Below are 144,179 nucleotides of genomic sequence, written 5' to 3' on the forward strand. Positions count from 1 at the left end.
AATTTGTCACATTTAAATATAAACTCAGAAAACATTTACTTTCTATTTATAATCTTAGATAATTTAAATTGTTATAATTTATGCTTGAGCTTTCACCTGTCCTGATGTCGCAGCACTTGGCGTGTTCTGTGTGCAGACCTCTCTTCTTTCTTCTCTCCTTTTCCTTTCCTGTCTATTGTTCTTCGTAGACTTGTATTGTTACCGTCTTCTCTCCTCTCGGTACTGTCTCGCGTCCAACAGTGTATATGCGTGTGGGTAATTGAATGTGTGTACGAATGTATTGTCCTTGTCTTATTTTCCCGGTACATGTGGTTCAATGAACAGTGTCCGGGCACTATAGCATTGGTATTCTATATTTTTTTCCCGACCTGTGTATCTCAAAATAACTACATGTATATTGTTATAGAATAGTATATCATTCACTCATTATTTATCTAGCGATCCACGTCCGACAAGCTTTGCTTTTTAGTGGATCACTATTTTCCATGATTGAATTTATTTTCCGCTCGCCCACGTAGTATTTGTACAGTGTTCCTCTTTATTATTGTACATATATGTTGTTCTATAATTTGTCTCGTATATTACATGAATCTTTTGCAAGCGTTTGAACAATATCAGTTAATGACATGTATACATTGTACTATGTTTTTTGATTTCCGTCGATTGGAAATAAACTATGATTGAATTGAATTGATTGATGATTCATTAGCTCATAACATTGCGTTACAGAATATGGTAAATGTCCCTTGTGTAGATCATATACAAAGGTTGACACTGCAAGCTTATGCAGGTCAAAAACATCTAACACTCTAATATAGACTGGTGAATAATGGCCCAGAACTTGTTCTCAAGGAGGAAAATGTAATTGCTCTCATGGCCATTTTCTGTGCTAAAAATATACAATTAAATGGCTTCTGTAGCAACTTCCCCAGACTTCAATTCCATGTGATTGTATAAAGAATTTGTATAAAAGCATGAGAACATGCCTTGGAACAAAATGTCTTAACTTAAAAAGCAAGCCAATTTTGTGCCTAATGCATTTATTGATACATTGAATCTGATCCATCCACATCAAGGTCTCATCAACTTTAATTCCTGCAAAAGATGTTACATGTACTCTTTCTACAATCGTTTCAGAAACTGTAAACACACCTTTAATTGCAATGGGTCGTTTTGGTCCTTTTATAATCATATAATTTGTTTTCTTCAAATTAGTAGTTGATCTACTCACAATACACCATTTTTGTACCTCACTCAATTTTCCACTTACCTCACTCATGTCGTACCTTTGGGAAACGTATGAAAAATGTTTGAATCGTCAGCGAACTGTCTAAACTGAAAATACTTAGATGAGCTAGGTAAATCATTAACGTATAATAGAAACAGTGTGGGTCCCAGCACTGATCCTTGTGGTACGCTACATGTAATCGTTCTAATACTGGGTATTTCATCCTTGTAGCACAATACCTGTGATCGGTTTGAGAGGTAATTTTGGAAACACTGCAACACGATGCCTCTAATGCCATAATATTCTAATTTTGCTGACAGGATGCGACGACTGATTGTGTCAAACGCCTTTTTGAAATCTATAAATATACCAAGGGTTATTTCACCTTTGAATGTAATAATGTATTAACCAAATTGATTCATGATAACTTTGTACTGTATGTCTTACGAAACCATACTTGTGTCCTTACAAAATTTTAGTTGACTCCAAAAAGTCCATCAACTAATTTTTCAAAAACTTTTGCAATTACTGGCAGAACTGAAATAGGTCTGTAATTACCTGGGTCATCTTTCGACCCTTTCTTAAACAAAGGCGTCACTTTTGCTATCTTAATTGCATCTGTTAATTGGCCCGTTTCTAGTGACAAATTAAAAATATAAGTCAATGGGGAAAAATATATATGGTGCGGCATCCTTGATCAATCTTATTGACAAATTATCATAACCATGAGACTTTGTAGCATCAAGAACATATACAATATCCATAATTTCTTCATCTGCTATGGGTTTCCAAGCCAAAGATATTGTATTTCTGGCACCCAAATAATCTTGAAAACAACTATTAGGAGGCCCATTTGGTATTTGTTCTGCCAAATTTGACCCAACAGTACAGTGACAAAGTAGGTATTGAGTTCTTTGGCTATTTCTTTTTCAGAAGATACAACTTTATCAATTCCACCTGGATTGATGGCTAACTCTTCTATATCCAAATTTTTATTCTCACCCTTTTTACCAATTAGCTCATAAATGGTTTCCCAAGTCTTTGTCATATCACTTTTGTTACGATGAAAAGAATTGTAATAATACAATCTCTTTGCATTTTTATAACTGTTACCAAAGTGTTTCGATACCTTTTATACTTGTTTCCATATTCGTTACTAAAATTTGATGACCTGTAGTTTTTGTATGAAGTGTGCTTCTTCTTGATGGATTTAAGAATCGCCGATGACACCCAAGCCTTTCAAGGACCGTTCTTTTTCCGGGATACATTATATTATATTGTAGGTGCATGCTAATCACATATTTTCTCAAACATATCCTAAAAAACTTTATAAGCTGTGTTTACATCTTTGTGTCTATACATGTGCCCACTCAATTTTCCCTAGATCCTCATGAAATGACTGGGTATTAAAGGACTTGTAGGATCGGGCAATTTTCCGCACAAAAGCATTCATATTTTCATTCATTTCTCCCAGTTCTTTTCGAGAATTTTTTGAATTGTGAATTTTAACACACGTCTCTATGGGGAATTATTCACCCGTGTGAGCCCTATAGAGTATGCATGTAATACACACAGGTCAATGAGAAGTATCCATCCCATACAAGGTCTGCTGGTTTATGTTGATCTATTCTGTCAAATCTCTCCCTCCCTCCCCCTTCCCCCTCTCCTTCCCCCTACCCCCCCCCCCCCCACACACACACACACTCCCCAACTCTGCTTAACTACAATTTGCTTTCTTATTATGTTCTTGTGGTATTAGATCTTAGTACATAGGATAGTCATCAGTGTCACACAACTTTTAATGATTGTTGTATTTTAATGTATTTCTTTGTTTTGGCTACCACTGAAACAGCTCAAAATACACACATACACACACACACACACACACACACACAACATTATTATGAGGAAACCTCTCGCATTCTATTGGTCTGATATTGCCAAACAAATCTCTTAAAACCAACCAGAAAATGATAAGGAAATGAATCTAAATGATCAAGTGCTTAAATACCGCATGACCCCTAGCTCTATCATCCACTGTCTTGTTTGATGTCATTAGAACTCACAACTCACAACTCACTCGTATGAAATATGCTGTTCTCACAGATTACCCATGGGAAAATAATATCATTAATGATGTTCAACAGACCGCACGTACTATAGATGTTTGCACTCCCGGCCAAAATTCGAAGTGAAATATATAATTCAAGGATCCATGCTGTTACGTATAAAGTCAAACGTAATTTGTTTTTGTTTGGTAGATAGTTTATTTTCTGCAAAACAATATATACATAGATTGAATAATCGTGAATAGATTGAATAATCGTGAACATGGGAAATATACAAAGTATATTTGAAACAGAGTCGTTTGACTTGCATAAACAACGATATAAAAGGAAATTAATGATATTACAGTATGCATGTCCATGCAGCTGGGATTACAATAACAATATTATATTTAAGAAGTGATAATGCAGAGGGCCGCCATTGTAAGCATTGCTTGAAAAGATGGCCGGCCCGAGGAAAAGGATAGGTGAATTGGTAACAATACAAATTCTGCTGCGAAGAAAGCAGGGGAAAATAAACTCTGATGTGTCATGGTGGTGAATGTGCGTGCGAGTGCACAGGGGCAGATAGGCTGGGATTTAGAATAATAAAATTAGTTTGCTGGAAGAGGGAATGACTTACGATGTTGCTGCTATCGGGAGACCAACATGAGTCATATAAATTATTCGAAGTATACAGTGATAAAATATGCTTCTTTAAGTTTGCTTTGAATGAAAACAAGGAGGCACACTGTTTCAACTCCTCAGGAAGAGTGTTCCATATATCCGGACCGTGATGTCTAATCGACTTTTGAGCAAGTAAAAGCTTTGGATTACTTAAATGAAAATCATGGGAACGAAATTTCAAAATGATAACCTAATAATTATTTCAGCACGGCACATGATTCAGCCAGATAAAAGTGACATACTTATTTCAAAACATATACATATGTACATGAAATATATATACAACATACAATTAGATATGGAAACAAATCAGAGCAAAAGTGAATAAAAAAAAGGAAAAAATATATTCACAGAAAAAAAAAATGAACACATGCTCGGTTTACTTGAAAAAAAAAATGAGGGACGGGTACGATATCATTGTGGTGTCAGATACAAATTTAAACTCCGTCTATAACCGCTAAAAATGTTTGCTGTTTTACGCATGTTGGCAATGTATTCCATAATTTTGGGCACTTGATAACAAAAACTCCTCTGCCTAAAGCAGGCTTTGATAATCGTATGGTAACTTCAATATCAGCGTTGTATTCCTTAAATCATGATAAAAATTGTCAACTCAAACATTTCACTTATACATTTAGGGGTTAGATTACAAGCGACTTTATACATTGTGCACAATATATGTTTGTTTCTTCTCATCTCAAGTGTGTCAACATTAATTTTCATACTCATGAGTATAACAAGTTAGTTGGATATCTCGAATTTACCTGCAACACTGCTCTTAGAGAACGATTCTGGAGAATTTGAAGACGATGAATATATCTTTGTTTAATATTTGACCATATAACATCACAATAATCAAAATTACTTTGAATGGCGGATAATGTAATAGCCGTTTTAACTGAAATAAAAAATGTCTTAACCTCTTTAACAAATACAAATTTCTGACCCTGCGTTTACACAAAATAATGTTCAATATGATGGCTCCAGTCTAGGGACTGCTCAATATACTAAAAAGTACACATCAAGATATTTACAATGAGGAACTTGAGTTATTTTGACATCGTTTACACTCACATTCAAATTCACAAGTTTAACCTATTCCTTAGACCCTATTAGCATAGTTTAACATTTTTTCCAAATAAGGGCTAATCAATTACCTGATAGCCAATCTGCAATACGGACCGTATCACGGTATACATTTTTTCAATCTATTTCACATTTTTACCAGACACATGAATACACGTGTCGTCAGCATAAAATGCAACCGATGAACGTTGTAAGCAGTTAGGCAAATCATTTATATAGATTGTTAACAAGAGTGGTCATACGAACGTGAACGTAATTAGTGATAAGAGTTGAAACTGTTGGTCTGCACATAGATCCAAAGTAGGGATTCAATTAGGACCTACAATGTATTACCAAGAATGTCTCCCTTGAACTACGCCACCAATATAAAAACACATATATTTTTTCTTAAAACTTTAATACGTGGCATTTCAATACTTCCGAACTTGAGTTCTTCTCAATGCAGAAATCATCAGAAAAGAAAATCATTTATTCATATAAAGATTTTACACAACAGAGTTTCACTGATATGCATTATACTGTCGAAAATGCGTCATTTAAATCAACGACTTTCAAGTTTGCTGAAGCATGTTAAGATTGCGTTTAACAATCAAAATAGCCCCATTTGAGCTTTTGTGATATACGAATACATTTAAAAATGAAAAGCAACAATAAAAAGCAGCAGCTTACGCGGTAATGTTACAGCCAACCTTGCTGGAAAGAACACAGTGTCCCACCATGTGAAACACAGTTTGAACACATTGTGGATTATTTTGCAGTGTTAAATTCGAACGTTTTAACAGTGTGAACGCAAAGTAAATAATTAATTCACGATGTGAGGCAGAACATTACTATGTGAATACCCTGTTAAAAACCACACCACAGTGGGAAATAATCTTCACACTGTTATATTCGAGCGTTGTTTTGTTTTTTTCAAATAGTCGACTGTGTGAATACAGTGCGAATACAATGTGGGATACTGCGTTCTTTTCAGCAGAGGAGGATATGTAAATTCATGATATAACATACTTGAACATTTCAGGCACAAGAAAAAAAATAATTCGACTGTCAATATATATTCTATATTTATGTCAATAAAGTAATGTGGTCTATAGTCTCCGCATTTTCAAAATGTTATTTACATTATATATATTATATATATATATATATATATATATATCTGTCAAATGTGTCATGTATATCAACGATTTTCAAGTTTGCTGAAGCATGTTAAGACTGTGTTTAACAATCGAAATAGCCCCATACGAGCTTTTGTGATATACAAATACATTTCAAATGAAAAGCAACAATAAAAGCAGCAGCTTATGCGGTAACGTTACAGCCAACCTTGCTGAAAAGAACGCAATGTCCCACCATGTGAAACACAATGTGAAACACAGTTTGAACACACTGTGAATTATTTTGCAGTGTTAAATTCGAACGTTTTAACCGTGTGAACACAATGTGAATAATTAATTCACGATGTGAAACAGAACATTACTATGTGAATAGCCTGTTAAAAACCACACCACAGTGGGAAATAATCTTCACACTGTTATATTCGAGCGTTTTTTCCACATAGTCGACTGTGTGACTACAGTGTGAACACACTCTGAGATTCTGTCTTCTTTCCAGCAGGGGAGGATATGTAAATTCATGATATAACATACCTGAACATTTCAGGCACAAGAAAAAAAAATAATTCGACTGTCAATACAAATTCTATATTTATGTCAATAAAAATTCTATATTTATGTCAATAAAGTGATGTGGTCTAGGGCCTATAGTGTCTCGCATTTTTCAAAATGTCATTTACATTAAGTATATATATTTGAGTTCACAGCACCCTGAACATTTCAGACACAAGAAAAAAAAATCTACTGTCAATACAAATTCTGCATTTATGTCAATAAAGTAATGTGGTCTATCGTGTCTAGCATTTTTCAAAATGTTATTTACATTATATATGTATGTATATATTTGAGTTCACAGCATCCTGCATTAATTCTCTGTCAAAAAGCCTTTGGAATTTATGACTTAATTGCGGTAACTACTTCAACGAAAATGATCCACATATCCTTGTTGTTCTGTACTTAGATGCCAATAAATCAAACATGATAATGTGTCATCATCATTCAACGCTTTCTAGAATACATGGCATGCATGGGGAGGAGAAGAAAAGAAGAAGAAAGACGACTCCATATTCTTATATTCACATGTATATACCCTGAGGTGGCGGTATCCCGTATTTTCCTTTTAATGCTACACTGTTAGAACGCTGTGTAAAATTTCGTTGTTTAAAATATTGTTGTTTAAAATTCTAAACAATGTTGTTTAAATATAGAAAATTGGAGCTTGATTGCCTTAAACAGCGGTTGTTTAAAAACAATTCGGAATGATTGTCCAAACGATTAAACAACGTTGTTTAGAAATTGATGGGCAAAAGTCATGTGATAGTCATGAACCAATCAGCGGGCCTGCATGTATATCCTTCGTCGAATCACCGCGTCGCAATCGATCGCCGCCGGGGTGGCGGCCACCGCGCCTCACACACACACGTACAGCTAGTTCTCACACGTTTATATGTACGTATGTACAGTCCAGTAGCGCGACTATTCATCATGATGGACGGCGGTGACGATGACTGCGATGCAACTATATGGAGTCACGAACATTCTCAGCAAATGGGGTCTAGCTATAGAAGAACTTTGCCAGTCATTCCAAGGTATTTATTTATTTAACTGATAGTTACATCGCTTCATGCCCATCTGTAATTTGCATGATGTATGAAGCTAGTCACGGCTCACGCTTTGGGTTCTTGGCCGGGCTGCGCTACGCCTCGCCTTCATGCATGTAACGTTAGATCTAACAAACGTTAAGACTAGGTCGTCTGTACCGGTACGTAGACCACTACATTACTTGTATGTTTTTCAACCAACTCGTGCTTGTATAAACACTTGCATAATTCAATCCTGGCCCTCAATCCTTACATACATTTTCAAAACTTCACATAAAATACGAATTTCCTTTACAAAAACTAATCATCTAAATCAGCGTACGGAATATTCCCATTGTTGACACAGTACAGTGGCCTATTCGTTGTACAGACAATACTAGTAACCACCTTACAGTACCGTATTCTAAGTTGTAACAGGCACCGTATCACATCATGCACAATTATAGTAATAGTTTCTATAGGCGCAGTGTCCGAGTTCGATGATGTAGAAATCTAACAAGTTAGTTAGGCATAGGGTCTAACGTAACGGTTAGGGCCTAGCTAGGCAATGCTATAGGGCCTAGTCAAGGGCTAGGGCCTAGAAATTCTAGAATAGGCTATGTTTTAGACTGCTAGTGCTAACTAAGTTCAATTACATGATGACCTGTCTCGATCATTTCCTACCTCATAATTTAGAACTTATAATGGTCGGCTGTATGATAGCCCTACTACATCGACCACCCTCTTGTAATAAACCGACCGTGTATTAATTGGCGCACTGAACGCTTAGTACGCACTTCACTGCATCACGCAAAACACATACAAATGGATTGGCTTTGACTGTTGATGAGGATGGTGTGGGAAGACGCGAAAATTCACCGTTCATTAACAAAGTTAATGGTTTTAATCAAGGACAAAATTTCGAATGAATATTTTCACCGAATCGTAATGTAATGTCTATGGAAGTTTCTAAAAAGCTTCGTACAACACGGTTTTCAATACAACTCGGCTTGCGTGCATTGTCAATGCAAAAACAGCGGTCGATCTCAATAAGGAGCGTTACCGCGGGGAGCTGAAACGAGTCCACGCAAGTTCGACGGCGATATTTTTGCACTGAAACTTCGAATCGAAAAGGGAACATAGGCATTTGATAGCCTAGCTCTGGATTTTCTCAATCACGTAGGTTTTTTGCATGAATTTCAGTGTTAAAGTGTTCAGTGTTAAATATTCTTATCAAGCAAATAAACATTAGGCAGTCGATGAGTAGTACGTCCACCCGTACAACCAAAATCTACTGTAAACATAACGAACCCCCTAAAATCCAATACTAAAGTGCAAGTTCAGTTCTGCTACTTTTGCTGGAGCAATTCATTCTTTACTGAGCATCATTGCCATCAATGATGCTCGATGAATTAAGGTTTACGTAAGCTTCCAGTAGAAAAAAAGGCCTAGAACCCCTATAGAAAATGAAGATCTGTGGTGTTTTTAACGCACAATATAATCTATGCACAACACGTAAACTTAATGCCTGTAGTAATAATATACCACCTTAGTAGAGTTCTATTTGTTTCGTGTAGGTAGGTGGTTTGGAACCAATTTTTGGCACTTTTGTCACTTTCAAATAAGTTTCTATGCAAAGATTAGGAGCTTTCTTCTCAGTCTGTCAAGATTTCCATACCAAACGAAGCACATTGTGCAAATTCACACAAACTGAATTGTGAGAAAAATGTTTATAGATTGAACATTTTTGCAGAAGCTAATGATCATGCATAATTCACTCCATCATTTATGTTTTTGTTATCAACTTGAGTATTATATTTTTTTCCATTTGGTTTATAGCATTCTTTCTGGGCCACCCTTAATATGATTACAAATGCAATCTTGTTCCCTAATTTGTACAGATCAAGCAAGACTTCAGCCAGGAGATCATGGCTGAAGACAGGATGTTTGCAGCATGGCCATGTATGCTGACAAAGTACTCTAGTATGGGGAATCAAGATGTCCATCGTAGCAAACGCTGCTTATTCATCACACGGGTGACACCGATGGCCTTTCCCAAGGTACATTTTAAAAAGTATTGCTCTGTGTAGAGATTCTAATCTACAGCCCCAGTACCACCCTCTCCTTTTTTGCATTTGAGTTGAGGTGAATTTATTAACAACATTAACAAAATACTTACAGTATGTACATGACTATAAAAAAAAATTGTTAGACCGAGAAATTCATTCAATGCTTGTTAATTAATTTCTAAGACTTTCGCAAAAACCTGCAAAAACTGAAGTGGATCTGTAATTTCAAAGCCAATATCAAAGAGATCATCCGGGCTTATGCATGCCGACTCTTGATGACTCTGCTTTGTCCATCATTCAACTTGCATGTCATGTTCCCGTATTTGGTTTTGTTGCCGATTCGACATCATGAGCTTCCTTGGCATTTATCATGCACTGATCGAGTGACACATTGCATGCCTTTAGATCTTCATTGATGTACACACTTTTCATGTTCTCTTTTCCTTTCAGACTAGAATGCCCAGAATACAGTTTGTTCCTTTTGTTTGCAATAAAGTGGACTTTGATCTGCCTGCTCTTTCCTTCTTGCCTTTTCCCCAAGATGATGACAAGATCATGAAGATGAGATGTCCTCTTTCCAAATGTCTAAGCCACCTTCCTTGGCAACATTTGACTCGCCCTCAGTAAGCTCTTTCTCTGTCTCCTCAGCCCCCTCTGGCAGGCCAGTCAGGCAGAGATTGTCCCTCCTTAGCTCATGTTGGACCTCCTGCTGGAACTGAATCCTCAAGAGATGACATGTGGATTCAGAACATCTTTAATTGTGCTCATACAAGCTTCTTTCGCTCCTTGTATCACATGCGGTAGTGCAGCTTTAATGACTGTAACTACAGCTTGGACAATTATTTGGGAGAGGCTGTCTCCTGCCCCTCTCTCACATTATAGCACCCCACGGCCACACAGTTCATGTACACTGAAACTTCTGGATGGTTTGTCCTTGCCTCCTTCATCTACCATTCCCCTTTTCTTCTCCACTGCCTGATCAACTCACATGATAATCAAGCTTTTGTCATTATTGGATAACATTAACAGAGAAGTCTTTTATGAACTATTAAAGTTTTTGCATTCTTTTTCCTACTACTTGGAATAAAAATCACTGGATCTTGAACATCCCTTGCTCTTGCTAGTCTAATTAAGATATATGCATATTAACTGATCTTGCTTTATGCAATGCCAGAATATGACATGAACCTCCTGCAAAAACCCAAATGTCATTCATATTGCAATAGTCTTTGTTAAGCACTTAAAATTAGTGCAAGATTATTCTTATTAAGGCACTGGCTGTCAACACCATTCAACTTTCTTTCATCCAAGTTCATGGTAACTCTGATTGCTGCTTTGTAGAATAGCATGATGATTATTACAGCATTATAATTCTAATGCTTGGCCTTACAAGTTTGGCTCTACTCATCCACAATTACTTGCCCGTCTTGGTAGTAAATGCCGTTGCCAGAATCAGTCCCTCATTCAAAATGTGTAGTATTTTCTACAATACCCTCCAAACAACTTGAAAACAGCCCCCCCCCCCCACACAGTTAGTAATCCTGGTTGCAATCAAGTACAATATAAGTACATAAGCTAGCATCTGAATATGAGCTAATACTAGTCAGCATTTCTCTTTATCAGCCTTGATTGTGTTAATATTTTTAAAGGGTATATTTGTACTTATCATTCACAATACTCCCCCTGTGTCATACATTTTGCTCCACAGAGGAAAAAGAGACGCTTGCATTCAGCATGCTGCCGCTAGTTTGCCGAGGCTGGACTGCGAGGGTGTGGGGCAAGTGCTCCTTTCAGGAGTCGGAGTTATTCTACGACTTTCAACCTGTAAGTACCTAACTGTTCGGAGGCTAATCTTCTAAAACAAGTGATGTGTTGCCCTCTTATTAAAATGATGAGATGGACTTTGACATTGCAATACAAAATATAAAAATCATCAAGCTGTGGTCCATAGTTACACAAATTCCCAGTTTATGCTTTTTCATTTGTTAGTTTAGTCCATGGATTCTACATATTTATGCAAATTTACTATGTTGCTAATGTGTGCTGTGAATCACAATAATTTTTTTTAATGAAAAAAAAAATCTTATATTACATAGTCAACATACATATTTACTTTATTTTGTGCCTGACTGCTCAATCACACACTTGTCCATTTATGTCCTTTTCATTTTGATAAAAAGGGGAAAAAATTTGCATGAAATACAAAATTGGTCCCAAATGTCGCCAACAAGGAATATTCCATTCATCAATAAATATTGCACTTGACCTATGGTATCATTATATTCAGCAAGATGCTGGAAATATATCACATACCACTCATATACATCCAATGTGATACAGGGTGTCCCCCCCCCCCCCCATACCAAAAAGAAAAAAGACCTCGCATACTCCTTAATGTTCCTACAATGTAAGTGGACAAAATTGTTATACTACTAGCATTGGAAAGAGTAACTTACCCAAAATAATGAAATGCAATTCAGAAGTAGTTTTTGTTTGATAATACTTTTTGCCTGGGCTTGCCAGCAATAAAACTAATTGCCTTTCAGAAGTTCCCATAGGCCACACAGTTGAAAATTCATTCAGCCAGGTCATGGTTAGCCCTTGCAAGAATAGAAAATGTAATACTGTACATGGATGTTATATACTACATAATATACCCAATTTAGGGTATATGTTTGCAAATGAAATGTTGCAGAATTTGGCCAGGCACTTTATTATGAACTCTACCTTGAACATTGGAGAGGTGTGGGAAATATATCTGTTCTGATGGACTTCATTGTACCAATGCCTCAACCCAACACTTCTGCGTAGATTATTTCAAGATTTTATCGAGATGTATATGCATGTTTCTTTTCCACTTCCATTTCATTTTACAGGAGGGCACAGACCTGGCTTTCTACATTGGACAAATCGACAGGAAGCAGAGACCACAGCCCTTCATCTTGCTGATGGGAGGATCCTGGAAGAAGCCACTGCAAACCTTTGTCATTAGGAAGTTTTCGCTACACACACGACGCGAAGACCGAGAATACGAGGAAGCGATCACTTGTGACAGTCCCCGTACTCTGACTCCCGTCCCCATATGTATGCAGTTTCGCTTTCCTGTACAGGACGGAGGCGTGGGGACAAGATCGCTGATTGGTTGGCTGACTGGCTGGCTCACTCCTGCCCAGCATCGGGACCGAACGCTATTTTGGGCAAGTACCGTACTCGTTTTCCCCCGGACGGGACGTTCCTCGGATTTGATCATGTGCAGAAGCAAATTTCGCATACGACACGCTTAACTCCCGGCTGCGTTGTGCTTGCAAAAACTCCCTATTGTAGAGAGACAGGGATTCTTGTTTCCAACTTTGACAACGGCTGTGGACTGTGCATTCAAAGTGCATTATGTCCTAGATGTAGAGTACCAGGCTCAATGTTTTGCTGCCTGGCAGTTTTTGGAGACAGTTGTGTATAAAATGCCTGGTAAAGTGACGTCCAATTCTGTGAGAGAGATCAGGACATACCTGAACTATTCAAATCAGGAAGATTAGATGCGTAGAATGAGATTTTCATGGTCATCAGAAGTTTAATTGACAAAGTTGACTTTTAGGTCATTCGTCAAAGCAAAGGTTTGGTATCTATGTTTTATTTGTTTATAACTCAATAAGTAATGGATACATGTCACATGGAAAGATCAAAGGTCATGAGAAGATTGTTCTATTAGTGGGTAATGTTGGCCCTTGAAAACTTGTGATAAAGATGGGCTAGAAATGAATTAAAAAGGGTATTTTGCATAGTAGTGACTTAATGAAATATTGGGCAAGATCTTCACAGGTTTATACTGAAGCATGACAGTCAATTTTCAGAACTATAGCAATTGTGAAATTAAAACCTCATATCTGTTGAGCATAATGGAGGTGACACTCTGTACTGAATGTGGCCTTCATGAAATTCAAGATGAACTGTTTCGTAGAATGTATACACCTGTATTTCCATTATAAATTTAGTTCATTGTATATAGAGTAATCTTCATTACTGCCATCTCTATCACAGGAGTGACTGAGATGATCTTTGCTGGACAGATGTGCTGTACTTGGCACATCCCAGTTATGAAAAAAAAAAACTGTATGTGTTGGTAGCAGGTATGACTTCTCAAATTACACCAGTAAACAGGAGTAAGTTTCATTATAATTACAATGTACTGTATATGTTATTTGGTCTGTTCAGATATGCTGAATATAGGTATGGAGTAGAATTTTCACAAGAGATAAAACTTATTTCTTAATGTGAATGGTTTCTCCATCTGCAGTATATTTACAGTCATCATTGTACTGTCAAGGAAATATAATCTAATAACCCCTGACTTACTATTGCAGATGTTCCCCAAAAGCATTGCAACTGAAATGATTCAAATGCTGTTACATCAAATTGAACATTGTTAAAAATGATCTAGTTAATAGAGAAGCTGTGTAGTGCAATACCTTCAGTAATATTTTCTTAGTGGGGCAACAAAGTACAGTATTGGGACAGAAAAGCAAATCCTTAGAGGGCCATTCCCTTATGCTTCGCTTATGAAGTTCCAAGCGCATGTAATAGTGACAAACACTTCAAGAACAAAGTCAGTGGTTCTAAGAAAATCAGATAATTATTCCAGGAAATAAGACTCATTCAAGATTTATCTTGTCTTGTCAGGGTATGATCACTATAAAACTGGATAATGTGTTTGTGAGGTGTGCATTGGACTGTAAAAGCATTCTGAAAAATTACATTCTCTGTGTACTGTTCATTCAGTTAGCCCTTTTGGACCCATCTGAGGGCAACTGATGGTCCCCATGCACCCACACAATATGAGAAATGAAGCAACAAAATATTCAATGTGGCACAGGTATAGATAATCTCAAGCTGAACACATCCATGTTATGCGTAATAATTAATTCTTTAATTATGCATGTATCAAATTCAATTTGTCATTGCAGTTTAGTTGAAATATTGTGAAATGTGATTTTTACGGCGTTAAGCGCCCCATTTGTATGTAAGTGGAATCAAAATGTACATTTGACAATACACTAAGCTTTAGATGAGTCGAGGTCAATTCAGCTGGGAAATCACTTAACTCAAGCATAACAAAAGCTCGTGATTTTTACTCTGCAGTCAAACTGCATATTTTTACTAAATCCGCGCAAGTCGACACTTTTTTCTCGGTTCTCGAGAACTTCGACTTATCAAAGGTTAACTGTATAAGAAGAATTGTTACTCTGTATATATTTTGAAAATGGATGAGACAATTCTTGATTGGCTCAATTTGTTATTTGTAATAAGTTTGCACATCGATGGACAGATTGACCGATTGAAGGTTTTCTAATGATACGCTGTCAGTGATATAGACAGTGAAAATGTGCTGAAATATATAATTGGCCAAAAAATAAACATTTGTGTTATTGTGCTTATATACAAGTGAGTTGTACAGTAATATGGGATTAAGAACTGTTTAAATTCTAAACATGAATATTTAATATTTGCTTTAAACAACCCAGTTGTATAAAATTACTTTTAAACAACCCGGTTGTATAAAATGACTTTTAAACAACAGTTGTTTAGAGTTTTAAACAACTTTTTTTAAACAACTCAGTTGTGTAAAATTACATTTAAACAACAGTTGTTTAGACTTTTAAACAACTTTTTTTAAACAACCCAGTTGTATAAAATGACTTTTAAACAACAGTTGTTTAAATTTTTAAACAACTTTTTTAAACAACCCAGTTGTTTAAATTTCTTTTAAACAACAGTTGTTTAGAATTTTTAAACAACAAAGGGTTAAAAGTTTAAACAACTACGTGTTGTTTAATTTTTAAACAACAGTTGAGCGATTCACCGGTTAACTTGTGGTTGTTTAAAATTTTAAACAACCTTGTTGATTTTTTTCTAACAGTGTATAATATCAATTAAGTGTGGCAGTTATAATTTATTATAGAGTAATACATGTGCGTCACTCTATGCAATTTTTATGTGTAAGAAGGTATGACAAATCATTTTATTAAAACTATTCTTGCCTTATTCCATGATATGTATTTTCCTTGTGTCATGATATACCTATGGTAACGTAACTATAACTTCAAGCAAATACTATGTTTCATACATGTTCTTGCTGTACACGATCTCAAAGTAGTTAAATCAAACTTACGCGTCTTTACTTTTTAATACTTTCTACGATACACGGAAAGGAAAAATGAAAGAAGAAGAAAGAAGAAGAGACAAAAGTGACGGAGAACAAGGAAATGAAGTAAATCTGTGTCTTGCGATATAAATTAAGTTCATTTATTCATTTTATTTCAGTACGGTACAGGTTCCAGCCAGGGCTGTTCTTCATAAGTTAGGGGATGAATAAAATCTAGATGCAATGATAGAATTTTATAAAGTGATATTATACAATGAACTTCTATACAGCATATAGATTTTAACACGAAAAGAGGAACTAGGTAGAACAAATCTTAAATTTAATCAGTATAATATGAATATCTCTCCGATTAGTGGTCATAATAATTGATGTTCACCATGTTCTACGACGTGATTCTGCAATAAACGTTTTCAAAATATTGATCTAGTCTCTCTTAAGCATCAAAAGTGCGTTATGACGTAAGGTCTGAAGACAAATTATTCCGCTATATAGCCCCATGAAAACTGAAACTTAATGTGTGTTTATCTCGGGCAACGAGAATCCTAACATACTTTTTAAATCATAAGAAGCGTATCTATAAGATCAAATTTCAAAAACTTGAAACGCTGTTTTATTCTATCTACATGTAAATAACTTAGATACATTAAGGCGGTGATATCCCGTATTTCCATTTTTAAAGGGATGGTATAGTATTGGTGGCGATGAGGATTGGGTTTTTTTATTTTTTGCAAGGTACCAATTAAGAAAACACTTATAAAATAGTACAGAGCATACAATTCTAAGAGGAATTCAAAGTTTATTTGATCAAATTCGGTTTTGGAATGGCTGAGACATCCAAAAACAAAGTAAATCAAGGCATTCATAATGAAAGGTGCGGGTCCCACCTTTTATTAGGATCCCTCTGTTTCGGTTATCTCAGCCATTTCAAAACCAATTTTCATCTAAATAATAAGCATTGAATTCCTCTTAGAATGACATGCTCTTTCACATTTCATGAGATGTTTCTTCTCATCCCACCAACCCCCTCCCCCCCCCCCCTCCCAAAAAAAAAAAAAAAAATGTTACAAACCCGAATAGGTCTCAACCAAAACTATACGATCCCTTTAAAGGGGATGGCTAGTAACCGATCAGTGGGAATCAGTGGGTATGCTGAGGGATGATTGTTCCAATCCTTGTGGGATTCATTTAAGAGTACATTATATATCTACTGTTGTGTGAAAATTTTTTGCTTCAGAACGGTCTCATATTCAAGTAATGTGCAGATTAATGCCCCGTCACTGACCAGGAACGCTTACCTGGAAACATTAAACTGCACATTACTTGAATATGAGACCATTCTGAAGCAAATTATTTTCACACAAGAATAGATATATAATGTGCTCTTAAATGAATCTCACAAGGATTGGAACAATCATCCCTCAGCATTCCCACTGATCAGTTACTAGCCATCCCCTTTAAAGGGGAAGGCTAGTAACTGATCAGTGGGAATCAGTGGAAATGCTGGGAGATGATTGTTCCAATCCTTATGGGTTCATTTAAGAGTACATTATATATCTACTGTTGTGTGAAAATTATTTGCTTCAGAACGGTCTCATATAAGTAATGTGCAAATTAATGCCCCGTCACTGACCAAGCACGCTAACCAGGAAACATTAAACTGCACATTACGTGAATATGAGACCATTCTGAAGCAAATAATTTTCACACAATAATAGATATATAATGTACTCTTAAATGAATCCCACAAGGATTGGAACAAACATCCCCCAGCATTCGCACTGATTCCCACTGATCAGTCACTAGCCTCCCCCTTTAATGTTACAGAGGTGTATTGACATACATTATACGTACATCTAAATATCAATAATGCACCTAAGTTTGTAGCATCATCCGTTTATGCAGTTTTTAAATTGTAAGAACGCATGACATTATAGATTTATTGACTTTGTTCGTACACTATATAATCAACGGTATTTCCCTCATAATTTCCATTGTCAACTATAAACGGCAACGTAACTTCTTCAAACAAAAATGTCACTTACATGTTCTTGCTGATCACCATGCATCTAATATCAATGTTATTACAGCCCATGAGTCAAACAGCCCACGAGTCATACTAATAGCCTATGTCGGTTCGACACTATATAAAACAAACAAGGCCAACAAGACCGATGTCACGTCGAACTCGTGGACTGTTTTAGTGTCGAAATCATGGGCCTTGTTTGCCTCGGGTCGAACGCATGGGCTGTGCGACTCGCGGCTGTATGACTCATGCGATATGTCAAACAGCCCATGAGTTCGACACTGAAAAATAATGGACCTTTTTCCAATGTCGAACTTGTGGGCTGCATGACTCGTGGGTGTCGGTCTCGTGTGATATGATCCCGAGTTTGTACCCTCTGTGGTATCATGGTATGGCGGAGTATCACGGGGGTTGCAAACCTGGTAAGCTGACATCAAAATGTAAATAATATTCAGTTAATGAAGATCACTTATATATAGTTCCATGCGTAAACCGCACCAAGAGTGGTACTCTGTCGGCATGACTCGGACGTACCGGCAGACCACTGGCTCGGGAAAGCTGTTGAACACCGCTGTGTTACGATCACAGTTGGCTCGAAAGATCTGCGATAAAGAGAGTGAGTAACGGAGCTTGTTGAAAGACAAACAATGACCAGAAACGAAGAAAATAAAGCACGAGGAATGTTTCTACAATTAATTCTTTAAGAGAGATGTGAGAAGTTGGCATAATCGCCTCTTTTGTCCGTGTGGCCATGGAAATTGTGACATCAAAATCACACAGGAACAATGTGAAGGAAATAGAATGCCGACCTATGTAATGTTGTACACTTACGAACATTGTATAATATTATAATTATATCTTGGCAGCAGAACTTGCACAGTGTATATATACATATATATATATATATATATATATATATATATGTGTGTGTGTGTGTGTGTGTGTTATAACGTACCGTAAGGAGGGGCGGCGCAGCCGTGAAAGCCGTGGGGGCTCGGGCCCCCACACTTTTTGTGCACCATACAAAGGAACATAAGGTGTCATCACTTTGGGCCCCTACACTTTTTTCAACCCGGAAGTAAGTCAGAGGCACTACAATGGGAGGGGAGAGAATGAGGTGAGGACCTTTTTTTTTTTTTTTTTTTTGCTTGTCAGCTGAAGAAACCCGGAAGTGGACGGGGATGGGGAGAGATGAGCTGAGGACCTTTTTGTTTTTTTTGGCTTGTTAGCTCATGAAACCCGGAAGTGGGCCCCCACACTTTTGAAAACAGTGCGCCGGCCCTAGTAAGTTAAATGCTCCACGGTTGTAAACTTTTAGCCTTTTATTACCCTGCTGGAAAGAAGACAGTGCGAACACAGTGTGAAATCTGCTCACACTGTTAAATTCGAGCGTTTTTAACATTGTAAACACATTAACAATCATCAATTTACGGTGTGAAACAGAATATTACTATGTGAACACTGTGTGAAAACCAACATCACAGTGTGACATCATCCTCACACTGTTCAATTCGAGCGTTTTCAAATAGCCGACTATGTGAACACACTGTGAACACGCTGTGGGACGCTGTGTTCTTTCCATCAGGGCAGACCGGGTGTGATGCTCGTTATTCCGAAGGTTCGTTCTTCTGAAAGACACGTATTCCGTATATTGTACCTTCCTTTTTGTTAGCCCGAAAATGAAATAGGGTTCGTTAATCGGAACCACTGAACTCTATAGATCGGAACATTTGTGACATTTTTCCAAGGTTCGTTAATCCGAAAATAAAGAAATTCGAAACCGCTCACCATATCCTCATCAGGATTCTCGCTTCCTCGGACTGAAGTAAAGGTATCTCCGTCTGAACTAAAGCTGACCTTGTAGAACTTAACCCATTGGTCAACATTGTGTCGCCCTTGCGTCGCCACTCCGACGACTGTACGGGACGTTGCTAGGTCGACCTGTCGGGCGTATTGACCAAAATCTTGTAATCAGTATCAATTCGTTAAAGGAGAATTTACCCCGTATGTGGATTCCATGAATGCGGAAAATATTTGAAGAACACATCAGGGACATTAGAAGAAAATCTATAGCTTGATGCTACTAGATCGGTGTGCGTCATCGCTGGATAAGAAGACTCCACACTATAGTGAATTCACGAGTTGTTGCAGCCTTCTTATTCAGAGACGACAGCGCATGGACTTACCCAAAACACTCATAACTTCTGTACGTATTGATTTTCTTCAAAATTCCCTGGTATGCTCTAATTCGTTGCTTTCACTGAATTCACATACAGTTTGGAGCAAATCGACTTTATGATAAAAATTAATCTAAATGATACGAGAGGGGGTTAGTCGGAGAGGCTGGACATTACAAGACTGCAGGATACGTCTCAGGGAAATAATTCCTCCCTGTAACATGTGTAGGTAATATATTTAATAGGGAAAATCCGGTTAGTGGTATATAGTGTGGAAGGAACATTTTGCTAGCCACCGGAATAATGAATGTAAATTTTGGTCGTAGTTTTTTAAAACACCAATTCGTGTCCAACAACCTGTTTGACAAGTTATCGCAGGACACATCTTGGTACCAGACAGATTAAATTCACCTTTCCGAAGGGGGACAGGTTAATCCACAATGGGTATACGATTTCGGCCGGACTGATGTTCTGGAATTACCGATTTATACATACTACATCGATAAATTTGACGAATCCTTACAGAGTCAAATGCAAATACACGCGGCATCCAATATACATGTATAGGGAAGCTTCATTAGCGAATAGAGAAGCCAGTTGTACCTGGATCCAGCGACTTGGATCTGGTTTACCAGCCACCCACGCTGTATTCGAGTTGAGTCGCCCGTGTAGCGCCTTCACATTATTGTTAGCACGAGACGATGACGTCATTCTTTCGTCGGGGACGCGATCACGGTCGGCTATCCCAAGCGCAGAAACATTTTCCGGAATGTCAGCGCCTGTTTGGCGATAAAGAAGGAAAATACATAGAAATACATTAAAGCATACACTTAATAATGCAAAACGATTTGGCCTCATCCTTTCCATTTATGATGAAAGTGGACTTTGTTAGTTTTCTGTGTTGCACTCATTCGTAAGAACCTGTTGAAGCAAGAATAAAGTATAAAGATACCGAACCGTTCGAAACTGTAAGGGTAACAAAAGAACCATGGTCACTTGGGTTATCACAATTCTTCTTGGTTTCGTCTCATATAGGGAGACCAGCTTTCATTGCGGTTTCAATATCTGCATCTTATAATTTTCACGGCAATGTCAAAAATGATCACAGCTGATTCGTTCGTTGAAAGACTGACTACTCCTACTTACTGCTTAGCAATCATCGTAAATACTTCTGTGAAGTGTAGGGTGAAATCGGATTCTGATGTACTCCCATTCTTCTATACCTTTATACCAACTTATTGACCCCTCCCCCCCCCCTCCAGCTACCACCACGCCCTCACTAAGCCGATATATCTTTGTTTGCATGACCAAGTTTAAATTTTCGACCACCTCCTATTCTATCCTTTTCGATACACACATTATTACTATTTCTTTCACGCATTTATACACAGACATTTTCACTAACCTTTGACCTTTGAATTCTGATCCCATGGCCCAAAACTTTCCTTGGAGAATCTTTACGTGGTGATACATGTATAAGCTGAGGTTCATGAAAATACCTTCAGGCATTGCGATATGGGGAAAATACTGAAAGTTTAAAAATTTGACATTCACCATTGACCTTTGGCCTTCAGCGTGTTTACCCAAAAGTTGATAGGCATGTATAACTTCGTCCACTCGTTTTTACATATGCCAAATGTCATTAGGATACCTCAACCGATTCTTAAGTTATACGCTGTCCACAAAATCGATTACGGATTGAAGGACAGACGGACGGAAGGACAAACGGATGGACGGACAACCCGAAAACATAATTGCCTCCGGCGACATTTCGTGGCAGAGGCATAAAAAGTTAACGACGCATAATTAAAGATTTTTTTTTCTTCATGTTTTTGTTTCTATCGCAGTTGATACCTCTCCATGTTGCACACGAACTCTCGGATGATGTAGGGCCGGTAGAGCCAGCTCGGATAGTGGGTGTGGCTATGGGCTGCCCGGAGAGTGACGCAGAGGACCGACCCGTGCTGATCCCGTCCATAGTTTGAGTGAGGTGTATTGGGATGGATGGAGTGGTTCTAGTGCTACTCATGGCGTCCTCACCAGTCTCGGTTGTCATTGTACCGGTATCAGTCGCCATATCAGACATTGTAGCAACCAATCCTGCAGTCAGATAATAATTACAGTGAGCAACAGTGAAAAGGAAAAAAATCACATAAAAACTGTCAAAACGCTATGGACTGTATTAGATTAACATTGTGACATGCATAGGGTGCTTGATGATGCTCTGAATAGGTAGTAGTTACTGATACTTCACTGGCTAAGGTTGGCCACAGAATATTTCAAATTCAAATAATGAAATACTTCCGTGGGGATGTATTCATTGCAACTGATTGACACATTGCCCTACATCGACGTAAATGAGCACTGAATTGATTAGTGTTTTAGTAGCAGCCATGATAAAAAAATCATGGGGGTACATACTCGAGCAGGATTTGAACAGGATGTGTGTGGGGGGGGGGGGGGTCAATCAGGAGGTAGTAGGTTCGAATCCTACTCGAGTATGTACGCCCATGATTTTGATCATGGCTACTACTAAAACATTGATCAATGCAGTGCTTATTTACGTCGATGTAGGGCAATTTGTCAATCAGTTGCACAGAATATTTGGTCGGAATTCACAAAAGTAGTTGGCAATCCATCTTAAGCTTGGATTATGCTAATTATGATCTTGTAAATGCGCGTGACGCGCAAAGCGCGCCAAGAGACATTCAATGATGGATGAGCCCTATTACACGCATGTGCAACTTATACACCGTTATACATTGTACTGAAATATATTATACACATTAACCTACAAGTGCACTCAGCAAAAAAAGAAAGTAAACACTTTATCGAGGACATGTATTTCATAGAAGATTTTTATGAAAATCAATGTATTATATACCATATTAAAGGTAATTTAATCGGCCATTAAGCTCATAGGTTGATTAAAAAGAAAACTTTACACATGAGTGGGCACATTCTTTTTTGTCCTCCAAGGCACAAAATCAAAAGTTGCAAAAATTTACATGTTCTCTTTCATTTGCAAATGCCCTTCACGATGACATTAACAACAAAAGACCAGTTTAACACAATGAGAGACATAAATGAAATAGGATGTTCTCTTTATCTCTTTATTACCTCTAAGAAAAACAAAGTGGGAAACTAAAGGGGAAAAATAAGAATTTTCTGTCAAGTCAAACTTCAAATGACATAGGGAATAAAAAGCACAAAGATGATTAAATGAGCAGAATTTCTTTATTTATTTCTTTTAAACTAGTGATTTAAAAGCCATGTGAAATTTCAAGAACCAAACATTATTTACAATTTCCCAATTTGAAAAAAAGCTCAAATTTGTACCATTTTTGTTAATCATTACTTCTTCTCTTATTTCATTTGAATTTAGATTTGACATAAGATGCTTTATTTTCCTCCATTATTTTTAGCCTGCATTGGTCTTTTATAGGCTTTAAAGATATCATAGAGATCAAAGGTTTGTTTTAGCAGCTAAATTCATTTTTCTGTTCGTGTGAAATTTGTTGTTTGTTCTTATTATTCTATGGAAGAGCAAATACGCATGAATGACAACTTGTTCAGTTTTGCAATTTTTACTTTTGTGCCCTGGAAGAGAAAAACAATGGTGTTCACTCATGCGTTAAGTTTCCCTTTTTGTTGACCTACCAGGTTGATAGCCAATTAAATTACCTTCAATATGGTATATAATACATTAGCTTCCAGCCAAATATTCTATGAGAAATCTAAACTTGAAAAAGCGTTTACTTTCTTTCTTTTTTTTTTTGCTGAGTGTACATTATTAAACACAAATGATGAATAAACGACGATCGAATGAAATATAATGAGCACAAACCACACAATAGTTTCTTAGATGATTATGACGGGTTAAAGTTGCATTGTAGTGTGATTCAAAGCATAACATCTACATACAGAATAAAAAGTACGTCATGAAGACAAATGGAACCAATACTGATTATCCCCATATATAAAGCCTAAATGTATTTCTATCATACGCAAATAACTTCGGTAGTGTTTCATGTATAAGCAGTGTGTCACTAACGCCTTTGAGCCACAGTTTCTCTGACAGTTAACTGATCTAAAATATCCAAGGTCTTTCTTTTCTTTCAACTTTATTTTCACCTCCATCAAAATGAACAAAGAAATTATGTACATTGCATATACACGGGATATTTGTGATACAGAACAAAATTCGAAAAGGTACATAAGATAATTATGAAAATGAAAAGTAGATGCGATTACATCTTTGTTAAATACATAAAGCGTATAATACAAGTCAACTAAGGATGAGGATGGAAGTGGAGGGTCCCACTAAGAAGCAAAGCTTGTACGATATGGGACCCTCAGAAACCTTTCTGACCCTTTGTAAGGTCAAGGAAAAGTCCAATCAGAACGATTTTATTTTGGATTACAAATGGTATGTATTATATTGATGCGTCTTACAAATTCCACTTTGGCAGTATTAGTAGGGCAGATATGTAGCAAAAATTGGTCGAGATGCTCACATCTGGCGGAAAGTATGAAATTTTGCATATAGGGGTATTCTGGGGCGCTGATTTCAAATATTGCCGGATCCAAGAGAGCTGACCACAGGGTCGGCCGCCATTTTGAATTCCAATATGGCCGCCATCACAAAACAAATTTAAAGATCCCTATCTCCAGTTCTGAATGACCTGTGGCACCAAAATTTGGTACACATGAGCGTTTTGACATGTTGAATTTGATGACAGATTGATTTGAAGTGTCTGACAAACATCGAATGGCCGCCATTTTGAATTCCAATATGGCCACCTCGACGAAATATACGAAATCCCTATCTCGATTTCTAAGTGGTGAGTGACGCTGAAATTAGGTGTAAACAAGTATCTTAACATACTGAGTTAAAATATCAACTAATGTGATGTGTCTGCCCGCTATTTTGAATTCCAATGTGGATACGAAGACAACCATCACGACTAACATTCACGGGCATGTCAAAAAGTGCAGCAAAAAGGAAGCATAATGCACCTTTCACTGACGTCGCAATGTAAATACAGCAGCGCGCACTCAATCAGTTACAAACACGCGCTCAATCAGGTACCCTAATTTACAAACCCGAGATAGATATTTTCAACACTCCAACATGGCAACTATGTTTAAAAATTCAAATTGGCTGCCGTGCAGCTTGTCAGACATATCAAATAAGTCTGTTATTGAAGCCATCATATCACCATGCTTTTATGTATCAAATTCCAATGGCTTATGTCATTCAGAACTGAAGATAGGGATTTTTGACGGCGGCCATATTGGAATTCAAAATGGCGGCCGACCCCGTGGCCAGGGGGCATTTCATGAAGCGTTTTGTCAGGTATTTCATCTGACAAAATGTTAAAAGCTACTGAAATCCTTGCATCTGATTGGCTGAGAGCAAATTTGTCCGACAAGTTGTCGGACAAAAATGCTTCATGAAATGCCCCCCAGATCTCTTGGATCCGGCAAATTTTGAAATCAGCGCCTCAAAATACCCCTACATGCAAAATGTCATACTTTCCGCCGGATGTGAGCATCTTTTTCACATATCTACCCCACTATATGAGGAGTATTTAATGGCAGACTGGGGGGGGGGGGGGTCAGTAATTAATTACTTAATTATTAATTAATTAATATGTCACTGAATCTGGCTGATGAAAGGATTATAAACAGCTCTCTCTGTGTAATATCCTTAAGAATGGCTTCGGTGTTCGTGATTTCGTACGTTCCTGGTTCTACGAAAACAGTTAACTCACGAATATCGCAGCGGCTTCCACCAAAGCCTGGCGGGCAGTGACAGGTAAAGTTGTACATTGTCTCCTCGCAGAAACCGTTCACACAAGGCTTCGCCAGACAGTCTGAAACATTGGGAAAGGATATATGCGACTGTGAGACAGTAATCGCCAATCTTCGTAACCTTCTGAAAAGGCCCTCGTGCTATTGTCATCGCCTACAAAATCGCGAGACGAAGATAGCCGAAGATAGCCGAAACACAGTGTGTGTGTGTGGGGGGGGGGGGGCGGGGGGGGGGGACTGCTTCTGGCCACTGTTGGCTTCACTCTCTCTTGGGCAATGTTTGCTATTCCGAGGATTCGTTAATCCGAAAACAAAATTAGGTTCGTTATTCCGAAGATTTATGATTCCTAAACATATGTGACCCTGCACCTCAAAACAAACAAAAAGTCGCCAGACATATTCTGAAAGAGCAGATTCTAAGCTTGAAAATGATATATAACTCAAATCAAATGGACTCTCCTAACCTATCTAACTATTGGAAAGAAAGCACAAACTCAGGAAAAGTGTGAACTGAGAAAAGAGGCTCTGAAGTACAGTGTCTATTCAAGCGCTTAAATCTTTACCAAACCGTGCTGGCTGTGCGATGAATGGAACAAAAAACAGGAAGTAAACCACCAGAGTAACAACAATGAAGGGATTATTAGATTAAACTGAAATTAAGCATGCCTCATTAACATATTCTGTCCATAATTAATTCCAACTTTCAAAGCAGTAGCACTATCCTTTCAAAATTTAATAGAGTTGAAAGTGAAGAGTGTGGACAAGGTTTTTCAGAAATGAAAAAGGGATTCTAAAGACACACCTAATTACACTATTCTACCAAAAATGTCGAGATAAACTGCTTAAAAAACACACTTTCCTGCCCGTTTTATGATACCAAATTTTAGCATAATGTAAAAGAAGACCCGCTCCTTCAGAAAATATGAAAAAGTCAAGTTCGGCTAGGTTGACCCATTTCACTTATTTTCAGTCCTCACGCAAAATCAGTGTGTGCGACTTTATGTTCGTTTTGAGGTGCACGGTCACTATCTATACCTGTGCCTATACATTTGTGAATCCTAAAATGAAAAAGGGGGTCGTTAATCCGAACATTAAGTGGCGTGGTTCAGAAAGTTCGTCATTCCTAATATTCGTTAATCTGAAAAATGAGAAGAAGGTGCATTGTATACATAATAAGGAATCTACGGAATTATGAACCCTACTTCGATTGCAGATTAAAGAACCTTCGAATCAACTAACCTTATTTAATTTTCCGATTAACGAACTTTGGGATCGAATAAGGAACCTTATTTCATTATTTGATGAACGAACCTTCAGAATAACGAACTGTAACCCTCTCTCGTTTCTCTTGCAATAACCATCGACAACTACATCAGCACTTATCGTACACAGCTCTTTATGATAGTGATGCTTTTTTTAAATTACGCGATAATAATGTCGCATCCTCCTTTGTGAAGTAGCCATCCATGCACACGCTAAAACATAGGTGTGAATTTGTTACAGGATTAGAATCTGAGAGTACAAATTACAAAATTATACTCCTCTAGAGCAAGATATTTCAAAACAATCATAATGGTATCTAATGCAACGGAAAGAGCATAAAATCCAGACAACAGTTCTGTTGATTGTACGGTTGCGACTATAGCTTCCCTGCATAACATGTTATTTGTACTGGCGTCACCTTGAATGCTAATCTTGAGCGCAGGGCCTACGTAGGTCTATACTGTTGTATAGGTTTCAGCAAGAATTGGTAAAGCCTTATCATATTATACCCACTGATAATTGTAAATCACCGTTAAAATTATATTTGTGTCAATCAATTCAATGAGGACTCTCATGATACATATCATTTTAAGACGCTGTGTCCATCAAGGCTTAGGGTTAGTGTCAAGCAGAAACAGTTCAGCGTAAAAAAAAAAATGATACATTGTAATTGCATATTATACTGTCAATGTGCAGCCTTTGAGATTTTATAGGTCTCGGTTCGTAGGAGCTAGCCTAAGCCCAGGTCAAACCCGGTTCCCCCCCCCCCCCCCCCCAGAGTTTATGTTTTCAACATGGCACTAAAAATATACCTCCTGCAATGATTTCATGTTTTCTGCCATACTGACGCATGAGAAGAGATGCACACAGAGAAATTACGGTTCTAATTTGCACCCTAGAGGGTGCATATCGTTGTAACACCAGCGGCTCCATTTAGGGTTCTATTTTTGGGGGTGCTTATTTAGCACCCTATATTTAACACCATATATGGTGCATATTTGCACCCCTCCATTGGGTTCCCTTTCTGCACCCAATAGGGTTCATATCGTTGTAACATCAGCGGCTCCATTTAGGGTTCTATTTTTGGGGGTGCATATTTGCACCCCTCCATTGGGTTCCCTTTCTGCACCCCATAGGGTGAACAAAAATTCAGATGCAAATTTGCACCCTTTCTGGTTCATATCGTTGTAACACCAGCGGCTCCATTTAGGGTTCTATTTTTGGGGGTTCTTATTTAGCACCCTATATTCAACACCCAAAAAGGTGCAAATATAGACCTCTATACAGGGTTCCTCTTCTGCACCTCATACCTGCACCCATTATGGTTCATATTGTTATTGTTGTAATTTTGCACCCTATGGGGTGATAAAGTCACCGCAATATAACTGTAGGATGCAATACAATTTGCACACGTCTCTATATAGGGTTACCTTTCTGCACCCCATATGGTGAAAATTATAACCTTTTTGTTAAAACCAAAATAATTATATACTGGATGACTTCACTAACTTCACAAACAATTACCTAAGGTCTACTGGATGCCTTCACTGACTTCACAATTAACTAAGGTAACACTCCAGACATGAAGCAAAATAGCATGCATACAGGAGATTTACACACAGTTTCTCAGTCAATTAAATCCACAATCTTTCGAAAACTGAAGTCAGAGACTTCAATTCAACAACAAATAGAACATAAACATGATGAATACAGTGCATACTTACATATAGATTATTAACATTTTAATATATGTCTCATGGAAGAGGGACAAGTTAACAGCGATTTTCTTGTTCATGGTTTACTTTAAAGTGAACATGAAATATACATTGTATTTCTACAAATTCTAATACGAGATGCATATTTTGTCATAAAAAGGGCAATGTAAATAAAAAATGTATGAAATTTGGTCAGTGCATTGAATAAGAAAAATAATATTCGTTCTTTCCATCACATAATTACCTTTTCTTCTTTTAAAGGAAGTTACCACATTGACAAAAAGCACTAATTCTTTTTATTCGAAAAATCCCTGAAGCTTGCGCAGAGTAATAGTAAACTATGTGACAAATATCTTTCACATTGTCCTTCTACTTCTAGAATGGATCATAGATATGCACCTTGAATTTACCGGTACATCTTACGGTAATCAAAAGCACCTTTATGACGCTCTTAGACATTAAGAGCGATATGTCAACTCTGATTTCTGGTACACAAGTTATTGCCAAAACAATGAAGGGTATGGCAAAGTTCTGTCATATATATTTGAAACTCACTACTTGTACTGACATATTCCATCCAATTCCAAGCTTGAGAGCTTGCAAATGTGCCCCATTATACAATTAGTATACTTCACATTTTGTTTTTCAGATACAATTACACCAAAGATAAGAAAGGTGAAAAAAAGAATAAAAAAATGAAGAATGCACATCTAAATTTGGTTACTTTTTTATGCACACAGCTAAAGATATGTCCCAGTTATAAATCTTGGGCAGAATAGCACATCTGAAAACACTTTTCATTGCATCAAATTAACATTAACAATTCCACAGAAAATGTTAACTCAGAAAGGGAAAATAAGGTTAACCAATCAGTGGTATTACAAACTGGACATAAAGAGGAAGGAATATGTCTTGTGAGACAAGTTTAAAAACAAATTTTTTGATACATTGTGGGTTTTTTTTTTCAAGGGATGGAAACAAGAAGCACATTGTACTCAGTAGACCATAAATATAATTACACAATGTATGCAGTTTAGCCCCAACATTCAAAATATTGTAAAGAGCAGTCGATTTTTCACATTCATAAAGCAGGTATTGGTATTGGCACCATCACAAGTATACTGATCAGGAGCAAAATATATTATTATTACTATTATTATTATTATCATCATTAATATCATTATTACTATTACCATTAATATTTTACAGATTTATGATCATGCATGAGAAATACCTCAAGTGTTGATGTATACAGTCTCACAACTCTTCCAATCATTTTAACACTTAATTTTCACCAAACCTTACACAAATATATCAGCACTTTATACAACCCACTTAAAGAAAGCTTAGAATTATAATCAGAGTTAGAGGGCAAGTCCACCTTCATATAAACCTACATGTGGATTGAGTGAATGCGCTGCAATAAGCCAGTCCGGAGATAGCTCATGTGCACAAAGGTACAAATGACCTTTCATTTTTCTCAGTTGGTTTAGGCACTTCACTCAACTCAAAGTGACATAATGCAGCAGCTTGCCCACCATAGCCATTTATGGAACTCATATTCAAAGAAAGAATGAACCTAACCAGTGTAGATGAAGTGACCAGTATGGTTCGTCAATCAACACTTAGGGAATCATCTATTTTATCAAGTGCTGTTTTGAATATGTTAACAAACTTTTTTTGTGTGTTAACATTGCCAAATACCAGGCATGCTGTCAAGTGGATGTACTGGCAGGCACCATTTATAAGGATTCCATGAATAATCCTAGCATTACAGATGCTTATCTCAGTGAAATTAAAAAAACAACCTGTCTCTCGGTACAAATAACCTTTTTTCCGCACATGCTCAAACTGGTACCCCGAACTGGCTTATACGATTAGAACACATCAGTAAAAAAATTGAAAAGCGGACATTCAATTCAAAAGTTAATAATCTTTAAATCATTTGTGCAGTCGCATGCGTAGAACAATTCAAGGAAAACCTAAAGAGAATTTCAGTTTCACATTTCTTTTCTCTTAGGAAAAACATGCACATTTCCTCGACAAGTCACTGACGTAAGGGCAATGATAATAGTTTCTGCCTTCTTAAAGAGTGAAGTCCAGTGTTCTTTTATATGCAAAAAAGTAGATATGATATGTTGAGTTTTCTCAGGTTTTGGGACAAACTCTATTTTTCAATCCTTATATTATACATAAAGGGTTTGTGAGAAATTCATGCTTTTGTCAAGTGTCACAAAGCTACTCCACTTATGACATTGCATTGCCAGAGATTGCCCAAAATTGACATACATTGTGTGGCTGTCTACTACAAAAAACATCAGGCGACTTATTTTTTTTTTTGTTCTCTACTTAAACAATCAATTCAAAGTGTGCAGGTGTTGTTGAAGCACTGAGGCTATCGATGGTGACGAAATATCTAAAATATGAACAATACAAACTAACCCCATGTAGTATGAAATACAATGGAAAGCATACTTTGAGTATTTTATATCCATTAGCAGATTCATATTTTCATCCATAATCCACCCTCCCCTCCCCCCCCCCCAAAAAAAGAAGATAAAAGTGAATAGAAGTCAAGTTCTCTTCAGTTCGTTCTCTTGTATTTTTCTATTATATATTTCTTTAGAGTATTCTTGTAAATATTCAAGGCCAATGCATTCTAAGAAAGGGAATAACCTGACAACAGTTTAAAAGACAGAATAAATAGTTATCATTATTTATGAAATTAAAAATTTTCACATATATTTTGCAAAAGAAAAAATGCTAATCTTCATTTCATGGAGTGGCTTCATGCTCACCCTCGGCTAAAAACAGGGAGTTGATTACTTTCTGGATTAAAATGGAAAGATGTTTCTAGAGCCGTGGTGTTTAGCAATTCTAATGGGGGGGGGGGGGGGGGGGGAGGGGGGAGATTCAATGTGACCCGTCTCAAATTTTATATGGTTTAAACATACATGACATATTATAGGAGTCTCATTATTATGCCTCCGCCCTGAATGGTGCCGGAGGCATATGTTTTCAGGTTGCCTGTCTGTCTCCCGGTCTGTACGGATGTATCTACGGAAAAATTGATGGGCTTTCATCAAACCTGGTTCAGGGATACTACATGATGCTGATGATCTTATTGGCTTTTGGACTATATCTGCTAAAAGTCAAAGAAAATTTGAAAAGAACTTGTTTGCTACTTCTCTAGTCAGGGAAATCGGTGTACTCGTGTGTACTGGTTGGTTGGCGCATTCAGTTGGGTACAGCGAGGTTTCATCCTCTGCTTTCACAGGAAAGCCGACTCCCAACTTCTTGTTCTCGTAGTCAAGGTATATCTGCTCCTCTGCTTCAGCAACCTGCAGCTTGGTCTCATAGCTAATCTTATCTTACGCTGCATAAGTTGAAACTCCTCGAGCTCTAGTTTTTGATGCGTTTCTATAGCCGCTGCTTCAGCTGCCAAATAGTATGCCCTTCAGGCCATCACTCTCAGAAGAACTGGCATGGCTTCCACACTGACTCAACGAGGAACCAGGATTGACATCCTGAACATCTTCCATCTCCAGCTCTGGCATCCTATATGGTTCACCAGTCTCTCGAGGTTGACCTGCATCACTCATCCTGAAGACCATTATTGAACTTGATGCATAGTGAACTCGATGATAAATAATCAATCAAACACAGGTCCCTTTGGCCCAGTATGAGACCAAGCTAACACCATGCATCAGCATGGATCAGCAAGGCTCAACCTGTAATTGAATAAAACAAAGTTCAACATACAATCAATATTGGAATAGGCCTACATGTATCTACCTGCTAAAGTATGGGATCAAGCGGTTGTACTTCTGAAGTGATTTACCGTCTACATTACATACCTTGTTTGTGTGACTTATTTTATGTCATGTCTAGCACATGCAACTTCTCCAGTGGATATTATCTAAATTCACATATCGTGTATCATTGCTTATGCTCTGTGACTATGGCATTGCTAATTTATAACACACATTCTAGTTTCATTGATAGACAACAAAGAGTTAAGGCCAACCAAAATTTTCTGACTTCAATCTTCATACATGTCTTAAATTCTCCTAAATGAACCAGGAACACTATTTTTCTTCATTAGGCACATCATAATGCATACATCGTTCTTTCTGTCAACTTCACAGAAACCAATATCCAACTGAGCCTCAACTCGGCTCAAACGTAATAATTCCCATTAACGAAAATGATGCGACTATATCCGGTCACCTATTTACGTACATACCTTGGTAACTGCGTCCAGCAGCCCCATACGCATAGCGTAATTACGCTATGCGTATGGGGCTGTTGGTCGTAGTTAGTACCTTGGTTGAGGCTTTCCGTATTACCGTGCACTTTCATTGACTTATTCGCTATGCTTTACTGTAGGTATGATCGCACTTCTGACATGTTAGTACACATGTACCTCGATACAACTCTTTCGCATCAGTTTTCACCACTCAGCATTCTATGAGCATAATTCACACATATCATCATCGATTACTGTGAAATATTTTCAACGGAATTACAGTACAATTATTTACTCACAACGTTTGGCTCATCAAAAAGATTAATTCATCACCCCAACCTCACGGTCGTCTGTCCATTCCAAACGAGGAACTTCAGTAGTGTGCACGTACGTATACCGCGCGACCTACGGCGTGGCGTGCGCATGCAATTTTAGCTTTGCCATTGACCAAGTGCTCAACGGTCCACGCGTGCACGCATAATACGTGTACTTGTACTCGTTTGCTCTCTATGATAACGTCATTGAAATGATATTCTTGATCCCGGTGCGAGAAGAAAAAACAAATGTTTAATTCAAGTAGTAATTTTTTGAGTACAGTATTACTGATGACACTGTTACTCTTTAACAACGTGTAGTTATATTTTCAAATAAAAATATACGATAATTTGGATCCAAAAATAGTGTGGCATTTTAAGCAAACACCATTCAACACCCACATGTCAGCTTTCGGGAAAGACTATGGAATGGTTCCAAATTCGAACCCTTAAGACTTGGCTCCCTTTAGGGTTCGGATTTGCACACCTACATCCATCCCGAACCCTATAAGGTGCCACGTAGTTAGATTTGCTCGTAGGGTGAAAATAAGAACCCTAATAGAACCCTAATTTCTCTGTGTGTGGAACGGACGAAATCAAATTCTTGGTGAAACATAGACCTATCTCCAGCAACAAGATCTTAATTTTACACCATAACCTTGCGTAAGCATCAAGGCGTCTGTAGATAGTAAACAAGTCGTTACAAGGAATTTGACAAATTGAGACCGGTTCTGTAATGCATAAATAATCTTAAATGCAATGTAAAGACTTTATGCATGCTTTGTTCACAAAGCTGCCCTTAACAACAAGATTACCGGAGACTTGCCCAATCTGTAGCAACATCTTAGTGAATTCCCAGTGGCGGATCCAGAGGAGGGTGCACTGGGCGCTCGCCCCCTCTTTTTTTTTTGGTTATAACAAAAGAAATAAAAGGAAAAATGTGGGGGGGGGGGGCGTGCGCCTAATCTTATTTGGTAAAGGCGCCTCCCCTTTACAGAATTCTTGGATCCGCCCCTGATTCCTGCCTATAATGAAACGGAGCTGGTGAATGAAATGACTAGGCTGTAAAAGAAATATCTACGAATAATTGCAGAAACAGTCTATTCAAGGTAATGATTTGTAGCAGAATATTGTACCGCATATAGCCCGACCAGACGCCGTGCCGTTTTTACAGCGATTGGGCTGTGTATCGTTATACCGCATATAAACCAATTCGGTTTGGGCACTATTATTTCTTAGGGCCTATAGTCATTTCTTTTTTCTAACGGGGGAGGGGGGGGGGGGCTTCATGTATGCACTGACATAGTAACGCAACTGGCTCATTGTTTAACCCATTGAAAGTGCTTTTGTTCTTCATGTGGAAGCCACCCAGGCATATGGTGCAATTTGATGCATGTTTTTGCGTGTTTTATCGACGTGAAACAGTCCCACTTGTTCATGGTAGCAGTTTATTTTGATGTAGATTATTATTGAACAATTTGCCTATAAAATGGAATAATTCAAATACACATCTTGTATTAATTCTTTTCACTGAATATCATGAACGCGACTGAACCCGAGCGAGCGGAGCGAGTGAGGGGGGAGGGGAGGGTGTGGGAGGGGGGTGTCCCCCCTCCCACGGTGAGAACTTTTTGCATTTTGATGTTGCAAATGGTGCAATTTGATGCATGTTTTTGAGCGTTTTATCGACGTGAAACAGTCCCACTTGTTTAAGGTAGCAATATATTTTAGTGTAGATTATTATTGAACAATTTGCGTATGAAATGGTATAATTTAGATGCACTTCTTGTATTAATTTTCTTCACTGAATATCATGAACGCGACTGAACCCGGACGAGAGGAGCGAGCGAGGGGGTAGGGGAGGGTGTAGGAGGGGGGTGTCCCCCCTCCCACGGTGAGAACTTTTTGCATTTTGATGTTGCAAATGGTGCAATTTGATGCATGTTTTTGCGCGTTTTATCGACGTGAAACAGTCCCACTTGTTTAAGGTAGCAATATATTTTAGTGTAGATTATTATTGAACAATTTGCGTATGAAATGGTGTAATTTAGATACACTTCTTGTATTAATTCTCTTCACTGAATATCATGAACGCGACTGAACCCGGACGAGAGGAGCGAGCGAGGGGGTAGGGGAGGGTGTAGGAGGGGGGTGTCCCCCCTCCCACGGTGAGAACTTTTTGCATTTTGATGTTGCAAATGGTGCAATTTGATGCATGTTTTTGAGTGTTTTAACGAGTTGAAACAGTCCCACTTGTTTAAGGTTGCAGTATATTTTAGTGTAGATTATTATTGAACAATTTGCCTATAAAATGGTATAATCTAAATACACTAGTCTTCTTGTATTAATTCTTACACTGAATATCATGAACGCTGTCTGTTCAGCAATCAAACAGAAAAAGCATGCACACATAGGGTGTATAGATAGGGGCATATCCCCTCCCACACGAAGGTGATTTTGCGTTTTCAGACCTGAAATTCAGCGATCTGGTGCAAATTTTTGGTGCAATACTTTTTCATCGAAGTGTTAAAATCACAGAATTTAGCTCTTATTCCGAATGTGCACCATTTGTGCGTATGTATAAAGTCTAGTGAGGTAGAGCTTAGGGGAAGGGGGATTCCCCCTCCCGCTCGCGGAGCTTTTGCGTTTTTAGAATTGAAATAAAGCGATCTGGGTATAGCCACACTCTACTTCTTTGCATGGCTGGGGGGGGGGGGGGGGGCGAGCAGGGAGAAGGCGTGGGCGAGTGTTATCTCCACCCTTCCCTTCCGATGGAGCTTTTATCTTTTTAAGGTTGAAATTGAGATATCTCGTATACGCATATTTGATGGAATCAACATTTGGGAAATCCCCCCCCCAAAAAAAAAAAAAAAAACTGATGGGGGGGGGGGCTGAGGGAGGAAAGGGTCGATTTAAAGGGGAAATTCCCCTTAAGATACATGAGGGAACCTTCAGTTTTCGGAATATAAGTGATAAGTCTTGTGCACTCAGAATTATTCAGAATTTTTTGTAAATCTAAAAAGTGTACTTAGCTAGGGAAAGAGGCACAGAGGGGGAGGGTTTGGGAGGGGGATACCCCCTCCCAAGCACGAGAGATTTTGCATATTTTGAATTGAAATTCAACGATCTGGTGCACACTTTGAGTGAAATATTCAAAAAAAAATATCTTATTTGATGAAAGGTTGCAAAGGAGACCCGCTTCATGTGCATGCATACAGTATACACGCATTTTTTTTTCCGCCTCCCAAATCCCCGGTCCAAATCTTAAGGGGGGGGGGGGGGGGGAGGGGCGACCGCCCCATCGCCCCCCCCCCCCCCCCCCCCCGGCTACGCCAGTGCACCCAGATTATGGCCACCACAAGATACAGTTAGTGCATGCTTTGAAGTCGGATTCATCTCCAACGACAAGCGATCGTTCTCTTCCATTAAGGTCTCTTACCTGGTACGCTGCAGACTCGGTCGCCAGATGGAAATAGGCGGCTGGTCCTCTTTCTCGGACAAGAAGACGACTCGCGGACACTGTAAGGTATGAGCTTTGGGATGAGTTGCACATGCTGACCATTCAACAACCTCACTGGACATCGCCTCACCATGGGAATGGTGTAATTGAGATTGTAGCCATCACGACCATGATGACACTTTGTAGTGGCTGGAGAGTGAGCGAGAGAAGGCGAGAGTGAGCTCAAGATGATTTTAGGTGGATACATACGAAACTTATAAATTCATAGCATTTATAATGTACTGTACACGCATTATGTAAATGTGTGTGTGTATGTGTTGTACTAGTTACGTTATTATATGTAATAAATATATATATATATATATATATATATATATATATATATATATACTGACATCAAAGGACTTAACCACAACATGGCGGGGCGGTGCAAGGACAGTAAATCTATTGACAGCAAATCTTGCACATATAGACGTGGCTGGTGTTGGGTAGGACCCCTTTGATCATCAAGCTTTCGGGCGAAGTGCCCTTCTTCAGGATCTACACAGTCAATGACAACAACGTATAAGCAAAATCAACCTAGGTGTAAAATCATACTAAACTTAAGTAACCTTATATATTATACAATTCAAAATATACTCAACATGAAACATATCTCAATTCAGCGCATTTTACAACAAAAAACAAACCAACATACTGTTACTAAATACAATCTCAAAACAAAACTTACTGTGTTGGTGCTGAGTGTGGTCTTGTAATGTTGTTTGTGTGAAAGTTATGGTCGGGTGTATCTTATGTGTTTGTGTATATGGGGGGGGGGGCGTTTCTGTACTGAGGCTCGTTCTCATCAATCAATCATAAACTACCAATACTCAATCTTTTTTTCACCATCCAACAATATAAAAAACCTTCCAAATTACAATTACAATTTCTACATACTAATACCCTTCTTCTAATACAAACGAACATACACATCCGCATATACATAAGCAATTCATACACATAAATCTATTTATCCAAATACTTACATACCTATACGCCCACATTACTTTAACAACAATTCAACCTTCCCAAAAATACATATACCATTATTACAATACCTATTACTACCTACATTTACATCAATCACTACTTACAATAATTCTAACTAACTATAGATAATATTTTAACCATCTCAAACAATAACATATTTTTTATACACTAACATTCAATTAATCTCTTCTCATCTATCTCTATAACACACCTTCATACATCTGTTCAATACTTCCCAATTTTTCAAATAATCAGCTACAAAACATAATATATACATACTTACATTTATTTCTACAATTATTCGTACATATCAATTCCTGACAATCAGTTGTGGAGAAATGAGGTGACATTAAGATTTCATGTTAATTCCGTTTGGGTGGAGGGTCTTTTTATTTGTCAATCCAAAAGGATTCTCGGCGTAGTGTTGTCGTGTGTGATTTGCCCTCGATAGCTTCGATGGCTGTAAGTTGTAGGTTGGATAATGAGTGTGAGGGTAGGCTGAAATGTTTGGTGTATAGAGTGTTTTGTGATGTGGGTTGTGGTAGTTACGTATTTCTGATAGTGTGTTGTTGATTCTTGTGTACAGTGTTGTTTCTGTTTTCCCGACGTACTGATGACAGAGCGAGCATGTTAGGCGGTATATGACGCATGTGGATTTGCATGATGTATGAAGGTGTGTCATAATAGAGATAGATGAGAAGAGATTACTTGAATGTTAGTGTATAAAAAATATGTCATTGTTTGAGATGGTTAGAATATTATTTAGTTAGATAGAATTGTAAGTAGTGATTGATGTAAATGTAGGTAGTAATAGGTAATGTAATAATGGTATATGTATTTTTGGGAAGGTTGAATTGTTGTTAAAGTATTGTGGGCGTAGGTATGTACGTATTTGGATGAATACATTTATGTGTATGAATTACTTATGTATATGCGGATGTGTATGTTCGTATGTATTATAAGAAGTGTATTAGTATGTAGAAATTGTAATTGTAATTTGGAAGTTTTTTTATATTGTTGGATGGTGAAAAACAAATTGAGTATTGGTAGTTTATGATTGATTAAATGAGAACGAGCCTCAGTACAGAAACGCCCCCCCCCCATATACACAAACACATATAAGATACACCCGACCATAACTTTCACACAAACAACATTACAAGACCACACTCAGCACCAACACAGTAAGTTTTGTTTTGAAATTGTATTTAGGCCTAGTAACAGTATGTTGGTTTGTTTTTTTGTTGTAAAATGTGCTGAATTGAGGTATGTTTCATGTTAAGTATATTTTGAAATGTATAATATATAAGGTTAGTTAAGTTTAGTATGATTTTACACCTAGGTTGATTTTGCTTATACGTTGTTGTCATTGACTGTGTAGATCCTGAAGAAGGGCACTTCGCCCGAAAGCTTGATGATCAAAGGGGTCCTACCCAACACCAGCCACGTCTATATGTGCAAGATTTGCTGTCAATATATATATATATATATATATATATATATATATATATATATATATATATATATATAACGTGAAGCGGGCTTGGCCTCGTACGTTGTGGGTACTGCATTATCACTCACACACATCCCTCTGACACCACACCACACACAGCAACCATATCCCAACGCCTTAAAAGCCCTTGAAAAAGGCTGGTTACACAGTCGAAAGCTTGGGAAATAAAGGCTATACTGAACATTACTGCAACGTCTGCGAGTCATTCTTCCCTTACAGACATATATATAAAATTATATACATATATATATATATATATATATATATATATATATATATAGATATAGATATATATAATTATATCTATATATTTGTCTATCATGACCATCCATTTTTATTATTTTTTTTTTTTGGTCTATCTCTATGACCTATCATGTTGATTTCCGTGCTTAGTCTGTGTGCTTTGAATAATTTGCTTTTTGTCATTTTCAGATTTCTGGCGATTTCCCGTCTTCAACCATTTACCACTTTACCTGGATGACCGATATTACCAATGACGACGCCCAGCAAGTTAAAGACTTGTAGAGGGTCATTCAAAAGGGGACAAATGGCGCTATTTAGACGCTATGATTCATCATTATCATAGTCATTATCAGCATTATTCTCCGTCCAGGGTCAATGTCCTTTGTGTTGCAAAGTTAGATATCATTGGGCACGCCCTTGATGGCTTCCAAGACAGGCACTTGGCATGCAATTTAGTGTGTATTACTAATCAAAGACGGGCATTGCTAATTACCCACGCCGATGAAAATCGGCAGGGGGTTATGTAAAGGGTTCCGTATGTTTGTTTGTTTGTTTGTTTGTTTGTTTTTTGTTTTGTTTTTTTGTTTGTTTGTTTGTTTGTTTGTATGTTTGTTTGTTTGTTTGTTTGTTTGTGTACAAGATAACAAGAGAACGGGTAAACGGATTTGCACGAAATGTTCAGGGAATGTTTGGATAATGACAGGAAAGAATCGATTAGATTTTGGTGATAATCGGTTGACCCTTGCAAATTCTGTGTGACCTTGAAGTTTTGACCCCATGGTATAGTGACCATTCCGAAAATTTCCCGTTTCTCACTTTGCGATTTTCCGCTACCATACCAAAACATAAACTCCCCAACGATCCGACTTCGCTGCTCAAATGTTCGTAAGAATTCCGAAATTTACGTTTAGGCCTATTTGAGGGACTATGTCCTTCTAGATTTATGAAAGTTCGTTCTCCATCATCACAAACTGGCCCGTATTTTGATGATTTTTCAAATTAACATTGATTGTTTTTTTCGTTGGAGGAGCATTTTGCTCGGTCGCAGTCACACTGCACGATATGCGTGCTCAATGTTAATGCGTGTGCAAGGCCGCTGAAAATGCATCGCGCTCTACACTGTTGGTGCAAAATTGCACCGGGGACGTTGCGGCGCTCGTTGGTGGCCGAATACTGGTGCAGTAGACATTTGCATTCAACCCTTGCATTGAATAATTCCCGTAGACACTAATCATAGGGGTAATTGCCTAGGGGGTACGTAAATTTTGTTTTTCTTTTTTGCTTTTGTGGATACCATCAAAGATCGTACACTCATACGACCTTTGAAATTTGATGATTTTTCAAATTAACATTGATTGTTTTTTTCGTTGGAGGAGCATTTTGCTCGGTCGCAGTCACACTGCACGATATGCGTGCTCAATGTTAATGCGTGTGCAAGGCCGCTGAAAATGCATCGCGCTCTACACTGTTGGTGCAAAATTGCACCGGGGACGTTGCGGCGCTCGTTGGTGGCCGAATACTGGTGCAGTAGACATTTGCATTCAACCCTTGCATTGAATAATTCCCGTAGACACTAATCATAGGGGTAATTATTGCCTAGGGGGTACGTAAATTTTGTTTTTCTTTTTTGCTTTTGTGGTACCATCAAAGATCGTACACTCATACGACCTTTGAAATTTGATGATTTTTCAAATTAACATTGATTGTTTTTTTCGTTGGAGGAGCATTTTGCTCGGTCGCAGTCACACTGCACGATATGCGTGCTCAATGTCAATGCGTGTGCAAGGCCGCTGAAAATGCATCGCGCTCTACACTGTTGGTGCAAAATTGCACCGGCGACGTTGCGGCGCTCGTTGGTGGCCGAATACTGGTGCAGTAGACATTTGCATTCAACCCTTGCATTGAATAATTCCCGTACACACTAATCATAGGGGTAATTGCCTAGGGGGTACGTAAATTTTGTTTTTCTTTTTTGCTTTTGTGGATACCATCAAAGATCGTACACTCATACGACCTTTGATATCATCACACTCTCGGCTTGCTATAATCAAAATATCCCGCAAGAAAACGGCGTATTTCTCGATTTTTAGCGCCTTTTCCGCGACCCGTCGCGTAGACAATACTCTTAAAACTGGACTTAATTCGCGCGCGCTTGGAAAAGTTCCGATTCTGCACTTTTGACGGTGGAATTTGGGATTTTCGATGGATTTTTGGAGGAGACTTAAGGACTTTCCTGTACGTGAATGAGTGTTAATACCGTATGTGTAATGATGTGATTTGCGTGTGATGTGACTGTAGAACCAAAGATCGTACACTTCAGTGTACGATCTTTGGTAGAACTCACTGTCTGGTGATAAAGCACACTGGCAATTAAGTGGCCGAATTCTGGTAGATGACCGAATGCACATTATGTTTACCCCGACTTTGTACTTAGGCGTGGGTCTGCCGCCTTTGACGGCCCCTCTCTAGTTTGTCTGTTTCTTCGTTTGTTTCAAGTTACTTCTCCGCCTTCATTTCGGAAAATTTAGTGATAACAACAGTACAATGTGATATAATTAATGACGACGATGATCAGGTCATAAACAAGCGAGCAATATAATACAGTATATGTAGATAAAAACTTGTTCTATATAGGCATATAGGGTAAGTACAGTTTGATTAAAGCAGACGGTGAGACCATCAACAGAAATAGTGCTTGAGGCAATAGTATCCCCCAAAATAATCCTATTAAATTTGTAGAATAAAGTATCTATACTTGCTACGGTATATAATGTGTGTGTGCTTGTGTGTGTTTCTTTTTCCTTTTTTGTCTGGAATAAAAAGAGGGAAAATTTCCTCCTTTTTTTACCGAAAAATTATCTAAATTGCGGTAACATAGATATAAAGAGCGCATTGTACAGTGAAGAAGGTTTTTTTTTTGGGGGGGGGTGTAATTCAGCTTGCTAACTGTTATCTACTCATTTTGAGACATTGAAAGATATAATCATTATCATAATGATTCTTCCACGCTAAATCTGAATCTATTACTGCACCTACAGGAATTTGGTTGAATCTTTCCCAGTCAGGGTATAAAACACGGCCAGCAATCAGAACACCATCGCGGGCAATATTTGGCGCACAGGCAGTCGAGAAATACATGAAAGTTATGTTATTTACATTTGACGACAGCATATTACATTTTAACCAGGAAAAAGATACACACTTCATTCTTGCCCTCTAACTCACCTGCCCTCATTGAGTCACCTCTTGTTAGGAGCACATGCGCAGTCACTCCGGTCATCACGTACCAACAAAACCCCGGCAACACACGTGCCTGTAGAAGTCCGAATGAAATCACTGAGAGAATAAGTTTTTGATGATGAGACACTAAAAAAGAAAAAAAAAAAACATTCTTCAAGACGTACGCTGAATCATGAAGTACCATACCAGTAAAACCAAGTGTACGAAGAGCACAGTAAAACAGGACTTACAAAATGTGCGAGAAGTCGCTTACACTGAAAAGTAAGGATCTTGGATATTGCAGGGCAAACTATTCCAAAAGGTGCGTGGAAGCAAAACTATAACATATTTCTGATCAAGAGAAGATTAGTTGTAGGTAAAATGAATGATTTTTGTCAGTAATCAAGGTCCTATATTGTATAAGGAATCTACATGGTCAAAACCTCCAAAAAAGCAGAAGTCGTGAACCCATTCCAAAACTTTGAACACGAAGCAGAGTTTCAATAGCACACAATTATTTGTCAATGGGCATCATAGGCCTTGTCACGATGTGACTGAGAGTGCGAGTGTGGAATGTGTGAGATTCCTTTGTTCAGGCAAGCCATCAGGTGGGAAATGGGGACAGCAGGCGTAAACAGCATAGAAATTTAGAATCGGGCAAGCCAGGTGGAGAGAAGTGGTTAGGGAGAAAGGACAGTGTGGAAGAAAGAGGGAGGCTCAGTGGAGTCAGGGTAGAATGGCTAATGTAGAAAGGGAGAGTTGGTAGGAGAGAATAGGTAGTTAGTTAGGGGGAGATAGTTGGGATAGATAGGTTTAAAGCCAAGAGGGGGAATTAGTTGGAAAGAAAAGGGACAGGTAATAAAAAGGGGAAAGCTAGTTGGAACCAGTTTAAGCACAGTAGAGGGTGGAGTTATATTAGAGGCGACAAGGAAAGTAAATTTGGAGGGAAAAATCAGTTGGATCTGAACATCTGTCAGAGCAAGACATGCTCTTCTAACTCACTGGTGATAGGGGTAGAGAGGTAGCTGATCGGCCTACAACGCAGCGCTGCATTTCAGGCAGGAGAGTCATGGCACAGCAGCCCCACGCATTAGGGCAAGGTACGCGCAAGACATGCTGCAGGCACTGACAACAGCTGAAGTCTCCTCCTCACCATTGTTTGAGGGTCTGAACACCAAATCAGACGTAAGTAGTTTTGTAGCTGTATTAAGTTTGTTTTTGTAATATTCTGAGTTTGTCATTATTGTTATTTTTTTTATATAGAGATTCATATTATGTTTGCTGGTTCACTATAATAATATGTGGATTAAGAATGTTAGAGTAAAGATTGTGCTATATATCAGATTGGATATGTTGTATAAGAGTGCAATAGGATTTGTTGTAGTTTGGCAGGAAGACAGGCCAAGTCAGCAGGTGAATGTTTCAGGTGGAATGGTGAAATTTACAGCGATAGCTGTGGATACAATGTATTTTGGTTTTCTATGGTTGTATCAGGAAAATACAATCCAGGTTTTGTTGTTCATAACTAAAGTGAATGAAGTTAGAAGCTTGTTAAGTGATAAGTTAGAATGTAGTTTTGGTTGCTGAAGGATTTAAAGGTTAGTTATAATGAGAAAGGGATATATGTTAAGAGAATACAGTTTAGCTGGTTTTTGATTGAGATAGTTTATATGAGAGGATCTGTCATGTTTATATGTTAAGTGAGTTATGAGTATGTACATGGCGATGGTTTGTTTCTGTAGTATGTATATATAGGTCTGTTGTCATGGTGGAAGTATACAGGAGCATTATTGGTTAAGTATAAGGAAGAATTGAACTGTGGTTCATGATTGAGATTACCCTGTGAATATATAATGTTATGAGAGGTGGTTATAATATCCCCATATAGATCGACACCGACGAGCTGGGCTCGACGTCATCGCTAATACGCTCGACGGCATAGCAAATACGCTCGACGGAATCATCACTACATCGACGGAATCATCGTTATCTCGACGGAAGCATCGTTATCTCGACGGCATAGCAAATACGCTCGGCGGAATCACCGTCAGGTAACTCAACGGCATCATATTGACGGCATCACCATTAGCTCAACGGCATCTCGGTTAGCGTGAGGGCAATTCCCGCTACTCTGACAGAATTCCCGTTCCTTGGTAGTCCTCCGGTGCAAGCGGTAGCATCTCGGTCGACACGACGACAATTCCCGCCAGCCGGACGACATCCTCGACATCGCGATTATCCAGGCAACTTCTGCATTACCGCACAGACTAGTTCACACCCCCCCCCCCCATTCCCGTCGGACAGTATACATTGAAACCACACGTGCGCACAGTAAAGTATTGAACCACAGGTATTTTATTCAACCCGGGTCTAGGATGTGTTTATAAGATTAGTCGAGGATGTGTTTACATGAGGAAAGGATTTATTAGCATATTATATTATCTCATTGGATTGCTCCTGAACGTTTTTATAATTTCTTAGGTGCAAATACGAACGCAGTTGTAATAGGTTTTTTTGTGGGAAAGTATTGTAAAAATATATTTTTTTGTTCATTAAGTTTTGTTGGAAAAATAAATAGCATAAGAGTTGCATTTTTTGTTCAGTAAACTCACGAAGTGTTGAAGTGTATTAATTACAGTGTATCTCATAGCAGAACCAGACTTATCGTCAGTCGTAGATAATATAATACAGATCTTAGAGCTGACAGGCCTATTATTCCAGAATTTACCAAAAAGAGGGTGTCTGAATGGGTCATATTATTATAAGTTTTCTCATTCCTGCTCACGCCAGTATAAAACTAAATGGATTATAATTATGATATTAATATTTGGATGTCATAAGAAAATAATTATGCATGCAGGAGTCTTTGGGCAAGTACATCATTTTCAACGTATTTGGACCTCTCGCAGTGTTCATAATACACGTATATCATACAAAATAATGCACGACCTTAAACGAGGTAGCGGTTTGCTATGCATGATATAACTACATTGCTGCTAATTGTGATGCGTGAGACTAGAAAAAATAGGATTCACTAAGAATAAATTTTCCAACTATACAGCTTCCAAGGACTTCGCGTTGTCGATCCATATCTAATCAAAAAAAGTATGATAGAAACTTTTAATGAACAATTATAATTGACGAAAAGTGGAAATGAGGGACATGCATGGTGTTATAGCTATTTCCATTACGTTGATTGATTCCTTTCCCCCACCAATTGCACACTCTGAATCATCAAAAGAGAGAACCATATTATAAAAGAGAACATGTTAAAGGTATAGCGCAGACATATTCGGCAACACAGTTTTAGGGTTTTGATAATGATGGGAGAAATAAATGAAAGAGTTTCATCGCAAAATTGTCTGAGCGCCGTTTTCAAACATAATGTAAGTCTATCATCAGACAGAGCCTCCCCCCCAAAAAACAAACAAACAAACAAACAAACAAACAAGGAACAACACAAAAACAAACTTTCTAGTGATACCTCACTTGAAACATTACAAAGAATATTCTTGAGGATATTTTCCCAGTACTTTCGTTTTTTTTTTAACATCATTAATTGCAAATATTTCAAGTCAACAAAAATGGAGTTAGCACGTTTTGAGATAAAACTCTCCATCACAGTGCCATAGGTCTGTAACTTGCTTAATCCTTTTATTTTTTTATTTGTTACATTGATATGGAGTGTACTCAGATATTTCCATTACATTAATTGTCTGCCTTCCCCACTGTATTCACGCCCTGCTTTACTAGAACAGAACACAATTTATCAAAGAACGTCTTAAAGGCCACGCAGAATATGTTGGGGTCATCCCACTACACCGACACCCACAAGTCATACGACCCACGAGTTCGAAGTTGGAAAAAAAAACAGGTCCATGAGTCACACAGCCCACAAGTTCGACACTTATAGGCAAATAAAGTCCATGTGTCCCACACCAGGCAAACAAGGCCAACGAGTTCGACAGTGAGCAAAAACGGCCCACGAAACCGGTATTACGTCACGAGCCTTAATGTGCCTATATTGTGGGCCTTTTGGTTTATAGTAACCTCGTCTACAGCCACTATGTCTATTTTCCAATTGGTCTACTGGCATATCGTCTATTACCGATTAGTCTAATACCCATTTGGTCTACAACTCGTTTTGTCCAGTACCCATATTGTCTAATAGTCACTATGCCCACTACCCGTATTGTCTAATACCCAACTCGTCTAAGGAGCATTTCGTCTACAAAACAATTGATCTAATAGCCAAATTGTCTACACTCACAATGTCTATTTGCCATGTCGTCTAATATTTATTTTGTCTACTACTAGTTAGTCTACTCCCACCTCGTCTACAAGTCATTTAGTCTACATTCACTTTGTCTAGTTATCATATCGTCCAACCCTTAGTTTGTCCATACCCAATATGGTCTATACCCATCTGGTCTACTCCCAACTCGTCTACTCCTAATTGGTCTACTCCCAATTGGTCTACTCCCAATTGGTCTACTCCCAATTGGTCTACTCCCAACTGGTCTACTCCCAATTGGTCTACTCCCAACTGGTCTACTACCAACTGGTCTACTACCAACTGGTCTACTACCAACTGGTCTACTCCTAATTGGTCTACTCCTAACTCGTCTACTCCCCACTCGTCTACTCCCAATTGGTCTACTCCCAATTGGTCTACTCCCAACTGGTCTACTCCCAACTGGTCTACTCCCAATTGGTCTATACTCGTCTATACCCAATTGGTGTACTCCCAACTGATATAGTTTTACTCTCAACAATTTACCCAAACTGATCATTTCCATCTGGTCATGCTAATAATGAATATACCACTTTGTCTAGTGTCCCGTCCGTCTCACTGTCATGAACTATTCATATTAAACCCTGCCCTTGATTAGCACAAAATCAATATTAGACTATATAGTTGTTACGATGTGGGCTTGTAGTTGGATGGATTGACACGGGATGCTCGCGTATACTAGTACTGTGTTCCGTTTGTGTGAGACAGACTAATCAATGGTGAGACATGACTACTAGTATCCAGTCTACATTCTGTCCGTAAAATAACAAAATAATGATAAACTAGCTCAGTTACAATCCTCCATCACAAACGAATTGTCAGTCATACGAAACAGAATTACATTTCGACCGACCACCCAGTCCACCCGTACCTCCGTGCGCATGCATGCAGCAATCTTGGCGGGATCCCGAATGAGGAATTATCGAGTAATTTGATTTTCATTGCGTTTGGTACACTAGTGACGGTACTAACGATCCGCGCGATGTGGGCGTGTAGTTGGATGGATGACACGGGATGCTCGCGTATATACTGTGTTCCGTTTGTGTGTGTGTGTGTGTGTGTGTGTGTTTACGTTTACATGTATGTAGTGCTGGGATGTGGTTACTGAGAGAGATGCAGTAGGTTGTTGTCCAGTGGCGGGGTGACCTCTTTGTTTCGGTAACCTTCGAGAGAGTGTGGCCATAAGACGCAATGTTCAGATCATTCTACTGATTCACAAAATTAGCAATTTACCAATATCCTTTAGCGAAAGACTGTTATCACACGATGGCAAGGTGCGGTATTTGAATGCTGATTTGTGATTGCTTGATTGTAATTACTAGCAGACATACTCGTAGACGTATGGTGGTATGTGCATATAACCGATATTAAATGTACATTTAGAATTTGACATGAATAAATGAATGTCATGGAAATTTCGTATTGTTTTTAGTTGTTGTTCTCGTGAATGTTGACTATAATTTGAAATAACAGGTCTTTTGTGTGTGTGTGTGTGTGTGTGTGTGTGTGTGTGTTTGTGCTGAGTTATACATGAAGTATATGAAGTGTGTATGGTTTGAATGGAGTTTTGGAAATCTGCTTTGTAAGGAAGAGGATTGACACAAAATGGAGAGAAACTGAACTGTTGTGTGATGTAACATTTGATTTATTTTTGAATAAATAACAACTTTAAACGTAAACATGAAAAGTCCCAATTATTGGGTAAATGGATGCAAAGTTATGGGCCATAATAGAAACTTGCTCAAAAAACTTAACGTTGACCTAAAAAAGGATATTGACCCCTTGCGGTGACCTTGAACCTTGTGTTGACCATTGTATACCTCAAAATATTAAGTCTGTATTACCAATCTTCCATCCAAGTTTGATTGAAATTGGAGCACTTAATGGCACCTAGAAATTCAAGATTTGAACGCGTAACAGACAGACGGACAGACGGACAGACGGACGGACGGACAGAGTCTCGGACAGAACGACCCCATAGCAGTGATCCCTTATACCTCAGTCACACTTGGGTCAAACCCACTATCTCGGCGCAATTGCGTGAAATATGTGTCGCCCGTGTTTTTGCTTTTGGACATTGAATGATCACGCTAGGATGTTTTATTTATTATACAAGGTTCACTCTTGAAGATAAAATCAATATCAATGACCTTCTGCCAAAAAGTGAGAAATCAGGAAAGGCATCCGATGTGGTAATGAAATACCACGTGTCGCCGGTCAAATATTTTCTAAATTTCCGTATCATGCCAAAATTTAGAGAAGAGCCACTGCCCCAAAACTTAATTAATGTAAACATACATGATCCCTTCATTATATAACAGTCAAAGTTTTTTATATAAATGTTTTGTTTTCAAGAAGGGATGAAATGAAATGTGTCACCAATTGTATACATGTATAGTGAAACTTACGTTACCATATTTTAGATCAAGATTTAATTTCTTTCCATCGTCGCAAATATGTTTGTTTTCCTTCATTTGGCCCATCGAACATTTCGTTAAGACAGCTAGCCATGCACTTCCATTCATAAGTTAGAAGTATCTTACCAAAACAAAATAAATACATTCCATAGAAACGTAGATTTAAGAGATGTAACTTACGTTACTATTTTAGGGCAATATGGACAGACCTATGTTGCTGATATGTATCTCATCAGTTAGCAGTTGGTGAGAGGTAAGTCAGATGGTCAACAAAATCAAACTATCAAAGAACGATTTTTGTTCAGCAGCTATTTATTACCGCATCGTGTAACTTACGTGTTGAAACATACGTTACCATGAATGTAGGCCTTGTCTTTTTTTTTTAGTTAAAAGAGTAATTTTCTTAATAAATAATGAAGTGACCCATCTACGGTAATATCCACAGACAGCTTGCAATGCATTTGTACAAGTGTCGGAGCGTATTTGGTCTACTTTCCCATTTCCCAGCATTAGAAGCCGACAAGTAAGTATCTAAGTTATATGAAAATTGTATGGCTTTTACTAGACTAAAAAATCTAGTGTATTGTAGGTTCAAGAACTAGTCAGAGCTTCTTTAGAAAAGCTAGACAATAAAGCAATAGTTTCGATCACCATTCAATTGATTGCATGTGCCTTGAAAACTACTTCTAATAGCATTATTTAATGCAACGTATGTTTCAAAATAATGTAGTAACGTATGTTTCCAAATATATGTTGTTCCATAGACTGATGATACAAGGCAATTTAACTTTGATGATATCAAATTTATGTTCACAATGAACCAATACTAGAGTTTATTTCATTATTAGCAGTGGAATTTTAAGAATAAAAGTTGTATAAAATGAGTCCAACTACTATCAATTTAAGTAACATTTACTGATTCATTCAAGTTTTTGTTCATGAAATATTTATCAAATCAAACTAGGTCTTTCTACGGTATATGTTTCATTATAATCATACCAATCTTATGCTAAAACTCACCAATGTTCTAAGCAATATGATCATTTCTTAATTTGAGAAATTAAAGTTGATAACGTAGTTACAAATGATAGGTTTCAGGATTCAGTTCTGAGTTTGTGGGTTTTTTTTTCTAAATATATGAGGTATATACCTCAATACTGGTTGTTCAGTCCCTTATACGTTCGTTTTATAGTTGACACTTTAAGACTTTGAATGTTAGTTACATTTGTCTGATATTGAAGTAACATATTTTCAGGCGGTTGCCAATGTTCGGACAAAAATCTGCAGAATCATTATACTGCTAAAGTTCCCAAAGTTCGAAAAAAGCAGTGTTGAATATTAAAATTGTGAGTTCTCAATTCGCGCATTCGTTTTATAGTTCATCCACACGACGATTTAAATGTTAGTTGTGATATAGGATAAAAAACTTTTTCAGATTGAACTAACAATATATACGTTACCCTTTTCTGTAGTAACCTTACATCACACACTATACAGGCATAACAACTTTACCAAAACGTGTGGATTCGCGGAATATATTAATGAACGGAGGTAGGAAACCACAGCAATGCTGTGATTAACCAGGCAATGGTCAAGGACTGCGTAATTATGAGAAACTAACAAAAAGGACAAAGAAAAAGAAGAAGAAGTGCTGAAGAATACGAACAAGACAGAACATAGACATGGACAAAGAACAAAACACATGAGAGGGGGTAATGAAAAAGTACAAAAAGATAACGCCTATACACACACAAACAAAACGAGGGTCAATAGAAAACTCGTACAAGAAAAAGGTACCAGCCGAGGGTTAATTATGGCTGATGAGATTTATAAGGTGCTATAAGGAATTATTTTAATTTTGCTTTGACGGATGGGAGGCTAAGAGAATCAGTTATGGTTTTATCAAGGGGATTCCAGAAACTTGGGCCAGTATACACAAAAGTATTTTGAGCAAAAAAATGATATTTCTAATACGATACCAGAGTTACCTATACCCTTAAGCTACAATAAGTATTAGTTGAATTGAAGGATCAGATACTCCTAGAGGGATGTTTGGTAAAAATCTCAATCCATGAGTTTTCAGTGGATGGGTGTGTGGGGGGGGGGGGGCTGGCAATGGGTATCAGTTTAGAAAGAAACTAGAAATGTCGCTATGGCGACTGGTATGCCTCCGCCATAATGCACGATTCTCCTAATAGGTCTATAGTACATGTGGACAATGTGTGATTACATTTTCACAAAATTGGTAAAATATTAAAATGACATGTTTGTCACAAATGCATCGAATGTTTACCTTCCTTGACCTATGTTTAATTGGATGAATAGGAGAGCATGTACTTTAACTTCGACTTTGACCCTTTCATAAGTTTACGCACTTGAGTAATTTTCAAGGTATGGAGAAAAAGTGCAATTTCTGTATTGAACAGTAAATTGTTATCATATTCATCTGGCCTTTGATTCATAAGAGACTCACTGTCAGGCAGAAGATACATAAATATGTACTAAGTTTAAAGATTACTTGAGCCGATTCCGAGATATGGAAAAAGTAGTAAGTTCAGCACTTTCACTTGATCTTTGACCTTTTGACCTTTGACCTTCTTGGCAAAAAAAAAATCCCAGAGAATCTCTAGTGGGTAATATACATGCATACATTAAGTTTAAAAAAAAAATAATCCTGCTGGCATTGCATAAATATAAGAAAAATAGTAAAATTTCGAAGTATTGCCCTTGACCTCTGACCCCTGACCTTTGACCCCATAAACCCCAAATTCCCTAGCTAACTACTGACAGTCAGTACATGCATGTATACTTTGTTCCATAAAGATACTTTGAACAATTTCCAAGATACAGAGAAAAAAGTGAAATTTTAACATTTTACTTGACCTTTTGACCTTTGACCTTTTGACCTCATGACCCCAAACTTTCACCAAAGAATCTTAATTGGGTAATACCTGTCCACAAAATTCATTACGGACGGACGGAAGGACGGACGGAAGGACGGACGGAAGGACGGACAACCCGAAAACATAATGCCTCCGGCACCACTTCGTGGCGGAGGCATAAAAAAAAATCGTAACAAAACGAATTTGCAAAGGGTCGATTTTAGTCCATGCCCTGGATGCGAACACGCCCCTTTTGATCATCGCCTCATACATATCATTTTGTGACTTGAGGAAAAGTGTGCATTTCAAAGCATCAAACCCATATGAAATCCGCATAAAAATCGACAAAACATGCAACATTTTGGGGTTATTTTACGCGGCACGCTCTGTGTACCTAAACATACCTAGACGGGCGGTCACGAATGTAAAAGACAACAGAATATATTTTGGGCCCAGAGGACCTTATAGATGTGTATATCCCGTTCACTCCAGGCAAGGAAATGATATATCCCGCGCTGCTCAATGGATTTTTGTATATTGAATATAGAGTTTAAGAACTATCACCTGCACGAATTTGTTTTTACAAATATGAAGAACTTGAGTCACAGAACTCCAATCTTTAAAAATCATATTGTTGTAAGTTTATTAAGAATAGATAAAGTATGTAAATACACACATAATAAAAAGGTGGAGAAAATATTTCAGCTTCCTAAATCAGAAGAAAAATGGAAATCCAGATTGGGGAAATATTTCTTTGATCCCATTTCAATCAACACTTAATCAAAGACTTAGACAATTTCAGTGTAGAATTTTGAATAGAATAATAATTGGTGTAAATAAGCTTCTTTTTTATTATCCCGGACCGACGTTTGCAGTCTTTGTTCAGGTGCCAAAGAGACAATTTTACATCTTTTCTGGGATTGCCCAATCACCAATAGATTTATTTCTGAAATTACTACAACTATAGTTTTCTTTGGGACAAAAGATGAGAGCATGAACAATTTCCAATCACGTATTTATTGATGCTGAATATTTTATTTTCCTTCTAAAGAAAAAAGTAACTACTTAAGCCTCCCCTCCTTGCGTGCATGCAGTGCTGCAGCAAATCGGGAATACTGAAGAGCACATTACAGAAAAAGAAAAAAAAATCCATTTCTATTTAAAAAATTGGCTTTTCTGTAGGGTAAATCAAGTTATTTTATACGTTCACAAAATCATCGTGTTTCAGATACCGTAATAATGTAATTTCATTTTTTATTATTGTCACTTTTATACCTGGATTGCATGCCTTTGACTGAATAATTATTTTTTGAAAAAAAAAATTGTTTGTTGAAAATATATTACAGAAGACAGTATTCCGTTCTTCTGGACATGAAAACAATCTTTTCTCTGAACGCTCGCTTGCTTCACTGGCAATTTGAGAAGAAGATAGAGAGTAAATATATTTCTACATAACCATGCAAACTTGTTATGATGCTCATTGGGAGGTTGTCAAAATGCTTAATATTTCATCTAAGAAATATTGCGAATGAAAATCTACATTCTCAGGCGCTTGCTCACTTCCCTCTATGCTGACAGTGAATAGAAAATGTTCACAACAACTTGTTGTCGAAATAGTTCAGTTGTCAATTTCCAAGTGTTATTTCCATACCTTTTCCCAACATGTGTAGACGCCCTCGCATTCTATGCTGAATGGGGAAGGAACCATGAGTGATAGCAATCATTATTGTTATCATGCCTTCGATCCTAAATATGGAAATTTATAGAGAAGAACACATCATCCTTTTATACAAGCCACTTTTCTGACTTGTTTTCAGAATGCACAGCTCAATTTTTACACTTTTTCCTTAGAAGCTATGTACACACATTATGTGGGTTTGTGTTTGCGTGTGTATGCGCGCACGTTCGACTGCATGATTTGTTTTCGTATAATGTCGCGTTTCCATCATCTCTGCCCCCCCCCCCCCCTCCCTTATAAAATGACCTTCCTCATTTCACGCCGCTGGTGTGGAGTGTTGGAAGGAAATGTACCATGTACAGGGGCTGAAGTTTCCCGTTGTAATGTGTCTATATAGCTCCGTAGTTGTACTCTGCCATAGATAATTAATATCGCATCATTATCCTTATCATGCCCTGCATAGTGGGCTTTCGTGTTTTACACAAATTGCCTAATTAAACTGATTTATACTTTTGCGTCTGCCCCACTAGTCTGTTTCTTCGTTGCACCCGCATTAAAGCATCTGATTATTTTAATTGTGTGATTGTAATGTGCATGAGTGTTGTTTCTATTTCGCAGCAGAGTAAACGTATAATAATATACCTGTAGAACCTACTTAACATGGTGTTTTCGTCATTCATTTTGGCAAAAAGTTCCTACAGTGGGAGGGGAACACCGGACAGTTGGGAGTAGACTAGTTGGCAGTATAGACGAGTTGGCAGTAGACGAGTTGGCAGTAAATGGGTTGGCAGTAGACCAGTTGGGTGTAGACCAGTTGGGTGTAGACCAATTGGGAGTAGACGAGTTGGGAGTAGACCAGTTGGGTGTAGACTAGTTGGCAGTAGACAAGTTGGGTGTAGACCAGTTGGGTGTAGACTAGTTGGGAGTAGACCAGTTGGGAGTAGACCAGTTGGCAGTAGACGAGTTGGGAGTAGACCAATTGGGAGTAGACAAATTGGGAGTAGACCAATTGGGTGTAGACCAGTTGGGATTAGACCAATTGGGTGTAGACCAGTTGGGATTAGACCAATCGGGAGTAGACCAGTTGGCAGTAGACTAGTTGGCAGTAGACTAACTGGTTATTAGACTAATTGACTATTAGACAATGAGTTGTAGACCAATTGGCTATTAGACAAAATGAGCTGTAGACTATTCTATTCATAGACCTTATGATTACTAGACGAAATGGTCAATAGACATAATGGGTGTTAGACGAAATGTGACTTAGACAAATTGGACATTAGATAAAATGGCTAGTAGACGAAATGACAATTAGACTAATTGGCATATAGACAAAATGGTTGGTAGACGAGTTGGTAGTAGACGAAGTGAGTTTAGACGAGATGGCATTAGACTAGGTGGACAGTGGACAGGGTGGGTGTAGACGAGGTGCCAATTTACCGACCTTTTTGCTTAAAGGGATCGTACAGTTCTGGTTGAGACCTAATTTCAGGTTTCTAACATTTTTAGGTGAGATAATGAGAAATCTCTTATGAAATATGAAAGAGCATGTAATTCTATGAGGAATTCAATGTTTATTTGATAAAAATTGGTTTTGAAATGGCCAAGATATAAAAAAAAAAAGCGTTTCTAATAAAGTGTGGGACCCATACTTTGTAACGATCGCTTTGTTTTACTTTGTTTTTGGATGTTTCAGCCATTCCAAACCCGATTTTCATCAAATAAACTTTGCATTCCTCTTAAAATGGTATGCTCTGTGCTATATCATAAGTGTTTTCCTGGTATCTCGCAAAAATTTAAAAGCCCAATTCTCATCTCCACCAATACTGTACTATCCCTTTAACGTCGAATTCTTTGGCCGTATTTGCCCAGTGTCGGATTCATGGGCCTTATTTACTTAGTGTAGAATTCATGGGCTATATGACTCGTAGGCTGTAAGATTCGTGGTTGTCGAACTCGTGACGCGCACTCGATATTTTCAGCAACAAAGTTTTAGGATCTTGATAGTGATGGGATAACCAACTGCTATAGAAAAGATGAATTACCATGCTAAACACTATTTTTTGTTTCTTTTCCATTTTCATTGTTACATTCAGTATCAAGACTCTGAATGAAAGTTTGAAAAGAAAAAAAAACACACAAGCAAACATACATTTCAATATGAGAACTCAAAGAAGGGAAAAATCGAGAAATGAAGGCTGGAGGAAAATAGGACACTTCCTTAAAATTGTTAAAAAGTTTGGTTTTATTTATATGGTTAAGTTTTGGCTGTGTCCATGTGCTATCCTCTCTAATATTCAAAGGAAACCAAACTCCAAATTACATTTTTTCATGAAAAAAAAAGCTTACTGAAAGAGGTAATGAAGTTACTCTTTCATTATTCTGGACAAGTGAAAATAGTTCAGTCGCATGACTCTGAGGCCTATACTTTCCTGCCACCATCCATCTTTATACACCATACTCCATTAATACTGTAGCTTCCATTCAAGTTTCTCCCGTTTTCGTTTTCGGCAGGAATTGTGCTTGTCACATATTGATTTAGTGGCATCAATTAAGACTGTTAGTGATCATGCCAAGCTTTTGAAGGATTATCTGAATTCTATAGCTTGAGTACGGGGTAAGCATAAACATGCCCGTGGTATAAACCGTACAATCGCAGCGGGTCTCCCAACCCTACCACTGTGGGAGGCAGTCCCGGCGAGTTAAAGGCACTGTTTACCATTGGGAGTAGTGATTAAGAAAATGTTCAAGTTTTCACATTTGATGTGTATGTATGGTTCAGTTGTACAACGAAACATCCTACACTGCATATGTCTTTTCCTCCTGTGTCACTCCTTTCCTTTTTAGGCAATTTACCTATTTTTGTTAGTTCATATTCACTGAGTAGCACTGTCTCTAACGTGTCCGTATTGTGCATGCGTACCCTCTACAGGGCTATGCATGATCGCAAATTCACATATTCCTGAAAGGAGGCTAGTAACCGCTTGATTTGAACGATGCTTGTGTTTAAACATTCACTGCCAAAATTGCGCAGGGTTGATCAAAATTAAACATGGTCGCTATTAAGAAGTTATTTATTGATATAACACATAAGTGAAAATTAGAATTGTCTACCTTGCGCATTATTTTAGGTGATTATTTTAAACCGACACGTCTCACAGAGGAGGAACAAGCCCATTCACTTTGTACAGGAGCGAGACACGCACCGAACCGAGAGGCAACGCATGAATAATTCATGACTGTGCAAAATCCCGCTTTTCCGACATAATTCGCAATCTCGGAAAAACGGGACTGTCCGTCACTGATATTGGTTACTAGTATTGTTCATGAGGGGACTGCAAATTAAATTATAAGTCCTGCTTTTCAGCAGTTCCCTTAATTTCCGCAACAACTTTGTTTTGGTATAACTATAAAAGTCACGGTATATTATTGCATTTCAGTCCATAGTAGTTCCTTTATCACAACATTGCATTGATTTTGTACAACGATTTATACGTATCACTGTAAATGCATTTTGTTGGAAACGGAATGAATGAAATGATATTAACGCTATTTCCATTATGGACTCAGGACTCAAGAGACTGACGCTGTGTACATTATACTCACGGAGCAAGCCCTGTTATTGTGATGTCGGTCTATAGTGAACCTTTTTTACGTAGTGTTGAGCTGGTGAACCGTATACTGCAGCTCGTGGGCCTTTATCACTTCATGTAAAGATCATGGGCTTTGTTCACTTTCGTGTACAGCTCGTCGACTGTAAGACTCGTGGGCTGTACAACTCATGGGCTGTATAACTGGTGGGCTGTATGAATCGTGGGCTGTATGACTCTTAGACTGTATAGCTGGTGAGCTGTATGACTCGTGAGTTGTGTTATGACTCGTGGACTGCAATGTATGACTCGTGTCTGTCAAGCTCATGACGCGCACCCTAACTATCTGGCCTTTAATTTCGTTTGTTAATGATCACCAGTCTCATAACGAACAGCCTTGCAATGGAATAACTGCTGCCTTGTTGCGCCGCAAATGACATCCAATCATAATCTGTGTACTCCAAGAGTGTGCATTCATGTGCGGCGATGCAGTATCAATAAGTTATTATATGGATTATTCCCCTAACTTGTGAGCAATATAATTTTCCTATGGAATGGATATCTTGTGTATTTCGGGTTGCCATGGCAGAGTGAATCAATACCACGGAGCAGAAATGTTTTTATCATACCATGAATGTGAAGGTGGGGGGGGGGGGGGGGGGTGCCAGCGAAGAGAAAGAATATTATGTTCTATATAACATTCTTCGTTCACAACTCATTACCAAAGTGAAATGCGACTCCCGTGCTGAGGGGAGAGAGTTATAACCAAAAGCTCATAATATCATAATTATGATGTCACGCAACGCAACAAGTTAGACTGGTTGATGATGTTATTATCCCGAAAGTTTCCCACTGACTTGCACACAAATCTTCACAAAATTTCAATTCAATACAATGACAAAAAAAAGACAATAATTCTGTATTTCCAACCATATCATTGAAGAGTTTCAATGAGCTATGGTGACAAAGTAGGTCAAGGTAGGTCGTTGTAGTTGATGAGTGATAATTTGATAATAACATGCTGTTGTTTCTTCTCAAAATAATAAATAAATCCGCATAATCCTGGCATCATCTCATTTGCATTGCAATGATCAGCGAAAATATAACATTCTTCTTATTTCAAAGTTTGTGTCCGACGTTGATGCAGTATACTACATTCTCTTTCTTGTTATTTACGCTGTTTCTTGGGGCGGAGTTTTACACGGAGTGACCATACATGGACGTTTAGTTTTGAAAATCCACATTTTTTTTTTCAAAATGAATATTGAAATGAAGTGATATGCATGCCATATAATGCATGATTATATACAACTGCGACTAGTCTCACTGTTCGGTAAACCCTGTAAAATTTAGAAACCTATATAACTTCAAAACCTACCGATATTTTACACTATAACCTTACGTAATTACACACACCAACACAAATATCAAAATCATAAAACATTGTAGCTTGTTTACCTGAATGTATTTTGTTTTTTCTTCAAACTCCGACATTTTTTACCCATGTGACACTTTTATCACTGACATGTCTACTTTTGACAGTTTTACAGCGATCCACACTGTGGAGTATATTGTTAATCACATTACATCAAATATAAAGAATGATAAAACGAATAGAGACATTTTTTGTATTATATGTATTCAAACAAGAAGGAAACAAAAAGCAACACTGCGTCGAGCTCTCTCTCTCTTCGAGATTACAAAGGACGGAATCAGTACACAGAGTAAAAATGCGTAAATTTATAGATAACGAACTTACCATTCTGAAAATTTAATTTCGCTGAAATGTTAGAAGGACTCGCGATGGTCGCGATGGACAGAATCGTTGGCGAGGTTGAGGGAATCGACCTCACTATCCCCAGCAAATGGTGCTCCAAGAACTGTGCTGCATGCGTCAAACAAAGTTGCTCCAGCGCCACTGTGTTTAAAAATCTAAGGGCACTATACAATTATTGTTGGTTTGTCGCTTTGGGGGATAATTGAATATACCTGGGGAGTTGATGAGAGCTGTGCGGATACAGAATTCCGAATTTTGGTGGTCGCCGTCACGATCTGTGATTGGAGCGTGGTAAAGTTACTCGGACTTCGCTTCCACAAAACCTGACTAATAATATGTAATGTTGGCTGTAATTATAAAGACGCATCCCTTTCTTCGTCCTGAGTGTGCTCGTTTGATGCATCGGCGCGTGTGCGCGTACGTGTGTGGACACGTGTATAGTTTATAACTAATGTGCATGAAATGTGCGCAAGTAATATCTCTGGTAACCACCATCGAGCCAGCCAATTAGCAAGCTAAGTCATTGTGAACGATGTTCAAGATCAAAATGCCCCTAACGCTCCCCATCCCGGACCAGCGAAACTACAAAATAAAGTCACTCAGCCAATGTACACCATTAATTTTTTAATCTAATGGATACCACTCTTTGTCATAATGTACAGGCTGTATAGTAATTGCAAGAGGCGCAACCGGGTGAACCCGCCACGCAAGACAAGTCAAGCTGCCACAGAATTCTGATTTGTAAATTAAAGATTTTAGAATAAAAAGAACAAAATAATGGAGACACTATCAAGGTATACAGATATATGGGATACTAATCATCAGTATGTCGCGACCTAGCCAACTTGCCAGCGAGAGGTTTATTCGAGAATTGTCCGAATGTCTACTTTACGCCTTTAAAATACCGAGTTTTGGTTTAGGCCCACTACCGACGTTTGGTATAGCAATCATTCCGAACAGTCGGCAGAGAGCCGTCCGAAGAAGTTCATCCATCCACTTTCCGCTTTGCCTGTACCGCCAATGGAAGTATCGAACATACTATTATATCTATGTTTGTCCAAGTGACTATTATAAAGATAAGTGCCCCAAAATGCATGTGTGGATCGAGTAAATGTATTAGCAATATTAGTAGAACACACCGGGGAATTTTTTGGAAAATCGGGCAATCCGTTTAAGAGTCACAGGGGCGGATCCAGGAATTCTGTAAAGGAGAGGCGCCTTTAAAAAAAGGGGGGCGGGGGGGGGGGGGGGCACACGCATCCCCGGTATTCTTTCTTGTTATTTCTTTTGTTTTAAAAAGAGGGGGCGGGTGCCCGGTGAGCCCCCTCTGGATCAACCTCTGAGTTATTTTTTTTGGACGCTTTTTGTAGCCTTTATTCAGACAAATCAACATTGTTACATTGTAGTGACACAAAATACATGTATCTATATTACACTGTTTGACGGACAACAAAAAGGTTTTGTGGAAAATATAGATTAAACATTAATAAATTGTACACACTTGACATGATTCAGTCACCAGTCTGAATAAAGATTTTATCTAAAACAAATACAAGAAACATGAGAGGTGATGGAATTACAAAATCTTAAAAATGTACTCTATTCACCAGTTATAAACATCATGAGAACTGATATCTCTCTGGGTCTTAGTCAAGTGGAGATTCATAACCAGATAATATTTGATTAAGCTTTAATAATGACGATCAGAGAAAAAGAACCAGTATATGGAGCGGGCAAAGCAAAACACAGGATATTCAATTCATTTTAAATAGATTGACTGAGGTAAATACAAAAGATATGTCTTAACAGGATGCAATAATTAAACCCGGTATTTCATGAAGTATAATTTTCCCATTTCGCGTAATGTAATGACAATTTATCCTTTAAAGTTGCTTTTTCATATTCAGACTGTTTTGAGGTGGCGATTGCCCTAGATATTTCTTTACAGGTTGGAACTCTTCCACTCTTACAGTTACCATAAATCATAACGTTATGAGGGTTTCCAAGTCTCGTTGCCGCCATCTCTTGATGAGAAGACCACTAACAGTTTGTGACATCACTGCAGAACAACGACATAGAGAAAATGTGAAGAGAATTCCACAATATCTTTTGATGAAACGTACACATTCACGATGTGTACTTGTTACTGACGTATGCTACGGGTATTATTGTTCTCTCCCTCCCCCCCCCCCCCCCCCCAACAGACACACACACTTTCTGGAAGAATTAGCCATTGCTTCACTTTTGTTGAAACATAAAAATATATATTATGTTGAATTCTGTTTATATTTCGTTCATATCGTTGCCTTGCAACCTAGGTAATGACGTCACAATTTGTTGCAATCTTCTCATCCAGCGACGGCGGCAATGAAACTTTACAAATTCATCCGATACTTTTGTACAGATTGCTCGAGTTTTCCTCAAACTTTTACTCAGAATGCTCTACTAATACTGCTCCAATCACTCAATCCACTTCTGAAAAATTTGGGTCAAACCTGTTCTTTAATGTAAAAGATTCGTTTACTGAATTATTTGGTTGGAGTGGTGCGCTGTTCGTATAACGGGCTTTGTCCCTGCCGGTCACGTTCCCCGAACCCCTCACGCTGATGCGCTCGGCTTTGCCTGTCTATAGTTACATCTTCGCTCACGACTGACAGTAAACTGAAAACAACGTGAGATCTTGTGAAAAAAAGGATAGCTTGCTGGCCCATTAGTAGAAGCAATAATAGTTTTCACTCATGGCCTGACTTCCGTCCTTCTGCGTCTCATTATACCTTTGCGACGGTCCAGTAGTTATACTATACTAGTATTTCAGTGGCATTCCCATCAGGTCCACAATGAATTATCTTTAAAACGTTTTAATCATTCTAATTGGGTTTCGGCACTGAGCGAAAGAATGTATTCGTAGACATTGAATTTTGAATAAGCTCTTTGGTTAATTATTCTTATTCTACCCTATAGATGAAAGGCTATGTTGCTTTACTGTGCCCCGAGGAACAGACGGTATAATAGGTCTGGATAGGTAGCTGTCATTGCATTGACCAATTAAGTCCCGAAGACACATTTCTGCATGGTTTGGATCTGCAGTATGTCTCGCATATAAAACTTTTGCTACTCATTGATAGCGTTCAATAACGTAAAGTGACAAGTTATCCCTCCTTTGAGTCCTTCGTTGCTCATATACATGATATATTACCAGGTACAATGTTCTTTTTTTGGTTTTTCTTTCCTTCCTTTGCAGAATTTTCAAAGCCTCTTAATTCTTAGTTTTGTAAGGAAAACTTAAACTGGCAACACACTTCCAAAGACTAGACTGTTGAATTCAATAAAACATGATTTAACCTTGTTATCACTCTGATTCTGAGAAGATTTAATGACTTTATGATGTTCAAACTAATCTTTCTCCATTATGAAATATGCAGTTAAATTCATACGTGCCAATCTAATGACAATAGAAAATATATATTATATAATTACTAACCCCCGCCCTGCACAATTTCCGCTCCCTCCCATTTTTTTTTTTTTTCAATCATCTTTATTTGATTTCTATGAATTAATTTTTACATAACAAACACACATGCACACACACACACGCACAACACACACACACACACACACACGCTTGCGCGAGCGCACACACACACACATTATACAGGTATACACATCTGACGAAGAAAAATCTCTCGGGCCAGGAAGAAAAAAAAAAAACAACAGAAAATCCCATTTTCTCGTGCAAAAATAAGCCACTTTGGAGTTAGCTCATGGTGCGCATGAATACAAATTTTCTTTCTTTAGTCCACGAAACCGACATTACGTCACGAGCCTTAATGTGCCGATATTGTGGGCCTTTTTGTTTAACGTCGAATTCTTTTGCCGTATTTGCCCAGTGTCGGACTCATGGGCCGTATTTACTTAGTGTAGAATTCATGGGCTATATGACTCGTAGGCTGTAAGATTCGTGGTTGTCGAACTCGTGACGCGCACTCGATATTTTCAGCAACAAAGTTATAGGATCTTGATAGTGATGGGATAACCAACTGCTATAGAAAAGATGAATTACCATGCTAAACATTATTTTTGTTTCTTTTCCATTTTGTTACATTCAGTATCAAGACTCTGAATGAAAGTTTGAAAAGAAAAAAAAAACACACAAGCAAACATACATTTCAATATGAGAACTCAAAGAAGAGAAAAATCGAGAAATGTAGGCTGGAGGAAAATAGGACACTTCCTTAAAATTGTTAAAAAGTTTGGTTTTATTTACATGGTTAAGTTTTAGCTGTGTCCATGTGCTATCCCCTCTAATATTCAAAGGAAACCAAACTCTAAATTACATTTTTCATGAAAAAAATGCTTACCGAAAGAGGTATTGAAGTTAAGTACTCTTTCATTATTCTGGACAAGTGAAAATAGTTCAGTCGCATGACTCTGAGGCCTATACTTTCCTGTCACCCTCCATCTTTATACACCATACTCCATTAATACTGTGTCTTCCATTCAAGGTTCTCCCGTTTTCGTTTTCAGCAGGAATTGTGCTTGTCACATATTGATTTAGTGGCATCAATTTTACTGTTAGTGATCATGCCAAGCTTTTGAAGGATTATCTGAATTCTATAGCTTGAGTACAGGGTAAGCATAAACATGCCCGTGGTATAAACTGTACAATCGCAGCGGGTCTCCCAACCCTACCACTGTGGGAGGCAGTCCCGGCGAGTTAAAGGCACTGTTTACCATTGGGAGTAGTGATTAAGAAAATGTTCAAGTTTTCACATTTGATGTGTATGTATGGTTCAGTTGTACAACGAAACATCCTACACTGTGCATATGTCTTTTCCTCCTGTGTCACTCCTTTCCTTTTTAGGCAATTTACCATATTTTTGTTAGTTCATATTCACTGACTAGCACTGTCTCTAACCTGTCCGTATTGTGCATGCGTACCCTCTACAGGGCTATGCATGATCGCAAATTCACATATTCCTGAAAGGAGGCTAGTAACCGCTTGATTTGAACGATGCTTGAGTTTAAGCATTCACTGCCAAAATTGCGCAGGGTTGATCAAAATTAAACATGGTCGCTATTAAGAAGTTATTTATTGATATAACACATAAGTGAAAATTAGAATTGTCTACCTTGCGCATTATTTTAGGTGATTGTTTTAAACCGACACGTCTCACAGAGGAGGAACAAGCCCATTCACTTTGTCCAGGAGCGAGACACGCACCGAACCGAGAGGCAACGCATGAATAATTCATGACTGTGCAAAATCCCGCTTTTCTGACATAATTCGCGATCTCGGAAAAAACGGGACTGTGCCTCACTGATATTGGTTACTAGTATTGTTCATGAGGGGACTGCAAATTGAATTACAAGTCCTGCTTTTCAGCAGTTCCCTTAATTTCCGCAACAACTTTGTTTTGGTATGATTATAAAAGTCACGGTATATTATTGCATTTCAGTCCATAGTAGTTCCTTTATCACAGCATTGCAGTGATTTTGTACAACGATTTATACGTATCACTGTAAATGCATTTTGTTGGAAACGGAATGAATGAAATGAAATTAACGCTATTTCCATTATGGACTCAGGACTCAAGAGACTGACGCTGTGTACATTATACTCACGGAGTAAGCCCTGTTATGTGATGTCGGTCTATAGTTAGGGTTAGGGTTAGGGTTGTGATAGGGTTTTAGGTTTAGTTTGATGTGAGAATTAGGATTAGGGTTAGGGTTATGTTTATGGGTTGAATTTACGTTTGGCTTAGCATGCAGATATATCATGGGAGTAATTGTCGCAGGAGCAAATGTCATGAAACCCATGTTAAGATCATGGGCTTTGTTCACTTTCGTGTACAGCTCGTCGACTGTAAGATTCGTGGGCTGTACAACTCGTGGGCTGTATAACTCGTGGGCTGTATGACTCGTGGGCTGTATGACTCTTAGGCTGTATAGCTGGTGGGCTGTATTACTCGTGAGCATAGGCGCCGGAAGTGGGGGGGCAGGGGGGGCGGCCGCCCCCCCAATCCAAAAAGTGGGGGGGCAAAACGCATTTTTGCCCCCCCAAAAAGCCCCCCCCCCCCAAAAAAAAAAAAAATAATTAAAAAAAAATAATAATAATAAAAATAAATGAATAAACAAAGAAAATAAAATAAATATGTATATATATATGAATAAAAGGGGAAAAATATGGCTACAAACGGCAGCTTTTGGACTGTAAAATGTCAAAATTTTCAAGCTCGCTCGCTTCGCTCGCTCGCATCCAGCAGTTGAGCCCGGTGAGCCTCCCCCTTAATTTCTAAAGCGAAAAACATAGCTACGACGGCAGTTGTTAGACTCTAGAATGTCAAAATTTTCAAGCTAGCTCGCTTCGCTCGCTCGCATTGAATCGTTATACCATTCTCCTAATGTTGATGACAGTAATTGCCAGTAGTTGCGCCCGATGCCCCCACCCCTTAATTTCCAAAGCGAAAGATGAATATAGCTACAAACGGGAGTTTTGGGACTGTGAAATGTCAAAATTTTCAAGCTCGCTCGCTTCGCTCGCTCGCATTGAATCGTTATGCCACTCTCCTAATGTTGCTGCCAGTAATTGCCAGCAGTTGCGTCCGATGCCCCCCCCCCCTTAATTTCCAAAGCGAAAGATATAGCTACAAACGGGAGTTTTTGGACTGTAAAATGTCAAAATTCTCAAGCTCGCTCGCTTTGCTCGCTCGCATTGAATCGTTATGCCGTTCTCCTAATGTTGCTGCCAATAATTGCCAGCAGTTGCACCCGATGCGCCCCCGTTTATTTCAAAGCGAAATATGTAGCTACAATTATTAAAACTCCAGTTTTGGAACTGTAGAATATCAAAATTTTCAAGCTCGCTCGCTTCGCTCGCTCGCATTTTATTGTTATGCCATTCACCTTATGTTGCTGACAGGATAATTTGTCGATCGCTTCACACCGTCATTCCATAATCCATGTAAGGAAAACTTACAATGTTCCTCAATGACTGCGTTGTTTAATGTATCACATTCCGTAATGTATTGTAGTCCCATTATTGCTCACGCACACACGCACAAGCATACAGACCGTCAAAATTACTTTATGGTTCCCCCATGTTTCGACCCACCGTACGCCACTTTACATATACATATATATATATATATATATATATATATATATATATGTATATATATACATATATATATAAATAATAGATGTGTGTGCGTGTGTGTGTGTGTGTGTGTGTATGTGTATATTGTGTAACATATGCATGGTCTAATCTTGAGCCCCCTCCAATGTTTGCCCCCCCAATCCAAAACTGCTTCCGGCGCGCCTGCTCGTGAGTTGTGTTATGACTCGTGGGCTGCAATGTATGACTCGTGTATGTCGAGCTCATGACGCGCACCCTAACTGTCTGGCCTTTAATTTCGTTTGTTAATGATCACCAGTCTCATAACGAACAGCCTGCAATGGAATAACTGCTGCCTTGTTGCGCCGCAAATGACATCCAATCATAATCTGTGTACTCCAAGAGTGTGCATTCATGTGCGGCGATGCAGTATCAATAAGTAATTATATGGATTATTCCCCTAACTTGTGAGCAATATAATTTTCCTATGGAATGGATATCATGTGTATTTCGGGTTGCCATGGCAGAGTGAATCAATACCACGGAGCAGAAATGTTTTTATTATACCATGAATGTGAAGGTGGGGGGGGGGGAGGGGGGATAGGGGTGTGGCAACGAAGGAGAAGAATACATGTAGGTTCTATTTATCATTATTCGTTCACAACTCATTACCAAAGTGAAATGCGACTCCCGTGCTGAGGGGAGAGAGTTAAAACCAAAAGCTCATAATATCATAATTATGATGCAACGCAACGCAACAAGTTAGACTGGTTGATGATGTTATTATCCCTGTAAAGTTTCCCACTGACCTGCACACAAATCTTCGCAAAATTTCAATTCAATACAATGAAAAAAAAAGACAATAATTCTGTATTTCCAACCATATCATTGAAGAGTTTTAATGAGCTATGGTGACAAAGGTCAAGGTAGGTTGTTGTAGTTGATGAGTGATAATTTAATAATAACATGTTGTTGTTTCTTCTCAAAATAATAAATAAATCCTCATAATCCTGGCATCATCTCATTTGCATTGCAATGATCAGCGAAAATATAACATTCTTCTTATTTCAAAGTTTGTGTCCGACGTTGATGCAGTATACTACATTCTCTTTCTTGTTATTTACGCTGTTTCTTGGGGTGAAGTTTTACACGGAGTGACCATACATGGACGTTAAAATTTTGAAAATCCACATTTTTTTTTCAAAATGAATATTAAAATGAAGTGATATGCATGCCATATCAAATGCATGATTATATACAACTGCGACTAGTCTCACTGTTCGGTAAATCCTGTAAAATTTAGAAACCTATAACTTCAAAACCTATCTTATACCGATATTTTACAATATAACCTTACGTAATAACACACACCAACACAAATATCAAAATCACAAAACATTGTAGCTTGTTTATCTGAATGTATTTTGTTTTTTCTTCAAACTCCGACATTTTTTATCCATATGACATTATTAGCACTGACATGTCTACTTTTGACAGTTTTACAGCGATCCACACTGTGGAGTATATTGTTAATCACATTACATCAATAAAGAATGATAAAACGAATAGAGACATTTTTTGTATTATATGTATTCAAACAAGAAGGAAACAAAAAGCAACACTGCGTCGAGCTCTCTCTCTCTCTCTCTTCGAGATTACAAAGGACGGAATCAGTACACAGACTAAAATGCGTAAATTTATAGATAACGAACTTACCATTCTGAAAATTTAATTTCGCTGAAATGTTAGAAGGATTCGCGATGGTCGCGATGGACAGAATCGTTGGCGAGGTTGAGGGAATCGACCTCACTATCCCCAGCAAATGGTGCTCCAAGAACTGTGCTGCATGCGTCAAACAAAGTTGCTCCAGCGCCACTGTGTTCAAAAATCTAAGGGCACTATACAATTATTGTTGGTTTGTCGCTTTGGGGGATAGGCCTAGTTGAATATACCTTGGGAGTTGATGAGAGAATTCCGAATTTGGTGGTCGCCGTCACGATCTGTGATTTGAGCGTGGTATATAACTCGGACTTCGCTTCCACAAAACCTGACTAATAGTACGGCAGATAGGTGAAAGAATTGTGGGTTTGGTGAAACAAGCATGAAATTTGGCATGCGTGTAGACTATGCCCCAGTGGTGATTTTTAGATATAGGGCCATCGCAGATTCGGCCTGTGACAAAAATGGCAGCCATTTTCCAAAATGGCCGCCATCGTATATATTAAAGTCATTGATATTGGAGGTTAGATCAATTCTTGGGATGAAAATCTTTTTCCATTATGTTATAAACCACACATCAGTAGTTCTACTGTTCAGATAACATCTCAAATTCGACCTGTTTGAAAATGGCGGCCATTTTTCAGAATGGCCGCCATTTCTCGTTAGAAATTATTGACATTTCAGTGTAAGTGAGATCAATTCTAGGGGTAAAAATCTTTTTTCATGCATTAAGAATCACCCTTCGGTAGTCTTACGTTCCACAAAACATCTCAGATTCGACCTGTGACGAAAAATGTCGGCCATTTTCCAAAATGGCCGCCATGGCTTATATGAAAGTCGTTGATATTGTAAGTTAGATTAATTCTTTGGGTGGAAATCTTTTTCCATTATGTTATAAACCACACACCAGTAGTCCTACTATCCTGATAACCCCTGAAATTCAACCTTTTTCAAAATGGCGGCCATTTTTTCAAGATGGCCGCCATTGCTCATTAGAAATCGTTGACATTGTAGGTGAGATCAATTCTAGGGGTGAAAATCTTTTCTCATGCATTGAAAATCACCTTTTAGTAGTTCTACTGTCCGCACAATATTTCAGACTCGACCTGTGACAAAAATGGCAGCCATTTTCCAAAATGGCCGCCATCTCTTATATGAAAGTCATTGATATTGTAGGTTTGATCAATTCTTGGATGGAATTTCTTTCCATTATGTTATAAACCACACATCAGTAGTTCTACTGTTTAGGTAACATCTCAAATTTGACTTGTTTCAAAATGGCGGACATATATCAAGATGGCCGCCATTTCTCGTTAGAAATTGTTGACATTTCGGTGTAAGTGGGATCAATTCTAGGGATGAAAATCTTTTTTCATGCATTAAGAATCACCCTTCAGTAGTTTTACTGTCCACACAACATGATCTCAAATTCGACCTGTGACAAAAATGGTGGCCATTTTCCAAAATGGCCGCTATCGCTTGTACATGAAAGTTGTTGATATTGTAGGTTAGATCAATTTTGGGGGTGGAAATCTTTTTCCATTATGTTATAAACCGCACATCAGTAGTCCTACTATCCTGATAACCCCTGAAATTCAACCTTTTTCAAAAGCAAATGTATTGCGTTTAAAGTTGGTTCTAATGGATGGCAGTTGTAAGAAGAAGACTGCCGAGTGTAGTTATTGTGCACTTTTTCATTCATAACAAAAAGTGACGAAATAACCTGTGGAAATTCAGAATCCTTCGTTCTGTACATAATTGACCTTATATTTATAGAATGTATATCATGTACTTTTAGAAATTTATTTTCATAGAAAAGCTCAATAGTGTTAGAACGTGATGTTGCACCCGAAAAATAATTCTCACTGCGCGTTTTTGGAATAATAATAATTAATCCAAGTAAAGTTTTACTGAGTTTCTCCTGGCAAGAACACCATAATTGAGATAGTGTAGTACAAGGGTTGAGTATACAGTAGTATACGCACTATATTCTTTGGAAATATAGATTTTATATTATTGATAACGCCAACATTTCTGGAAAGAAATTTACCAAAGTAGCATATAATATATGAATTCTCAAATTCAATTTGTCATCTATATGTAGGCCTAATTTTTTTGTATTCGTGACTTTGTCTATTTGCACATTACCAAAGAGTATAATAATGGCCTGGCAAGGATGGTAATGGACGGTTAAATAGCACATACAGTAGTTGGTTTTCAAGAAATTTTAAAAATAACCTGTTTGCACTGGCGTATCTACGGAAAACTGCGCCTTGGGCAAGCGCGAAAATCGCGCCACTAAAATTTCTGAAAAAGTTAGAGTTCAACTCCAACCCCATCCCGGTAGGGACTTCAGAAAAGTTCACATGATATGCTTTCTCAAGCACTTAAAAGGGGTCTTTTGAGGGTAGTTTAAATGTAATAAATTCAGATAAATTTCGGCGAGTGAGCGTAGTGAGCAAGCCGAATTTTATAATTTTTGGCATCATCATCATGTTTTAATCTCCTCTTTTTCTTCTTTTTTTTTGATAAATTCTAGCGAGAGAGCGCTGCGAACGAGCTGAAAATTTGTGTATTTCAGCTTACAAAACAGGGAATTCTTATCATTTTTTGGCTTATTAACTCTTACATTTCTAATCAACATATATATTGACGGCCTTATTAAGATAACGATTTATACCAACAAACTGAGGAATAAAAAAAAAATACTTCAAATTAGTAAGCACGATTGAGCCGAAATTTGCATATTTCCGCGCCATAAAGTTTTGTTAATATTTTTTTTTATACATGTATAAAGTTTGGCAGTGAGCGCAGCGAGCGAGCAAAACATTTTTGTATCTCAGCTTACAAATCATGGAATTCTTGTCATATTTTACTTATTAAATCTTAAAATTCCAATCAAGATAAAGTGACGACCTTGTAGATAACGATTTATACCAACAAACTGAGGACTTGAACAAAAAAAAGGAGATATGCGCTAGTGAGCCGAAATTTGTATAATGCCGCGTCATCATTACGTTTTGTTCTTATCTTGTTTGATTTTTTTTCGCCCCCTCCCCCCTCCCCATATGTTCGACACCTTTGGCGCTCTTGTTTGATCCAATGGGCGATCGCTTCAGAACGAAGGAATTAATTTGCAGCCGGTGCTCCGTGTAACATGTTGCCTTCTAACGATGGCATGTGTGAACATAATGCTAGTATACATTGTCATTTTGTCCGCGTCATCATAATGTTTTGATCTTATCTTCTTTTTTATATACATGTGTATATAAATTTTGGCGAGCGAGCCGAAATTTCAGCTTACAAAACATGAAATTCTTATGTGAACACATTGTCATTTTTTGTTTTTGTGGTTGATTTGGTTTTCTCCCTCCCCCATTCTCCCTGCCCCCCCCCCCCACCCCCCCCCCACCCCCCGGTCCGGCAAAGTTTTTTTTTTTCTTCTTGTTCTTTTTTTTTTCCTTCGTTTTTTTCGTTTTCGGCGCCCTCAAGTAGTGGCGCCCGGGGTGCGTTTTTTTTTAAGACGGCACAGATTGGGGCATGGCGCGTGTTAAACCTATGGGAAAAACGTTGGGTTAGGGTTTTTGGTTAGGGTTAGGGTTAGGGTTAGGGTTAGGGTTAGGGTTAGGGTTAGAGTTAGGGTTGGGGTTAGGGTTAGGGTTATGGTTAGGGTTGGGGTTAGGGTTAGGGTTAGGGTTTGATGGTTAGGGTTAGGATTAGGATTAGGGTTAGGTTTAGGGATAGGGTCCCCAATAGATTTTTAGGGTCCCCAATCTGCGCCGTCTAAAACAAAAACACGCGCCCGGGGTACATGTCCCCCTTGCCCGCCCCCCCCCCCCCCATTATACGCCACTGTCTGTTTGCATGGATCCATGCCGATTTCAGTTCCGAATTTTTAATATTTAGTAGTTGGTGTGGATTTTTGCGAGAGAAGAAAATACTAGAATCGTCGGCAAATGATATGAAAGAAAGAAGTATGGGAGGAAATTCGGGAAAATTGTTCATGTACATAATAAAAACTAGGGGACCAAGCAGCAACCCATGTGGAGCATCACAAGAAATGGATCGCAATATATATAGACTCCGCATCATTTAAAGAAACAAATTGTTTCCTATTAGTTAGGTAACTTTTAAACTATTCCAGGGCCTTTCTTCTGATTCCATAATTGGATAGTTTGTACAATAAAATATTCTGATCAATGGTATCTAAAGCTTTAGCATAGTATAAAAACATATCTACAGTATGTAACTTCTTCTCAATTGCCGAGGCAACATTATCTATAGAATATAGCATCGCATGTGATATTTTATGAAAGCCAAATTGTAAATTACTTAATATTTTACATGACTTGGAAAATTTGATCAAACGAACATAAATATGCTTTTCAACTGATTTTCAAATGAAATGAAAATTATAAAAGAGCTTTTCGAGGATTCTGGAAAAGGTTGTGAGTAAAGAATTAGTGCGGTTTATAATTACGCACTTCTTGAAATTCTCCTTTCTTGAAGATAGGTACTACTTTTGCAATTTTCATATTTTGTCGTACGTAACCGTTTAAAATAGATATTGAATACATGAGTGAAAGGTTTCACAAAAAATGATCCTTGGGATATGTTTATCTTTAGGTTACTGACAATATAAATTACCTCCTCTTCCACATGACTGGAAATAATGATAAAAAAAGTTTCAGAATTTGGACTTTCTAAAAAGTCAAAGGATTTCTTTGCGCTGTTTGGAACATATTCTGACAACCTTTTGAATACATTCACAAAGTATTCATTAAATGATTCGCTATTTGTCTCCAGTTTGGTGACCATTAATCATAAATTTTGTGGCTTCTGTGAGTTTTGATTTTGTATTATGTAATTGTCTTATAACTTTCCACGTTCCTTTCATGTCATTAGATGTAGCTTTGAATTGGTTACAAAGCACTACGCATAGTGGTAGTAAGAATATTCCTATATCAAGTATACTTTTGTTTTGATTCTGGTGTTTTTTATACTTATATTTATAAAAAAGCCTATTTTTCGTATTTATAAAATTCACTAAAGAACATGCAATTCAAGGCATGCGAGGAGTTTTCTTAGACTTACGGGATTTCTTTTCTAGCACAGGGAAATTTTCATTGAATAACAAAGTTATTATCTGCCTTAAATTATCAAAAGATTTGTTCACATCAGTTTCACTCAAAACAGAGGTCCATTCTTCAGCAGTAAGTCGTCCTAAAATTTCTGTTCATTCTCAGGGCTGCAACTTTGTATATATTCTTTGCAAAATTCATACCGTTCAATCTTTAGAGATAAACTAACAAATATAGGAAAGTGATCTGAAATGTCACTTACTAGGATCCCTGTTGGAATCGGCTGTAGATTTGTAAAGAATATGTATATATAGGATGAGGTGGTATCAGTGATTCTGGTTGGCTTATCAATGAGTGGGAACAAAGAAAATGAGATTAGAGTTTTCAAGAAAGTGTTCACATAAATGACATCATACAAACAAAGCAAATGAGATAAAGAGTATTCAAGAAAATATTTACACAAATATTTTCTCCAAAATTGTAGGAGGTTTACGTTAAAATCCCCATTAGAAACAATGTTTTGTTATTCAATTAAGGGCTCGAGAGAATATCCTGTAATTCATTAAGACAGACTTCAGAACAACTCTCTGGCGGTCTATGTATAATTCCAATTACAATATTTTTGTGGCCGGGAATAACCAATTCAGCGTATAGAGTCTCCAAAGCTTAACTCATAACAGTAAGTTCTGATTTAAGCTTGTATTCAAAATTAGAGAAGATATATATAATACATTTTCATTTTTAAAGCCCCATGAGCACTGAGAAGTGGACCAGTGCGCTATACAAGTAGCCACCTGGTGCCCGTTGCATAAAACTTACCATTGAAATTCAATGGTAACTACCATCAAAATTAGGTGTCACAGCCAATCAGCATCAAGGATGATAAAATTTACCGCTAATTTGAAGACTTACCGCTAGAAAGGAGCGGTATATTAAATCCAGCGGTAAGGGTTTTATGCAACAGGGCCCTGCCCTATTCCATGTGTATTCAGGCTACTTAATTTGTAATTGGACTATGATAGCCAGGAAGAGCAAACATGCTGTTGCAATAAAATTGTGAGAGGTCCATGTCTCAGTAAGTCCGACAACATATTTTTTTTTTGTTTATGTTATTTAAGAGTAAATTCAGCTGATCAAAATTTTTGAATATTTAAGTGAAAATCATCATTCGCATTTTGATGGTCAATTTCCACTTCCAAATGTGCACGTATGCCTAAGAAATGTGTGGAATAATGCTGTAATAACAAGATATGCGATGGTTAACAACGAAAATGCGAAATAATAACCAAAAGGGTTCGCCAGAATCACAGTCTCAGAACTTATCCGTTCGGGGTCAGGCTAAACTCGATCTCGGGGACAACTCGGCCTCGCTTTGACGGCGGGACGAGTTGTCCCTCTAGATTGTATTGTGTTGTACTATGGGAGCGGCCTGTAGCGCTTTGCGTTCTGCTTGGTCACAGTATGGTCCGAGTTGAAAACAGGAAAGTGCGCGCTAACCTAGTACAAAACAAATGGACAGCGCGCTGTCCTCAAGCGTATATACGCACATCACCTGAGACGCGCTGTCTTTGAAATTGTTTTGTTTATCAAGCGTCTTTGATTGTCTCTTCAGTATGGCGATCACGAACAGCGTGTATATTGTCTGAAATAGGGCCAAGTTTTCCCAAGACCGAGTTAGTCTGGATCCTTCTGGAATAATAGTCGGTACCGGTATGCCAACTTTTATTTTTGATCTCGAAATACTCCAAAACAATTCCTCATCCCGCCAAATCGCGTCAGTTAAGTTTTTTGGTAGACTCTTTCCCTATATCGCAAGCAAATATGAAATGGTGCCAGACGGGTTCCCAAACCCTTCAAAACAATAGCTGTAATGACACTACAATATCGCAGAATTTCAATAAGTGATGGCGGCCATCTTGCAAAATGACTGCCATTTTCGTCACAGGTCGAGTCTGGAATGTTATGTGGACAGTAAAATTACTGCGGTGTGATTTATGATACAAAGGGAAAACAATCCCTCCCCTAGAATTGATTAAACCCACAATATCATAGAATTTCAAAGTAGCAATGGCGGCCATTTTGGAAAATGGCCGCCATTTTTGTCCAAGGTCGAATCTGCGATGGCCCTATATCTAGAAATCACCACTGAGTCATAATCTACCAGCAGACCAAATTTCATGCTTGTTTCACGAAACCCACAATTCGACGAAATTTTGCACCTATCTGCTCTACTATAATAATATGTAATGTTGGCTGTAATTATAAAGACGCATCCCTTTCTTCGTCCTGTCATTTACTATGAGTGTGCTCGTTTGATGCATCGGCGCGTGTGCGCGTACGTGTGTGGACACGTGTATAGTTTATAACTACTGTGCATGAAATGTGCGCAAGTAATATCTCTGGTAACCACCATCGAGCCAGCCAATTAGCAAGCTAAGTCATTGTGGACGATGTTCAAGATCAAAATGCCCCTAACGCTCCCCATCCCGGACCAGCGAAACTACAAAATAAAGTCACCTTTTAATCTAATGGATACCACTCTTTGTCATAATGTACAGGCTGTATAGTAATTGCAAGAGGCGCAACCGGGTGAACCCGCCACGCAAGACAAGTCAAGCTGCCACAGAATTCTGATTGTAAATTGAAGATTTTAGAATAAAAGGAACAAAATAATGGAGACACTATCAAGGTATACAGATATGGGATACTAATCATCAGTATGTCGCGACCTAGGCAACTTGCCAGCGAGAGGTTTATTCGAGAATTGTCCGAATGTCTACTTTACGCCTTTAAAATACCGAGTTTTGGTTTAGGCCCACTACCGACGTTTGGTATAGCAATCATTCCAAACAGTCGGCAGAGAGCCGTCCGAAGAAGTTCATCCATCCACTTTCCGCTTTGCCTGTACCGCCAATGGAAGTATCGAGCATACTATTATATCTATGTTTGTCCAAGTGACTATTTAAAGATAAGTGCACCAAAATGCATGTGTGGATCGAGTAAATGTATTAGCAATATTAGTAGAACACACCGGGGAAGTTTTTGGAAAATCGGGCAATCCGTTTAAGAGTTACAGGGGCGGATCCAGGAATTCCGTAAAGGAGAGGCGCCTTAAAAACGCACCCCCGGTATTCTTTCTTGTTATTTCTTTTGTTCTAAAAAGAGGGGGCGGGTGCCCGGTGAGCCCCTCTGGATCCACCTCTGAGTTATGAGGGTTTCCAAGTCTCATTGCCTCCATCTCTTGATGAGAAGACCACTAACAGTTTGTGACGTCATCACTGCAGAACAACGACATAGAGAAAATGTGAAGAGAATCAATATCTTTTGATGAAACGTACACATTCACGATACTTGTTACTGACGCATGCTACGAGTATATTGTTCTCTCCCTCCCCCCCCCCCCCCCAAACACACACACACACACACTTTCTGGAAGAATTAGCCAGTGCTTCACTTTTGTTGAAACATAAAAATATATATATTATGTTGAATTCTGTTTATATTTCGTTCATATCGTTGCCTTGCAACCAAGGTAATGACGTCACAATCTGTTGCAATCTTCTCATCCAGCGACGGCGGCAATGAAACTTTACAAATTCATCCGATACTTTTGTACGGATTGCTCGAGTTTTCCTCAAACTTTTACTCATAATGTTCTACTAATACTGCTCCAATCACTCAATCTACATATGAAAAATTTGGGTCAAACCTGTTCTTTAATGGAAAACATTGGTTTACTGAATTATTTGGTTGGAGTGTTGCGCTGTTCGTATAAAAGCATCCATTTAATTATTTCTTGTTGAATGTAAAAAAGGCCGTGTCACACCTTTCCGGGCAAGCTACGCGAGCTTGTTGCAAGGAGGGATTTTCCAGCACGCAGGAGAATTTTCCGCGGGCGGACAAGAATGTTTGCGAGTTTCGCACTTGTTTCTTACCTACTAGACGCGCGCTACTTACCTTCTACTTGCGTGTATTCCGTGTGACCTGCGTGAGAGCTTTGAAACCGATCCGTTTTCTGTTATGAGCGACTTCTGGGTACTGAGAAGTACCTGCGTTGGAGTTGCCTGTGAGGTGCTGCCGGTAAGGGTCTCCTACTGGTGTTCTGCGTGTACCTCTGTGAGCGAACCCCCACGACTCACTCGGAACAAGTTTTGAGCATCCTCAAGGCCTTGTCATACCGTATCTGGGGAAGTTTTTCGGTTTGACTTGCGGGGAAACAAATTTGCTACCTGGAGCTCTCCGCAGTTGGTCCGCACCTGACAGTGCCTCGCGCGTATCTCGCCTGTAGTTGCCCGGAGGTGCGCTCGCAAGTCCCATTTAACCGCAGCCAAGTTTTGAACATGACCAAAACTTTTTCCGGGTGAGTCGCGGGGACGCCTGGAGAGGTCCACGCAGAACGCCAGCAGAAGGCCCTTAGCGGCAGCACCTCGCAGGGACCTCCCACGCAGGTACTTCGCAGTCCCTGCTTGCAGCCAAGATAATGACATTCTATGGGACTTCTGCCATTCCTTCAGAGGAATTCCTTAACTGAGTTGCCAGCCCCCACGCGACTGGTACACAGGTCACACAGTATAACCGTAAGTAGAATTTAAGTAGAACGCGTTCAGCAAGTAAGACACATGCACTGATTCGCCCAAATCCTTATCCGCCCTCAGAAATTGTCCGGTATGCTGGAAAATCCCTACACGCAACAAGCCCGCGTAACTTGCCCGGAAAGGTGTGAAGGGCCTAAACATAGTTGCGGGCAAAAAGATTTGTGTGCGCACCTCCGGGCGACTACGGGTGAGATACGTGCTAGGTACTGTCATCTGTGGGTCATCTGCGGGGACCTCCGGGTAGTAAAAATTGTTCTTCGCAAGTCGCGAGCAAGGATTGCCCGGATAGGTGTGACACGGCCTTTAGAAATCTTTTATATTGATATTGCCAGATGCCATTTTTGCTGTCAGGTGGATGTGCTGGCAAGCACCATTAATAAGGATTACTTGAATGATCAGTACATCACAGATGATTATCTCAGTGAATTTGGCTTTTAGAGCTTTTAATAGACTGGCATTATTCTACAGTTTTTACGTCAGATCATAATAATTATGAGTGATCTAACAAGACTCTTTCATCATTATGTCAAAATCTATTAACATATTGCTTCTGCGGTTGGTATCCTTCTATTCGTTTTGGCAATGAAACATAACGAGTTAATGGTGTTAATATACAAATGATGCACAGGATAGAGTGCGTTAGTGGAGATGTTTATAGCGCACTCGAGGATATTTACAATTGTGAAACATGCACGAGGCGAAGCCGAGTGCATGTTGCACTACATTGTAAGTACCCGAGAGTGAGCTGCATCTCCACTAACGCCACGAAATAATCCTGTGCATCATTTGTTTTATAAAATGGGTCGAAAACTAACAGCATTTTTCACGTACATTTGTAAGATGTCCGAAGATGTTCGTCCCAAACATTTACGCACGTCGCACTCGGAAATCCCGCATATATAAGTACTGTACGTACGCCAAACATGTTATGCACACAAGAAAGGCCGGCCGCCGGCAGGCAGCCCGAACTAGAAGTTGTTTACAGGATTGACAGCGCGTTATAGTAGCGCGCGACGTACTTGTAATAACTGATTGAGTGCGCACTGCTAGTGTAAACATTGTGACGTCAGGCCGTGGATGTTAGTGAGAAATTAACCCACGCACACGTGACTCATTTCAGCGCTTCCAATTGGCTACATTCTTGAACCCATTTTATAATCGTAAATCACTACATGACGTAGTTACCTAGGTGTGGGATCCACGAGGGATATGCATCTCGCGACCGTCTCTTTGGTATTAGTAGAGTCTACTATGTCGAAATATTGGGTCCCGTGAGATTTTCGGGCCAAAATTGATTTTTTTAGCTAACTTGGTCAATTTGGGGGTGCTGAATCCAAAAAAACTTTGGTTCCATTTTTTTTGACCACGTCTTCAGTCGCCATTTTGAATTTAAAAATGGCCGCCATAGCAAACTGTATTTTGACCCAATTCTCATAATGTGAGCATCATAGAAGGTTCAGATTTGATGCAAAAAGCATATTTGTGATGTCAGACATACTGATACACCATTTTCTAATATTGTAGATAGCTTTGATACATTTTTTAGGCAGCCATCTTGATATTCAAAATGGCCGCTATAGCTAAATATATTTTTACCCATATCTCAGGTTGTAAGCATTATGTAGAGTATAAATTTGTGGCAAAAATCATGCTTATGATGTCAGTCATGCAAATATATACATTTTTTCTTTAATTCAATGATGTATCATTTTCCTTAGCGGCCATCTTGAATTTCAAAATGGCTACCATAACAAATGTAATTGGACCGCTATCTCATATCGTATGCATTGTGTAAGGTTCTAATTTGGGGCAGAGAGCATGCGTATGTTGTCAGACATTCTGAAACATCTTTTTCTGAAACAATGATTCATTTTGGTGGCCATCTTGAAATTCAAAATGGCCGCCACACCAGAATTATTTTGACCCATATCTCATGTTGTACGCAATACAGACAGTTCACATTTCGGGCATAAACCGGGCTCATGATGTTGAACATTCAGATGCACTTTTCCCCTCCCTAAAATTGCAGATCACTTTCAAGGCTGCCTTCTTAAAATTCAAAATTGCTGCTTTTCAGCTAATATCTCTGGTTACAAGCAACTTTTAGACACATCAATGTTTATGGTGGCGTACAGTGTACATTGTTTAAAACACACACACACATAGGGCCAATACATTCTCTAATAAGTGATTATTTGTATTGGTCGCCACTATTGAAATTCAAGATGTATTTCGACCATATTTGGTGCTGTAAGATCTTTAAACTGCAAAACCCAAGCATGGTGGACATGTATAAGTCAATCACTTCATTGAATATTGCATAAGCGGAAGTGTTTCCTGTCCTCAGGGTACACTGTTGTGTTGAAATGCAAAAAAAAAGGCTGCCATGTGAAACATTCCTTTAAAAGCATAGCGTTTGGGTAAAATTTGTGAATGGGAAATTATGTGATTTTGATGTTAAAAACAAATGACTTTAAAAGAACACCTCTTAATAACTGTGTCTGGGTAACTAAATAATGCCCCATTTAGACGATTTGGTTGTAAGAACTTGCAATATTAGCCCTATATACTCTATTCATTCATGGGATAGTCACTTAGATAATTAAATGTTTTCTAGGCTCATTCCCTGCACGTGTTTTTAAAGAAACAGCACAGTTCTAAATTCTTCCAGAAATAATGACTTTTGCATTTCTTGTTTTTGAGCATGATAATGAATTGCTGTCGTTGGTGTAGGAAGCTCGAAGCATTTTATAATAATTGAATAATTTATGCATACGCTTTGAAAATATCTATAATCTGATATAGCATATCATATCTATATGTAATAGAGGCACAAATTAGGTTGTGAGAGTTTACGAGGTTCGTTCGCTGGATATATTGTATCAAGTCTCTACGAGGGTAAAGCGGGAAATTGTCCTGGTTGAAGTCATCCACGCCAAACTTCTGGAAGGCACGGACTGTGTCATAGGACATTCTGCATGATTCAAGGTTTAGATACTTCTTGGTCCATCTGCTCTTGGAGCCATCCTCAAATTTTCAACTTCAGCCTGCACCATGAAAGGCATGAAAAAGCAGACTTTAGTTGTTCCTGTTTTTTTTTTCGCAACAAACTGCAGAGCATAATCTCTCAAAATTGTCAATTGTACATTTATCATTTCCTTTTCCAGTGATGGAGCAGACAACATGCAATGCAGTAAGTGAAGTAATTGAAATGTTAGAGTCTACGTAATAATCATCGATATCTCTTATTTTCCCATTGCTCTAATACATACAATGGAATGAGGCTATCCGTTGTGAGTGACGGGTGACAGTAACTCCCATGGCATCTTTGATAAACTCTTTTTTTTTTTCTTTCCATGGTGTGGTCTCTGTGTCAGATGGAATTGACTGCTCAGTATTTCAACTTCCAGGCTGATTATTTGGCTCAGTTTTGTGAGTTTCTAAGGCATTGGGTAGGAAAAATGAACCTTTAATAGTGAGAATGAGGAGAAGGCCATGAAACAATGAGATGAAGAGTGATTGTGGAATTGCTTAGAACTCATACCTTTCAATAATTGTATCGTTCAGCCATGACTGTATGATGACAGGTCTATCAGGCTGTAGAATCAGTAGAAATGTTATGAAAAATTGGTGATCCCGTATAAAGCTTAATGACTTTGGATCCAATCTTACATGGTGTATTTTTTTTTCACGAGCTTAATGTCTGGCCTTTCTCACAATATTCCAGAGATTAATATATTTCAATTCTCTCAGATACAAATTCTTAGTACGGAACATTAAAACTGCCCTTTTCATCTCTTTCTAGAGTATCTCCCTTGAATGTTTCCGATACCTGACTGCCAAACACCACATTCATCAGCTTCAAGGCGGTGACAATTTCTTACATTACCCTCGTGTGATGGTCTTCTAAATTGTGGAGGAATTCTGATGCATGTAAAGTGCCACAGAACTGAGCTGTTATCGCTCCTTTGTTGTTTTAGAATCATTGGTTGTACAGCAGTAAGCATCTTGGAAGTCTTGATAACTGAAGATGACCCACTCAAGGGCAACCAGGAAAAAAATCCTACTTATTCCTTCTTCATTCTGTGTTATTCCAGAAATATATCTAGCAAACCTTAAGTGTTTCAGTTTATGGCCAACAAACAAGATTGCGAATGGGATACCTGGTAGGGTGACCATAGCATTTCTTGCCATTGCGAGACTTTTCCTTGTTTGTCTTCATTCTCTTGAGGCAGCATCAAGTTTTTGAAGATCACCTTCAATTGCATCAATGCTTGCTTTTGTACAAATATTCATTGATTGGGATTAAATATAATCATTAACGAGGTTCCACAACGCAAAATAACGTGTTGCCTGAGAGGCAAAAAAGAACCGTTTTAGCGCGCAGTTTGTGAACCGCACAGGCCTATACCCGCCTGGCTATATGGGATGTAACGCTTACACGCTTGCCCACACTATCGGACAGTGGTATGCCCCCTCCCCCGTTACGCAGTTTTTGTCCGTCAGCATCTCTTGATGACGAAATTGGAACCTCATTCATACATTTTGAATTTATGGCGGCCATTTTGAAATGAGAGATGGCTGTCATTCTGCGTGAACTGGAAATCAATTCAGTCTAACTAGGACAATTTTGGCACATTCATCTAAGGCGCTTACCACAGTACTATATGTTTTCTATGGCGGCCATCTTGAATTTCAACATGGTGGCCTATCTAATGATCCACAATTAGAAAACAGCTGTACTGGACCGTTGGACACCACAGGCATGTGCATTCGTGAAAATTTGATGCTTCTACAATAATTGCAAACTGATATATTATTAAAAACGCTATGGCGGCCATTTTGAATTTCAAGATGGCGGCCTACAAACTGTACAAAGCAATCCACAAAATCAGAAAATGATATATCAGAGTGTCTGACATTATAACGATGTATTTTGCACCAAATTTGAGGTTTCTACAATGCTCACTTTATGAGATATGGGTAAAAATACAGCTTGCTATGGCAGCCATTTTGAAATTCAAGATGGCAACCTACAAATTGTATCAAAACAATCCACAATATCAGAAAAAGATTTATCAGAGTGTCTGACATCACACCCATGCATTTTGCACCAAATTGTAAGCTTCTACAATGCTCACTTTATGAAATATGGGTCAAAATACGGTCTATTATGGCGGCCATTTTGAAATTCAAAATGGCGGCTGAAGACGTGGTCAGAAAAAATGGAACCAAAGTTTTTTGAATTCAGCACCCCCAAATTTACCAAGGTGGCGAAAAAAATCAATAAAAAAAAAAAAAACTCACGGGATTACATAGTAGCCTCTACTATATGTAATGTATCAAGCTGCTTTTACACCAAATCCGGCAGGGGTCACGGAATGGGGTTTTTGCTATGATGCGCCAAAAGGAACCATGTCTGGTTCTGTTACAATATTACTTCCCGACTAATAATTTTGTTACAAATTGAATATTCTACTGTTTGATTTGATTTGATTTGATTTATTGGTTTCTGTATCATCATTGTACATACACATTCATATACAAACATAAATATAAGTTGCATTTTCTTCTTCATTGCCTTTGTACAATGTACAGCAAGAATATAACAAAACATACAACAATGAATAATACAGAGGGGCTACAGCATAAGCGTGGCTGTTGATTTTGTTACTCTTGATTTTGACATGAGAATAACATTTTGGGTGACTTTGTACCGAATTGCTTTTTTTTTTTTCGTAACAGAACCAGACAACCCCGGCCCGTTGCCCGTACCGTGGTCGGTGTAAACGAGCCATTTAAGTGCAGTAAAACATTAGTCTATGCAAGGAGGTTTAAGACTGAGATGGAGTTTTCTCGACTGGCTGTGTTATTATTCAAAGAGTTGTCAGTTTTCTATTGGTGTACGCAAGAATCACCCGGGTGCATTGACGCCTTTGATTTCGCTGGCAATTCCCCTCCCTCCCTGCCGTTGTGTTGCAAAGAAACTTTAGATAACGCGAAAACGCAACCTGTAAAAAGTAAAATGCCCCACTATATTATTATCAGTTCATCAAGGGACTCCCTGCGTCGTGAATTGAGCAAACGCAAACATGGCCCAGAACGCGCAGTGATAACTCAGACGACGTGAGATCTATTTTGATAAGCAATTTTGACCATGCGCAGAACAGTTTTTTTTTTCTTTTTCCACGTTGCGGAAATCTACTCATCCCTATTAATCTTTCATGAGCACATACAGGCCGTATACAAACCTATCGAGTGAGATGCGATACGTAGACTATTATTTATGAATCATGAAGTACAATTTTGATATCAAAATATCTACACTTTGGGGGCATCTTTTCAAAATTTCAGATTCTGCTGTCGGTTAGATAACAGACTGAGGGAGAGTCAGCATTTTCAGGATATTTTGTTGTTGTTGTTGCTGAAATAACAGTAATCTAAATTTGTTTGTTGGTATCTCGTTAACTAGCACAGTGGCTGCATTTCAATGGCAAGAAATGAGCTGTGTAGGCCCGCGTACAAGAGTTGGACCACATGACCAGAAGTTACTGTTTTGCTTTGTCAGCATCCTTTGCAGCTTGGTGGCAAAAACAAACAAACAAACAAACAACAACAACTAGAGAGGGGCCGTCAAAGGCGGCAGACCCACGCCTAAGTACAAAGTCGGGGTAAACATTGCCGGTATTAACACTCATTCACGTACAGGAAAGTCCTTAAGTCTCCTCCAAAAATCCATCGAAAATCCCAAATTCCACCGTCAAAAGTGCAGAATCGGAACTTTTCCAAGCGCGCGCGAATTAAGTCCAGTTTTAAGAGTATTGTCTACGCGACGGGTCGCGGAAAAAGCGCTAAAAATCGAGAAATACGCCGTTTTCTTGCGGGATATTTTGATTATAGCAAGCCGAGAGTGTGATGATATCAAAGGTCGTATGAGTGTACGATCTTTGATGGTATCCACAAAAGCAAAAAAGAAAAACAAAATTTACGTACCCCCTAGGCAATTACCCCTATGATTAGTGTCTACGGGAATTATTCAATGCAAGGGTTGAATGCAAATGTCTACTGCACCAGTATTCGGCCACCAACGAGCGCCGCAACGTCCCCGGTGCAATTTTGCACCAACAGTGTAGAGCGCGATGCATTTTCAGCGGCCTTGCACACGCATTGACATTGAGCACGCATATCGTGCAGTGTGACTGCGACCGAGCAAAATGCTCCTCCAACGAAAAAAACAATCAATGTTTGAAAAATCATCAAATATCAAAGGTCGTATGAGTGTACGATCTTTGATGGTATCCACAAAAGCAAAAAAGAAAAACAAAATTTACGTACCCCCTAGGCAATTACCCCTATGATTAGTGTCTACGGGAATTATTCAATGCAAGGGTTGAATGCAAATGTCTACTGCACCAGTATTCGGCCACCAACGAGCGCCGCAACGTCCCCGGTGCAATTTTGCACCAACAGTGTAGAGCGCGATGCATTTTCAGCGGCCTTGCACACGCATTGACATTGAGCACGCATATCGTGCAGTGTGACTGCGACCGAGCAAAATGCTCCTCCAACGAAAAAAACAATCAATGTTAATTTGAAAAATCATCAAAATACGGGCCAGTTTGTGATGACGGAGAACGAACTTTCATAAATCTAGAAGGACATAGTCCCTCAAATAGGCCTAAAACAACAACAACAACCAGGAAAAAACCAACAACATCAACAACAGAATGCTGTATGCTGGACGGTGTAATGTGTACAGGAACGTAGGGGGCGCACTTATGATACTGAAATCCGTCCCATCAAGTAAGTGCCATCTATGATAGGGCTTATACCTGTAAATAAAATGGAATGTCCCAGACCCCTTCACAAATTCGTACCAAAGATACCAAAATAAATGAAGAAAAATATTGATTGAAAATCAATAATGCAGTTTGGTAAAAAAAAAAAAACTGAATAGCCGCAGATATTGAGTATGAATTCTTCTACAAACTGCATTTTGATTGGAAGATGAAAGCTTTTCTCATGGGATTTGAAGGGACTCTATTGCATTGGGTGCATGTACAAAATATAAGTGATATTTTGAGTGAAAAGAATTCGTAGTCTGGCTTTGCGGAACCTTGGACAGAGTTTGAGCTGAAGAACCCGCCTTGGGAATTTGATGGATGAAAGGATTTATCTCACTTGTCACACCTCAGTTGAGTTGAGTTGAGTTTATTAACAACATATTTTGTACATATACATGTGAATATGATAACATGAAATTTCATAAGATAAGATAAACATGAAAATGTTTTATGAGAATACAATGACATTATATAAGGTACTTACAGCTGTAGGTGCATGCATATAATATGTACACACTTAATCTATTTTACATAAGAATACATGTGTAATTTGATTTAATTTCATGATGATATATTTATCACTGAAAAGACAACAAAAAATGAATAAGTCTGTAATATAGACATATATGCATAGGCAAAGGTTCTGAACAAAAAAGCACAGACAAAAACAAACAAACAAACAAACAAACAGAAGATAATGTTGTTAAAGAGGGAACCAAAAGTTAGCACAAGTGCTAGTCGAGAATGGTTCTCCCGTTTAGCTACATTTCAAATACTCATTGCAAGGTCTCTCCTTCTAAAGTAACTATATTTAAAAAGTACATTAAACTAAACATTTAATTATTCCTTTCATCACTAAACATTATTTTACAAATGATTTTTTCGATTTCTTCGAAATGAAGATCTTGTTCTTTCCTCTTGAACATTTTTAGGCAAACTATTCCAGAACTTTGACCCGACAAAAGATATAGAAAATGTTACATGTGTCGTTTTACATTTCGGGAGTCTAAGCATGGAATGATCTTTGCCTCTAGTCCTGTATGCATGATTCATTAGCTCATAACATTGCGTTACAGAATGTGGTAAATGTCCCTTGTGTAGATCATACAAAGGTTGACACTGCAAGCTTATGCAGGTCAAAAACATCTAACACTCCTATATAGACTGGTGAATAATGACCCAGAACTTGTTCTCTAGGAGGAAAATGTAATTGCTCTCATGGCCATTTTCTGTGCTAAAAATATACAATTTACGTGGCTTCTGTAGCAACTTCCCCAGACTTCAATTCCATGTGATTGTTTAAAGAATTTATATAAAAGCATGAGTACATGCCTTGGAACAAAATATCTTATGCAGAAACTGTTAACACACCTTTAATTGCAATGGGTCGTTTTGGTCCTTTTATAATCATATAATTTGTTTTCTTCAAATTAGTAGTTGATCTACTCACAATACACCATATTTGTACCTCACTCAATTTTCCACTTACGTCATTCATGTCCTACCTTTGGGAAGCGTATGAAAAATCTAAACTGAAAATGCTTAGATGAGCAAGGTAAATCATTAATGTCTAATAGAAACAGTGTGGGTCCCAGCACTGATCCTTGTGGTACGCTACATGTAATCGTTCTAATACTGGGTATTTCATCCTTGTAGCACAATACCTGTGATCGGTTTGAGAGGTAATTTTGGAAACACTGCAACACGATGCCTCTTATGCCATAATATTAATTTTGCTGACAGGATGCGACGATTGATTGTGCCAAACGCCTTTTTGAAATCTATAAATATACCAAGGGTTTATATTTCACCTTTATCATTTGAATGTAATAATGTATTAACCGAATTGATTAATGATAACTTTGTACTGTATGTCTTACGAAACCATACTTGTGTCCTTACAAAATTTTAGTTGACTCCAAAAAGTCCATTAGACGACCATCAATAATTTTTCAAAAACTTTTGCAATTACTGGCAGAACTGAAATAGGTCTGTAATTACCTGGGTCATCTGTCGACCCTTTCTTAAACAAAGGCGTCACTTTTGCTATCTTAATTGCATCTGTTAATTGGCCCGTTTCTAGTGACAAATTAAAAATATAAGTCAATGGGGGAAAATATATATGGTGCTGCATCCTTGATCAATCTTATTGACAAATTATGATAACAATGAGACTTTGTAGCATTAAGAACATATAAAATATCCATAATTTCTTCATATGTTATGGGTTTCCAAGCCAAAGATATTGTATTTCTGGCACCCAAATAATCATGAAAACAACTATTAGGAGGCCCATTTGATATTTGTTCCGCCAAATTTGACCCAACAGTACAGTGACAAAGTAGGTGTTGAGTTCTTCGGCTATTTCTTTTTCAGAAGATACAACTTTATCAATTCCACCTTGATTGATGGCTAACTCTTCTATATCCAATTTTTTATTCTTACTCTTTCTACCATTAGCTCATAAATGGTTTCCCAGGTCTTTGTCATATCACTTTTGTTACAATGAAAAGAATTGTAATAATACAATCTCTTTGCATTTTTATAACTGTTACCAAAGAGTTACGATACCTTTTATAACTTGTTTCCATATTCGTTACTAAAATTTGATGACCTATAGTTTTCGTATAAAGTGTGCTTCTTCTTGATGGATTTAAGAATCGCTGATGAAACCCAAGCCTTTCAAGGACCGTTCTTTTTCCGGGATACATTATATTATATTGTAGGTGCATGCTAATCACATATTTTCTCAAACATATCCTAAAAAACTTTATAAGCTGTGTTTACATCTTTGTATCTATACATGTGCCCACTCAATTTTCCCTAGATCCTCATGAAATGACTGGGTATTAAAGGACTTGTAGGATCGGGCAATTTTCCGCACAAAAGCATTCATATTTTCATTCATTTCTCCCAGTTCTTTTAGAGAATTTTTTGAATTGTGAATTTAAACACACGTCTCTATGGGGAATTATTCACCCGTGTGAGACCTATAGAGTATGCATGTAATACACACAGGTCAATGAGAAGTATCCATCCCATACAAGGTCTGCTGGTTTATGTTGATCTATTCTGTCAAATCTCTCCCTCCCTCCCCCTTCCCCCTCTCCTTCCCCCTACCCCCCCCCCCCCCCCCCCACACACACTCCCCAACTCTGCTTAACTACAATTTGCTTTCTTATTATGTTCTTGTGGTATTAGATCTTAGTACATAGTATAGTCATCAGTGTCACACAACTTTTAATGATTGTTGTATTTTAATGTATTTCTTTGTTTTGGCTACCACTGAAACAGCTCAAAATACACACACACACACACACACACACACACACACACACAACATTATTATGAGGAAACCTCTCGCATTCTATTGGTCTGATATTGCCAAACAAATCTCTTAAAACCAACCAGAAAATGATAAGGAAATGAATCTAAATGATCAAGTGCTTAAATACCGCATGACCCCTAGCTCTATCATCCACTGTCTTGTTTGATGTCATTAGAACTCACAACTCACAACTCACTCGTATGAAATATGCTGTTCTCACAGATTACCTATGGGAAAATAATATCATTAATGATGTTCAACAGACCGCACGTATACCAGAGATGTTTGCACTCCCGGCCAAAATTCGAAGTGAAATATATAATTCAAGGATCCATGCTGTTACGTATAAAGTCAAACGTAATTTGTTTTTGTTTGGTAGATAGTTTATTTTCTGCAAATCAATATATACATAGATTGAATAATCGTGAATAGATTGAATAATCGTGAACATGGGAAACATACAAAGTATACTTGAAACAGAGTCGTTTGACTTGCATAAACAACGATATAAAAGGAAATTAATGATATTACAGTATGCATGTCCATGCAGCTGGGATTACAATAACAATATTATATTTAAGAAGTGATAATGCAGAGGGCCGCCATTGTAAGCATTGCTTGAAAAGATGGCCGGCCCGAGGAAAAGGATAGGTGAATTGGTAACAATACAAATTCTGCTGCGAAGAAAGCAGGGGAAAATAAACTCTGATGTGTCATGGTGGTGAATGTGCGTGCGAGTGCTTAAGAAAGTGCACAGGGGCAGATAGGCTGGGATTTAGAATAATAAAATTAGTTTGCTGGAAGAAGGAGTGACTTACGATGTTGCTGCTATCGGGAGACCAACATGAGTCATATAAATTATTCGTGCTTAATTCGTATTTGAAGTATACAGTGATAAAATATGCTTCTTTAAGTTTGCTTTGAATGAAAACAAGGAGGCACACTGTTTCAACTCCTCAGGAAGAGTGTTCCATATATCCGGACCGTGATGTCTAATCGACTTTTGAGCAAGTAAAAGCTTTGGATTACTTAAATGAAAATCATGGGAACGAAATTTCAAAATGATAACCTAATAATTATTTCAGCACGGCACATGATGCAGCCAGATAAAAGTGACATACTTATTTCAAAACATATACATATGAAGAGTTTGTTCGCAAAAACCGATAAGTCCATTTTTGAAGATTTTCAAGTACGGCCTCTGTCATAAAGTACAAAATAATACCTTTTAAATGATATATTGGTCATTACATATAAAGGTACATTTTTGAAGTTATGGTCAAAAGAAGCAAAAATTTTCTTATTATTCTCTTTATTTTTCTTGACCTTTAATCGCAAATATCTCCATTTGGCAAATATGGACTTATCGGTTTTTGCGAACAAACTCTTCATATGTACATGAAATATATATACAACATACAATTAGATATGGAAACAAATCAGAGCAAAAGTGAATAAAAAAAAAGGAAAAAATATATTTACAGAAAAAAAAAATGAACACATGCTCGGTTTACTTGAAAAAAAAAATGAGGGACGGGTACAATATCATTGCGGTGTCAGATACAAATTTAAACTCCGTCTATAACCGCTAAAAATGTTTGCTGTTTTACGCATGTTGGCAATGTATTCCATAATTTTGGGCACTTGATAACTAAAACTCCTCTGCCTAAAGCAGGTTTTGATAATTATATGGTAACTTCAATATCAGCGTTGTATTCCTTAAATCATGATAAAAATTGTCAACTCAAACATTTCACTTATACATTTAGGGGTTAGATTACAAGCGACTTTATACATTGTGCACAATATATGTTTGTTTCTTCTCATCTCAAGTGTGTCAACATTAATTTTCATACTCATGAGTATAACAAGTTAGTTGGATATCTCGAATTTACCTGCAACACTGCTCTTCGAGAACGATTCTGGAGAATTTGAAGACGATGAATATATCTATGTTTAATATTTGACCATATAACATCACAATAATCAAAATTACTTTGAATGGCGGATAATGTAATAGCCGTTTTAACTGAAATAAAAAATGTCTTAACCTCTTTAACAAATACAAATTTCTGACCCTGCGTTTACACAAAATAATGTTCAATATGATGGCTCCAGTCTAGGGACTGCTCAATATACTAAAAAGTACACACCAAGATATTTACAATGAGGAACTTGAGTTATTTTGACATTGTTTACACTCACATTCAAATTCACAAGTTTAACCTTTTCCTTAGACCCTATTAGCATAGTTTAACATTTTTCCAAATAAGGGCTAATCAATTACCTGATAGCCAATCTGCAATACGGACCGTATCACGGTATACATTTTTTCAATCTATTTCACATTTTTACCAGACACATGAATACACGTGTCGTCAGCATAAAATGCAACCGATGAACGTTGTAAGCAGTTAGGCAAATCATTTATATAGATTGTTAACAAGAGTGGTCATACGAACGTGAACGTAATTAGTGATAAGAGTTGAAACTGTTGGTCTGCACATAGATCCAAAGTAGGGATTCAATTAGGACCTACAATGTATTACCAAGAATGTCTACCTTGAACTACGCCATCAATATAAAAACACATATATTTTTTCTTAAAACTTTAATACGTGGCATTTCAATACTTCCGAACTTGAGTTCTTCTCAATGCAGAAATCATCAGAAAAGAAAATCATTTATTCATACAAAGATTTTACACAACAGAGTTTCACTGATAGGCATTATACTGTCGAAAGTGCGTCATGTAAATCAACGACTTTCAAGTTTGCTGAAGCATGGTAAGATTGCGTTTAACAATTAAAATAGCCCCATACAATCTTTTGTGATATACAAAGCAGCAATAAAGCAGCAGCTTACGCGGTAATGTTGCAGCCAACCCTGCTGAAAAGAACACAGTGTCCCACCATGTGAAACACCATGTGAAACACAGTTTGAACAAATTGGAATTATTTTGCAGTGTGAAATCTCTTACTTCACACTGTTAAATCCGAACGTTTTAACAGTGTGAACACAATGTGAATCATTAATTCACGATGTGGAACAGAACATTTATGTGAATACCCTGTGAAAAACCACACCACAGTGGGAAATAATCTTCACACTGTTATTTTCGAGCTTTTGTTTTTGTTTTTGTTTTTCAAATAGTCGACTGCGTGACTACAATGTGAACACACTGTGGGATACTGCGTTCTTTTCAGCAGAGGAGGATATGTAAATTCATGATATAACATACTTGAACATTTCAGGCACAAGAAAAAAAAATAATTCGACTGTCAATATATATTCTATATTTATGTCAATAAAGTAATGTGGTCTATAGTCTCCGCATTTTTCAAAATGTTATTTACATTATATATATATATATATATATCTGTCAAATGTGTCATGCATATCAACGATTTTTCAAGTTTGCTGAAGCATGTTAAGATTGCATTTAACAATTAAAATAGCCCCATTTGAGCTTTTGTGATGTACGATTACATTTCAAAATGAAAAGCAACAATAAAAAAAGCAGCTTACGCGGTAATGTTGCAGCCGAACCTGCTGGAAAGAACACAGTGTCCCACCATGTGAAACACAATGTGAAACACAGTTTGAACAAATTGGAATTATTTTGCAGTGTTAAATTCGAACGTTTTAACAGTGTGAACACCATGTGAATAATTAATTCACGATGAGAAACAGAACATTACTATGTGAATACCCTGTCAAAAACCACACCACAGTGGGAAATAATCTTCACACTGTTATATTCGAGCGGGTTTTTTTTTTTTTTCAAATAGTCGACTGTGTGAATACAGTGTGAACACACTGTAGGATACTGTGTTCTTTTCAGCAGAGGAGGATATGTAAATTCATGATATAACATACTTGAACATTTCAGGCACACAAGACAAGAATTAATTCGACTGTCAATATCCTATTTATGACAGTAAAGTAATGTGGTCTATAGTCTTCGCATTTTTCAAAATGTTATTTACATTACATAAAATATATATATCTGTCAAATGTGTCATGTATATCGACAATTTTCAAGTTTGCTGAAGCATGTTAAGATTGCGTTTAACAATCGAAATAGCCCCATTTGACCTTTTGTGATGTACGATTACATTTCAAAATGAAAAGCAACAATAAAAAGCAGCAGCTTACGCGGTAATTGTGCAGCCGACCTTGCTGGAAAGAACACAGTGTCCCACCATGTGAAACACAATGTGAAACACAGTTTGAACACATTGGAATTATTTTGCAGTGTGAAATCTCTTAATTCACACTGTTAGCGTTTTAACAGTGTGAACACAATGTGAATCATCAATTCACAGTGTGAATAATTAAGTCATGATGTGAAACAGAACATTACCATTATTGTGAATACCCTGTGAAAAACCACACCACAGTGTGAAATAATTTTCATACTGTTATATTCGAGCGTTTTTTTCACATAGTCGACTGCGTGAACACAGTGTGAACACACTCTGGGATTCTGTGTTCTTTCCAGCAGGGGAGGATTATAATTTATGTAAATTCATGATATCAAATACTTCAACGTTTCAGGCACATAAAAAAAAAACCCACACAAATTTAATTCGACTGTCACTATAAATTCTATATTCATATCAATAAAGTAATGTGGTTATTAGTGTCCCGCATTTTCAAAATGTTATTTACATTATATCAAATATAAGTTCACAGCATCTTGCATTAATTCTCTTAAAAGTCTTTCTAAATATATCTGAACGTATGAAAAATTAGTTCATTGACATTGTCAAAAAGCCTTTGGAATTTATGATTTAACCGCGGTAACTACTTCAACAAAAATGTTCTACACATCCTTGTTGTTCTATACGTAGATGCCAATAAATCAAACATATCATGTGTCATTATCATCCAACACTTTGGAGGATACATGGGGAGGAAAATCAAAGAAGAAGAAAGAGTACTCCAAATTTATATATTCACTTGGATACACTGAGTTGGCGATATCCTGTATTTTCCCTTCTAAAGGGGAAATCCAGTCCAAATATAAGTTAGTCTGATAAGAAAGAGTAAAATATTACGAGTTCAATGGTATAATTTTGATCGAAATCGGATGAAAAATATTAAAGGAAGTTATAACATTTTGAAGTTTCGCTATTTTGGGAAAAAAACAGTTCTTGAACAGTCAATATGAATGGTAAGCACTATCTGGGCACCCGTCCCGCTTCATCATGAATATTCATCATCTACATGTATCCGTAATACCGTGGAAATACATAATTTTTTCATTTCCCGGCAGCGTTTTTACATTTCTCGGCAAAACTGAACATTTTTCCATCTCCCGGCGAGACGTTTTAACATTCCCCGTTGATGCAACTTTTCGAGATTTTTACATTTCCCGGCGATACGTTTTTCACTTATCCGGCTTTCTGCCATTTACTAGTACAGTATCTTACTGCCTGATGAATATTCATGATGAAGCGGGACGGGTGCCCAAATTCTTGCGGTCGGCTACACGTCACTTCCGGTTGACTGGAGTGAAAACAAACAGCTTGCATGCAAGCGCTAATAATTAAGCCTGCATAATGCGCATACTGCATGCTGTGCATGTGCGACGCGTATAATTTATGTGCAACTCTACGCAGACAGTATATGGGGACTGTTTTTCATTATTCATTTTGTCATTTATGCCATCATTCATGAGATACATGCATCATGTCTTGTCAGCAATATTCTAAAAATCTGGATCCTGTCGATCGATCGGTCCCGGTATTTTGCCAAGTTGAAGGCAGCCGGACTGGACCTGTGCCCGTATGAAATCGCGGCAGGACTCTGGATCAACGACCCGACAAAATGGCCAGATGTGCAGTAGAACCTCTTTGAGTAGGCCCTACCCCGATATCTACGCTTACTTAGTACCTCATAGAAACTTCAGGTAGGTCTATAGGCCTAACGTTAATACTGTAGTACTTAGGGTAGGGCCTAATTTAGAGTAGGCCTAGAGCGTAATCCTGCCGCCCGCACAGCTACAGTACCAGCTTGCGCTAGCGCTATGCTCGCGGGGCGCCCCGGCAGAAAACACGTACAGCGTTACCACTCCAGGCTCACGCGACTATAGACTATGGTTTGTTTTCACTCCAACGCTATCCATGACCACGTGACACGCAAAATACCCGGATGTCCGACCATGAGAATAGTGCTTACCAATATGAATATGCAAATGGGAAAGTGAGCATGTCATCCCCTCACATCTTACCATAGTTTGTACATAAAATGTTGAAATTATCAGTTTTTCTAAAACGCAATTATGCCCGAGGCTCAAATCCTCATATATCTAACTGAACACTATTCTGAACTTATTCAATCAGGAATGACATCATGTTTCAGACTTCGATGACAGAAAAATTGAATTTTCGTCATTTTTTTTTTGTGTGTGGGCACGATCAATCGACAATTGTGAGGGTATGACACGGCTAGCTCACTCATTTGCATATTCATGTCCAATGTACAAGAATTGTTTTGCGGAAATTAGCAAAACTTCAAAATTACATAACTTCCTTATTTTTCGTCCGATTTCAGTCAATTTTGTACCATTGAACTCGTTATAAGATTTTACTCTTGTTTATCAGACTAACTTATGTTTGGACTGGATTTCCCCTTTAATGCTACTTTTATTAAGTGTGGAAGTTGTAATTATAGAGTAATACATGTACATCACTTTAAGAATTTTTATAAGAAGGTACATGCATGACAAATCAGTTTATTGATACTATATTCGTGCCTTATTCTATATATAATATGTGTATTTTCCTCATGATTGTGTCATGATATAACTATGCTAACGTAATTATAACTTCTAGCATATAATTATATGTTTCCTAGATGTTCTTGCTGTACACGATCTCAAAGTAGTTAAATCAAACTTTTTGACACTTTCTACGATACACGGGGAGGAAAATGAAAGAGGAAGAAAGAAGAAGAGACAAAAGTAACAGAGAAAAAGGAAATGAAGTAAATCTGTGTTTTCCGATATAAATTAAGTTCATTCATTCTTTTTATTTCAGTACGATACAGGTTCCAGCCAGGGCTGTTCTTCATAAGTTAGGGGATGAATAAAATCTATATCTATAAAATCTATCCCATATTTCCGTTAGAAGTGTACTGACATGCAATATACGTGCATCTTGATATCAATAATGCAAGACAATTTGTAGCATCATCCCTTTATGCAGTTTTTAATTTGTAAGAACGTATGACATACAGATTTATTGACTTTGTTCGTATATACACTATAATCAATGGTATTTCTCTCATAATTTGTCATGTCAACTATAAGCGGTAATGTAACTTCCTCAAACAAAAATGTCGCATACGTGTTCTTGCTGTTCACCATGCATCTAATATTAATGTTATTACAGCCCATGAGTCAAGCAGCCCATGAGCAACCCACGAGTGATACAGCTCATGAGTTCGGCACTAAAGCAAACAAGGCCCACGAGACCAACACATAAAGCCTCGTGTTGCAATGTCACGCCGAACTCGTGGATTGTTTTTACCTATTGTCGAAATCATGGGCCTTATTTGTCGAACTCATGGGGTGTGCGACTCGCGGCTGTACGACTCATGCCACGTGTCATACAGCCCACGAGTTCGACACTGAAAAATAACGGACTTTTCTTTCAATGTCGAACTCTGGGCTGCATGACTCGTGGATGTCAGTCTCATGGGATGATTCCAAGTTTGCACCCTCTGTGGGATCAAACATTGGTAGGTGGAGTGTCACGGGGTCGCAAACATGGTAAGCTGACACCAAAATGTAATTGTAAATTAATCAGTGAAGATCACTTATAGGCCTATATAGTTCCATGCGTAAAGCGCAATACCAGACGCAATCAGTGGGCATGACGCGAACATACTGGCAGACCCTTGGCTCGGGAAAGCGGTTGAACACCGTTGTGTCACGATCACAGTTGGCTCGAAAGATCTGCGATAAAGAGAGTGAGTAACAGAGCTTGTTGAAAAACAAATAACCAGAAATTAAGAAAAGAAAGCACGAAGAAGGTTTAACTATACAGTTAATATTTTTCTTTACAAGACAGTGAGAGAGTTGTGAGGAGCTGGCACTATCGCCTCTTCGACTTAATCACTATTTTGTTCGTGTAGTCATGGAAACAATTTGATGACATCAAAACCACACAGGAAAATGTGAAGGGAATAGAACACCGGCCTGTATGTTGTACATTACGGCCTAGGTTGTACCATGAAGCTAAAGCTCCTTATGGTTGTACACTTTTTGCCTCTTATTATCTTGATGGAAAGAACAGTGTCCTACAGTGTGAAGCACTATGCATGCTATGTGAAACACATGCAGTGTGAAATCTCTCATTCACACTGTTAAATTCGAGCGTTTTAACATTGTTAACACATTAAGAATCATCAATTTACAGTGTGAAACAGAACATTATTATGTGAACACTGTGTGAAAACCAACATCACATGCAGTGTGACATCATCTTCACATTGTGAACACATTGTGAACACACTGTGGGACACTGCATGTGTTCTTTCCACCATTTCCTCTTTCCTCTGCAGGGCAGAGCGGGTGATGTTCATTATTCTGAAGGTTCTTTATTCTGAAAGACACGTATTCCGTAGGCCTATACCTTTGTTTTTGTTTGTTTGTTGTTGGGTTTGGGTTTTTTTAGCCCGAAAATGAAATAGGGTTCGTTAATCGGAACATTTGTGACGTTTTTCCAAGGTTCGTTAATCCGAAAATAAAGAAATTCGAAACCGCTCACCATATCCTCATCAGGATTCTCGCTTCCTCGGACTGTAGTAAAGGTGTCTCCGTCTAAACTAAAGCTGACCTTGTAGAACTTAACCCGTTGGTCAACATTGTGTCGTCCTTGCGTCGCCACTCCGACGACTGTACGGGACGTCGCTAGATCGACCTGTCGGGCGTATTGACCAAAATCTTGTAATTAGTATCAATTCGCTAAAGGAGAATTTACCCCGTATGTGGATTCCATGAATGCAGAAAATATTTGAAGAACACATCAGGGACGTTTGAAGAAAGTCTAGCTTGATGCTACTAGATCGGTGTGCGTTATTGCTGGATAAGAAGACTACAACTTTTGTGAATTCACGAGTTGTTGCAGCCTTCTTATTCAGAGACGACAGCGCATGGACTTACCAAAAACACTCATAACTTCTGTACGCATTGATTTTCTTCAAAATTCCTTGGTATGCTCTAATTCTTTGCTTTCACTGAATTCACATACAGTTTGGAGCAAATCGACTTTATAATAAACATTTCTAAATAATACGAGAGGGGGCTAGTCGGAGAGGCTGGACATTACAAGATTGCAGGATACGTCTCAGGGAAATAATTCCTCCCTGTAACATGTGTAGGTAATATATTTAATAGGGAAAATCCGGTTAGTAGTATATAGTGTGGAAGGAACATTTTGCAAGCCACCGGAATAATGAATGTACATTTTGGTCGTAATTTTTTAAAACACCAATTCGTGTCTAACAACATGTTTGACAAGTTATCGCAGGACACATCTTGGTACCAGACAGATTAAATTCACCTTTCCGAAGAGGGACAGGCTAATCCACAATGGGTATACGATTTCGGCCGGACTGATGTTCTGGAATTACCGATTTATACATACTACATCGATAGATTTGACGAATCTACAAAGTCAAATGCCAATACACGCGGCATCCAATATACATGTATAGGGAAGCTTCATTAGCGAATAGAGAAGCCAGTTGTACCTGGATCCAGCGACTTGGATCTGAATTCTTAGCCAGCCACGCTGTATCCGAGTTGAGTCGCCCTTGTCGCGCCTTCACATTATTGTTCGCACTAGACGATGACGTCATTCTTTTGTCGGGGACGCGATCCCGGTCTGCTATCCCAAGCGCAGAAACATTTTCCGGAATGTCAGCGCCTGTTTGGCGATAAAGAAGGAAAATACATAGAAATACATTAAAGCATACACTTAATAATGCAAAACGATTTGGCCTCATCCTTTCCATTTGCGATAAAAGTGGACTTTGTTAGTTTTCTGTGTTGCACTCATTCGTAAGAACCTGTTGAAGCAGAATAAAGTATAAAGATATCGACCGATCGAAACTGTAAGGGTAACAAAAGAACCATGGTCACTTGGGTTATCACAATTCTTCTTGGTTTCGTCTCATAGGGAGACCAGCTTTCATTGCGGTTTCAATATCTGCATCTTATAATTTTCACCGCAATGTCAAAAATGATCACAGCTGATTCGTTCGTTGAATGACTGACTACTCGACCTACTTACTGCTTAGCAATCATCGTAAATACTTCTATAAAGTGTAGGGTGAAATCTGATTCTGATGTACTCTCATTTCTTCTGACCTTTATACCAACTTATTGACCCCTCCCCCCTCTAGCTACCACCACGCCCTCACTAAGCCGATATTTCTTTGTTTGCATGACCAAGTTTAAATTTTCTACCACCTCCTATTCTATCCTTTTCGATACACACATTATTACTATTTCTTTCACGCATTTATACAGACATTTTCACTAACCTTTGACCTTTGAATTCTGATCCCATGGCCCAAAACTTTCCCTGGAGAATCTTTACATGGTGATACATGTATGGGCTGAGGTTCATGAAAATACCTTCAGGCATTGCGATATGGGGAAAATACTGAAAGTTTAAAAATTTGACATTCACGGTTGACCTTTGGCCTTCAGCGTGTTTACCCAAAAATTGATAGGCATGTATAACTCCATCCACTCGTTCGTACATATGCCAAGTGTCATTAGGATACCTCAACCGATTCTTAAGTTATACGCTGTCCACAAAATCGATTACGGAGGGAAGGACAGACGGACGGAAGGACGAACGGACGGATGGACAACCCGAAAACATGATGCCTCCGGCGACATTTCGTGGCAGAGGCATGAAAAGTTATCGACGCATAATTAAAGATTTTTTTTTCTTCATGATTTTTGCTTTTATCGCAGTTGATACCTCTCCATGTTGCGCACGAACTCTCGGTTGACGTAGGGCCGGTAGAGCCAGCTCGGATAGTGGGTGTGGCTATGGGCTGCCCGGAGAGTGACGCAGAGGACTGACTCGTGCTGATCCCGTCCATAGTTTGAGTGAGGTGTCTTGTGATGGATGGAGTGGTTCTAGTGCTACCCATGGCGTCCTCACCCGTCTCGGTTGTCATTGTACCGGTATCAGTCGCCATTGTAGCAGCCAATCCTGCCGTCAGATAATAATTACAGTGAGCAACAGTGAAAAGGAAAAAAAAAATCACATAAAAACTGTCAAAACGCTATGGACTGTATTAGATTAACATTGTTTGAGTTTGAGTTTGAGTTTGAGTCTATTTATAACAACAACATATGTACAGGAAAGTTTGAATACATGTTTATACATCAATATTAATACATACTACATGTAACTGTCTAAACGATCTAAACAAAACATATTGAATATAATCTATAATATAAAATTATAAATGATTATGTAATCTAAAACTATTAATCTAAAAAAAGAGCTACAATATGGCAATGTTGTACACAATGAGGTTGCTAAAAGAACCAAGAGGTGGCACAGGTGCTAGTAGGTGTTGGTCCTTTTGAACACGTATTACATAATGAACTATTGAAATACATTTAAAAATGCTGTTATAATAACATTATTAATTTGTAGTACCATTGTCTATACAGGTTTAATGTGTTTTGCTAAATCACTTCGGAAATTTTTCCTGGTATTAATACTCCTTAATTTTTTTTTGGCAAAGCATTCCACAATTTCACTCCTATATAAGAAAGTGAGAGTTGGCCATACATAGTTTTGCATTTTGGTAGATGAAGCAAGCCTTCTTTTTTACCCCTTGTTGAATAAGAATGTTGGATGTTTTGACAATATTCTACAAGATCATGTGGCATATTTCCCTTTGATAAATCAAATATAAATGTACAGATGTAAAGTATATGCAGTTCAAATACATCCATTACTCCCAGTTTTTGAAATAGGGGATCAGAAGGTGTTCTGAGTGGACTGAAAGTGACAGCTCGCATGGCCATTTTCTGACTAAGACGAAGGCAGTTTAGATAAGATTTGCATGTACTCCCCCACACTTCAATTCCATATGTTATGTTGGACTGGATAAAGGATTTATAAAGTAGAATAAGTGTATGTTGGGGGACACAGTGTCGTAATTTAAACAGAATACCAACCTTCCGTCTTACACATTTATTTACAGCTTGTATGTGACTTTTCCAAGTCAAATGACTATCAATGCATATTCCAACAAAAGATGCCTCATTCACTCTACTAATGACATTATCTGATAGTTTCATTGTTCCTTTTACTGTAACTTCCCATTTTTTACTTTTAATAATCATATAATTTGTCTTTTTCAAATTAATTGTCACTTTATTAGAATTGCACCAGTCTTGAATTTTCCCTAAATGCGGATTGATAATCCCCATGTCAACTTCCCTCTGGCCAACATTGAATGTATGAAATATATTTGAATCGTCAGCAAATAGTCTAAAATTAAAAAATGAAGTTGAATTTGGTAGGTCGTTTATATATATTAAGAAGAGCGTTGGCCCGAGAACTGATCCTTGTGGTACACCACACTTTAAGGTATTCGGACTACTGACTGTTTCCTTGTAACATATTACTTGTGATCGATTCGCAAGATAACTCTGAAACCATTGTAAAGGTTTGCCGCGAATGCCATAAAAACTCAACTTACTTAAGAGGATCTTGTGGTTTATTGTGTCGAAGGCCTTTTGGAAATCAATAGATACACCAATAGTGTGTTTACCTTTATCGATAGATGTTAGAAGTGAATTCACAAGGTTGATTACAGAGAGCTTAGTACTGTATTTTTTACGGAAACCGTATTGATGTTTGTACAAAATACTGTGTGCGTCCAAAAAATCCACCAACCGCTTGTTGACAATTTTTTCAAAAATCTTAGCAATTACTGGCAATATTGAAATTGGTCTGTAATTGCCCGGTTCTTCCCTAGAACCTTTCTTGTAAATTGGAGTAACTTTTGCTATTTTCAGAGCATCTGGGAAAACTTCATTTTCGAGTGACAAATTGAAGATATAAGCCAGTGGCACAGAAATTAGATGCGCCGAGTCCTTTAGCAAACGTATTGGTATATTGTCAAAACCATGTGCTTTCCTTTTATCCAATGCCTGGAAGTAATTGCAGATTTCCCCAGGTGTAACTGGTGCCCAAAATAATGATTTTTCATTTCTCAATGAGAGATATTCCATTTGATTTCCACTCTCTGCTGGAATCACTTCTGCTAACTTTGGGCCAATGTTCACGAAAAAGTCATTGAAGGTCTCAGCTATATCTTTTTCTGTTGTGATAATCCTTTCTACTCCATCAGTATTTGTTACCAATTTATCCACTTCAGTATTCTTTTTCCCTCTATTTCCGCCATTCAGTAATTCATTAACGGTTTTCCAGGTTTTGCTAGTATTATTCTTATGCTCAAGAAATAAATTACTGTAATACATTCTCTTTGCATTTTTCAAAACAGTTCCAAGAGTATTTCTGTATCTTTTATACTTTGCGGTATGAATTCTTTCAAAGTTTACTGCCTTGCATGCCTTATATAACTTATGTTTTTTTGTTTTGTTTTTTTGTGACATGCATAGGGTGCTTGATGATGCTCTGAATAGGTAGTAGTTACTGATACTTCACTGGCTAAGTTGGCCACAGAATATTTCAAATTCAAATAATGAAAATCTTCCGTGGGGATGTATTCATTGCAACTGATTGACAAATTGCCCTACATCGACGTAAATGAGCACTGAATTGATCAGTGTTTTAGTAGCAGCCATGATAAAAAATCATGGGCGTACATACTCGAGCAGGATTCGAATAGGATGGGGGGGGGGGGGTCAATCAGGAGGTAGTAGGTTCGAATCCTACTCGAGTATGTACGCCCATGATTTTGATCATGGCTACTACTAAAACATTGATCAATGCAGTGCTTATTTACGTCGATGTAGGGCAATTTGTCAATCAGTTGGCACAGAATGATTTTGGTCTGAATTCACAAAAGTAGTTGACATCTTAAGCTTGGAGTATGCTAATTATGATCTTGTAAATGCGCGTGACGCGCAAAGCGCGCCAAGAGACGTTCAATGATGGATGAGCCCTATTACACGCATGTGCAACTTATACACCGTTATACATTGTACTGTAATGTATTATACACATTAACCTACAAGTACATTATTAAACACAAATGATGAATAAACGACGATCGAATGAAATATAATGAACACAAACCACATAATAGTTTCTTAGATAATTATGACGGGTTAAAGTTGCATTGTAGTGTGATTCAAAGCATAACATCTACATACAGAATAAAAAGTACGTCCTGAAGACAAATGGAACCAATACTGATTATCCCCATACATAAAGCCTAAATGTATTTCTATTATACGCAAATAACTTCGGTAGTGTTTCATGTATAAGCAGTGTGTCACTAACGCCTTTGAGCCACAGTTTCTCTGACAGTTAACTGATCTAAAATATCCAAGGTCTTTGTAAGGTCAAGGAAAAGTCCAATCAGAACGATTTTATTTTGGATTACAAATGGTATGGATTGATGCGTCTTACAAATTCCACTTTGGCAGTATTAGTAGGGCAGATATGTAGCAAAAATTGGTCGAGATGCTCACATCCGGCGGAAAGTATGACATTTTGCATATAGGGGTATTCTGGGGCGCTGATTTCAAATATTGCCGGATCCAAGAGAGCTGACCACGGGGTCGGCCGCCATTTTGAATTCCAATATGGCCGCCATCACAAAACAAATTTAAAGATCCCTATCTCCAGTTCTGAATGACCTGTGGCACCAAAATTTGGTACACATGAGCGTTTTGACATGTTGAATTTGATGACAGATTGATTTGAAGTGTCTGACAAACATCGAATGGCCGCCATTTTGAATTCCAATATGGCCACCTCGACGAAATATTCGAAATCCCTATCTCGATTTCTAGGTGGTGAGTGACGCTGAAATTAGGTGTAAACAAGTATCTTAACATACTGAGTTAAAATATCAACTAATGTGAAGTGTCTGCCTGCTATTTTGACTTCCAATGTGGATACGAAGACAACCATCACGACTAACATTCACGGGCATGTCAAAAAGTGCAGCAAAAAGGAAGCATAATGCACCTTTCACTGACGTCGCCATGTAAATACAGCAGCGCGCACTCAGTTACAAACGCGCGCTCAATCAGGTACCCTAATTTACAAACTCGAGATAGATATTTTCAACACTCCAACATGGCAACTATGTTTAAAAATTCAAATTGGCCGCCGTACAGCTTGTCAGACATATCAAATAAGTCTGTTATTGAAGTCATCATATCACCATGCTTTTATGTATCAAATTCCAATGGCTTATGTCATTCAGAACTGAAGATAGGGATTTTTGACGGTGGCCATAATGGAATTCAAAATGGCGGCCGACCCCGTGGCCGGGGGGGGGGGGGGCATTTCATGAAGCGATTTGTCAGATATTTCATCTGACAAAATGTTAAAGCTACTGAAATCCTTGCATCTGATTGGCTGAGAGCGCTTCATGAAATGCCCCCCAGATTTCTTGGATCCGGCAATTTTTGAAATCAGTGCCTCAAAATACCCCTACATGCAAAATTTCATACTTTCCGCCGGATGTGAGTATCTTTTTCACATATCTGCCCCACTATATGAGGAGTATTTAATGGCAGACCTGGGGGGGGGGGGGGGGGTCAGTAATTAATTACTTAATTATTACTTAATTAATATGTCACTGAATCTGGCTGAGCAGCTCTCTCTGTGTAATATATACTGAAGAATGGCTTCGGTGTTCGTGATTTCGTATGTTCCAGGTTCTACGAAAACAGTTAACTCACGAATATCGCAGCGGCTTCCACCAAAGCCTGGCGGGCAGTGACAGGTAAAGTTGTACATTGTCTCCTCGCAGAAACCGTTCACACAAGGCTTCGCCAGACAGTCTGAAACATTTGGAAAGGATTATATGCGACTGTGAGACAGTAATCGCCAATCTTCGTAACCTTCTGAAAAGGCCCTCATGGTATTGTCATCGCCTACGAAATCGCGAGACGAAGATAGCCGAAGATAGCCGAAGATAGCCGAAACACAGTGTGGGGGGGGGGGGGGGGGACTGCTTCTGGCCAATATTGGCTTCACTCTCTCGTGGGCAATGTTTGCTATTCCGGAGGTTCGTTAATCCGAAAACAAAATGAGGTTCGTTATTCCAAAGATTTATGATTCCTAAACATATATAGGATCTATACCTATACCTATACATTATTTGTGAATCCTAAAATAAAAAAGGGGGTCGTTAATCCGAACATTAAGTGGCGTAGTTCAGAAAGTTCGTCATTCCTAATATTCGTTAATCTGAAAAATGAGAAGAAGGTGCATTGTATACATAATAAGAAATCTACGGAATTATGAACCCTACTTCGATTACAGATTACAGAACCTTCGAATCAAATTTCATTTTCCGATTAACGAACTTTCGGATCGAATAAGGAACCTTATTTCATTATTTGATGAACGAACCTTCGAAATAACGATTTGTAACCCTCTCTCGTTTCTCTTGCAATAACCATCAACAACTACCATCAGCGCTTATCGTACACAGCTCTTTATGAGAGTGGTATATTTTTCTAAAATTGCACGATAATAATGTCGCATCCTCCTTTGTGAAGTAGCTATATATGGACACGCTAGAACATATAGGTATGAATTTGTGACATAATTAGAATAAAAATGAAAGTATAATTACAAAATTATACTCCTCTGGTTTGAGATATATCAAAACAATCATAATGTGGTATCTAATGTAACGGAAAGAGCATAAAATCCAGACAATAGTTCTGTTGATTGTATGGTTGCGACTATAGCCTCCCTGCATGTTTGTGGCGTCACCTTGAATGTTAATCTTGAGCGCAGGGCCTATGTAGGCCTATACTGTTGCATAGCTGTCGGCAAGGATGGGTAAAGCCTTATCATATACCCACTGCTAATTGTGAATCGCCGTTAAAAATGTATTTGTGTCAATCAATTCAATGAGGACTCTCGTGATACATATCATTTTAAGACGCTATGTCCATCAAGGCTTAGGTTCAGTCTCAAGCAGAAACAGTTCAGCGTAAAAAAAAATGATACATTGTATTGCATATCAAACCCCCAAGTTTTATGTTTTCAACATGGCACTAAAACTTATACCTCCTGCAATAATTTCATGTTTGCTGCCATATTGACGCATGAGAAGAGATGGAACGGACGAAATCACATTCTTCGTGAAACATAGACCTATCTCCAGCTACAAGATCTTAATTTTACACCATAACCTCGCGTAAGCAGTAAGGCGTCTGTAGATAGTAAACAAGTCGTTACAAGGAATTTGACAAATTGAGACCGGTTCTGTAATGCATAAATAATCTTTAATGCAATGTAAATACTTTATGCATGCTTTGTTCACAAAGCTGCCCTTAACAACAAGATTACCGCGGAGACTTGTCCAACCTATAGCAACATCTAAGTGAATTCCCAGAGGCGGATCCAAAGGAGGGTGCACCGGGCGCGCGCCCCCCTCTTTATTTATTTTTTGTTAAAGCAAAAGAAGTAAAAGGGAAAAAATGGGGGGGGGGTGCCTGATCTTATTTGGTAAAGGCGCCTCCCCTTTACGGAATTCTTGGATCCGCCCCTGATTCCAGCCTATAATGAGACGGAGCAGGTGAATGAAATGACTAGGCTGTAAAAGAAATATCTCAGTGAATAATTGCAGAAACAGTCTATTCAAGGTAATGATTTTTAGCAGAATTTTGTACCGCGTATAGCCCGATCAGACACCGTGCGGTTTTTTACAGCGATTGGGCTGTGTATAGTTATACCGCATATGGACCAATTCGGTTGCATAGTTATACCGCATAATAGACCAATTCGGTTTGGGTACTATTATTTCTTAGGGCCTATAGTCATTTTTTTCTAACGGGGGAGGGGGACCTTTTAGTATGCACTGACATAGCAACGCAACTGGCTCATTGCTTAACCCATTGATAGTGCTTTTGTTCTTCATGTGGAAGCCACCCAGGTTATGGCCACCACAAGATAGGCCTACAGTTAGTGCGTGCTTTGAAGTCGGATTCATCTCCTATATACGACAAGCGATCGTTCTCTTCCATTAAGGTCTCTTACCTGGTACGCTGCAGACTCGGTCGCCAGATGGAAATAGGCGGCTGGTCCTCTTTCTCGGACAAGAAGACGACTCGCGGACACTGTAAGGTATGAGCTTTGGGATGAGTTGCACATGCTGACCATTCAACAACCTCACTGGACATCGCCTCACCATGGGAATGGTGTAGTTGAGACTGTAGCCATCAAAGCCATGATGACACTTTGTAGTGGCTGGAGAGTGAGCGAGAGAAGGCGAGAGTGAGCTCAAAATGATTACAGCTTGATACATGCGAAACTTATAATTCATAGCATTTAAAATGTACTGTACATGCATTGTGTAAATGTGTGTGTGTGTTGAACTACTTGCGTTATCATTTATCTTACATATTTGTCTATCATGACCATCTATTTGTGTGTGTGTGTGTGTGTGTGTGTGTGTGTGTGTGTGTGTGTATCTATGTGACCTATCATGTTGATTTCCGTGCTTAGTCTGTGTGCTTTGAATAATTTGCTTTTTGTCATTTTCAGATTTCTGGCGATTTCCCGTCTTCAACCATTTACCACTTTACCTGGATGACCGAAATTACCAATGACGACGCCCAGCAAGTTAAAGACTTGTAGAGGGCCATTCAAAAGGGGACAAATGGCGCTATTTAGACGCTATAATTCATCATTATCATAGTCATTACCAGTATTATTCTCTGTCCAGGGTCAATGTCCTTTGTGTTGCAAAGCTAGATATCCTTGGACATGGCCTTGATGGCTTCCAAGACAGGCACTTAAGCATGCAATTTAGTGTGTATTACTAATCAAAGACGGGCATTACTAATTTGTCTGTTTCTTTGTTTGTTTGCAGATACTTTTCCGCCTTCAGAACATTTAGTGATAACAACAGTAATGTGATATCATTAATGACGACGTGCATGATCAGGTCATAAACAAGCGAGTAATATACAGTATACGTAGATAAAAACTTGTTCTATATAGGCATATAGAGTAAGTACAGTTGATTAATGCAGACGGTGAGACCATCAAAAGCAATAGTGCTTGAGGCAATATAGTATCCCCCAAAATAATCCTATTAAATTTGTAGAATAAAGGATCTATACTTGCTACGGTACAAAATGTGTGTGTGTTTGTATGTGTTTCTTTTTCCTTTTTTGTCTGGAATAAAAAGAGGGAAATCTTTTCCTCCTTTATTGCCGAAAAATTATCTAAATTGCGGTAACATAGATATAAAGAGCGCATTGTACAGTGAAGAAGGTGTTTTTTGGGGTGTAATTCAGTTTGCTAACTGTTATCTACTCATTTTGAGACATTGAAGATATAATCATTATCATAATGATTCTTCCACGCTAAATCTGAATCTATTACTGCACCTACAGGAATTTGGTTGAATCTTTCCCAGTCAGGGTATACAACACGGCCAGCAATCAGAACACCATCGCGGGCAATATTTGGCGCACAGGCAGTCGAGAAATACATGAAAGTTATGTTATTTACATTTGACGACAGCATATTACATTTTAACCAAGAAAAAGATACACACTTCATTCTTGCCCTCTAACTCACCTGCCCTCATTGAGTCACCTCTTGTTAGGAGCACATGCGCAGTCACTCCGGTCATCACGTACCAACAAAACCCCCGCAACACACGTGTCTGTAGAAGTCCGAATGAAATCACTGAGAGAATAAGTTTTTGATGATGAGACACTAAAAAAGAAAAAAAAAACCATTCTTCAAGACGTACGCTGAATCATGAAGTACCATACCAGTAAAACCAAGTGTACGAAGAGCACAGTAAAACAGGACTTACAAAATGTGCGAGAAGTCGCTTACACTGAAAAGTAAGGATCTTGGATATTGCAGGGCAAACTATTCCAAAAGGTGCGTGGAAGCAAAACTATAACATATTTCTGATCAAGAGAAGATTAGTTGTAGGTAAAATGAATAATTTTTGTCAGTAATCAAGGTCCCATATTGTATGAGGAATCTACATGGTCAAAACCTCCAAAAAAGCAGAAGTCGTGAACCCATTCCAAAACTTTGAACACGAAGCAGAGTTTCAATAGCACATAATTATTTGTCAATGGGCATCATAGGCCTTGTCACGATGTGACTGAGAGTGCGAGTGTGGAATGTGTGAGATTCCTTTGTTCAGGCAAGCCATCAGGTGGGAAATGGGGACAGCAGGCGTAAACAGCATAGAAATTTAGAATCGGGCAAGCCAGGTGGAGAGAAGTGGTTAGGGAGAAAGGACAGTGTGGAAGAAAGAGGGAGGCTCAGTGGAGTCAGGGTAGAATGGCTAATGTAGAAAGGGAGAGTTGGTAGGAGAGAATAGGTAGTTAGTTAGGGGGAGATAGTTGGGATAGATAGGTTTAAAGCCAAAAGGGGGAATTAGTTGGAAAGAAAAGGGACAGGTAATAAAAAGGGGAAAGCTAGTTGGAACCAGTTTAAGCACAGTAGAGGGTGGAGTTATATTAGAGGCGACAAGGAAAGTAAATTTGGAGGGAAAAATCAGTTGGATCTGAACATCTGTCAGAGCAAGACATGCTCTTCTAACTCACTGGTGATAGGGGTAGAGAGGTAGCTGATCGGCCTACAACGCAGCGCTGCATTTCAGGCAGGAGAGTCATGGCACAGCAGCCCCACGCATTAGGGCAGGGTACGCGCAAGACATGCTGCAGGCACTGACAACAGCTGAAGTCTCCTCCTCACCATTGTTTGAGGGTCTGAACACCAAATCAGACGTAAGTAGTTTTGTAGCTGTGTTAAGTTTGTTTTTGTAATATTCTGAGTTTGTCATTATTGTTATTTTTTTATATAGAGATTCATATTATGTTTGCTGGTTCACTATAATAATATGTGGATTAAGAATGTTAGAGTAAAGATTGTGCTATATATCAGATTGGATATGTTGTATAAGAGTGCAATAGGATTTGTTGTAGTTTGGCAGGAAGACAGGCCAAGTCAGCAGGTGAATGTTTCAGGTGGAATGGTGAAATTTACAGCGATAGCTGTGGATACAATGTATTTTGGTTTTCTATGGTTGTATCAGGAAAATACAATCCAGGTTTTGTTGTTCATAACTAAAGTGAATGAAGTTAGAAGCTTGTTAAGTGATAAGTTAGAATGTAATTTTGGTTGCTGAAGGATTTAAAGGTTAGTTATAATGAGAAAGGGATATATGTTAAGAGAATACAGTTTAGCTGGTTCTTGATTGAGATAGTTTATATGAGAGGATCTGTCATGTTTATATGTTAAGTGAGTTATGAGTATGTACATGGCGATGGTTTATTTCTGTAGTATGTATATATAGGTCTGTTGTCATGGTGGAAGTATACAGGAGCATTATTGGTTAAGTATAAGGAAGAATTGAACTGTGGTTCATGATTGAGATTACCCTGTGAATATATAATGTTATGAGAGGTGGTTATGATATCCCCATATAGATCGACACCGACGAGCTGGGCTCGACGTCATCGCTAATACGCTCGACGGCATAGCAAATACGCTCGACGGAATCATCACTACATCGACGGAATCATCGTTATCTCGACGGAAGCATCGTTATCTCGACGGCATAGCAAATACGCTCGGCGGAATCACCGTCAGGTAACTCAACGGCATCATATTGACGGCATCACCATTAGCTCAACGGCATCTCGGTTAGCGTGAGGGCAATTCCCGCTACTCTGACAGAATTCCCGTTCCTTGGTAGTCCTCCGGTGCAAGCGGTAGCATCTCGGTCGACACGACGACAATTCCCGCCAGCCGGACGACATCCTCGACATCGCGATTATCCAGGCAACTTCTGCATTACCGCACAGACTAGTTCACACCCCCCCCCCCCATTCCCGTCGGACAGTATACATTGAAACCACACGTGCGCACAGTAAAGTATTGAACCACAGGTATTTTATTCAACCCGGGTCTAGGATGTGTTTATAAGATTAGTCTAGGATGTTTTTACATGAGGAAAGGATTTATTAGCATATTATATTATCTCATTGGATTGCTCCTGAACGTTTTTATAATTTCTTGGGTGCAAATACGAACGCAGTTGTAATAGGTTTTTTTTTGTGGGAAAGTATTGTAAAAATATATATTTTTTGTTCATTAAGTTTTGTTGGAAAAATAAATAGCATAAGAGTTGCATTTTTTGTTCAGTAAACTCACGAAGTGTTGAAGTGTATTAATTACAGTGTATCTCATAGCAGAACCAGACTTATCGTCAGTCGTAGATAAATACAGATCTTAGAGCTGACATAAATGGCGACCACGAAGGGACATTTTTTTTTCTTTCATTGATAGGTTAGGTTAGATTGAGAAACTGTTAATTATATGGATTTGGTATGTGTTCCATTGTCTTATGTTGACTAAGTTTTGCATGTTCTCACCAAGAAATAGTTACAGGGTGCACGGAGACTTCGACTGCTGCAGTGCCATTTCCAGTTTTGATACCAGCACCGTTGCCAGTACTCCTGTGCCTGCCTGATGCCGCTGTGCTGCGTTGGGTGAGTTTATTGCTGGGGTTAACATAATGGATAGGGACAGGTTTATAGAACAGGGTAAAGAGTTTGGACTTAGTGGGATGGAATTAAAGGAATATGTAGACACGTGTGTGCGAGAAGCGAGAGATGAGAGAGCGGCAGCTAGAGCTGCAGAGGCGGCTTTGAAGCAATCAGAAACTGATTTGATAGCCAAACAAATTCAACTCGAGGAACTTAGGAAAGAGATAGGAACGTCCAGCAGTGCGACTCGGGTCACACACCGGCCAAGTGTTCCTCCTCTTCCAGTGTTCCAAGATGGAAAGGACGACATAGACGCGTATCTGTGTAGGTTTGAAAGACACGCTACCAGTGTAGGATGGGAGCAGTCAGATTGGGGGATAGCTATATCAGCCCTGTTGACAGGTAAAGCTCTGAGTATTGTGTCTCGACTTACGGCATCAGAATCTATGCAGTATGAGGCTATCAAGAAGGCGTTACTCAAGGGATACGACCTCACTGAAGAAGGGTACAGGTTGAAATTTAGGAATGCAAAGATACATCATGGGGAAACGCACAGTCAATTTGCCGATAGAATCGAGAAATATTTGGATCGATGGGTTGAACTTAGCCCATATAGTGATGATGCAGTGGGATTAAAGAATCTCTTTCTGCAGGAACAGATTCTAGAGACATGCAGTAAAGATTTACTGATGTTTCTACGAGAGCGGGGACCGCAAAAGCTTCCAGAGTTGTTGTGTCTGGCGGAACAGTACCGGGAGGCGCATGCAGACCCGAGACTCCGACGCATGAAAGAGAAACGTCCAAATGGAGCCCAGCCGTCGGATAGTAGCAGTCCAAAAGGAGATGCACCTGTGGAAGGCAAAGCACCCAGCGAGGGAAATGATGCACCAGGGAAGGTGTGCTTCAACTGTGGGAAAGCCGGACATTTCTCCAGGGACTGCAGAGCAAGACGAGTGCGGCTAGAGAAGGCTGCATCCCTCGAAGACTCACCGAGGGGAGACCCACCTAAGGAGGCAGGTGGGGAGTCACCGTCAACTAGAAAGGGGAGTTCGTCAACTCACCATGACCAAGGTGCGATGTGTATTGTGGTACATAGGTCGCCGGTTGTTGAGCGAAATCTCACCAAAGACGGAAGCGAAGTGAAATTGGCCTGTGGAGGTACACTACCTGTGCTCTCTGCGGTCGCGTGTGGTACCAGTGAAGGGAGGATGCCAGTCTGCAAGGGCAGGCTCAATGGCAAGCGAGTGGACGTGCTGCGAGACACGGGATGTTCGACTGTGGTAGTGAGACAGGGCCTTGTGAAAGATGAGCAACTCACCTCAGAGGAGAGGACGTGTGTTCTTATTGACGGGACTGTCAAGAGCTTCCAAGTAGCCCGCGTAGAGCTTGATACGCCCTACTTCAGAGGACAGGTGGAGGCACTATGCATGACCAGGCCTGTGTATGACGTCATCCTCGGAAACATACCGGGTGTGAAGGAGCCAACCAATCCCGACCAATCGTGGACACCTCCAGAGCTTCAGGCACACGCAGTGGAGACAAGAGGACAGAAGGAGCGAGCACGGAGAACTCAGCCACCACTTATCGTACCCAAACCAGTGGAGGATGTGGTAAGCGTGGACGAACTTATCAAGGCGCAGGCTGACGATACTTCATTAGCCCCCATGAAGAGATTAGCAGAGACGGGAGAGGTCAAGGTGAGACGCCACGGTAGTTCTTCGCGTCTACGGTATAAGAAGGGAGTGCTCTATCGAGAGTATGTCGAGGCAACGCCAGGGTCTGACACTGTGCTGCAAGTAGTTGTGCCGGGTAAGCTTCGTGATAGAGTTTTGAAACTGGCTCATGAGTCGATTCTAGGAGGTCACTTAGGGGCAAAGAAAACAAGTGAGAAGATTCAGACTCATTTCTTCTGGCCAGGGATGCACGCAGACGTAGTGCGCTACTGTAGGTCGTGTGAGGTATGTCAGTGGACAACACCCAAAGGGAAGGTCACCAAAGTACCACTCGGATCTACTGCAACTTGCAACCTAGCTCAGCAGAACCTATCGAGAGCAGCAGAGAAGTATCGGAGACAGTACAACAAGAAAGCCAAGGCCAGGAAGTTTGAAATTGATGACGAAGTACTGCTTCTCCTTCCCACTGATGGCAACAAATTGCTCATGCAGTGGAAAGGGCCTTTCGAAGTGGTTGGAAAGGTAGGTCAGATGGACTACAAGATTGATGTAGGGGGCAAGGTAAAGACCTTCCATGCAAACCTCCTGAAGCAGTTCTTCAGACGGCAGGAACGTGCAAGAGTCCTAGACATTGCCCGCACGCCAGTAGTTGATGACAGCATGGATGAGAGTGAAGATGAGGAGGAGGAGGACAGAGTCAGCTCAGTACCAAATGGCGAGCTGGTACACCTCACACCACTCACCTCATCAGAGATGGTCCGAGACGTACAGATAGGACCAATGCTGGATGACGATCAACTTCAATTTCTTTATCACTGCAGTCAAAGATAGTGAAAGTGTCGGTGCAGGCTATCGGACTCGATTATCAGATTCATGAATTATTCTGCAGATAGGTAGGATGTTGTATATATTTCAGGTATCAACAATTTGGTGTGCAAGTGTCACACTGTTGTCATTCTCACTGAGTAATAACTCCTGAGTGATGATGTAGTAGCTGTAGGATATGCTGTCTAGATATGTGTTTGTTGAGAAGTGTTCAGAAGTGTCATATCACCGAAAAGTTCTAAGAAAATTAGATACGACTAATTTCTTGAAGTAGGGGGTGATATGTCACGATGTGACTGAGAGTGCGAGTGTGGAATGTGTGAGATTCCTTTGTTCAGGCAAGCCATCAGGTGGGAAATGGGGACAGCAGGCGTAAACAGAATAGAAATTTAGAATCGGGCAAGCCAGGTGGAGAGAAGTGACAGTGTGGAAGAAAGAGGGAGGCTCAGTGGAGTCAGGGTAGAATGGCTAATGTAGAAAGGGAGAGTTGGTAGGAGAGAATAGGTAGTTAGTTAGGGGGAGATAGTTGGGATAGATAGGTTTAAAGCCAAAAGGGGGAATTAGTTGGAAAGAAAAAGGACAGGTAATAAAAAGGGGAAAGCTAGTTGGAACCAGTTTAAGCACAGTAGAGGGTGGAGTTATATTAGAGGCGACAAGGAAAGTAAATTTGGAGGGAAAAATCAGTTGGATCTGAACATCTGTCAGAGCAAGACATGCTCTTCTAACTCACTGGTGATAGGAGTAGAGAGGTAGCTGATCGGCCTACAACGCAGCGCTGCATTTCAGGCAGGAGAGTCATGGCACAGCAGCCCCACGCATTAGGGCAGGGTACGCGCAAGACATGCTGCAGGCACTGACAACAGCTGAAGTCTCCTCCTCACTATTGTTTGAGGGTCTGAACACCAAATCAGACGTAAGTAGTTTTGTAGCTGTATTAAGTTTGCTTTTGTAATATTCTGAGTTTGTCATTATTGTTATTTTTTTTATATAGAGATTCATATTATGTTTGCTGGTTCACTATAATAGTATGTGGATTAAGAATGTTAGAGTAAAGATTGTGCTATATATCAGATTGGATATGTTGTATAAGAGTGCAATAGGATTTGTTGTAGTTTGGCAGGAAGACAGGCCAAGTCAGCAGGTGAATGTTTCAGGTGGAATGGTGAAATTTACAGCGATAGCTGTGGATACAATGTATTTTGGTTTTCTATGGTTGTATCAGGAAAATACAATCCAGGTTTTGTTGTTCATAACTAAAGTGAATGAAGTTAGAAGCTTGTTAAGTGATAAGTTAGAATGTAATTTTGGTTGCTGAAGGATTTAAAGGTTAGTTATAATGAGAAAGGGATATGTGTTAAAAGAATACAGTTTAGCTGGTTTTTGATTGAGATAGTTTATATGAGAGGATCTGTCATGTTTATATGTTAAGTGAGTTATGAGTATGTACATGGCGATGGTTTATTTCTGTAGTATGTATATATAGGTCTGTTGTCATGGTGGAAGTATACAGGAGCATTATTGGTTAAGTATAAGGAAGAATTGAACTTGGTTCATGATTGAGATTACCCTGTGAATATATAATGTTATGAGAGGTGGTTATAATATCCCCATATAGATCGACACCGACGAGCTGGGCTCGACGTCATCGCTAATACGCTCGACGGCATAGCAAATACGCTCGACGGAATCATCACTACATCGACGGAATCATCGTTATCTCGACGGAAGCATCGTTATCTCGACGGCATAGCAAATACGCTCGGCGGAATCACCGTCAGGTAACTCAACGACATCATATTGACGGCATCACCATTAGCTCAACGGCATCTCGGTTAGCGTGAGGGCAATTCCCGCTACTCTGACAGAATTCCCGTTCCTTGGTGGTCCTCCGGTGCAAGCGGTAGCATCTCGGTCGACACGACGACAATTCCCGCCAGCCGGACGACATCCTCGACATCGCGATTATCCAGGCAACTTCTGCATTACCGCACAGACTAGTTCACACCCCCCCCCCCATTCCCGTCGGACAGTATACATTGAAACCACACGTGCGCACAGTAAAGTATTGAACCACAGGTATTTTATTCAACCCGGGTCTAGGATGTGTTTATAAGATTAGTCTAGGATGTTTTTACAAGAGGAAAGGATTTATTAGCATATTATATTATCTCATTGGATTGCTCCTGAACGTTTTTATAATTTCTTGGGTGCAAATACGAACGCAGTTGTAATAGTTTTTTTTTTGTAGGAAAGTATTGTAAAAATATATTTTTTTGTTCATTAAGTTTTGTTGGAAAAATAAATAGCATAAGAGTTGCATTTTTTGTTCAGTAAACTCACGAAGTGTTGAAGTGTATTAATTACAGTGTATCTCATAGCAGAACCAGACTTATCGTCAGTCGTAGATAATATAATACAGATCTTAGAGCTGACAGGCCTATTATTCCAGAATTTACCAAAAAGAGGGTGTCTGAATGGGTCATATTATTATAAGTTTTCTCATTCCTGCTCACGCCAGTATAAAACTAAATGGATTATAATTATGATATTAATATTTGGATGTCATAAGAAAATAATTATGCATGCAGGAGTCTTTGGGCAAGTACATCATTTTCAACGTATTTGGACCTCTCGCAGTGTTCATAATACACGTATATCATACAAAATAATGCACGACCTTAAACGAGGTAGCGGTTTGCTATGCATGATATAACTACATTGCTGCTAATTGTGATGCGTGAGACTAGAAAAAATAGGATTCACTAAAAATACATTTTCCAACTATACAGCTTCCAAGGACTTCGCGCTGTCGATCCACATCTAATCAAAAAAAGTATGATAGAAACTTTTAATAAACAATTGTAATTGACGAAAAGTGGAAATGAGGGACATGCATGGTGTTATAACTATTTCCATTACGTTGATTGATTCCTTTCCCCCACCAATTGCACACTCTGAATCATCAAAAGAGAGAACCATATTATAAAAGAGAACATGTTAAAGGTATAGAGCAGACATATTCGGCAACACAGTTTTAGGGTTTTGATAATGATGGGAGAAATAAATGAAAGAGTTTCATCGCAAAATTGTCTGAGCGCCGTTTTCAAACATAATGTAAGTCTATCATCAGACAGAGCCTCCCCCCAAAAAAAAACAAACAAACAAACAAACAAACAAACAAACAAGGAACAACACAAAAACAAACTTTCTAGTGATACCTCACTTGAAACATTACAAAGAATATTCTTGAGGATATTTTCCCAGAACTTTCGTTTTTTTTTTAACATCATTAATTGCAAATATTTCAAGTCAACAAAAATGGAGTTAGCACGTTTTGAGATAAAACTCTCCATCACAGTGCCATAGGTCTGTAACTTGCCTAATCCTTTTATTTTTTTATTTGTTACATTGATATGGAGTGTACTCAGATATTTCCATTACATTAATTGTCTGCCTTCCCCACTGTATTCACGCCCTGCTTTACTAGAACAGAACACAATTTATCAAAGAACGTCTTAAAGGCCACGCTGAATATGTTGGGGTCATCCCACTACACCGACACCCACAAGTCATACGACCCACGAGTTCGAAGTTGGAAAAAAAAACAGGTCCATGAGTCACACAGCCCACAAGTTCGACACTTATAGGCAAATAAAGTCCATGTGTCCCACACCAGGCAAACAACTAGGCCAACGAGTTCGACAGTGAGCAAAAACGGCCCACGAAACCGGTATTACGTCACGAGCCTTAATGTGCCTATATTGTGGGCCTTTTGGTTTATAGTAACCTCGTCTACAGCCACTATGTCTATTTTCCAATTGGTCTACTGGCATATCGTCTATTACCGATTAGTCTAATACCCATTTGGTCTACAACTCGTTTTGTCCAGTACCCATATTGTCTAATAGTCACTTTGCCCACTACCCGTATTGTCTAATACCCAACTCGTCTAAGGAGCATTTCGTCTACAAAACAATTGATCTAATAGCCAAATTGTCTACACTCACAATGTCTATTTGCCATGTCGTCTAATATTTATTTTGTCTACTACTAGTTAGTCTACTCCCACCTCGTCTTCAAGTCATTTAGTCTACATTCACTTTGTCTAGTTATCATATCGTCCAACCCTTAGTTTGTCCATACCCAATATGGTCTATACCCATCTGGTCTACTCCCAACTCGTCTACTCCTAATTGGTCTACTCCCAACTCGTCTACTCCCAATTGGTCTACTCCCAATTGGTCTACTCCCAATTGGTCTACTCCCAACTGGTCTACTCCCAATTGGTCTACTCCCAACTGGTCTACTACCAACTGGTCTACTACCAACTGGTCTACTCCTAATTGGTCTACTCCTAACTCGTCTACTCCCCACTCGTCTACTCCCAATTGGTCTACTCCCAATTGGTCTGCTCCCAACTGGTCTACTCCCAACTGGTCTACTCCCAATTGGTCTATACTCGTCTATACCCAATTGGTGTACTCCCAACTGATATAGTTTTACTCTCAACAATTTACCCAAACTGATCATTTCCATCTGGTCATGCTAATAATGAATATACCACTTTGTCTAGTGTCCAGTCCGTCTCACTGTCATGAACTATTCATATTAAACCCTGCCCTTGATTAGCACAAAAATCAATATTAGACTATATAGTTGTTACGATGTGGGCGTGTAGTTGGATGGATTGACACGGGATGCTCGCGTATACTAGTACTGTGTTCCGTTTGTGTGAGACAGACTAATCAATGGTGAGACATGACTACTAGTATCCAGTCTACATTCTGTCCGTAAAATAACAAAATAATGATAAACTAGCTCAGTTACAATCCTCCATCACAAACGAATTGTCAGTCATACGAAACAGAATTACATTTCGACCGACCACCCCAGTCCACCCGTACCTCCGTGCGCATGCATGCAGCAATCTTGGCGGGATCCCGAATGAGGAATTATCGAGTAATTTGATTTTCATTGCGTTTGGTACACTAGTGACGGTACTAACGATCCGCGCGATGTGGGCGTGTAGTTGGATGGATTGACACGGGATGCTCGCGTATATACTGTGTTCCGTTTGTGTGTGTGTGTGTGTGTGTGTGTGTGTGTGTGTGTGTGTGTGTGTTTACGTTTACATGTATGTAGTGCTGGGATGTGGTTACTGAGAGAGATGCAGTAGGTTGTTGTCCAGTGGCCGGGGTGACCTCTTTGTTTCGGTAACCTTCGAGAGAGTGTGGCCCATAAGACGCAATGTTCAGATCATTCTACTGATTCACAAAATTAGCAATTTACCAATATCCTTTAGCGAAAGACTGTTATCACACGATGGCAAGGTGCGGTATTTGAATGCTGATTTGTGATTGCTTGATTGTAATTACTAGCAGACATACTCGTAGACGTATGGTGGTATGTGCATATAACCGATATTAAATGTGCATTTAGAATTTGACATGAATAAATGAATGTCATGGAAATTTCGTATTGTTTTTAGTTGTTGTTCTCGTGAATGTTGACTATAATTTGAAATAACAGGTCTTTTGTGTGTGTGTGTGTGTGTGTGTGTGTGTGTGTTTGTGCTGAGTTATACATGAAGTATATGAAGTGTGTATGGTTTGAATGGAGTTTTGGAAATCTGCTTTGTAAGGAAGAGGATTGACACAAAATGGAGAGAAACTGAACTGTTGTGTGATGTAACATTTGATTTATTTTTGAATAAATAACAACTTTAAACGTAAACATGAAAAGTCCCAATTATTGGGTAAATGGATGCAAAGTTATGGGCCATAATAGAAACTTGCTCAAAAAACTTAACGTTGACCTAAAAAAGGATATTGACCCCTGCCGGTGACCTTGAACCTTGTGTTGACCATTGCATACCTCAAAATATTAAGTCTGTATTACCAATCTTCCATCCAAGTTTGATTGAAATTGGAGCACTTAATGGCACCTAGAAATTCAAGATTTGAACGCGTAACAGACAGACGGACAGACGGACGGACGGACAGAGTCTCGGACAGAACGACCCCAAAGTGATCCCTTATACCTCAGTCACACTTGGGTCAAACCCACTATCTCGGCGCAATTGCGTGAAATATGTGTCGCCCGTGTTTTTGCTTTTTGGACATTGAATGATCACGCTAGGATGTTTTATTTATTATACAAGGTTCACTCTTGAAGATAAAATCAATATCAATGACCTTCTGCCAAAAAGTGAGAAATCAGGAAAGGCATCCGATGTGGTAATGAAATACCACGTGTCGCCGGTCAAATATTTTCTAAATTTCCGTATCTTGCCAAAATTTAGAGAAGAGCCACTGCCCCAAAACTTAATTAATGTAAACATACATGATCCCTTCATTATATAACAGTCAAAGTTTTTTATATAAATGTTTTGTTTTCAAGAAGGGATGAAATGAAATGTGTCACCAATTGTATACATGTATAGTGTAACTTACGTTACCATATTTTAGATCAAGATTTAATTTCTTTCCATCGTCGCAAATATGTTTGTTTTCCTTCATTTGGCCCATCGAACATTTCGTTAAGACAGCTAGCCATGCACTTCCCATTCATAAGTTAGAAGTATCTTACCAAAACAAAATAAATACATTCCATAGAAACGTAGATTTAAGAGATGTAACTTACGTTACTATTTTAGGGCAATATGGACAGACCTATGTTGCTGATATGTATCTCATCAGTTAGCAGTTGGTGAGAGGTAAGTCAGATGGTCAACAAAATCAAACTATCAAAGAACGATTTTTGTTCAGCAGCTATTTATTACCGCATCGTGTAACTTACGTGTTGAAACATACGTTACAATGAATGTAGGCCTTGTCTTTTTTTTTTAGTTAAAAGAGTAATTTCTTAATAAATAATGAAGTGACCCATCTACGGTAATATCCACAGACAGCTTGGCAATGCATTTGTACAAGTGTCGGAGCGTATTTGGTCCTACTTTCCCATTTCCCAGCATTAGAAGCCGACAAGTAAGTATCTAAGTTTATATGAAAATTGTATGGCTTTTACTAGACTAAAAAATCTAGTGTATTGTAGGTTCAAGAACTAGTCAGAGCTTCTTTAGAAAAGCTAGACAATAAAGCAATAGTTTCGATCACCATTCAATTGATTGCATGTGCCTTGAAAACTACTTCTAATAGCATTATTAAATGCAACGTATGTTTCAAAATAATGTAGTAACGTATGTTTCCAAATATATGTTGTTCCATAGACTGATGATACAAGGCAATTTAACTTTGATGATATCAAATTTATGTTCACAATGAACCAATACTAGAGTTTATTTCATTATTAGCAGTGGAATTTTAAGAATAAAAGTTGTATAAAATGAGTCCAACTACTATCAATTTAAGTAACATTACTGATTCATTCAAGTTTTTGTTCATGAAATATCAAATCAAACTAGGTCTTTCTACGGTATATGTTTCATTATAATCATACCAATCTTATGCTAAAACTCACCAACGTTCTAAAGCAATATGATCATTTCTTAATTTGAGAAATTAAAGTTGATAACGTAGTTACAAATGATAGGTTTCAGGATTCAGTTCTGAGTTTGTGGGTTTTTTTTCTAAATATATGAGGTATATACCTCATATACTGGTTGTTCAGTCCCTTATACGTTCGTTTTATAGTTGACACTTTAAGACTTTGAATGTTAGTTACATTTGTCTGATATTGAAGTAACATATTTTCAGGCGGTTGCCAATGTTCGGACAAAAATCTGCAGAATCATTATACTGCTAAAGTTCCCAAAGTTCGAAAAAAGCAGTGTTGAATATTAAAATTGTGAGTTCTCAATTCGCGCATTCGTTTTATAGTTCATCCACACGACGATTTAAATGTTAGTTGTGATATAGGATAAAAAACTTTTTTCGGATTGAACTAACAATATATACGTTACCCTTTTCTGTAGTAACCTTACATCACACACTATACAGGCATAACAACTTTACCAAAACGTGTGGATTCGCGGAATATATTAATGAACGGAGGTAGGAAACCACAGCAATGCTGTGATTAACCAGGCATGGTCAAGGACTGTGTAATTATGAGAACACTAACAAAAAGGACAAAGAAAAAGAAGAAGAAGTGCTGAAGAATACGAACAAAGACAGAACATAGACATGGACAAAGAACAAAACACATGAGAGGGGGTAATGAAAAAGTACAAAAAGATAACGCCTATACACACACAAACAAAACGAGGGTCAATAGAAAACTCGTACAAGAAAAAGGTACCAGCCGAGGGTTAATTATGGCTGATGAGATTTATAAGGTGCTATAAGGAATTATTTTAATTTTGCTTTGACGGATGGGAGGCTAAGAGAATCAGTTATGGTTTTATCAAGGGGATTCCAGAAACTTGGGCCAGTATACACAAAAGTATTTTGAGCAAAAAAATGATATTTCTAATACGATACCAGAGTTACCTATACCCTTAAGCTACAATAAGTATTAGTTGAATTGAAGGATCAGATACTCCTAGAGGGATGTTTGGTAAAAATCTCAATCCATGAGTTTTCAGTGGATGGGTGTGGGGGGGGGGGGGGGGGGGGGGGCTGGCAATGGGTATCAGTTTAGAAAGAAACTAGAAATGTCGCTATGGCGACTGGTATGCCTCCGCCATAATGCACGATTCTCCTAATAGGTCTATAGTACATGTGGACAATGTGTGATTACATTTTCACAAAATTGGCAAAATATTAAAATGACATGTTTGTCACAAATGCATCGAATGTTTACCTTCCTTGACCATGTTTAATTGGATGAATAGGAGAGCATGTACTTTAACTTCGACTTTGACCCTTTCATAAGTTTACGCACTTGAGTAATTTTCAAGGTATGGAGAAAAAGTGCAATTTCTGTATTGAACAGTAAATTGTTATCATTTTCATCTGGCCTTTGATTCATAAGAGACTCACTGTCAGGCAGAAGATACATAAATATGTACTAAGTTTAAAGATTACTTGAGCCGATTCCGAGATATGGAAAAAGTAGTAAGTTCAGCACTTTCACTTGATCTTTGACCTTTTGACCTTTGACCTTCTTGGCCAAAAAAAAAAAAATCCCAGAGAATCTCTAGTGGGTAATATACATGCATACATTAAGTTAAAAAAAAATAATCCTGCTGGCATTGCATAAATATAAGAAAAATAGTAAAATTTCGAAGTATTGCCCTTGACCTCTGACCCCTGACCATTGACCCCATAAACCCCAAATTTCCTAGCTAACTACTGACAGTCAGTACATGCATGTATACTTTGTTCCATAAAGATACTTTGAACAATTTCCAAGATACAGAGAAAAAAGTGAAATTTTAACATTTTACTTGACCTTTTGACCTTTGACCTTTTGACCTCATGACCCCAAACTTTCACCAAAGAATCTTAATTGGGTAATACATGTATACACTAAGTTTCAAGAAAATATCTTCAGGCATTGCATAGATATGGGGGAAATAGTGCAATTTTAAGCATTTGACCTTGACCTTTTGACCTTTGACCTTGAGCATGTGCACCCAAAAGTTGATAGGCACAACTTCACCCCCTAATACACATACATGCCAAGTTTCATTAGTCTACCTCAAAAGGTTTTGATAGTTACCCTGTCCACAAAATTCATTACGGACGGACGGAAGGACGGACGGACGGACGGAAGGACGGACGGAAGGACGGACGGAAGGACGGACAACCCGAAAACATAATGCCTCCGACACCACTTCGTGGCGGAGGCATAAAAAAAATCGTAACAAAACGAATTTGCAAAGGGTCGATTTTAGTCCATGCCCTGGATGCGAACACGCCCCTTTTGATCATCGCCTCATACATATCATTTTGTGACTTGAGGAAAAGTGTGCATTTCAAAGCATCAAACCCATATGAAATCCGCATAAAGGGTTTTTACACTTGTGTTTCTTAACCCCGGACTTTCTCTGACCCAGGACTATCGTTAGTCCCGTACCAATTTTTTCAGCTTTTTACACTCGCCAATTAGTCCCGTACTATCTCTTGTCCGGGGCTAAGGAGAAAACTGACCTTTTTACACTCGTATTTCTTAGTCCCGGACTTTCCAAACCACATGAATATTCATAATTACGCTGTGTACTGTACACGTACACGCACGCACCGGCAGCACTTGATTACCTCGTTTCTGATTGGTCAGTGAGGGTCGGACTTCGTCTCCGTCGCTTAGCCCAGGATTATTTTTTCGTTCTGTTTACACTCACTTGCTTGGCACCGCAATTGCGGTGCTAACCCCTGCTATTTTGCAGGGCCAGATAGTACCGTACTATCGGTAGGGCTAGCCCACTTTGGCAAAAACGAGTGTAAACAGAAAGTGGGCTAAGGATAGTCCCGTACCAACGGTGGGGCTAAGCCCCCCCCCCCCCCCCCCCCCCCTTTAACCCCACCGTTGGTCCGGGGCTAAGCAAAATTTTACAAGTGTAAAATCCCTATAAAAATCGACAAAACATGCAACATTTTGGGGTTATTTTACGCGGCACGCTCTGTGTACCTAAACATACCTAGACGGGCGGTCACGAATGTAAAAGACAACAGAATATATTTTGGGCCCAGAGGACCTTATAGATGTGTATATCCCGTTCACTCCAGGCAAGGAAATGATATATCCCGCGCTGCTCAATGGATTTTTGTATATTGAATATAGAGTTTAAGAACTATCACCTGCACGAATTTGTTTTTATAGATATGAAGAACTTGAGTCACAGAACTCCAATCTTTAAAAATCATATTGTTGTAAGTTTATTAAGAATAGATAAAGTATGTAAATACACACATAATAAAAAGGTGGAGAAAATATTTCAGCTTCCTAAATCAGAAGAAAAATGGAAATCCAGATTGGGGAAATATTTCTTTGATCCCATTTCAATCAACACTTAATCAAAGACTTAGACAATTTCAGTGTAGAATTTTGAATAGAATAATAATTGGTGTAAATAAGCTTATTTTTCATTATCCCGGACCGACGTTTGCAGTCTTTGTTCAGGTGCCAAAGAGACAATTTTACATCTTTTCTGGGATTGCCCAATCACCAATAGATTTATTTCTGAAATTACTACAACTATAGTTTTCTTTTGGGACAAAAGATGAGAGCATGAACAATTTCCAATCACGTATTTATTGATGCTGAATATTTTATTTTCCTTCTAAAGAAAAAAGTAACTACTTAAGCCTCCCCTCCTTGCGTGCATGCAGTGCTGCAGCAAATCGGGAATACTGAAGAGCACATTACAGAAAAAGAAAAAAAATCCATTTCTATTTAAAAAATTGGCTTTTCTGTAGGGTAAATCAAGTTATTTTATACGTTCACAAAATCATCGTGTTTCAGATACCGTAATAATGTAATTTCATTTTTTATTATTGTCACTTTTATACCTGGATTGTATGCCTTTGACTGAATAATTATTTTTTGAAAAAAAAAATTGTTTGTTGAAAATATATTACAGAAGACAGTATTCCGTTCTTCTGGACATGAAAACAATCTTTTCTCTGAACGCTCGCTTGCTTCACTGGCAATTTGAGAAGAAGATAGAGAGTAAATATATTTCTACATAGCCATGCAAACTTGTTATGATGCTCATTGGGAGGTTGTCAAAATGCTTAATATTTCATCTAAGAAATATTGCGAATGAAAATCTACATTCTCAGGCGCTTGCTCACTTCCCTCTATGCTGACAGTGAATAGAAAATGTTCACAACAACTTGTTGTCGAAATAGTTCAGTTGTCAATTTCCAAGTGTTATTTCCATACCTTTTCCCAACATGTGTAGACGCCCTCGCATTCTATGCTGAATGGGGAAGGAACCATGAGTGATAGCAATCATTATTGTTATCATGCCTTCGATCCTAAATATGGAAATTTATAGAGAAGAACACATCATCCTTTTATACAAGCCACTTTTCTGACTTGTTTTCAGAATGCACAGCTCAATTTTTACACTTTTTCCTTAGAAGCTATGTACACACATTATGTGGGTTTGTGTTTGCGTGTGTATGCGCGCACGTTCGACTGCATGATTTGTTTTCGTATAATGTCGCGTTTCCATCATCTCTGCCCCCCCCCCCCCCTCCCTTATAAAATGACCTTCCTCATTTCACGCCGCTGGTGTGGAGTGTTGGAAGGAAATGTACCATGTACAGGGGCTGAAGTTTCCCGTTGTAATGTGTCTATATAGCTCCGTAGTTGTACTCTGCCATAGATAATTAATATCGCATCATTATCCTTATCATGCCCTGCATAGTGGGCTTTCGTGTTCTACACAAATTGCCTAATTAAACTGATTTATACTTTTGCGTCTGCCCCACTAGTCTGTTTCTTCGTTGCACCCGCATTAAAGCATCTGATTATTTTAATTGTGTGATTGTAATGTGCATGAGTGTTGTTTCTATTTCGCAGCAGAGTAAACGTATAATAATATACCTGTAGAACCTACTTAACATGGTGTTTTCGTCATTCATTTTGGCAAAAAGTTCCTACAGTGGGAGGGGAACACCGGACAGTTGGGAGTAGACTAGTTGGCAGTAGACGAGTTGGCAGTAGACGAGTTGGCAGTAAATGGGTTGGCAGTAGACCAGTTGGGTGTAGACCAGTTGGGTGTAGACCAATTGGGAGTAGACGAGTTGGGAGTAGACCAGTTGGGTGTAGACTAGTTGGCAGTAGACAAGTTGGGTGTAGACCAGTTGGGTGTAGACTAGTTGGGAGTAGACCAGTTGGGAGTAGACCAGTTGGCAGTAGACGAGTTGGGAGTAGACCAATTGGGAGTAGACAAATTGGGAGTAGACCAATTGGGTGTAGACCAGTTGGGATTAGACCAATTGGGTGTAGACCAGTTGGGATTAGACCAATCGGGAGTAGACCAGTTGGCAGTAGACTAGTTGGCAGTAGACTAACTGGTTATTAGACTAATTGACTATTAGACAATGAGTTGTAGACCAATTGGCTATTAGACAAAATGAGCTGTAGACTATTCTATTCATAGACCTTATGATTACTATGGTCAATAGACATAATGGGTGTTAGACGAAATGTGACTTAGACAAATGACATTAGATACTAGTAGACGAAATGACAATTAGACTAATTGGCATATAGACAAAATGGTTGGTAGACGAGTTGGTAGTAGACGAAGTGAGTTTAGACGAGATGGCATTAGACTAGGTGGACAGTGGACAGGGTGGGTGTAGACGAGGTGCCAATTTACCGACCTTTTTGCTTAAAGGGATCGTACAGTTCTGGTTGAGACCTAATTTCAGGTTTCTAACATTTTTAGGTGAGATAATGAGAAATCTCTTATGAAATATGAAAGAGCATGTAATTCTATGAGGAATTCAATGTTTATTTGATAAAAATTGGTTTTGAAATGGCCAAGATATAAAAAAAAGAGCGTTTCTAATAAAGTGTGGGACCCATACTTTGTAACGATCGCTTTGTTTTACTTTGTTTTTGGATGTTTCAGCCATTCCAAACCCGATTTTCATCAAATAAACTTTGCATTCCTCTTAAAATGGTATGCTCTGTGCTATATCATAAGTGTTTTCCTGGTATCTCGCAAAAATTTAAAAGCCCAATTCTCATCTCCACCAATACTGTACTATCCCTTTAACGTCGAATTCTTTGGCCGTATTTGCCCAGTGTCGGATTCATGGGCCTTATTTACTTAGTGTAGAATTCATGGGCTATATGACTCGTAGGCTGTAAGATTCGTGGTTGTCGAACTCGTGACGCGCACTCGATATTTTCAGCAACAAAGTTTTAGGATCTTGATAGTGATGGAATAACCAACTGCTATAGAAAAGATGAATTACCATGCTAAACACTATTTTTTGTTTCTTTTCCATTTTCATTGTTACATTCAGTATCAAGACTCTGAATGAAAGTTTGAAAAGAAAAAAAACACACAAGCAAACATACATTTCAATATGAGAACTCAAAGAAGAGAAAAATCGAGAAATGTAGGCTGGAGGAAAATAGGACACTTCCTTAAAATTGTTAAAAAGTTTGGTTTTATTTATATGCTTAAGTTTTGGCTGTGTCCATGTGCTATCCTCTCTAATATTCAAAGGAAACCAAACTCCAAATTACATTTTTTCATGAAAAAAAAAGCTTACTGAAAGAGGTAATGAAGTAAGTACTCTTTCATTATTCTGGACAAGTGAAAATAGTTCAGTCGCATGACTCTGAGGCCTATACTTTCCTGCCACCATCCATCTTTATACACCATACTCCATTAATACTGTATCTTCCATTCAAGTTTCTCCCGTTTTCGTTTTCGGCAGGAATTGTGCTTGTCACATATTGATTTAGTGGCATCAATTAAGACTGTTAGTGATCATGCCAAGCTTTTGAAGGATTATCTGAATTCTATAGCTTGAGTACGGGGTAAGCATAAACATGCCCGTGGTATAAACCGTACAATCGCAGCGGGTCTCCCAACCCTACCACTGTGGGAGGCAGTCCCGGCGAGTTAAAGGCACTGTTTACCATTGGGAGTAGTGATTAAGAAAATGTTCAAGTTTTCACATTTGATGTGTATGTATGGTTCAGTTGTACAACGAAACATCCTACACTGCATATGTCTTTTCCTCCTGTGTCACTCCTTTCCTTTTTAGGCAATTTACCTATTTTTGTTAGTTCATATTCACTGAGTAGCACTGTCTCTAACGTGTCCGTATTGTGCATGCGTACCCTCTACAGGGCTATGCATGATCGCAAATTCACATATTCCTGAAAGGAGGCTAGTAACCGCTTGATTTGAACGATGCTTGTGTTTAAACATTCACTGCCAAAATTGCGCAGGGTTGATCAAAATTAAACATGGTCGCTATTAAGAAGTTATTTATTGATATAACACATAAGTGAAAATTAGAATTGTCTACCTTGCGCATTATTTTAGGTGATTATTTTAAACCGACACGTCTCACAGAGGAGGAACAAGCCCATTCACTTTGTACAGGAGCGAGACACGCACCGAACCGAGAGGCAACGCATGAATAATTCATGACTGTGCAAAATCCCGCTTTTCCGACATAATTCGCAATCTCGGAAAAACGGGACTGTCCGTCACTGATATTGGTTACTAGTATTGTTCATGAGGGGACTGCAAATTAAATTATAAGTCCTGCTTTTCAGCAGTTCCCTTAATTTCCGCAACAACTTTGTTTTGGTATAACTATAAAAGTCACGGTATATTATTGCATTTCAGTCCATAGTAGTTCCTTTATCACAACATTGCATTGATTTTGTACAACGATTTATACGTATCACTGTAAATGCATTTTGTTGGAAACGGAATGAATGAAATGATATTAACGCTATTTCCATTATGGACTCAGGACTCAAGAGACTGACGCTGTGTACATTATACTCACGGAGCAAGCCCTGTTATTGTGATGTCGGTCTATAGTGAACCTTTTTTACGTAGTGTTGAGCTGGTGAACCGTATACTGCAGCTCGTGGGCCTTTATCACTTCATGTAAAGATCATGGGCTTTGTTCACTTTCGTGTACAGCTCGTCGACTGTAAGACTCGTGGGCTGTACAACTCATGGGCTGTATAACTGGTGGGCTGTATGAATCGTGGGCTGTATGACTCTTAGACTGTATAGCTGGTGAGCTGTATGACTCGTGAGTTGTGTTATGACTCGTGGACTGCAATGTATGACTCGTGTCTGTCAAGCTCATGACGCGCACCCTAACTATCTGGCCTTTAATTTCGTTTGTTAATGATCACCAGTCTCATAACGAACAGCCTTGCAATGGAATAACTGCTGCCTTGTTGCGCCGCAAATGACATCCAATCATAATCTGTGTACTCCAAGAGTGTGCATTCATGTGCGGCGATGCAGTATCAATAAGTTATTATATGGATTATTCCCCTAACTTGTGAGCAATATAATTTTCCTATGGAATGGATATCTTGTGTATTTCGGGTTGCCATGGCAGAGTGAATCAATACCACGGAGCAGAAATGTTTTTATCATACCATGAATGTGAAGGTGGGGGGGGGGGGGGGGTGCCAGCGAAGAGAAAGAATATTATGTTCTATATAACATTCTTCGTTCACAACTCATTACCAAAGTGAAATGCGACTCCCGTGCTGAGGGGAGAGAGTTATAACCAAAAGCTCATAATATCATAATTATGATGTCACGCAACGCAACAAGTTAGACTGGTTGATGATGTTATTATCCCGAAAGTTTCCCACTGACTTGCACACAAATCTTCACAAAATTTCAATTCAATACAATGACAAAAAAAAGACAATAATTCTGTATTTCCAACCATATCATTGAAGAGTTTCAATGAGCTATGGTGACAAAGTAGGTCAAGGTAGGTCGTTGTAGTTGATGAGTGATAATTTGATAATAACATGCTGTTGTTTCTTCTCAAAATAATAAATAAATCCGCATAATCCTGGCATCATCTCATTTGCATTGCAATGATCAGCGAAAATATAACATTCTTCTTATTTCAAAGTTTGTGTCCGACGTTGATGCAGTATACTACATTCTCTTTCTTGTTATTTACGCTGTTTCTTGGGGCGGAGTTTTACACGGAGTGACCATACATGGACGTTTAGTTTTGAAAATCCACATTTTTTTTTTCAAAATGAATATTGAAATGAAGTGATATGCATGCCATATAATGCATGATTATATACAACTGCGACTAGTCTCACTGTTCGGTAAACCCTGTAAAATTTAGAAACCTACCGATATTTTACACTATAACCTTACGTAATTACACACACCAACACAAATATCAAAATCATAAAACATTGTAGCTTGTTTACCTGAATGTATTTTGTTTTTTTCTTCAATCTCCGACATTTTTTACCCATGTGACACTTTTATCACTGACATGTCTACTTTTGACAGTTTTACAGCGATCCACACTGTGGAGTATATTGTTAATCACATTACATCAAATATAAAGAATGATAAAACGAATAGAGACATTTTTTGTATAATATATATTCAAACAAGAAGGAAACAAAAAGCAACACTGCGTTGAGCTCTCTCTCTCTTCGAGATCACAAAGGACGGAATCAGTACACAGAGTAAAAATGCGTAAATTTATAGATAACGAACTTACCATTCTGAAAATTTAATTTCGCTGAAATGTTAGAAGGACTCGCGATGGTCGCGATGGACAGAATCGTTGGCGAGGTTGAGGGAATCGACCTCACTATCCCCAGCAAATGGTGCTCCAAGAACTGTACTGCATGCGTCAAACAAAGTTGCTCCAGCGCCACTGTGTTTAAAAATCTAAGGGCACTATACAATTATTGTTGGTTTGTCGCTTTGGGGGATAATTGAATATACCTGGGGAGTTGATGAGAGCTGTGCGGATACAGAATTCCGAATTTTGGTGGTCGCCGTCACGATCTGTGATTGGAGCGTGGTAAAGTTACTCGGACTTCGCTTCCACAAAACCTGACTAATAATATGTAATGTTGGCTGTAATTATAAAGACGCATCCCTTTTTTCGTCCTGAGTGTGCTCGTTTGATGCATCGGCGCGTGTGCGCGTACGTGTGTGGACACGTGTATAGTTTATAACTAATGTGCATGAAATGTGCGCAAGTAATATCTCTGGTAACCACCATCGAGCCAGCCAATTAGCAAGCTAAGTCATTGTGAACGATGTTCAAGATCAAAATGCCCCTAACGCTCCCCATCCCGGACCAGCGAAACTACAAAATAAAGTCACTCAGCCAATGTACACCATTAATTTTTTAATCTAATGGATACCACTCTTTGTCATAATGTACAGGCTGTATAGTAATTGCAAGAGGCGCAACCGGGTGAACCCGCCACGCAAGACAAGTCAAGCTGCCACAGAATTCTGATTTGTAAATTAAAGATTTTAGAATAAAAAGAACAAAATAATGGAGACACTATCAAGGTATACAGATATATGGGATACTAATCATCAGTATGTCGCGACCTAGCCAACTTGCCAGCGAGAGGTTTATTCGAGAATTGTCCGAATGTCTACTTTACGCCTTTAAAATACCGAGTTTTGGTTTAGGCCCACTACCGACGTTTGGTATAGCAATCATTCCAAACAGTCGGCAGAGAGCCGTCCGAAGAAGTTCATCCATCCACTTTCCGCTTTGCCTGTACCGCCAATGGAAGCATCGAACATACTATTATATCTATGTTTGTCCAAGTGACTATTATAAAGATAAGTGCCCCAAAATGCATGTGTGGATCGAGTAAATGTATTAGCAATATTAGTAGAACACACCGGGGAAGTTTTTGGAAAATCGGGCAATCCGTTTAAGAGTCACAGGGGCGGATCCAGGAATTCCGTAAAGGAGAGGCGCCTTTAAAAAAAGGGGGGGGGGGGGCGGGGGGGGGGGGGGGGCACACGCATCCCCGGTATTCTTTCTTGTTATTTCTTTTGTTTTAAAAAGAGGGGGCGGGTGCCCGGTGAGCCCCCTCTGGATCAACCTCTGAGTTATTTTTTTTTGACGCTTTTTGTAGCCTTTATTCAGACAAATCAACATTGTTACATTGTAGTGACACAAAATACATGTATCTATATTACACTGTTTGACGGACAACAAAAAGGTTTTGTGGAAAATATAGATTAAACATTAATAAATTGTACACACTTGACATGATTCAGTCACCAGTCTGAATAAAGATTTTATCTAAAACAAATACAAGAAACATGAGAGGTGATGGAATTACAAAATCTTAAAAATGTAATCTATTCACCAGTTATAAACATCATGAGAACTAATATCTCTCTGGGTCTTAGTCAAGTGGAGATTCATAACCAGATAATATTTGATTAAGCTTTAATAATGACGATCAGAGAAAAAGAACCAGTATATGGAGCGGGCAAAGCAAAACACAGGATATTCAATTCATTTTAAATAGATTGACTGAGGTAAATACAAAAGATATGTCTTAATAGGATGCAATAATTAAACCCGGTATTTCATGAAGTATAATTTTCCCATTTCGCGTAATGTAATGACAATTTATCCTTTAAAGTTGCTTTTTCATATTCAGACTGTTTTGAGGTGGCGATTGCCCTAGATATTTCTTTACAGGTTGGAACTCTTCCACTCTTACAGTTACCATAAATCATAACGTTATGAGGGTTTCCAAGTCTCGTTGCCGCCATCTCTTGATGAGAAGACCACTAACAGTTTGTGACATCACTGCAGAACAACGACATAGAGAAAATGTGAAGAGAATTCCACAATATCTTTTGATGAAACGTACACATTCACGATGTGTACTTGTTACTGACGTATGCTACGGGTATTATTGTTCTCTCCCTCCCCCCCCCCCCCCCCCAACAGACACACACACTTTCTGGAAGAATTAGCCATTGCTTCACTTTTGTTGAAACATAAAAATATATATTATGTTGAATTCTGTTTATACTTCGTTCATATCGTTGCCTTGCAACCTAGGTAATGACGTCACAATTTGTTGCAATCTTCTCATCCAGCGACGGCGGCAAAAAAACTTTACAAATTCATCCGATACTTTTGTACAGATTGCTCGAGTTTTCCTCAAACTTTTACTCAGAATGCTCTACTAATACTGCTCCAATCACTCAATCCACTTCTGAAAAATTTGGGTCAAACCTGTTCTTTAATGTAAAAGATTCGTTTACTGAATTATTTGGTTGGAGTGGTGCGCTGTTCGTATAACGGGCTTTGTCCCTGCCGGTCACGTTCCCCGAACCCCTCACGCTGATGCGCTCGGCTTTGCCTGTCTATAGTTACATCTTCGCTCACGACTGACAGTAAACTGAAAACAACGTGAGATCTTGTGAAAAAAAGGATAGCTTGCTGGCCCATTAGTAGAAGCAATAATAGTTTTCACTCATGGCCTGACTTCCGTCCTTCTGCGTCTCATTATACCTTTGCGACGGTCCAGTAGTTATACTATACTAGTATTTCAGTGGCATTCCCATCAGGTCCACAATGAATTATCTTTAAAACGTTTTAATCATTCTAATTGGGTTTCGGCACTGAGCGAAAGAATGTATTCGTAGACATTGAATTTTGAATAAGCTCTTTGGTTAATTATTCTTATTCTACCCTATAGATGAAAGGCTATGTTGCTTTACTGTGCCCCGAGGAACAGACGGTATAATAGGTCTGGATAGGTAGCTGTCATTGCATTGACCAATTAAGTCCCGAAGACACATTTCTGCATGGTTTGGATCCGCAGTATGTCTCGCATATGAAACTTTTGCTACTCATTGATAGCGTTCAATAACGTAGAGTGACAAGTTATCCCTCCTTTGAGTCCTTCGTTGCTCATATACATGATATATTACCAGGTACAATGTTCTTTTTTGGTTTTTCTTTCCTTCCTTTGCAGAATTTTCAAAGCCTCTTAATTCTTAGTTTTGTAAGGAAAACTTAAACTGGCAACACACTTCCAAAGACTAGACTGTTGAATTCAATAAAACATGATTTAACCTTGTTATCACTCTGATTCTGAGAAGATTTAATGACTTTATGATGTTCAAACTAATCTTTCTCCATTATGAAATATGCAGTTAAATTCATACGTGCCAATCTAATGACAATAAAAAATATATATTATATAATTACTAACCCCCGCCCTGCACAATTTCCGCTCCCTCCCCGCAAACACACACACACATTTTTTTTTTCAATCATCTTTATTTGATTTCTATGAATTAATTTTTACATAACAAACACACATGCACACACACACACGCAAACACACACACACACACACACACACACACACGCTTGCGCGAGCGCACACACACACACATTATACAGGTACACATCTGACGAAGAAAAATCTCTCGGGCCAGGAAGAAAAAAAAACAACAACAGAAAATCCCATTTTCTCGTGCAAAATATAAGCCACTTTGGAGTTAGCTCATGGTGCGCATGAATACAAATTTTCTTTCTTTAGTCCACGAAACCGACATTGTGTCACGAGCCTTAATGTGCCGATATTGTGGGCCTTTTTGTTTAACGTCGAATTCTTTTGCCGTATTTGCCCAGTGTCGGACTCATGGGCCGTATTTACTTAGTGTAGAATTCATGGGCTATATGACTCGTAGGCTGTAAGATTCGTGGTTGTCGAACTCGTGACGCGCACTCGATATTTTCAGCAACAAAGTTATAGGATCTTGATAGTGATGGGATAACCAACTGCTATAGAAAAGATGAATTACCATGCTAAACATTATTTTTGTTTCTTTTCCATTTTGTTACATTCAGTATCAAGACTCTTAATGAAAGTTTGAAAAGAAAAAAAAACACACAAGCAAACATACATTTCAATATGAGAACTCAAAGAAGAGAAAAATCGAGAAATGTAGGCTGGAGGAAAATAGGACACTTCCTTAAAATTGTTAAAAAGTTTGGTTTTATTTACATGGTTAAGTTTTAGCTGTGTCCATGTGCTATCCCCTCTAATATTCAAAGGAAACCAAACTCTAAATTACATTTTTCATGAAAAAAATAATTACCGAAAGAGGTATTGAAGTTAAGTACTCTTTCATTATTCTGGACAAGTGAAAATAGTTCAGTCGCATGACTCTGAGGCCTATACTTTCCTGTCACCCTCCATCTTTATACACCATACTCCATTAATACTGTGTCTTCCATTCAAGGTTCTCCCGTTTTCGTTTTCAGCAGGAATTGTGCTTGTCACATATTGATTTAGTGGCATCAATTTTACTGTTAGTGATCATGCCAAGCTTTTGAAGGATTATCTGAATTCTATAGCTTGAGTACAGGGTAAGCATAGACATGCCCGTGGTATAAACTGTACAATCGCAGCGGGTCTCCCAACCCTACCACTGTGGGAGGCAGTCCCGGCGAGTTAAAGGCACTGTTTACCATTGGGAGTAGTGATTAAGAAAGTTCAAGTTTTCACATTTGATGTGTATGTATGGTTCAGTTGTACAACGAAACATCCTACACTGCATATGTCTTTTCCTCCTGTGTCACTCCTTTCCTTTTTAGGCAATTTACCATATTTTTGTTAGTTCATATTCACTGACTAGCACTGTCTCTAACCTGTCCGTATTGTGCATGCGTACCCTCTACAGGGCTATGCATGAACGCAAATTCACATATTCCTGAAAGGAGGCTAGTAACCGCTTGATTTGAACGATGCTTGAGTTTAAGCATTCACTGCCAAAATTGCGCAGGGTTGATCGAAATTAAACATGGTCGCTATTAAGAAGTTATTTATTGATATAACACATAAGTGAAAATTAGAATTGTCTACCTTGCGCATTATTTTAGGTGATTATTTTAAACCGACACGTCTCACAGAGGAGGAACAAGCCCATTCACTTTGTCCAGGAGCGAGACACGCACCGAACCGAGAGGCAACGCATGAATAATTCATGACTGTGCAAAATCCCGCTTTTCTGACATAATTCGCGATCTCGGAAAAACGGGACTGTGCCTCACTGATATTGGTTACTAGTATTGTTCATGAGGGGACTGCAAATTGAATTATAAGTCCTGCTTTTCAGCAGTTCCCTTAATTTCCGCAACAACTTTGTTTTGGTATGATTATAAAAGTCACGGTATATTATTGCATTTCAGTCCATAGTAGTTCCTTTATCACAGCATTGCAGTGATTTTGTACAACGATTTATACGTATCACTGTAAATGCATTTTGTTGGAAACGGAATGAATGAAATGAAATTAACGCTATTTCCATTATGGACTCAGGACTCAAGAGACTGACGCTGTGTACATTATACTCACGGAGTAAGCCCTGTTATGTGATGTCGGTCTATAGTTTGGGTTAGGGTTAGGGTTGTGATAGGGTTTTAGGTTTAGTTTGATGTGAGAATTAGGATTAGGGTTAGGGTTATGTTTATGGGTTGAATTTACGTTTGGCTTAGCATGCAGATATATCATGGGAGTAATTGTCGCAGGAGCAAATGTCATGAAACCCATGTTAAGATCATGGGCTTTGTTCACTTTCGTGTACAGCTCGTCGACTGTAAGATTCGTGGGCTGTACAACTCGTGGGCTGTATAACTCGTGGGCTGTATGACTCGTGGGCTGTATGACTCTTAGGCTGTATAGCTGGTGGGCTGTATTACTCGTGAGTTGTGTTATGACTCGTGGACTGCAATGTATGACTCGTGTCTGTCAAGCTCATGACGCGCACCCTAACTATCTGGCCTTTAATTTCGTTTCTTAATGATCACCAGTCTCATAACGAACAGCCTGCAATGGAATAACTGCTGCCTTGTTGCGCCGCAAATGACATCCAATCATAATCTGTGTACTCCAAGAGTGTGCATTCATGTGCGGCGATGCAGTATCAATAAGTAATTATATGGATTATTCCCCTAACTTGTGAGCAATATAATATTCCTATGGAATGGATATCATGTGTATTTCGGGTTGCCATGGCAGAGTGAATCAATACCACGGAGCAGAAATGTTTTTATTATACCATGAATGTGAAGGTGGGGGGGAGGGGGGATAGGGGTGTGGCAACGAAGGAGAAGAATACATGTAGGTTCTATTTATCATTATTCGTTCACAACTCATTACCAAAGTGAAATGCGACTCCCGTGCTGAGGGGAGAGAGTTAAAACCAAAAGCTCATAATATCATAATTATGATGCAACGCAACGCAACAAGTTAGACTGGTTGATGATGTTATTATCCCTGTAAAGTTTCCCACTGACCTGCACACAAATCTTCGCAAAATTTCAATTCAATACAATGAAAAAAAAGACAATAATTCTGTATTTCCAACCATATCATTGAAGAGTTTTAATGAGCTATGGTGACAAAGGTCAAGGTAGGTTGTTGTAGTTGATGAGTGATAATTTAATAATAACATGTTGTTGTTTCTTCTCAAAATAATAAATAAATCCTCATAATCCTGGCATCATCTCATTTGCATTGCAATGATCAGCGAAAATATAACATTCTTCTTACTTCAAAGTTTGTGTCCGACGTTGATGCAGTATATATATAACTACATTCTCTTTCTTGTTATTTACGCTGTTTCTTGGGGTGAAGTTTTACACGGAGTGACCATACATGGACGTTTAGTTTTGAAAATCCACATTTTTTTTCAAAATGAATATTAAAATGAAGTGATATGCATGCCATATCAAATGCATGATTATATACAACTGCGACTAGTCTCACTGTTCGGTAAATCCTGTAAAATTTAGAAACCTATAACTTCAAAACCTATCTTATACCGATATTTTACAATATAACCTTACGTAATAACACACACCAACACAAATATCAAAATCACAAAACATTGTAGCTTGTTTATCTGAATGTATTTTGTTTTTTCTTCAAACTCCGACATTTTTTATCCATATGACATTATTAGCACTGACATGTCTACTTTTGACAGTTTTACAGCGATCCACACTGTGGAGTATATTGTTAATCACATTACATCAAATATAAAGAATGATAAAACGAATAGAGACATTTTTTGTATTATATGTATTCAAACAAGAAGGAAACAAAAAGCAACACTGCGTCGAGCTCTCTCTCTCTCTCTCTCTCTCTCTCTTCGAGATTACAAAGGACGGAATCAGTACACAGACTAAAATGCGTAAATTTATAGATAACGAACTTACCATTCTGAAAATTTAATTTCGCTGAAATGTTAGAAGGATTCGCGATGGTCGCGATGGACAGAATCGTTGGCGAGGTTGAGGGAATCGACCTCACTATCCCCAGCAAATGGTGCTCCAAGAACTGTGCTGCATGCGTCAAACAAAGTTGCTCCAGCGCCACTGTGTTCAAAAATCTAAGGGCACTATACAATTATTGTTGGTTTGTCGCTTTGGGGGATAGGCCTAGTTGAATATACCTTGGGAGTTGATGAGAGAATTCCGAATTTGGTGGTCGCCGTCACGATCTGTGATTTGAGCGTGGTATATAACTCGGACTTCGCTTCCACAAAACCTGATTAATAATATGTAATGTTGGCTGTAATTATAAAGACGCATCCCTTTCTTCGTCCTGTCATTTACTATGAGTGTGCTCGTTTGATGCATCGGCGCGTGTGCGCGTACGTGTGTGGACACGTGTATAGTTTATAACTACTGTGCATGAAATGTGCGCAAGTAATATCTCTGGTAACCACCATCGAGCCAGCCAATTAGCAAGCTAAGTCATTGTGGACGATGTTCAAGATCAAAATGCCCCTAACGCTCCCCATCCCGGACCAGCGAAACTACAAAATAAAGTCACCTTTTAATCTAATGGATACCACTCTTTGTCATGATGTACAGGCTGTATAATAATTGCAAGAGGCGCAACCGGGTGAACCCGCCACGCAAGACAAGTCAAGCTGCCACAGAATTCTGATTTGTAAATTGAAGATTTTAGAATAAAAGGAACAAAATAATGGAGACACTATCAAGGTATACAGATATGGGATACTAATCATCAGTATGTCGCGACCTAGGCAACTTGCCAGCGAGAGGTTTATTCGAGAATTGTCCGAATGTCTACTTTACGCCTTTAAAATACCGAGTTCTGGTTTAGGCCCACTACCGACGTTTGGTATAGCAATCATTCCAAACAGTCGGCAGAGAGCCGTCCGAAGAAGTTCATCCATCCACTTTCCGCTTTGCCTGTACCGCCAATGGAAGTATCGAGCATACTATTATATTTATGTTTGTCCAAGTGACTATTTAAAGATAAGTGCACCAAAATGCATGTGTGGATCGAGTAAATGTATTAGCAATATTAGTAGAACACACCGGGGAAGTTTTTGGAAAATCGGGCAATCCGTTTAAGAGTTACAGGGGCGGATCCAGGAATTTCGTAAAGGAGAGGCGCCTTAAAAAAAAAAAGGCGGGGGGGGGGGGGGTGGGGCACACGCACCCCCGGTATTCTTTCTTTTTATTTCTTTTGTTTTAAAAAGAGGGGGCGGGTGCCCGGTGAGCCCCCTCTGGATCCGCCTCTGAGTTATGAGGGTTTCCAAGTCTCATTGCCGCCATCTCTTGATGAGAAGACCACTAACAGTTTGTGACATCATCACTGCAGAACAACGATATAGAGAAAATGTGAAGAGAATCAATATCTTTTGATGAAACGTACACATTCACGATACTTGTTACTGACGCATGCTACGAGTATATTGTTCTCTCCCTCCCCCCCCCCCCCCAACACACACACACACACACTTTCTGGAAGAATTAGCCAGTGCTTCACTTTTGTTGAAACATAAAGATATATATATTATGTTGAATTCTGTTTATATTTCGTTCATATCGTTGCCTTGCAACCAAGGTAATGACGTCACAATCTGTTGCAATCTTCTCATCCAGCGACGGCGGCAATGAAACTTTACAAATTCATCCGATACTTTTGTACGGATTGCTCGAGTTTTCCTCAAACTTTTACTCATAATGTTCTACTAATACTGCTCCAATCACTCAATCTACATATGAAAAATTTGGGTCAAACCTGTTCTTTAATGTAAAACATTGGTTTACTGAATTATTTGGTTGGAGTGTTGCGCTGTTCGTATAACGGGCTTTGTCCCTGCCGGTCACGTTCCCCGAACCCCTCACGCTGATGCGCTCGGCTTTGCCTGTCTATACCTCTTCGCTCACGACTGACAGTAAACTGAAAACAACGTGAGCTCTTGTGAAAAAGGCTACTGGATAGCTTACTGGCCCATTAATAGAAGCAATAATAGTTTTCACACATGGCGTGACTTCCGTCCTTCTGCGTCTCATTATACCTTTGCGACGGTCCAGTAGTTATACTATACTAGTATTTCAGAGGCATTCCCATCAGGTCCACAATGAATTATCTTTTAAAACGCTTTAATCATTCTAATTGGGTTTCGGCACTGAGCGAAAGAATATATTCGTAGACATTGAATATTGAATAAGCTCTTTGGTTAATTATTCTTATTCTACCCTATAGATGAAAGGCTATGTTGCTCTACTGTGCCCCGAGGAACAGACGGTATAATAGGTCTGGATAGGTAGCTGTCATTGCATTAACCAATTAAGTCCCGAAGACACATTTCTGCATGGTTTGGATCTGCAGTATGTCTCTCATATAAAACTTTTGCTACTCATTGATAGCGTTCAATAACGTAGAGTGACAAGTTATCCCTCATTCGAGTCCTTCGTTGCTCATATACATGATATATTAACAGGTACAATGTTATTTTTTGGTTTTCTTTCCTTCCTTAGCAGAATTTTCAAAGCCTCTTAATTCTTAGTTTTTTAAAGTGACACTTAAATTGGCAATACACTACCAAAGACTAGACTTTTGAATTGAATAAAAGATGATTTAACCTTGTTATCACTCTGATTCTGTGTAGATTTAATGACTTTATATGATGTTCAATCTAATCTTTCTACATTATGAAATATGCAGTGAAATTCATACGTGCAATCTAATGATGACAATAAAAAAAAAATAGAATTACCAACCCCCGCCCTATGCAATTTCCGCTCCCTCCCCGCATACACACACACACACACCACCTTTTTTTTTTGTTTTTTCAATCATCTTTATTTGATCTCTATAAATTAATTTTTACATGACAAACACACATGCACACACACACGCACGCACACAGACACACACGCACACCCACATGCAACCCCCACACGCACACACACACACACAAAAACAAAAACACACACACATTATACAGGTACACATCTGACGAAGAAAAGTGTCTCGGGCCAGGTAGAAAAAAAAAACCCAGAAAATCCATTTTTCTCGTGCAAAATATAAGCCAGTTTGGAGTTAGCTCATGGATACAAATTTTCTTTCTTTAGTCACGTCAGTTGGTTTGGCACTTCACTCGTTTACAAAGCGACATAATGCGTAGGTTTGCCCTATATATACGTAACAGGTTATATGGAATTCATCAATCATGTTCAAACAAATTAGGATGAACCTCATTAACAAAATGGTCCGACAATGAACACTCGAGGAAAGCATCCATTTAATTATTTCTTGTTGAATGTAAAAAAGGCCGTGTCACACCTTTCCGGGCTTCCGAGCTTGTTGCAAGGAGGGATTTTCCAGCACGCAGGAGAATTTTCCGCGGGCGGACAAGAATGTTTGCGAGTTTCGCACTTGTTTCTTACCTACTAGACGCGCGCTACTTACCTTCTACTTGCGTGTATTCCGTGTGACCTGCGTGAGAGCTTTGAAACCGATCCGTTTTCTGTTATGAGCGACTTCTGGGTACTGAGAAGTACCTGCGTTGGAGTTGCCTGCGAGGTGCTGCCGGTAAGGGTCTCCTACTGGTGTTCTGCGTGTACCTCTGTGAGCGAACCCCCACGACTCACTCGGAACAAGTTTTGAGCATCCTCAAGGCCTTGTCATACCGTATCTGGGGAAGTTTTTCGGTTTGACTTGCGGGGAAACAAATTTGCTACCTGGAGCTCTCCGCAGTTGGTCCGCACCTGACAGTGCCTCGCGCGTATCTCGCCTGTAGTTGCCCGGAGGTGCGCTCGCAAGTCCCATTGAACCGCAGCCAAGTTTTGAACATGACCAAAACTTGTTCCGGGTGAGTCGCGGGGACGCCTGGAGAGGTCCACGCAGAACGCCAGCAGAAGGCCCTTAGCGGCAGCACCTCGCAGGGACCTCCCACGCAGGTACTTCGCAGTCCCTGCTTGCAGCCAAGATAATGACATTCTATGGGACTTCTGCCATTCCTTCAGAGGAATTCCTTAACTGAGTTGCCAGCCCCCACGCGACTGGTACACAGGTCACACAGTATAACCGTAAGTAGAATTTAAGTAGAACGCGTTCAGCAAGTAAGACACATGCACTGATTCGCCCAAATCCTTATCCGCCCTCAGAAATTGTCCGGTATGCTGGAAAATCCCTACACGCAACAAGCCCGCGTAACTTGCCCGGAAAGGTGTGAAGGGCCTAAACATAGTTGCGGGCAAAAAGATTTGTGTGCGCACCTCCGGGCGACTACGGGTGAGATACGTGCTAGGTACTGTCATCTGTGGGTCATCTGCGGGGACCTCCGGGTAGTAAAAATTGTTCTTCGCAAGTCGCGAGCAAGGATTGCCCGGATAGGTGTGACACGGCCTTTAGAAATCTTTTATATTGATATTGCCAGATGCCATTTTTGCTGTCAGGTGGATGTGCTGGCAAGCACCATTTATAAGGATTACTTGAATGATCAGTACATCACAGATGATTATCTCAGTGAATTTGGCTTTTAGAGCTTTTAATAGACTGGCATTATTCTACAGTTTTTACGTCAGATCATAATAATTATGAGTGATCTAACAAGACTCTTTCATCATTATGTCAAAATCTATTAACATATTGCTTCTGCGGTTGGTATCCTTCTATTCGTTTTGGCAATGAAACATAACGAGTTAATGGTGTTAATATACAAATGATGCACAGGATAGAGTGCGTTAGTGGAGATGTTTATAGCGCACTCGAGGATATTTACAATTGTGAAACATGCACGAGGCGAAGCCGAGTGCATGTTGCACTACATTGTAAGTACCCGAGAGTGAGCTGCATCTCCACTAACGCCACGAAATAATCCTGTGCATCATTTGTTTTATAAAATGGG

General features: G+C 38.7%; 2 protein-coding genes and 1 long non-coding RNA gene across 4 annotated transcripts; 2 read left to right on the top strand and 1 right to left on the bottom strand.

The window, feature by feature from the left end:
- The first annotated feature begins 8,825 nt into the window (after nt 1–8,825).
- On the top strand, nt 8,826–12,809 carry LOC139719275 (uncharacterized). Of its 2 annotated transcripts, XR_011710090.1 has the most exons (4): nt 8,826–8,920; nt 9,643–9,801; nt 11,519–11,634; nt 12,687–12,809. It is a non-coding gene; the product is annotated as an uncharacterized lncRNA (long non-coding RNA). The 2 variants fall into 2 exon arrangements; XR_011710089.1 differs by lacking the exon at nt 8,826–8,920 and having other exon boundaries at nt 9,555–9,801.
- Nucleotides 12,810–17,589: 4,780 nt separating this feature from the next.
- On the bottom strand, nt 17,590–100,522 carry LOC139719684 (uncharacterized). The gene is made up of 12 exons (XM_071631086.1): nt 100,321–100,522; nt 99,077–99,252; nt 98,092–98,244; nt 97,218–97,277; nt 42,999–43,086; nt 36,965–37,174; nt 25,945–26,046; nt 22,022–22,267; nt 20,771–20,946; nt 19,779–19,931; nt 18,489–18,592; nt 17,590–17,605 (listed from the first exon to the last, which is right to left on the bottom strand). The coding sequence occupies exons 1-12, from the start codon at nt 100,520–100,522 to the stop codon at nt 17,590–17,592; spliced, it is 1,686 nt and encodes a 561-aa protein (XP_071487187.1).
- An 11,571-nt stretch (nt 100,523–112,093) lies between these two features.
- Nucleotides 112,094–114,568, top strand: LOC139719695 (uncharacterized). The gene has a single exon (XM_071631097.1). It carries the CDS (start codon nt 112,094–112,096, stop codon nt 114,566–114,568), a length of 2,475 nt encoding a protein of 824 aa, XP_071487198.1.
- The last annotated feature ends 29,611 nt before the right edge of the window (nt 114,569–144,179 follow it).

This window comes from Diadema antillarum, unplaced genomic scaffold, assembly GCF_040938485.1.
Source record: "Diadema antillarum isolate AM-2024a unplaced genomic scaffold, OU_Dant_1.0 scf00000009, whole genome shotgun sequence".
In the NCBI taxonomy this organism is placed as follows: Eukaryota; Metazoa; Echinodermata; class Echinoidea; order Diadematoida; family Diadematidae; genus Diadema; species Diadema antillarum.

Coding starts and splice junctions, on each gene's coding strand:
- LOC139719684 (XM_071631086.1), bottom strand. CDS start 100,522: ATGACAACCGAGACGGGTGAGGACGCCATGGGTAGCACTAGAACCACT. Junction 98,245..99,076: donor ATCCAAGTCGCTGGATCCAG/GTACAACTGGCT, acceptor TACGCCCGACAG/GTCGATCTAGCGACGTCCCG. Junction 22,268..25,944: donor TGGAAGCCGCTGCGATATTC/GTGAGTTAACTG, acceptor ATCTGACTGCAG/GATTGGTTGCTACAATGTCT.
- LOC139719695 (XM_071631097.1), top strand. CDS start 112,094: ATGGATAGGGACAGGTTTATAGAACAGGGTAAAGAGTTTGGACTTAGT.